The 127,285-nt window shown below is 41.5% G+C and overlaps 4 protein-coding genes across 4 annotated transcripts; 3 read left to right on the top strand and 1 right to left on the bottom strand.

The window, feature by feature from the left end:
- Nucleotides 1-17,858: 17,858 nt before the first annotated feature.
- ube2g1a (ubiquitin-conjugating enzyme E2G 1a (UBC7 homolog, yeast)) lies at nucleotides 17,859-23,959 on the top strand. The gene is made up of 6 exons (XM_034115042.1): nucleotides 17,859-18,081; nucleotides 20,314-20,416; nucleotides 20,554-20,651; nucleotides 21,105-21,283; nucleotides 22,131-22,251; nucleotides 22,704-23,959. Exons 1-5 carry the CDS (start codon nucleotides 18,036-18,038, stop codon nucleotides 22,215-22,217), a joined length of 513 nt encoding a protein of 170 aa, XP_033970933.1. The 5' UTR covers nucleotides 17,859-18,035; the 3' UTR covers nucleotides 22,218-22,251; nucleotides 22,704-23,959.
- Nucleotides 23,960-24,991: 1,032 nt separating this feature from the next.
- Nucleotides 24,992-39,671, top strand: ankfy1 (ankyrin repeat and FYVE domain containing 1). Its single transcript, XM_034115018.1, has 25 exons — nucleotides 24,992-25,093; nucleotides 27,010-27,217; nucleotides 27,762-27,880; nucleotides 28,566-28,701; nucleotides 28,856-28,979; nucleotides 30,018-30,167; nucleotides 30,290-30,455; nucleotides 30,659-30,863; nucleotides 30,940-31,008; nucleotides 31,403-31,605; nucleotides 31,705-31,802; nucleotides 32,565-32,766; nucleotides 32,910-33,008; nucleotides 33,143-33,296; nucleotides 33,877-34,045; nucleotides 34,560-34,678; nucleotides 34,827-34,983; nucleotides 35,101-35,301; nucleotides 35,898-36,074; nucleotides 36,181-36,328; nucleotides 36,742-36,832; nucleotides 37,034-37,158; nucleotides 37,258-37,404; nucleotides 37,940-38,030; nucleotides 38,115-39,671. The coding sequence occupies exons 1-25, from the start codon at nucleotides 25,084-25,086 to the stop codon at nucleotides 38,248-38,250; spliced, it is 3,504 nt and encodes a 1,167-aa protein (XP_033970909.1). The 5' UTR covers nucleotides 24,992-25,083; the 3' UTR covers nucleotides 38,251-39,671.
- A 9-nt stretch (nucleotides 39,672-39,680) lies between these two features.
- LOC117470302 (neuferricin) lies at nucleotides 39,681-42,184 on the bottom strand. Its single transcript, XM_034115030.1, has 4 exons — nucleotides 41,831-42,184; nucleotides 41,442-41,582; nucleotides 40,377-40,563; nucleotides 39,681-39,952 (listed from the first exon to the last, which is right to left on the bottom strand). Exons 1-4 carry the CDS (start codon nucleotides 42,087-42,089, stop codon nucleotides 39,778-39,780), a joined length of 762 nt encoding a protein of 253 aa, XP_033970921.1. The 5' UTR covers nucleotides 42,090-42,184; the 3' UTR covers nucleotides 39,681-39,777.
- A 94-nt stretch (nucleotides 42,185-42,278) lies between these two features.
- zzef1 (zinc finger, ZZ-type with EF hand domain 1) lies at nucleotides 42,279-84,305 on the top strand. The gene is given in 55 exon segments (XM_034115005.1): nucleotides 42,279-42,553; nucleotides 42,555-42,812; nucleotides 43,464-43,608; nucleotides 43,729-43,923; nucleotides 44,081-44,264; nucleotides 44,717-44,916; nucleotides 45,691-45,901; nucleotides 46,014-46,130; nucleotides 46,951-47,129; nucleotides 47,399-47,497; nucleotides 48,003-48,094; nucleotides 48,176-48,321; nucleotides 48,491-48,596; nucleotides 49,253-49,471; nucleotides 50,657-50,748; nucleotides 50,868-51,091; nucleotides 51,431-51,564; nucleotides 51,648-51,718; nucleotides 52,697-52,811; nucleotides 52,902-53,067; nucleotides 53,731-53,852; nucleotides 53,951-54,073; nucleotides 55,051-55,220; nucleotides 55,311-55,392; nucleotides 55,488-55,689; nucleotides 56,167-56,300; nucleotides 56,393-56,633; nucleotides 56,737-56,816; nucleotides 56,920-57,010; nucleotides 57,345-57,831; nucleotides 57,920-58,084; nucleotides 59,243-59,362; nucleotides 59,458-59,619; nucleotides 59,840-59,972; nucleotides 61,741-61,879; nucleotides 61,972-62,137; nucleotides 62,232-62,494; nucleotides 62,958-63,130; nucleotides 63,389-63,584; nucleotides 63,706-63,866; nucleotides 64,412-64,692; nucleotides 66,242-66,416; nucleotides 66,508-66,640; nucleotides 66,724-66,950; nucleotides 71,412-71,723; nucleotides 72,160-72,260; nucleotides 72,378-72,513; nucleotides 73,412-73,771; nucleotides 73,880-74,023; nucleotides 74,643-74,811; nucleotides 74,912-75,010; nucleotides 75,145-75,310; nucleotides 76,326-76,476; nucleotides 79,596-79,667; nucleotides 82,025-84,305. Coding segments are annotated over 55 exon segments (9,129 nt in total). The 5' UTR covers nucleotides 42,279-42,394; the 3' UTR covers nucleotides 82,106-84,305.
- Nucleotides 84,306-127,285: the final 42,980 nt, after the last annotated feature.

Genomic DNA, 127,285 nt, shown 5'->3' with positions numbered 1-127,285 from the left:
TGTGAGATCCTGGTTCTCCTTTAGCAAAGCATCGATCGCTCCATCCTTTACTTCGTCACAAGTTCTTTAGGTTCTGTGAGATCCTGGTTCTCCTTTAGCAAAGCATCTATATCTCTCCTCCTTTTCCCTCACAACGTTCTTAGGTTCTGTGAGATCCTGGTTCTCCTTAGCAAGCATCTATCTCTCCATCCTTTACTTCCTCACAAGGTTCTTTTAGGTTCTGTGAGATCCTGGTTCTCCTTTAGCAAAGCATCTATCTCTCCCTCCTTTACTTCCTCACAACGTTCTTTAGGTTCTGTGAGATCCTGGTTCTCCTTTAGCAAAGCATCTATCTCTCCATCCTTTACTTCCTCACAAGGTTCTTTAGGTTCTGTCAGATCCTGGTTCTCCTTTAGCAAAGCTTCTATATCTTCCATCTTTTACTTACTTCCTCACAAGGTTCTTTAGCTTCTGTGAGATCCTGGTTCTCCTTTAGCAAAGCATCTATTTCTCCCTCCTTTACTTCCTCACAAAACGTTCTTTAGGTTCTGTGAGTTCCTGCTTCTCCTTTAGCAAGGCATCTATCTCTCCATCCCTTTACTTCCTCACAAGGTTCTTTAGGTTCTGTGAGATCCTGGTTCTCCTTTAGCAAATATCATCTATCTCTCCATCCTTTAGTTCCTCACAAGGTTCTTTAGGTTCTGTGAGATCCTGGTTCTCCTTTAGCAAAGCATCTATCTCTCCAATCCTTCTTACTTCCTCACAAGGTTCTTTAGGTTCTGTGAGATCCTGGTTCTCCTTTAGCAAAGCATCTATCTCTCCATCCTTTACTTCCTCACAAGGTTCTTTAGGTTCTGTGAGATCCTGGTTCTCCTTTAGCAAAGCATCTATCTCTCCATCCTTTACTTCCTCACAAGGTTCTTTAGGTTCTGTGAGATCCTGGTTCTACTTTAGCAAAGCATCTATCTCTCCATCCTTTACTTCCTCACAGGGTTCTTTAGGTTCTGTGAGTTCCTGGTTCTCCTTTAGCAAAGCATCTATCTCTCCATCCTTTACTTCCTCACAAGGTTCTTTAGGTTCTGTCAGATCCTGGTTCTCCTTTAGCAAAGCATCTATCTCTCCATCTTTTACTTCCTCACAAGGTTCTTTAGGTTCTGTGTGATCCTGGTTCTCCTCTAACAAAGCATCTATCTCTCCATCCTTTACTTCCTCACAAGGTTCTTTAGGTTCTTTGAGATCCTGGTTCTCCTTTAGCAAAGCGTCTATCTCTCCATCCTTTACTTCCTCACAAGGTTCTTTAGGTTCTGTGAGATCCTGGTTCTCCTTTAGCAAAGCATCTATCTCTCCATCCTTTACCCTCACAAGGTTCTTTAGGTTCTGTAAGATCCTGGTTCTCCTTTAGCAAAGCATCTATCTCTCCATCCTTTAGTTCCTCAAAAGGTTCTTTAGGTTCTGTGAGATCCTGGTTCTCCTTTAGCAAAGCATCTATCTCTCCATCCTTTACTTCCTCGCAAGATTCTTTAGGTTCTCTGAGATCCTGGTTCTCCTTTAGCAAAGCATCTATCTCTCCCTCCTTTACTTCTTCACAATGTTCTTTAGGTTCTGTGACTTCCCGGTTCTCCTTTAGCAAAGCATCTATCTCTCCATCCGTTACTTCCTCACAAGGTTCTTTAGGTTCTGTGAGATCTTGGTTCTCCTTTAGCAAAGCATCTATCTCTCCATCCTTTACTTCCTCACAAGGTTCTTTAGGTTCTGTGAGTTCCTGGTTCTCCTTTAGCAAAGCATCTATCTCTCCATCCTTTACTTCCTCACAAGGTTCTTTAGGTTATGTGAGATCCTGGTTCTCCTTTAGCAAAGCATCTATCTCTCCATCCTTTACTTCCTCACAAGGTTCTTTAGGTTCTGTGAGATCCTGGTTCTCCTTTAGCAAAGCATCGATCTCTCCATCCTTTACTTCCTCACAAGGTTCTTTAGGTTCTGTGAGATCCTGGTTCTCCTTTAGCAAAGCATCTATCTCTCCCTCCTTTACTTCCTCACAACGTTCTTTAGGTTCTGTGAGATCCTGGTTCTCCTTTAGCAAAGCATCTATCTCTCCATCCTTTACTTCCTCACAAGGTTCTTTAGGTTCTGTGAGATCCTGGTTCTCCTTTAGCAAAGCATCTATCTCTCCCTCCTTTACTTCCTCACAACGTTCTTTAGGTTCTGTGAGATCCTGGTTCTCCTTTAGCAAAGCATCTATCTCTCCATCCTTTACTTCCTCACAAGGTTCTTTAGGTTCTGTAAGATCCTGGTTCTCCTTTAGCAAAGCATCTATCTCTCCATCCTTTAGTTCCTCACAAGGTTCTTTAGGTTCTGTGAGATCCTGGTTCTCTTTTAGCAAAGCATCTATCTCTCCATCCTTTACTTCCTCACAAGATTCTTTAGGTTCTGTGAGATCCTGGTTCTCCTTTAGCAAAGCATCTATCTCTCCATCCTTTACTTCCTCACAAGGTGCTTTAGGTTCTGTGAGATCCTGGTTCTCCTTCAACAAAGCATCTATCTCTCCCTCCTTTACTTCCTCACAACGTTCTTTAGGTTCTGTGAGTTCCTGGTTCTCCTTTAGCAAAGCATCTATCTCTCCATCCTTTACTTCCTCACAAGGTTCTTTAGGTTCTGTCAGATCCTGGTTTCTCCTTTAGCAAAGCATCTATCTCTCCATCTTTTACTTCCTCACAAGGTTCTTTAGCTTCTGTGAGATCCTGGTTCTCCTTTAGCAAAGCATCTATCTCTCCCTCCTTTACTTCCTCACAACGTTCTTTAGGTTCTGTGAGTTCCTGGTTCTCCTTTAGCAAAGCATCTATCTCTCCATCCTTTACTTCCTCACAAGGTTCTTTAGGTTCTGTCAGATCCTGGTTCTCCTTTAGCAAAGCATCTATCTCTCCATCTTTTACTTCCTCACAAGGTTCTTTAGCTTCTGTGAGATCCTGGTTCTCCTTTAGCAAAGCATCTATCTCTCCCTCCTTTACTTCCTCACAACGTTCTTTAAGTTCTGTGAGTTCCTGCTTCTCCTTTAGCAAGGCATCTATCTCTCCATCCTTTACTTCCTCACAAGGTTCTTTAGGTTCTGTGAGATCCTGGTTCTCCTTTAGCAAAGCATCTATCTCTCCATCCTTTAGTTCCTCACAAGGTTCTTTAGGTTCTGTGAGATCCTGGTTCTCCTTTAGCAAAGCATCTATCTCTCCATCCTTTACTTCCTCACAAGGTTCTTTAGGTTCTGTGAGATCCTGGTTCTCCTTTAGCAAAGCATCTATCTCTCCATCCTTTACTTCCTCACAAGGTTCTTTAGGTTCTGTGAGATCCTGGTTCTCCTTCAGCAAAGCATCTATCTCTCCATCCTTTAGTTCCTCACAAGGTTCTTTAGGTTCTGTGAGATCCTGGTTCTCTTTTAGCAAAGCATCTATCTCTCCATCCTTTACTTCCTCACAAGATTCTTTAGGTTCTGTGAGATCCTGGTTCTCCTTTAGCAAAGCATCTATCTCTCCATCCTTTACTTCCTCACAAGGTTCTTTAGGTTCTGTGAGATCCTGGTTCTCCTTCAGCAAAGCATCTATCTCTCCCTCCTTTACTTCCTCACAACGTTCTTTAGGTTCTGTGAGTTCCTGGTTCTCCTTTAGCAAAGCATCTATCTCTCCATCCTTTACTTCCTCACAAGGTTCTTTAGGTTCTGTCAGATCCTGGTTCTCCTTTAGCAAAGCATCTATCTCTCCATCTTTTACTTCCTCACAAGGTTCTTTAGCTTCTGTGAGATCCTGGTTCTCCTTTAGCAAAGCATCTATCTCTCCCTCCTTTACTTCCTCACAACGTTCTTTAGGTTCTGTGAGTTCCTGGTTCTCCTTTAGCAAAGCATCTATCTCTCCATCCTTTACTTCCTCACAAGGTTCTTTAGGTTCTGTGAGATCCTGGTTCTCCTTTAGCAAAGCATCTATCTCTCCATCCTTTACTTCCTCACAAGGTTCTTTAGGTTCTGTCAGATCCTGGTTCTCCTTTAGCAAAGCATCTATCTCTCCATCCTTTACTTCCTCACAAGGTGCGTTAGGTTCTGTGAGATCCTGGTTCTCCTTTAGCAAAGCATCTATCTCTCCATCCTTTACTTCCTCACAAGGTTCTTTAGCTTCTGTGACATCCTGGTTCTCCTTTCGCAAAGCATCCGTCTCTCCCTCCTTTACTTCCTCACAACGTTATTTAGGTTCTGTGAGTTCCTGGTTCTCCTTTAGCAAAGCATCTATCTCTCCATCCTTTACTTCCTCACAAGGTTCTTTAGGTTCTGTGAGATCCTGGTTCTCCTTTAGCAAAGCATCTATCTCTCCATCCTTTACTTCCTCACAAGGTTCTTTAGGTTCTGTGAGATCCTGGTTCTCCTTTAGCAAAGCATCTATCGCTCCATCCTTTAGTTCCTCACAAGGTTCATTAGGTTCTGTGAGATCCTGGTTCTCCTTTAGCAAAGCATCTATCTCTCCATCCTTTAGTTCATCACAAGGTTCTTTAGGTTCTGTGAGATCCTGGTTCTCCTTTAGCAAAGCATCTATCTCTCCATCCTTTACTTCCTCACAAGGTTCTTTAGGTTCTGTGAGATCCTGGTTCTCCTTCAGCAAAGCATCTATCTCTCCCTCCTTTACTTCCTCACAACGTTCTTTAGGTTCTGTGAGTTCCTGCTTCTCCTTTAGCAAGGCATCTATCTCTCCATCCTTTACTTCCTCACAAGGTTCTTTAGGTTCTGTGAGATCCTGGTTCTCCTTTAGCAAAGCATCTATCTCTCCATCCTTTAGTTCCTCACAAGGTTCTTTAGGTTCTGTGAGATCCTGGTTCTCCTTAGCAAAGCATCTATCTCTCCATCCTTTACTTCCTCACAAGGTTCTTTAGGTTCTGTGAGATCCTGGTTCTCCTTTAGCAAAGCATCTATCTCTCCATCCTTTACTTCCTCACAAGGTTCTTTAGGTTCTGTGAGATCCTGGTTCTCCTTTAGCAAAGCATCTATCTCTCCATCCTTTACTTCCTCACAAGGTTCTTTAGGTTCTGTAAGATCCTGGTTCTCCTTTAGCAAAGCATCTATCTCTCCATCCTTTAGTTCCTCACAAGGTTCTTTAGGTTCTGTGAGATCCTGGTTCTCTTTTAGCAAAGCATCTATCTCTCCATCCTTTACTTCCTCACAAGATTCTTTAGGTTCTGTGAGATCCTGGTTCTCCTTTAGCAAAGCATCTATCTCTCCCTCCTCCCTGGACCAATCCGTGGAGCCGTTACGTCCGCGGAGCCGTTACGTTAAGCCGCTGATTGGTCCAAATTGACCAATCCACGGACTTCCTCACACACACACACAGTGCAGGCAGCTCTGCTGATTTCTCCTCCCTGGCTGCAGGCTGATAACAGACAGTTGGGATCGCGGCAAAATTCTCTCTGCAGACCCATTCTCACAGCGTTTATCAACCTTTTTCTTACTCAATATCAAGCCACACTTATTGTTTTTACTTCGGCTGTGAGATAAGGCAGGGGAACTACGCAGCAGATTTAAAGAGAGCAGACAACGGCACTCACCAACAGTGTGCAACGCTGTGATCACGGAGCCTCTGGCGGAGCAAATGCCTCCTTTAATGCCCTGGATGTCAGCTGCGCTAAGATGAGAAAGTGTCAGCAGTGTGTAGCTTGTGACCATGAATGAATGACAGACTGCACAGTGCTTTATCTGTCCGGTAGAGAGTAGGACATGAATGCTGCCACGCCAAACAATTTGCGTCACTACGCCAGGCTGCAGCCACCACAGGAGAAGCGGAAATGGGAGGGATCCAGTTTGGCACCTCAGCTTAAATTGCCGGTGCGCACAATTGGTGCGCAGGCCCGGTGCCAAGCAGCGGCACAGAGGGAGAAGACCTCCGGTCACATCTACCCTCCACTTTTGCATGGTCGACCCAAAGATGGATACGGGAAGGCTAAAGCTAACGCCAAGGCCTAAAAACAGCGAACTGGGAATTGGATACAGGGTCCGGACAAGCTGCATTGTCCTGGGGACCAGTAGATCGAGGAAGATGGTGCACATTTGAGTGGTGGCCAGCTGTAGGACGGATAGTTAGACGCAAAGCCTGATGGCTAGTACTGGGCTGGTCGGTTGGCGACGCTGAAAGACCTGGCAAGAAGCAACCTGCAGGGTAAGGCATTTCCTGAATAGGCCTGACCTGCAAAAGGGTTGCAACGGAGGGACAAGAGGCACCTGGAGCCACTACAGGTATAGAAGAGTGATTGTCAGGAACCACAAGCCATAGGTCGCTGTCGGTAGAGGGGTCATCTGTCAAAGCGGTCAAGACAGGTGGAGATGGAGGCCGGGGTGAAGAAGCGGCGGTTTCAGGACGAACCACTGTTGTGCACCGACAGAAATGCTAGAGAGATGCATGTTATTTACGTTTGCTTTCTCTCATTCCAGGCTTCCTGATTATTTTCACCTGTGTCTCCTGTGCTCATCAATGTCAGTCCCGCCCCTGATTGGTCCCACCTGTGTCTAGTTACCCTGTGCTTATATTCCCCTGTCTCCCAAGTGTTCTTTGTCAGTTCGTATTGTCTCTTGCTATGGTCAGGTCTATGCTCTTTGTGCTCTTGTAAAGTTTGATTCCTCACTACGTGAGCGCTTTCATTTTGTTCCTCTATTTTTGTCATCTCGGTTAGAGATTTGATAGTTACCCTTTTTGTTGTTCATTGCTGTATTTGGAAAATAAAGTATCTTACAAATACTTTACCTCTGTCTCCCGGGTCGTGCAATTGGGTCCTACATCCTAAGTGTCTGAGTTCGTAACAGAACGAACTGACCATTATGGACCCAGCCGACCCAAGAACGCTTCACGCAGCGCTGTCAGCACAGGGCGTGAAGATCTTTCATCACGAGGAACAGCTGGGCCTAGTCAACCAGGAAATGCAAGAACTAAGAGGACGCCAGGCCGGGATTCAGGAAGCATTATCCACACAGATGCAACAACTGGCTGTCCAAATGAATCATTTTTTCACTCACCAACAGACTGCTCCTCCGGTGACGTCATCCACCACTGAGAGGTTGCCTGTCAATGCTCCAGCTGATTTCCCAAGTCAGGCTGTTTCTTCCCCTTTACGGCTGGCTCTTCCGGAGAGATTTTCCGGAGATTCTTCTAATTGCAGAGCCTTTTTGGTACAGTGCGATCTGCATTTTCAACACAACCCAGGAGCCTTTTCATCGGACCATGGTAAAGTGGCGTTTATTGTGTCTCATTTAACGGGAAGAGCTGCAGCCTGGGCTACTGCAGAATGGTCAAGAGAAACTGAACTATGTTACTCATTGACCGATTTCATAGAGACTATGAGTCGTATTTTTGACCACTCATCGCCTGCTACAGAGGCCAGCAGAAAACTTTTTCATATACGCCAGCTCAACCGCCAGGTGGTTGATTACGCCATCGAGTTTCGCACAGCAGCAGCGGACAGCGGATGGAATGTTCCGGCTCTTCGTGACGCCTTCATGACGGGACTTTCGGAACCGATAAAAGACCAGCTGGCTCCACTGGAGACACCCCGGGATCTGGAATCTCTCATCACCGTGGCCATCCGGATCGATAACCGTCTTCGGGAAAGAGAGAGGGAGCGTCGACGCAACCGAGACGTTATTCCCAGCTCCCAGAATGCATCTTGGTGGGTCGCGCCGCCAGCCGAGGATGTCCAGCCCATGTTACCACACCGTCAGAGGATTACACTTCCGAATGACTCCGGGGAACCCATGCAGCTGGGAAGAACCAGGCTTTCTCTGGAGGAGAGGCAGCGCCGTCTACGGGAGGGTTGTTGTTTCTACTGCGGCCAGTCGGATCATCAACTCGCTTCATGCCCGGGAAAAGATCGTGCTCACCAGTCAAAAGGAGGGCGCTGGTGAGCAAGTTTCCCGCAGACTTTCCTCCTCGACCTGTTACGCAGGTAAACATTTGTATTAACAATCAAACCATTGACCAGGGTGTGTTAATAGACTCAGGGGCTGACGAAAGTCTTATGGACTGGGGCGTAGTAAATCAGCTAGAAATAAAGACTGTTCCGCTATCTCATCCTATTAATGCCAGTGCCTTAGACGGCCGCTTGTTGTTCACAGTTACCCATTGCACTGAGCCCATTCAGATTACTGTGAATAAGGACCATACCGAGAGCATGCAATTCCATATTTTTGAGTCGGCTCAGCACCCGATTATTTTGGGGTTTCCATGGCTAAAGATCCACAATCCTCACATTGACTGGCGTTCAGGGAAAATTAAGGAATGGGGAGAGGATTGTATGGGCAGGTGTAAACTTCCACAACCTGTTAATGCACCAACAGACTCTCGTAAAATCATTATAGATCACCCCGACTATCCTGATCTACAGAAGGTACCTTCCTGTTACCATGATTTAAAGGAAGCCTTTAACAAATCCAAAGCCATGTCGCTACCTCCTCACCGAGATTTTGACTGTCCCATTGATCTCTTACCGGGAGCCCCCATTCCCAAGGGGAAACTTTATTCGATTTCGAGACCTGAGAGAGCAGCAATGGACGAATACATTTCCTCTTCACTCAAATCAGGAATTATCCGTCCTTCATCTTCTCCAGCCGGAGCGGGATTTTTCTTTGTGGGAAAGAAAGACGGGTCTCTGAGACCTTGCATAGACTACAGTCCACTAAATGACATTACGGTGAAGAACCGCTATCCTCTGCCACTCATGACATCTGCCTTTGAACTACTTCAAACTGCCAAAATATTCACCAAGTTAGATTTAAGAAATGCATATCACTTGGTTAGAATAAGAAAAGGGGATGAGTGGAAGACAGGATTCAACACTCAGAGTGGTCACTATGAGTATCTAGTAATGCCTTTTGGACTATGCAATGCACCGGCTGTGTTTCAAGCTCTTGTGAATGAGGTTTTACGGGAATTTTTGAATATTTCAGTGTTTGTGTATCTGGATGATATTCTGATTTTCTCCCCAGACACTAAGTCTCATGTTAACCATGTCCGTCAGGTTTTGCAGAAACTGCTAGAGAATCAGTTATATGTCAAGGCAGAGAAGTGTGAGTTCCACACAAAAGAGGTATCCTTCTTAGGATACATAATCTCACCTAATCATATGCAAATGGATCCTGCTAAAATCAGTGCAGTATCCCAGTGGCCTACACCAGACTCCAGGAAGAAGGTCCAACAGTTTCTAGGGTTTGCTAACTTCTATAGGAAGTTTATTAGGAATTTCAGTTCTGTTGCTGCCCCTCTACATGTTCTGACTTCTCCTAAGGTTCCTTTCAAGTGGACTCCCCAGGCGGACTTCGCTTTCCAACGTCTCAGAGAGAGATTCACATCAGCCCCCATACTCACCATTCCAGATCCCCAGCGCCAGTTTATGGTCGAGGTTGATGCTTCCAATGAGGGAATTGGAGGAGTACTGTCTCAACGTTCTGCAGAAGACAACAAGATGCATCCATGTGCTTACCTGTCGCGGAAACTGACAACGGCAGAGCGGAATTACGACGTGGGGAACAAGGAACTGTTAGCTGTAAAAGCTGCCCTCGAGGAATGGAGACACTGGTTAGAGGGTGCAGAGCAGCCGTTTTTAGTCTGGACAGATCACAAGAATCTGGAATATATAAGAAAGGCTAAGCGTCTCAACTCCCGTCAGGCCAGGTGGACACTATTCTTTAGTAGGTTCAATTTCACCCTCTCTTTTCGTCCCGGGTCTCAGAATCAAAAACCCGATGCTTTGTCTCGTCTTTATGATCCAGAACCACTTGCGGTAGAGCCCAAGACCATCCTTCCACTTAACCGTGTGATCGGAGCTTTTTCCTGGCAAGTGGAGTCGGACGTAAAAAGGGCGAATGTCAAGAATCCAGCACCTAGCGAGTGTCCCAACAATCTGCTGTTTGTTCCTGAGGCCCTTCACTCCAAGGTCATCCACTGGGCTCACTCATCTGTGCTTTCGTGCCATCCGGGGGTAACAAGGACAATGTTCAGGATACAACAACGTTTCTGGTGGCCAGCCATGAAGAAAGATGTGGCAGAGTACGTAGCGGCTTGTCCGGTGTGTGCGTGTAATAAGACCTCATCACAAGTCAAGATGGGCTTGCTCCAGCCCCTGCCGATTCCCCAACGTCCTTGGTCACACATTTCAATGGATTTTGTGACAGGATTTCCTTCATCCAGAGGCAAGACTACGGTCCTAACAGTGGTGGATCGATTTTCAAAGATGGCTCACTTCATCCCATTGACCAAGCTTCCCTCTGCCAAAGTCACCGCAGAGGTCATGATGAATCACATATTCAGGATCCATGGATTCCCTGATGACATTGTTTCTGACAGGGGTCCACAATTCATTTCCGTTTTCTGGAAGGAGTTTTGTCGACTCATAGGTGCCACCGTCAGCTTGTCATCAGGATATCATCCTCAGTCAAATGGACAGTCGGAGCGTCTGAACCAGGAACTAGAGACTACGCTACGTTGTCTCGTCTCCCGGAACCAGACTACCTGGAGTGACCACCTCACATGGGTCGAGTTTGCCCACAATACTCTTCCTACGGCAGCCACAGGTCTCTCTCCATTCCATTGTGTCAATGGTTTCCAGCCTCCATTTTTCCCTAACAACGAGGAAGAGGTGTGGGTTCCATCGGCTCATGCCATGATCAGACGTTGTCGACGAGTTTGGGCTGGTGCTCGCCAGGCTCTTCTCCGAAGTTCAGCTCGGATGAAGGCTGTTGCAGACGTCCATCGCAGGGTCGCTCCCTCCTACAGACCAGGCCAAAATGTTTGGCTTTCCACTAAGGACTTACCACTCCATGTCGCCTCAAAGAAACTGGCTCCGAGATTTGTGGGTCCTTTCCCGGTGTCCAGAGTCATCAACCCGGTGTCTGTACGCTTGCAACTCCCCAGAACTATGAGAGTACATCCGACGTTTCACGTCAGTAAAATCAAGCCGGTGTGTGAGAGCACACTTGTTCCCGCCTCCAAGCCCCCTCCACCGCCCGAGTTCTTTGAAGGGGGTGAGGTTTACAAGGTCCGTAAGCTACTGGAGGTCCGTAATAGGGGGAGGGGGAAGCAATTCCTGGTAGACTGGAAGGGTTACGGTCCTGAGGCTAGAAGCTGGGTAGCTGCGTCATTTATCGTAGACAAGACGCTTATCCACGATTTTTACAATCAGCCTGGGCCATCAGGAGTTGGCCCTAGAGGGGGGGGTACTGTTGTGCACCGACAGAAATGCTAGAGAGATGCATGTTATTTACGTTTGCTTTCTCTCATTCCAGGCTTCCTGATTATTTTCACCTGTGTCTCCTGTGCTCATCAATGTCAGTCCCGCCCCTGATTGGTCCCACCTGTGTCTAGTTACCCTGTGCTTATATTCCCCTGTCTCCCAAGTGTTCTTTGTCAGTTCGTATTGTCTCTTGCTATGGTCAGGTCTATGTTCTTTGTGCTCTTGTAAAGTTTGATTCCTCACTACGTGAGCGCTTTCATTTTGTTCCTCTATTTTTGTCATCTCGGTTAGAGATTTGATAGTTACCCTTTTTGTTGTTCATTGCTGTATTTGGAAAATAAAGTATCTTACAAATACTTTACCTCTGTCTCCCGGGTCGTGCAATTGGGTCCTACATCCTAAGTGTCTGAGTTCGTAACAACCACAGCCTTCAACATGTCCCGGTGGACATTTCGGACTCGTTGTGGGTCGTTCACTGGGGCAACAGTATAGACTGTTCCTTCACCAGATGGAGCCTTCACAACCTGGTGGACCACAGAGCTCCAGAGATCCTGGATTTTATGTCGCCCTCTAACCCCATGGTCCCTCAGGTAAACCACTTGGCCAACTGGGAGATGTGCCTCCCGGACTCGCTGGTCATGCCGCTCTTTCCGACGGCCAGCAGCAGCCAACAACCGCTCACGAGCACCCTCGAAAGCAATTCTGAGTCTGGCTTGATGTTCGACCACCCAGTCCTGTACCCCACCAGGTACCGGCTCCTGCACTCGACCCAGGAGAAAGTCTACAGGAAGTTGAGGTTCCTGTCCAAACATCAGATAGAACGGTGATTCACCAGTGTCCTGATGAGGCGTAGTGTTGTAACAGAACAGCACCTGAGGCAAACAGGAAGCCCAATCATGTTTGCGAGATGTTGGTAAGGTGCGAAGGAGATTATGGAGGGTTCTATTGAACCATTCGCATTGCCCGTTACCCGCAGGATGGTATGGGGTAGTATGGGATTTTGCAACACCGTACAGAGAACAAAGTTGCTGGATCAAAGAATTCTCGAAGCTCCTTCCTTGGTCCGAATGAAGACGGCTTGGGACGCCAAACTTATAAAACCATTCGTAGATCAGAACTTGGGCCACAGTGGAGGCCCGTTGGTCCCGAGTGGGAACAGCTACTGTGAATTTGCTGAACACGTCAGTCATGACCGGTGGCGTCGCCTGGCCTGGGCATCCGGGGCTTTAGCCCCGAATGTTTTTTCTGTAGCCCCGGACAATTCTCCCTCAATAATATAATACATTAACCGTGCTTTACGTGAACCTCATCATGACACAAGAGAGGACGGCAGCACTGTAATTTCCCATGTTCAGTGAATGCAACAGAGGCATGACACCAGACCAATCAGAGAGTTGCATGGAAATAAACGTGTGCTTGTGTCATTCAAGCTCGGCTCTGTGTGTGTGTGGCAATAGCGCATTTAGTGTGATAGAGAGTAGAGATGGCAAATCCGGATCCTTTTACGGACTCAGGGTCTTCTGAGTCAGTCATTGAAGAGATCCGGATCATACGAGTCATTTGAGTCATATGAGTCAGCATCACCAAGACCGTAGAAATCCTATCGGTGAAACCGAAAAGTTGATGCATTTCACGAGCATATTATTATTCCATATATTTTGAATATATATATATATATATATTTGTGTATATATATATATATATATATATATATATATAATATCTGCATGTATATTTTCTATTTCGACATGTATATTTTATATTTTATATTTTATTTCTATTCTTGTATATTTTGTAGTTTTGTTTTATTGTAAAATGCCTTTTATGCTGCTGTAACAACAATTTCCCAATTTGGGATCAATAAAGTACTATCTATCTATCTATCTATTAAACTGACGTTATATTAACCTCCGCTACACACAGTGTATTTTGCTTTAATAAAAAATGTTGATCACAAAAAAAGGGTTATTTTGCGATTTGGCAAATCTGAGTCTGCTGTTGACTCGTGCATGAGGACGAGTCTGCTGGATCTCTGGATCTGCTGCTATATACGGCTCCGAGTCCGCACGAGTCTGATCCGCTGTGTGTTGCAGCGAGTCAGGATTTGCGAATCTGAGTCTGCTGTGGACTCGTGCATGACGATGAGTCTGCTGGATCTCTGGATCTGCTGCTATATGGTTACGGCTCCGAGTCCGCACGAGTCTGATCCGCTGTGTGTTGCAGCGAGTCAGGATTTGCGAATCTGCGAATCTGCGAGTCTGCGAGCGAGTCTGCGAGTCTGCGAGCGAGTCTGCTCGTGCATAATATAGCGCGGGAGCCGGGTGCTGGAGGAGGGGCTATGCTCGTGCACATGACGAGTATGGAGGGCTGGATCTGCTATGCTATTACGGTTAGGAGCCGTCGGCTCCTCTGTAGAGATGGCAAATCCGGATCATTTTACGGACTCCGGGTCTTCTGAGTCAGTCATTGAAGAGATCCGGATCATACGAGTCATTTGAGTCATATGAGTCAGCATCACCAAGACCGTAGAAATCCTATTGGTGAAACCGAAAAGTTGTTGCATTTCACGAGCATATTATTATTCCATATATTTTGAATATATATATTTGTATATATATATATATATATATAATATCTGCATGTATATTTTCTATTTCGACATGTATATTTTATATTTTATATTTTATTTTATTTTTATTTCTATTCTTGTATATTTTGTAGTTTTGTTTTATTGTAAAATGCGAATCTGCGAATCTGCGAATCCGAGTCTGCTGTGTGGACTCGTGCATGACGACGAGTCTGCTGGATCTCTGGATCTGCTGCTATACGGTTACGGCTCCGAGTCCGCACGAGTCTGATCCGCTGTGTGTTGCAGCGAGTCAGGATTTGCGAATCTGCGAATCTGCGAGTCTGCTGTTGGAGCCGTCGGCTCCTCTGAGTCCCCACGAGTCTGCAGGAAGTTTCACTGATCCGCGTCCCCTCCCCTGAGCCAAACGATCACTTCTGGCAGCTATCCTGTGACTGTATACTTGCTAAAGGGTAGGTAGATGGACTTGGGGTACGTTGTAATGTGATTTTACATGTTATAAAGAGAGTAGCGAGTGACGCATTTTATAGTTTTAATTTGTACGTCACACCAAGTGTGGGACTCAAGGACTCGGGTTAATGGAGAGGGGAGACTCGTCATGACCAGCTCATTTCTAGGATCCGGGTTAATGATCCGGATGAATCAGGACTCGCCCATCTCTACTCCTCTGAGTCCCCACGAGTCTGCAGGAAGTTTCACTGATCCGCGTCCCCTCCCCTGAGCCAAACGATAACTTCTGGCAGCTATCCTGTATACTTGCTAAAGGGTAGGCAGATGGACTGGGGTACGTTGTAATGTGATTTTACATGTTATAAAGAGAGTAGCGAGTGACGCAATTTATAGTTTTAATTTGTACGTCACACCAAGTGTGGGACTCAAGGACTCGGGTTAATGGAGAGGGGAGACTCGTCACGACCAGCTCATTTCTAGGATCCGGGTTAATGATCCGGATGAATCAGGACTCGCCCATCTCTAATAGAGAGAGAGGGAGAGAGGGGGAGGGAGAGAGGGGGAGGGAGGGACCGGTGCCCGGTGCCCGGTGCCAGCAGGGACCGTGTTGTTAGCATCTGGTTAGCTAGCTGCACTAACGGACATAAGGAGCTGTTTGTTCCACAAGAAGCTGGAGGAGAGTCCTCTCCTCTCAGACTGAGAGACTCAGGTGAGCTAAAGGACTCTCTGAGTGTTTAGATAGTTAACTTTAGTCTAAGTTATCTCAGTGGGTCTCAAACGGTTTGGTCACAAATGATTCAAAAGATTATTTCCGCGGCACACCTTCATATGATCATTATAGTTATTAAAAAAATAAGAGACTAAAGGAAAAACAGTTATGAAATACTGTATGGCAGTAAAACAAGAATAGAGTTTAAAAGGAGAGTGATTAGTACAAATATCCATAAAGAAAAAGTAAATCTGTTGACAGTTCTGTTTCATATGGGTGTTGAGAGAGGTATCCAAAGATCTCTTAATGTTGCTCTCAAAGTGCACCAGATTGATGCTTTTAACTTCAATATTTAAAAAAAAATCTTCCCGGGGGAGCATCCCCCCGGACCCCCTAGAGGAGGTGAGGTCCGCCCCCCACTCATAAAAAATACCACTTTACCCCTGCCTATATGCCGTGAGCTGATTATCGAGCCTTCATTGTAACAGTCGCGGGTGTACTGTGTGTGTGCGTGTGGGGAGTGTTGCAGTAAAAAATGCCACTGTAGTGCCGCCGTCACTGTGGGCTAAGCCCCGAATGTTTTCAGGTCCAGGCGACGCCCCTGGTCATGACAAGGACGTTCTCAAGGTTCCGGGAAGGTTCCAACAAGGTGAAATCTATTGCCAAGATTTCATTGGGTCGTGAGGCAAGCAAGTGGCCCATAAAGCTATGGGGAACATGTCCTGAGTCTTTTGCCACTTGGCAACGTTCACACTCTTGGACCCAGCTCTTGATATCCGAGGACATGCCCGGCCAATAGCATCGTTGTCTGATTAACTCTGTAGTCCTTTCGATTCCTTGGTGGCCATGCTCTTGGTGTAACTGCTTCAATGTTTCCTGCTTGAGAACAGCAGGCAAAATGAGCTGAAGATATTCTTCACCTCCATCAGGGCGGAACACTCGTCAGAAAAGGACTCCGTCTTTCTCCACAAGGCGGTCCCATTGACGTAAAAGCGCCATGACTGGACGGCGAAGCTGCTGCCTCTCAGCCGAGGTAGGCTGGGCCTTACGTCGCCAAAACACCAATACCTCTTCGAGGAGTGGGTCATCTTCCTGCCAGGCACGAAGATCGGTTGCCGAGTGGGTTGGAAGAACCGAGACCAAAGACTGAGTTGCAGCCACCACAGGAGAAGCGGAAATGGGAGGGACCCAGTTTGGCACCTCAGCTTAAATAGCCGGTGCGCTCAATTGGTGCGCTGCGCTGGCCCGGTGCCAAGCAGCGGCACAGATGGAGAAGACCTCCGGTCACATATATAAATAAAATATTGACTAAGGATGAACTCACCTCTTTGTTGATGATATCTTGGTAATGTTATTTTCTCCGTTCATAAAAGGTTTGCAGATGTCAGAGCCCAACGTGTCCCTCTGCTTAAAGAAGCTAACAGGCCTCAACAACATGTCTCGAGATATAAATGTTAGTGAAGGGACCAGCCCTTGTTTGCATATATTTAGCTTGTTGGCATTTCTAAATGTTTTAACAGCTCTATGCACGCAACCTGCACAACACAAGTACAAACAGGCCAATACTCAGCTGTATTGTAGTCGGACATGTTTAGTCTTTTATCAGTTGTAATTCTTTTTTTATAATAGCATTGATGTTGGAACATTTTAATTGGGGCATTAACCATAGAGGAGCAAGAACAAGAAAAGTGCTTTCTAAAACAAATACAGATGTTTTATTGGTGACACTGCTTTGGTAAGTTATGTTCTGTTGGATGGTAAATTACTGAGGTCTGACTGTACATTTATGGATTCTTAGTTCATTCTCATCAGAATATGGTTTTTTTTCTCAGTGTAATGTTCACTAAAAATGATGGAGTAATGTTAATCTGCTTTATGGAAGAGTTCTACCAACACATGATATGCAAACAAACAGAGCACTGATCATCCCTTACAGTTCTTTTTGATGTGTTTTACTTGCATCTTCACAAAAAACATACTTTGGTGTACAGGTAGTGCTCTATTGGCAGGTTCAACCAAAGTAAATATGGCCATTATTTTGTTGAGTGTTGTTAAGATTGTGTTAATTGTCGCCATCAAGTGTGTACTTTGAGGATCACAGTCACCACTAAGATCTTAGTTTAACTCTTAAGATAAAACTGTTTCCAGAGATTCAGGGTTTATGTATAACTACAGCCCTGCAGTCTCATTCTGTGAGCTAAGTTATTTGATGGAGAAATGATGTGTGCATCCCCATTACTAAGGCAAGAAAATACTTAAGCTATATTATTTGTCTAAAAACTAGACTTTAATGTAGTGCCAGAATTCAACCGTATAAATTACAGTCTGAACATCAATTTGTCTTTATTCTTCTCGTATTCTGCAGAAAAATATCCATAGTTACACATCTCCAAGCATCCATCCGTGACTGATCTTCGACGTGTTCAACCTGGAAGACATCTGGACATCAGTCATCTTTTTTTTTGTAATTGAACTTATGAAGGGATTTACCATAATGTGTCACAGAAATGCTGTCCTATTTGAAAATACTCTTAGACTCTATGGTAATTTCTAAGAAAGCCATTATTTCAAAGCATATTGACAAGACAAACGCTGCTTTATAGCTTATAGAAAATAGAAGCTGACAAACATCTATTGTCAGTTCAAAATACAATCATGAGATGCAGGGCGAGATATTGAAAATAAGAAGTATTAATGACGAGAGGAAAGAAAAGGAAATTGTAAAAATTGCAAAACAATGCCCATTGCAGGATAAAATCTGACAATATTTTGTGGGAAATGTTTACAATCGTCGAAGAAGAACAGAGTTGTTGAAAAAAAATCCAAGGGAAGATAGAAATTGAAATGTAATATATATCCAGAAGGTGGCAGTAATGCATGCCGGCTTCTTTGAAATACCAACGAAGAAGAAGAGGAAGAAGAAACAGCAACAGCAGCAGGAGAAGGCGACGAAGAAGAATGACGAGAATACTAAACTGAAAATAGAGGGACGAAGTACACTTTAGTCAACGTTAAATTAACGCTGTTAACTCAAAACATTACCTTTGAACAAAGTGGCATTACATTTGCTAAACTATGACTGAGCCTCAGTCTGCGCTGTTACTCAGGAGACAGCTTGCAGGTAACGTTAATTATTAAACCTTGGTGGTAACTGATGCTGGCTGCCGAGCTAACGATGAGCCGCCGCCGTTAGCTGTGATTCAAACGATGGTGCTACTGGCGCAAACTGTTTTCTTCAGCCTTTCACACTAACGCCAATGACAAATAAACTGCGCTGACTTTATAGCAGTGGGCGTCGACAATTAACAACATCCAGTGTGTTGAGAGACCAACTCTTTTGTATTAAGACGTTACATACTGTTTTCAGTTGAAAGCCGCTGTCAGAAGTCCCAGCGACTTTCTAGTGTCGTGCTAGCTTAAAGCAGCTAGCATCACGTTAGCCTCTAGCTGGCTTGACTGAGTCGATGTGTTTACATATATTTCAACAGACATAACAAGTAGTGTTTCATTGTATAGACACGGTGTTCGCTAGTTATGTGATCAACCTGATGTTAGTTAATGTATTTGTGTATACAATAACATAATGTTCCACTAAATTACACAATGGTGTTGGCAAACCGTATTTAATTGTTAACATAATACTCGCTCCATCTGTATGCTAAGTTAGCTGCTGTCACTGTTGTTAGCTTCAACACGCCTAGCTAACGAGCTAATCTCGCATTATCTATATTCGCAGTTTTAGCAGAGACAGTCTGCCAATTGCATTTGACATATTTCTAAGAACACTTGAGTCGAACAACGCATCATGTAACTTGTTTGGTTTGTAGTACTCATTTGAGATTTGCGGTTGAGATTGTTTACTCCATCAGAAGCCTTTCAGGGACATAATGTGCTCTTGTGTAGCTTTATATAAGGATATTTCTGAGTAGGACTTGATTGCAATGAGGTAACTAATCTGATGTCACAAATGTTTAGTTGCCTCCCTATAAGCACTTGGAACAATTGCAGAGGCTGTTTATTGTCCTTTTGTTGCAGACATACACTTATAACAGAATCCAGTGTAGCATTGAAACTCACTACTGGTATTCTCTACCCAATGCATCAGTGCTTGTGAAGTAATCTTAAAGTCTCAGAGTTCACTTGTGACATAGAGGCAGCTATTTAAAAAATTGAACATACAGAAAGGTAGAATAGAAGTTAATGTGTTCACTCACTGACCAATAAAACATATCTATATCTCTGAGGACTTTATAGATAGATAAAGCCCTCAGATATACTACTATCTAGTAGAGTACTACTACTAACACTAACAAATTAAATCTATTATTTATTATTATTATTATTATTACTAATACACTAATGTACAGTATGTGCCCTACTGCACAGGTACTTGATGTCCCAAGCCGTGCCAACAAACAAATAATAGAAGTTTATAATCCTTTTACCTGAATCTGCATCAAATAAAAGAAAGAGATAGACAGTTATCCATTTATTCACAATAATTTCCCAAACACTTTAAAGTAAACATTTAAATCCAACTCATGAATCAAGAATCGTTGAAATCATTAAAAAGGCAAGGAATATAAAAAAAATACTATTTAATAACTATAATTATAGTGATACAAATGTTTTGTGGTGATCAGATTTGGGAACAATTTGAGAGAAACATGTCTTAAAACACTGCAAATCTGTGTAGGGGGATATGTTGTTGATAAGATTACTTAATTCCCTAGATTTCTTGAATCTTGGAAAAAAAAAAAAAATATTGTATGCCTCACTGTTCAGAAATGTTGAGCAAAACATAACCATCTTTATAAATGAGCACACACCGGCATAATTTAAACCGAAATTAATCCGATCATCCTAAAACGAATACATGCAAATAGGACCAACATCCTAACTTTTTTTTAAGCGGTGAAAAGCCCACAGGGTTTACAACAATCACATACAATTGACTGTCACTCTACCCTTTTACATTTTTCCTTAGACCAACATAAACTGACTGACAGGATTTTAGATTTTGCTCAGAATCAGTATTCTGCACAAGTGGTGATGGTATATTTAAGTTTGTTAATATTCTATAAGTAATAATACATGTTGAAATGCAAGAACAGTTAGGAGTTACAAAGGGAAATATGTCTCTAGAATTGCAGCTTGATCCAGTAAGTGAGTAGGAGTTGGCTGAATAGGATGGTGTGTGGTTTCAGCAACAAGAAGCTCCATTCACACCCCCAAGCAAGGCCTCCATAGACAAGGGTTTTAAGGCACAACATCATTGTAATTTACATTCTGTAGGAACTATAATAAAATGAGCTAATGGCAATTTGAATCTGGCTTTTGTTTTCATACCAAGAGCTAAACAAAAACCCAGTGGAAGGATTCTCAGCTGGCCTGATCGAGGATAATGATCTCTACAGATGGGAAGTACTGATCATCGGGCCTCCAGACACACTGTAGTAAGTTTACCATATTACCAAAAAAATATGTTTATGTTGGGCCTGGCAACTCTTATTGCTCCTCAGTTGCTATGGATGCTGTGAAATGTACACAAAATGCACTTTTTAAAATATTGATTATTCTCTTTTTTCCACAGTGAAGGCGGTGTGTTTAAAGCTCATCTGACATTTCCCAAAGATTATCCTCTCAGGCCACCTAAAATGAAATTCATCACAGATATTTGGCATCCTAATGGTACGTACAGGTGCCTGCTTCTGTTTGTAGTAAGACAACCCCTTTAAATTAATTTCAGAAATGTTTAGGATTTTTTATTTTTGTGATATGCATAAATGCTTATGATAACAGGCGTTTGTTAGTTTTTTTTAAATTAAAGTCAGAGGAATACATTCCAAATAATGTCAATATAAGGCTGTACCAGGGATACCTTTTATTTACAAGTTATAGAATAAGGTAAGTCTTGCTAAAAAATGCAATCAATGTGACAAAAATAAACTTAAAAATGACAGACATTTTTCATAGGAACTGTCTAAGAACAATATCATGAACTGGTTTGGTAGTTGATAAGCTAAATGTCATGTGGACATGACTATATATTGTGTAATTATTATTACACAAACGTATAGCATAGGCAACGCAAATAGCATTTTCTGCTTCACAAGTTTTCATATATTTTCTTTTTCTTTCCAGTTGACAAAAATGGAGATGTATGTATTTCTATTTTGCACGAGCCTGGGGAGGACAAGTACGGCTATGAGAAACCAGAGGAGCGCTGGCTGCCGATCCACACAGTGGAAACCATCATGATTAGTGTTATCTCTATGCTGGCTGACCCAAATGGTGACTCACCAGCCAATGTAGATGCTGCAGTAAGTTTAATTATTTAAAAGGGTTATTAGAAATAGTATCCTTCCCTGTAATTGTAGGATTTTTTTATACCATTTTTAATTTACTTTAAATGTATTTGTTTCATATGATTTTTGTGTATTTTAATTGTTTTGTATTTAAAGGTGGGGTAGGTAATTTTGGAGAAAACCGGCTCGAGATCGCTAGAATTAGGAAATACACGGCCGGAAAAAATCTGCCACTTCCTTACAGAGCCCCTCCTCCAACACACACGAACCCGCACATGACCAATGAGGGCACGAGATAAGTTTGTGCACAGATGGAAGGCTGACAGGCAGGTAGGCCATCCAGTTATTTTAGCCGGGCCGGCTAAAATGATTGGTCGTGCTTTTTACAGTACTACGGCTTCCACAGATGACATTTTTTTTATGGATTTTTTGTCAAAGTACTTAAGATATTCATTGCTATCGGGATGTTAAGAGCATTCCATGGAATATAACAAAAAGTCAAGCCGGTTTCTCAAACTTACCTACTCCACCTTTAATATAGATGTAAGGCAAATGATAATGCATATTTCTTTGTCTTGTTTTATATATCCATTTTCAACAAAGTACATCTTTGGACAAACTATGTCAATTAATACAAGAAAATAGAAATAGTGTCTGCATGAAATGCATTTGCTTGTCTCTTCCAAGCACAAACAAATGCAAGAAATAGCTTATGTATGTCTGCAATGGCATTAAATAGAGCATATATCTAAAAATGCACAAGTAAAAAATGCATGAATGTAATATAGCAATGAAATAAAAATGGAATAGGCCAAACACTTGAAAAGATAAACTGAATAGTTTACCTTTTTTCCCTCTGCAGAAAGAGTGGAGGGAGGACAGACACGGCGCATTCAAAAGGAAAGTTGCCCGCTGTGTACGAAAAAGCCAAGAGACTGCGTTTGAGTGATATTTAGCAACAAATCTAGCTTCATGTTTTCAGGGTAAGTATTCTTGACTTCACAAATCACAGCTTCCTTGTGCATCAGGCTAAACCAGTCATTTGGCATGCCATGTTTATTAGACACTCCTGTGCCCTCTAGACGATGTAGGCCTCAGCATCTGTTCCAATGTAAAAGGGGGAATGGAACTGGGCAATAGCTGTGACATTGTTTGAAATAGACATATCGATTCTCTACTTAAAGGAACCAGAAATGCACCTTTAGTCTTACACTATCTCACCTGACCCTAGGGTGCCACTCACTGTCAAACTGACTAGAATAAAAGTACCAATGAGTACAGAATTTATACCCTAACTTTATATTGCACACACATCAAACCGGTGTTATATACTTCATGTCTTTTGCCTTGTTATCATTTAATATTTGAGCTTGTTGATTGGTCCAGCTGCTTGCCAACATTTATTTTCTGTTATATCTTGTGGACTTTCCCACAGGTCTCCAATTGAAAATTCAACATGGCACTGTTCCTGCACTCTTCCACCCTGTCGCCAGGCTTGTCCTCCTTTATATTTCGGCAGGAACAGACTGGCTACTGTAGGCTGCAATAGAACATACAAGTGAACACCAAGACTGACAGACAACCGCCAAGCAAGTGCCAACACAAAAAACAACAACAAAACCCCCAGAAGACGATAAAACATTTTTCAAGTCTGTGAACTGCTTCAACATTCAGGAAGATATTGTAAAGACATGTATATAGCACAGACTAAACCGGATAATATATAAGCACCCTTTCCATCCATCAAGACACTTAGACCAAATGAAAAGCGCTGGCTCAGATAGATTTATTTGTTTCCATTTTCTCTCCTTCAACCCCAGCATGCATTAATGATCTTTTAGATAGTTTGAACAGAAGGTCTTGTATAGAAAGAGAGGTGTGAAGCTGTTGGAGGAATATCACCTATGAAGAACTTGATTGACTCGAGAAAGAGATGGATGACCGATGGAGGGACTACAGCCATATTAGAACACGCAGATGGATTCTCTAACACTCAGAGCTCAACATCTACGTGACCCTGATCGGTTTTCTCTTTTCTTTATCTGTTATCTGTCCTTCCATCCGGCTCAGTTGAATGAAGAAAGGCAACATACCCCGTACATTTTTTGTGCATGCTACATTTTGTTGATCTTTTTTCAAAAGTGCCTCCTAATAAAATGCTTGGCCAATTCACCCTGCATTGAACATGTGTTAAAAAATGGTGTACCACCTATGTATACATTTATTTAAAAACAAATACACAGGGAATCTGTATAATTAGGGTGTTGGTAACAATTTGGTGTGGCAATAACTCTCCTAGTATGAAGTGTACACATCTTAATTTTTTATATCCAGATCAAATTTGAGGACACTCCCCGATATTATGTTATTTTAGCAGCCCCTCTTTTCCATGTCCGTGTAGTCCTCAGTAGGAATTGTTATGCATGCTTCATCGTACCTTTGTTTAGGTTTGTTTTCTTTGCTGAATGTTTCTTGGATTTTGTTTGCGAATGTTTTGAGTGTGTATAAGGAATGTGTGCCCCATTTGTTTTGTCGCTCTACCCCCTTCATCCACAAACTCACGTTTATTCTGCTCACTGAACTATTGCAGTTATGCCTAATGTACAAAGACAAAATACTGATGTATATTTTTCATGTTATGAAACCTGTCACCTGTAGTAAGTTCTTCTAAAATATGACTTGTTTTCAATATCTACTTGTGTATTTAATTCAGGTATGTTTTGAAAACAACAATGACTAAATGTTGCTCTTCACATAGACAATGGAAACCTTTCCTGTGGTATTAACCAAGTATGCTTCACAGTATTTAAAAAAAGAATCCTCATTAAATATTGCATATATTTAGATAATTCATACACATTAATGCTCTGTGCCTTAGGCATTTATTTTGCTTTTCTGGTCAAAAGTTTTTACTGGAAGATTTTACCTTGTTTTCCAATAGTCAAAAAACAAATCAAATGTTGGTGATGGAAAACCACATAGCCAAATATTACACTTTTCAGAACTACTGTAACATTGTTGCAGTTTATAGGTATGTCAACGCTTGTTCTGTCTTGCAACCCCTGCAAGCACATTACTGTCAACAAGGAACATTGTAGAAATTGAATGGAGTAGTCCATAGTTTTTAGAAGCATAAGCTAGAAATTAGTACAGAATTGTGTCATATACAGCAGCTCAAAATGTGGAATTCTTTAACATTTGAGCAGAATTTTTACTTAATCAACTAGTATTTTGGAACTATTGAGCTTCTGACACATAATGTATAGTACAGTACATTTTCTATTTGATTTATTTCCGGGGATCAGGCATGTACCAACAAACATAATTGTAAGGAGGTCAGTAGCTTTTTTATATATACAATGAATGAACCAATAAATACTTAAGCAGATCTTAATAGGAGTCTCAGATAAAAAGGATACTTGTATCTCTTTTAAATCCACTATGTGTACTTTGTGTAACTCTTACTGCAGGAATTTGCTGGCTGGCACATTCGTAGACATAGGTAGGATTTTGGCAGAAGCTCCTGAAGGCAACATAAGTTGGACAACCGTTTACCAAATTGACCTAAACCGTACTGCTTTGGTTCAGAAACACAACACCTTTTACAGTTTAGTATTAAAAAAACACATCATTTTATTGTCACTTGCACCACTTATGTAAAAGAACCAATTTTAATATCAGTGCAAGAAGAATAGGGGAGATCATGTGATGAACTATCAATCAGCGTGTTTTGCGGACCACTTGAACGCAGCACCACTGCCCACTATCCGGCTGCTCGTCATATCGCGATAGAGACGGAGCTAACGCTGAGCAACATGGCGGAAGGTATGAGATTGGTTTTTTGACTGTTGGGTGCACTCCCTGTTTTCAGCGTATGCTTGTTGAACTGTTGGTCCGGATCAACCAGTGTCTTGTCAGTTAAATAAACCGTGCATTGTCTGTAGGTAATAATACAAAGCATTGCGACAGCTGAACCTGTCAGTGAGCCAGCTCTGCCGTTAGCTTCTCGTTGATGTTGCTAGCTGAATTTTATAGCTACGAGTTAGCCGAACCGGACAAGAGATGTTGGTGGGTTGGACCGAGGAGAATAATTCCGTTTTAGGCAAATTGCTAGTTTGCTACGTAAGAAAACACCCTTATGTTAACTTACAGAGTTGCAAGTAATGTTGGTATTACGGTTTAATTAAATGTCGGCGTCACGAATCCAATCAGACGATATACATTATAATTTCAGTAACGATACCGGTCAACTCTACCTTAACTGTGTCTGTCATTTGAACAAGACAACACAACAAAACATATTGTTTATATGATACAATTTCTGTGAAAAGGAGGGTAAATACATGAGGCAGGAGACTACAAGTGACAGGGTAGCTGTCACTCCCTGAAAGGTGTTACCTGCACAACCTGGCAGTAGTGCCATAGCCAAGTGCACCACCTATATTTGGCCTAGACACAAGGGAATGTGTGTTGTGTGTTCCTCCTTAAAGTAAATCTACTTACAACTTGGATCCAGATAATTTACAATCCAATGTAGGTGCTGTTAGGGTTGTGTAAGGATCTGCCCCATTGCTACCGAGCAGAAAACACATGTTTGGACTTTCTGCGTCTGAGCCTTACCTTCAATGGGAAAGTGAAATGAAAAAGAGAAGGCCCATTTTTTTAAATTTTCAAATTGCCCCTTCAATGCTTGTATTATGTTGTGAGTAGCAAAGTTTGAGACTATTCTCATCCGGTGGTGTATTTACAGTAAATGCCTAAGCTTATTGTTTTGCATAGCCTGGAAGAGACTAGATTATGTTAACAAGTCCTGACAAAGAGGAGTGCATTTCATACTCAACACTTGGTAAGATGCATTGTTTACACAGGGTGGAGAACTGCTTGTACATACAGTTGTCTTGGGACAGACTTTTTAAAGCTTCATGCAAAAACGTGCTTTTAAAAAAACACTAAGTGATGTCTGCTTATCCTGCAAAGGGAAAGTGTGCTTTAGTACATAGTGTAGGAATAAGTCCAGTTGCTGGTCAGTTGGCCCTAAACTGCCGGTCCTCCGTATCGCCCTTCCTGTGTTGAGCTGATCAGGTGGTTTTCAGAAGCACCCCCCTCCTGTTCCTCATGACTAGTAGCTGTGCCAGTAACGGTTTACGAGGAAGGACGAAGTAACGTGCCGTCTCAGCATTCTTTCCTCACTAAAACTTTACTGGTATAAAGGAAGGAAATGGGCCCCCGTGAAACTCTGGAATCAAGGCTGATACATAAAAAAGTGTTGTAACACTAAGATCTGTGGAATGTGGAAGTGTAATGCATTAAGAGGAATAGGGAAAGGTTTGTAAGATTTGGAAACTTAAATCGTGTATGCCCTATGTAGGGAATGCGGACATTTATTTTATTCTGTGCAACGTGGTGACACAGAAATGGGCCATAATTATGAAAAAGAATAATGGATCAAGTCACAATTCTCAAAACAACACTGTAGATGAAAATCCAGTTCACAATCAGCAACATTTGTATTTTTCTGTCCCTTCATATCATCATTGTCACAAATAAAAGTGTGAAATAAATTACACTAACTACTATAAATTGCAGCCATTGTATTTTCGACCAACCCTTTTAACTGAAAAAGTGGTCCAAATAGTCCCGTTTCAAATTGTGATCAGTTATAAATATTTCTGACCTACTTTTTGTATCCCTACATCTTTGTTTTGTCCTCTACCTGTCTCCCTCTCCTTGATGTGGCACAGAGGAGGTGGCCAAGCTGCAGAAGCACCTGGCCCTGCTCAGGCAGGAGTATGTGAAGATGCAGCAGAAGCTGGCTGACACAGAGCGGCGCTGTGCCGTGCTCGCTGCTCAGACCCCTAGCCAGGGCTCCCCCAGCCCTGCAGCTGCAGACACCTTCATCAGCCGCCTGCTGGACATCGTGGCCAACCTCTATCAGCAGGAACAGTACAGGTGAGGACCAGCAGGGATGGCTACATCTTAGCTTGAGATGTAGCTAATCCAGCAGTTCTGGATATGTTATCATGTGACAGTAATGTGCCTGCTCTGGTGTGACTTGTGTGAAACAACCTACCTACCTTATTGCAGTCACATGCAAAAACCTGTCAATGTACGTCATGCATCAACGGAATATTTAACCCATAAAAATGATAATTTTCCTTCTGTTGATTGATTGAAGTAAATGGTGGCATTCTTTCAAAACATCCATTTACAAGCTCTCAAACTACTTTGCGATATATTCTAAGTCTCCTTTCCTATATTGACTACTTCATGAATACATCCTTTTTCACTCACAATTCCTGTGAGACTGTTGTGAAAGATTGTAAACCAATGTTTTGATATAGTTTTGTGTTGTTAAATGCTTCCATCATCTACCTAAATGTATTAAGAGTTTTCTTCATTTATGGAATCCTTGTCCACTGTGAAGGCGTTTTCTTTGAGAAGATATATATATAAACACCTGTGTTTTTCAGAGATGAATGTGTTTGTTTTGCAGTGATCTGAAAGTGAAAGTCGCAGGGGAGAATCTCAGTGCCCATAAGTTTGTGTTGGCAGCTCGCAGCGATGCCTGGAGTCTGGCTAACCTGTCCTCCACCTCCGAACTGGACCTATCTGGTGAGCAAACTATGGTGTGATGTCACTGTGTTAATGGCGAAGGTTTAAATGAATGTAAATCCAGTCCTTACCTACCCACGTCTATCAGTCAACATGCCTATGACTATTTATTTTGGAGCTGATCAAGCAGACTGTCAAAGTCCAGTATTGTGCACAGTTTTGTTCAGAGTAGGTTTTAGCCGTCCTACCTATTTCACAGTAAACTTATCAGTCTGGGTTGAATTCAAATAAATATGAGCAAATGCCGGAGAAATGTGGAATACCTCTGATAAACATTTTTTTATAGTTGAGTGTATTCCAGTTTTCAAAATAAAGGAATACATTTTTTAAGTTGTCCAAACTCATTGTTATATGGGGTGTAGAGTATCTAATTAAATTTGTTACATCTTAAGTAAACATTTTAAGTAAATATTGTACTTTTAAATCATCTGCATTCAATTGGCAACATTAGTTACTTTGCAGGTTCAGATTATTAATTAATAAACATATATTTTCAAATAGTTTATAATGTACTATTCTAAATTAAGAAAACCTGTCAACATAAGAAGTAATTCAAGTTAGCGCCACCTTTACCAGGAACAAAATACAAATGTAATGTATACATTTCCATCTCTGAAAATGACGGTAGGTTAGTCATTGATCGCTCTGCATACATTTCTGACTTGGTGACATGATTGATCTCCAGATTGCAAACCTGAGGTTGCCATGGCAATGTTGCGCTGGGCATACACGGATGTGTTGGAGCTTACTGAAGATGATGCCTTTCTAATTGACTTGATGAAGTTAGCCAACCGCTTCCAGCTTCAGCTGCTCAGAGAGAGGTCAGTCACCAGCCATATATACTTACTTCCTATCTGCAGGCTTTAATTTAACTTGAATTGATGCTAGTGGCAGCATTACTGATACATAACATCTTACAGAGGAACATGTGTCACTTAACAGCCCATAAATACATGTGTTTCTCTCCTTTGACAGGTGTGAAAAAGGCGTGATGTCCTCAGTGAATGTCAGGAACTGCATACGCTTCTACCAAACAGCTGAGGAGCTTAATGCCACCACCCTGATGAACTACTGTGGGGAGATCATTGCCAGTCACTGGGTGAGCACCTTAGTTCCGGCAGTGTTTGAACACAGAGTTATTTTCCCAGTCGTGTGCTTGAAAAAGCAAGTGGCCCTCATAATAATGCGTACCAAACTGCTATAGAGTGGTGTACGAATGAGTTCAGAAACCCAGACATGTTTTTGCATTTTAACACTTTCGCTTCCCTTGTTTCAACTTAGTTGTTTGTATTGTTCTTGGTTAGATGCCTGAAAAAACTACACAAGCTGAAGAGATTTTCACATTTTCCTACGACATAAAATACGTCGGTTGATTCCCCACTCGTGAATGTCTGAAGCTTCTATGTGTCTTTAAAACAGCGGTTGCTTACAAGCAAATGAGCCGCCTTTTGCTTAGCTGTAGTGATGCGTTGTTTAGCCTTACGTTGGCTTTTTATTCCAGCAATTGCATTTATGCTTTAAGAAACATTAAAATGGTGTTACTATGTGGATATATCCTGCTGAACAAAACATTTAAGTATAATGAACACATAAGCCTCAAAGCTTTATTTCTGCAATATAAAAAATATCCCATTGTGTTGGTCGAGGGAGACTTGGAATGCTAACTTCAGGGTCGGACTACCAAAATGCATCATCTCCTAACCACTCTGTAAATTGTTTGGATTATCAGTTAATCTACAAGGTAAACCGTTTTCATTAGTCCTGAAAAATTATGCCAATGTTGAATCATTTTAAACCTGCTGTGTTTCTTTGTGGTTTCCTCACGCTTATTCCTTTTTGACAGACCAGGGTTATGAGGCATCTCATAATTTACGATACAATGAATCCAGAGAGGGTGTAGCTCGGCAGGGGTCAGGGTTATCTTTATGACTTTGGTGCAGACTGTCAGCAGCTTCTGACACCTCAGTCTCGAGCTCTGATAAATGCCTTTCAGAAAAGCAAGGAATAAGCTCAAGAGCCTGTTGACATTGTTTTTATCTGAAGATAACAGATGACACTTGTTGACTTTCTCCATCAATGGGCCAGTTCTGATGTTTGACACTGACAAGTTGTTGTTTCATTGCTTGTGTTTTACTAGGATGACCTGAGGAAAGAAGATTTCAGCACCATGAGCGCCCAACTACTTTACAAGATGATCAAATCTAAAACAGAGTATCCTCTCCACAAAGCCATTAAAGTAGAGCGGGAAGATGTGGTCTTTCTCTATCTCATCGAGATGGACTCACAGGTCAGCTCCCTGCAGAGATCCTTTATCAACTGCCTAATAACCAATGTCTGTTACATACTGGTAGAATTGTCATTATGCTATATTATGGTTTATTTTAAGGTTGTTTTTGATATTTTTTCCAGCTACCTGGAAAGCTGAATGAACTGGACAACAATGGTGATCTCGCTCTTGACCTGGCCCTCGCTTGTAAATTGGAGAGTATTGCCACCACTCTGGTTAACAACAAAGCAGATGTGGACATGGTGGATCAGAGTGGCTGGAGCCTCCTGCACAAGGCTATCCAAAGAGGTCTGTGGGAGCTTTTATTATTACAGTTGTGTCTTTCTTGAAGAAGTGAAGGTCAAAATGAACTAAAAAGCCGATACTTGGTGTCAATACCCAATGGGCTTTTTTTCCTGTAATTTTTCTGTGTGAATACTAGATTTGTAAAGTCAGAAATGAAAGCAGAAACTCCTCTCTTCCCTCATAAATTATTCTTCCTATTTTACCAGGGGATGAGTTTGCTTCCATCTTCCTGATTCGTCACTCGGCTCAGGTGAACGCATCCACAGTGGGAGCGGTTGAAACCCCGCTTCACCTCGTCTGCTCTTTCAGCCCCAAGAAACACTCTGCAGAAGTGATGAGCGGCATGGCGCGGATCGCAGAGGCTCTGCTTAAGACCGGAGCCAACCCCAACATGCAGAACAGCAAGGGCAGGTAGGGCTCTGAGCTCTATGCAAAGCTGCCCCACGGATGTGCAAAGTATGACATTTTTTCTTTTGTCTTTTTTTAGAACACCGTTGCATGAAGCTGTGGCCTCGGGGAATGAGCCAGTGTTCAACCAGCTTCTACAATGCAAACAGTGAGTTAAATTCAGATTTAAATGGAATAAGTGAATTTTGTTTTTGACATGGAAAGACACACACACAGCATGCTTAGTGGACAATTAGTTCAACTATTAAAAAAAAAAAGACTAAAATTAATATTATATTATTCCTTGTTATTCATTTTCTCTCTAACATGCTTACAAAAACTAAATTAGACAACAAATAAACAATTTAAAAATACCTGAATTCACAAAATACTCACAAAAAAGATTTGTATAAATAGAATCCTACATCAAGGCAACACTATTTAAAGAGACAATTCAGTTGATTTTGAGGTGACTGTCCCTTTAAGACCATGTGACCCTGGTCATCCTTTAACTCTTAAAATAATCCTGCGTGTAACCTGCCGTAATCTGTCCATCCCGTTAGACTTGACCTTGAGCTGAAGGACCATGAAGGCAGCACAGCTCTGTGGCTGGCCCTGCAGTACATCACCCTGTCCTCGGATCCCTCGGTTAACCCTTTTGAGGATGACGCTCCAGTGGAGAATGGCACCTCTTTTGATGAGAATAGCTCTGCAGCCCAGCTTATTCAGAGAGGAAGCGACCCGAATGCACCGGACTCTACCACAGGTGCTGCTTGATTACCTCACTTGAGATTCATGTCTAGAATGAACTGTGCTTTTTAATGTCACGTTCTCATCTTCATCTTCTTTTGTTTACCCCTTTTAGAAAGCAGTCTAATGCAGAGAGCAGCGCGGGCGGGCAATGAGGCAGCTGCACTTTTCCTTGCCACTCATGGAGCAAAGGTCAACCATGTCAACAAATGGGTAAGTGTGAACATTAGGACACAAAACAAGCAAACAATTACACAGTTTTGATGAGTTTCAGTTTCTAATTTCTCAGGTTTCAAAATGAACTTGTTTATTATTAGGATTTGCTGTTTTATGATACAGACTTAGACTTGGATATAGTTTTCCAAAACGATTTGTTTTCATGGGTAAAAAGAATATATTTAGAAATATGTTTAGATAGATAGAATCAGAGGGATGAACCCCTCTTTAATGGTCACACATGCAGAGCACACAGCACGCACAGTGACATGTGTTCTCTGCATTTAACCCATCCTAGTACCAGGAGTCTAGTACTAGGAGCAGTGGGCAGCTATTGTACAGCGCCCGGGGAGCAATGGGAGTGAGGGGGGAAGGGGGTTGTCCGGTGCCATGCTCAAGGGCACCACGGCAGGGCAGGAGGTGAACTGGGACCTCTCCACGTAGCAGTCCACACTCCTTATTTAGGTCTGGTCGGGGACTTGAACCAGCGACCCTACAGCTCCCAGTCCAAGCCCCTACTGACTGAGCCACTGCCGGATTGTGATATCTTGGTTTATATAATTCAGATCTCTTACTCTCTTTGTGTCATTTTACTGCAGTCATCAATCAAAATCAGGCTTTTTCTTCATTTGGTATCTCAAGAGCTTAAAAAGTTACTGGATAACTTATCATCACATCCTAAGATGTAGATGAACATTTGTATGTAACACTAAAGATCTTGTAATTTTTTCCGGTAATAATCCTTCTACCTTCTGTCAGGGTGAGAGCCCGCTCCACACGGCGTGTCGCTTCGGCCTAGCGAGCCTGACAGCAGAGCTGCTGCAGCAAGGGGCCAACCCCAACCTGCAGACCCAGAAGGCTCTGCCTGAGGACACTGCTGGCGTGGCCATGCAGAGCCCCCTCCACATGGCCATTGCTAACAACCACCCTGATGTGGTGTCTGTCATCCTTGAGCAAAAAGGTCAGCCTTTCTACATAAAAGCCTGTAAATAAAGAGCCAACATGGCAGGTGTTTTAAACAACTTCTGCTTTGCCTCACTACGTCTTGTTCCTAAACGTCCTGAAACTGATCCACTAACCTCTCCCTTGATGGCTCTATTGCAGCCAATGCACTTCATGCCACCAACAACCTCCAGATCATTCCAGACTTCAGCCTCAAAGACTCAATGGAACAGACAGTGCTGGGATTGGCTCTCTGGACAGGTACACAGCATGACACCTCCACAGGGATATTCCTTTACTACTTTGCATTCTGCATTATCAAAATCATATGTGAAGTCCATAACCTTGGTGATCTGTGTATATGATGTATGACATGTACAATGTGTCCCTGTCAGGCATGCACACCATAGCCGCTCAGCTGTTGGGCTCAGGGGCTTCTATCAATGACCCTATGTCCAATGGACAGACCCTGCTACACATGGCCATCCAAAGACAGGACAGCAAGAGTGCCCTCTTCTTGCTTGAGCACCAGGCCGACATCAACGTTAGGTAAGGCTTATTTTCCTTTGCAGATGTAAATATTTGTTACCGCCTGTTTTATGAATGATTGTTTTGAGTATTTGGTATACTGAGGGGAGAGTTTTTTTAAGGTTTTTAATACGGAATTCCGAGCATATCTATGACTGTATCCACCATACTCAATATAGCGATGGCTGACAAGACATACGAGTGTGAATTTTACAGCAACAAATGAGTAAATGCAAGTTTTCCCAGGGCTGGCTTGGCAAATCCCAAATTCAAAGCCTGCTTGGCTAAGGATTCCTAATGGGAAAAGCAAGCTAGATGAAAAACATCTCGAACGTGTGGGAGGTGGTAATATTAAGCCATATGCGCAGTAGTCTTGTCAGAGCATCCTCGCACTCAGCCGTTAAGTCAAATCTCCCCAGTCTGGACATTTTTTTAATTTTAAAACGGAAATTGTGTAGGAGCACCAGGGAGTGAGACTTCATTCTCTGCTTATTATGGCAATATATCTTTCCATAGCAAACAGGTGTTCCCTTATATAATAAATGCTCTTTCAATTGTTCTTTTTTTGTCTTACGTACGTCTATTCTTTCTCCACTACCAGGACCCAGGAGGGACAAACAGCACTACAGTTGGCCATTAGTAACCAGCTGCCACTGGTGGTGGATGCCATTTGCACAAGAGGAGGTGATATGTCTGTGGTGGATGACAAAGGCGACCCTCCGTTGTGGCTGGCTCTGGAGAATGGCCTGGAAGATATTGCATCCACGCTGGTGAGACAAATGCATACACAGCTAATTTGGAGATAAACGGACCCTCTTAGTTCTTCACACTGCCAAATATTCACTATTACAAAACTCTATTCAAGATCAAATGAAACCGAAAAAATGAAATGAAACCTTAAAGAGCCTGAGGCATAGATACATGTAGTTGTTTTATTGTTCAGATTTAGTCTTTGGTTTTTGTTCTCTTATGTTAATTGAGTGTTAGTTACATTTAGATACATACTTCATCCAAAATGTAAAAGAAAAAACGAATGAATACTTTCCATTGTATTAAGGAAACAGCAATGATGTTTGCATGTCCATATAACATCCATCACCTTCTTCTACATTCCTTCATATCTGTCAGTCTTATTCAAAACACCTGATAGGAACAAGGAATGGATCCAAAAATAAACATAAGCCACTAAAGCCAAAACCCTTTTACCGACCTGTATTCACATCTAAGTGCATCTTTATGTACTCTCTCTATGACAATAATAATATTACTGCATTTTCTACCCAGGTCCGCCATGGCTGTGATGCGACTGCTTGGAGCATAGGGCCCTCTGGCTGCAAGCAGACCCTCCTGCACAGAGCTGTGGATGAGAACAATGAGGTCTCTGCGTGCTTCCTCATCCGCAGGTCTGCCAATCTCCTCTCCATTAGGGTTCGGGAATGCACATATTTGCCTAGTGTGAATATTTTGTCAATCATTGGGTTTGGAAAATATCTGTTTTCAACAAAGTTCTCTGAATTAAAATATGTCCGCCTTGTGTGTGTGTGTGTATAGTGGTTGTGACGTCAACAGCACGAGACAGCCAGGCCCTAACGGAGAAGGAGATGAAGAAGCACGAGATGGACAAACACCCCTCCACCTGGCCAGCAGCTGGGGGCTGGAGGAAGTGGTGCAGTGCCTTCTAGAGTTTGGAGCCAATGTTAATGCACAGGTCAGTCCTGTCACATCAGGGGTCCAATTTCTCCCTGTTTCACTACCAAAGAGATTACTTAGGAAATTGTAAACGCATTCTCTTGAATTGAATCTGTTCTCCTTCTATTTCTGTCAGGATGCAGAGGGCAGGGCTCCCATCCATGCTGCCATTAGCAACCAGCACAACGTCATTATACAGCTCCTCATTTCCCATCCGGACATTCGTCTCAACGTGCGCGACCGTCAAGGAATGACCCCCTTCGCCTGTGCCATGACGCACAAGAACAACAAAGCAGCAGAGGCTATTCTCAAGAGGGAGCCGGGGGCTGCTGAGCAGGTAGCACGCACATGCTAAATGTACCACTGTAGCACTTCTACAGATTATAGGGCCTGTGTCCTTTTTCTGAGGGCCAGCTTCTTTTTTTCAATTGTTCCCTCTAGAAAAAGCAATGCAGCCAGCGTCTTTTTTCTGAGCACACAGAGGTTATTGTGCCGTCCCCAGCACTTCTAATTTGTTTTTGGCTTTATCTTTCAAAAAGAAACTGTCATAACAGAGACTGAAAAGCTCTTTTCTTTGAGCCATTCGGCTGGGCGGACACTGAATGATTCTGCTGAGTTTTGTACTTTTATCGCCCATAAGTGGTTCATCCTTCTCGCTCCACGTTCATCCAAAGGGTGAGAGCAGGAATCTTCTGGTTGGAGCTCGTGTTGATAAACTCAAAAAGTATATAGTAGCTCAAACGGATAATAAAAAAGAAAGGGCATGTGTGTCATACAAAAGCAGTGAAATATTTTCAAGATATTGTTGTAATATAAAGTGCTTCGAGCTCCTTTTCAAGAAATGCTGGCTTTTCTGCTAGAGAAAGACACCAAGTGGACGCAGGGCCATACAATATTCTTCTTTCCTGACCTCAAACTTCTGTTTATAACCAGGTGGACAACAAGGGACGTAACTTCCTCCACGTGGCTGTGCAAAACTCTGACATCGAGAGTGTCCTGTTCCTCATTAGCGTCCAAGCTAACGTCAACTCCAGGGTTCAGGACGCAGCCAAGCAAACCCCCCTGCACCTGGCCGTCCATGCTGGATCTGAGATCATTGTCCGCAACCTGGTACACACCTAACCATCTCATGGTCCCCAACATGTTACCATTCATGCCAATTTAAGTGTATGGTGCTCTAAGTATTGTTTTCATTGTGCATCTTTCTTCTCTCCAGCTGCTTGCGGGAGCCAAAGTAAACGAGCTGACCAAACACAGACAGACAGCGCTGCACCTGGCCGCCCAGCAGGACCTGGCCACCATCTGCTCCGTGCTGCTGGAGAACGGAGTAGACTTTGCTGCTGAGGATGAGAATGGCAATAACGGTACCTTACATTTGTATTTATTATGCTTCTGTTTCTTTGTAGTCTGGGAACATTCTATTTGATGTTTGCATCCATTTGGCAATCAAATTGATTCATCTAAACAAGAAATGTATACTGATTGTGCTAGTGGGATTTTTGTGTTCTCCATTTGTAACCAGATAGTGTTGGTTTAGGCAGTTAGAGGTGTCATTTCATATTGTGTACTGGGCGTGTAATGGCTATGATGTCTAAGAAGAATTCTATTATAAAGCCACAACTGAAAGTGGGTGGCAACAGATATCAATATTGAGAATACTAATCGATTTAGGTGACAATCTATGTTTCGATCTCTGAATTGCCTTTTTTCAGTCCTCTGCAAAACTCTTATATATAATATTTGATCATTTTCTTTGTCCTTTTTGTTGTCTCCCCAGCTCTGCATCTGGCTGTGATGCAGGGCCGCCTTAACAATGTCAGAAGCCTTCTCACAGAGTCCAACATTGATGCTGAGGCCTTCAATCTCAGGTACACTTTCACAGTAAAAGAATGTGATCAAACTTTGAAGTCATTGCAGCAGCATATTTAACACCACGGTGCTGAAATAAAACAGAAACTTAGAATATTAAGAAAACAGGAAGTGTAACATTTTGAAACACAACATATAACCTTCTGTAGACTAAGATGTCAACTTCTCCGTTTGTTTTCAATCTTATAATCTCTGTTTAGGGGTCAGTCACCAATGCACGTACTAGGCCACTATGGGAAAGAGAATGCCGCTGCCATTTTTGAGTTGTTCCTGGAGTGTATGCCTGAATACCCTCTGGACAAACCCGACAATGAAGGCAACACAGGTACTGTAGCTTGTTTGATTATTGTTAAGAGTACACAAACGGCATACTATTACCAGTGTTCCACTTGTGATAGAATGACTGACCTGTATTGTATTGCAGTGCTGCTTCTTGCCTACGTGAAAGGAAATGCAAACCTGTGCCGTGCCATTGTGAGGGCTGGGGCTCGCCTGGGCATCAATAATAATCAGGGAATCAACATTTTCAACTACCAAGTTGCAACAAAACAGTTGCTCTTCCGCCTTCTAGGTACGTTTTTTTGTGTTCATTTTTGTATTTTGTGCCTCTACTGTGACATGTTAACATGCTTTAATGTTCAACAAATGCTTAATTCACATTTAACAAACTGCCTGTGCTGCAACACCGCTTTTCACCCTCTGTCTGAAAACCAGAGACCAGTCTGCTCTGATTGGTTAGCCAGCGGGGTCAGTTGTGATTATTCAATGGCGTAGTGATGTCCCGCCCCTTTGCATATCACCTACAATGTGTTGGAACTCCAGCCAATAGAAGTGCTAGTGTTTCATAGTGATGTCAATATGTTACAGAAGTAAACAAAGGACAGCAATGGAGGCGTTTCAGGGGGGGGGGGGGGAGAGAAACTTCCTGTGGAGGGAACACTGGGATATTAGCCTTTGCTGACCATTCACAAAAACCTATATAACACACTACAGGAAAGGGGAAACACAAAATAGCCTAATGGGAGACTTTAAAACAACACTACTTTAACTGATATGCTCTGATGCAATGTATTTGATCCCTGTGACAATTTCTTGTTTTTGTTTAGATATGCTGTCCAAAGAGCCCCCTTGGTGTGATGGGTCCAATTGCTATGAATGTCTCGCCAAGTTTGGTGTTACAACACGGAAACATCACTGGTGAGTAGACTGGATTTTTGAATATGTGCAATCAATACTCCTCTTTTCCTCTTTATAATCCTGTGTCTCCTCCTTTGACTCCAGCCGCCACTGTGGGCGCCTGTTGTGCCACAAGTGCTCTATAAAGGAGATCCCCATCATCAAGTTTGACCTGAACAAGCCGGTGAGGGTGTGTGACATCTGCTTCGATGTACTAACTCTGGGTGGGGTAACGTCGTAATACAGTGGCCTGGATATCCTCCACCCTCTGACGCTGGCCATGCCTTGGCACAGTTATTCAGGCACACCAGGAGAAGGGACGTCGGTAGCAGAACAAACCAACAAGAGACCCTGGGACAATTATGGACCATCTTCTTTATACTATACCAATCTATGAAAAAACTATTATTGTTCTAGAGGGACCTTTCATATAGAAAGTGAAGCATTGTCATTTTGTTTCCGTTTTGATCAAAGCATTTTAAAGTGGATATAAGCCACTCTCCAGCCCGATGATGGTTGTTTGTTAATCAGTTTCCCTGACCCAATGATGTTTGTAATGATTGGCTCTTATTATCACAACAAAGACATTTCATTTCAATGAACATTCAAATCAAACATCTTTTTGGAGGGATTTGTCCTGTTCTCTAATGGGATATTCCACCATCAGCAGCCTTTTATGTGAGCTGCCCAAAGGCAAACATGCAATGCTACAAAATGAATACCTACAAGAGCAAGGTTTAAATCTCTATATCTCCAAATACTACACCATCAGCATGTTCTGTTCTCTTTCATTTTTCATTCTTCTGAGACTCTAATTCTGTATTAACTGGAACAATTTGGGATGTAAAGGGAAAGCACCTCTACTGATTTTATTAAGCTAGCATTATAACATTCAATTACTTTATTGTCTAATGAAAGATGGCACAACTAGAAAATAATAAAATGCATTATGAAATGTTTATTTTCTCCACGATTGGTAGAGTCTATCATGTGTGGGCATCAGCTCAATTAAATGGAATGCTTAATTTTGAACATGGCAAGCTGCGAAAATGTGAACTTTTATATCAAAAGATATAAATGTGAGTCCCAAAAAAAATCTTTCAACATTCCTCCTGTTACTGAAATGCCTGTCATCCCTAAGTGTGTCATTTTGATTTGTAGCCTTAAATCATGTTTTCAAAATCAGTCACCTATAATTACATTCCATTTTTTATCTGCCATGAGGTCCTCATAGGAAGTTGTGAGCATCGAACCCACAATGTGGCCTCAAGTCAAGTCGTCTTAACCCACCACATTTAACGCTTCTTGATTTCTAAGCCTATCAGGTGCACTTTATCAAGATCACATGAGATTTTCGATCATTGGGGAGTATGTGGAGCAGAGGGATGTGGCCAAGGAGTGGGGCCTCTTTAAGTATTGTTAAATTGTACAGATAAATGTGTGATATTTTTGACCACTACAACTGTTTTGTACTTAAATGCAGTTTGTGCTTGTCATTGTGACAAACCTAAATCTTGCCTCTGTTAATCTTTTATGCACATTGTTTAATCTTTTATGCACATTATATTGTATCTGTATGCTCAGATATCTAGCCTGTTTCTTCCTGGTGTATCCTTTTAGAGAAAGGGAGGACAACTTTACATAAAGGTCATCAAAAAACAACGCGTTGACTTATTTTCTTCATTTTATTTTCAATAAGTTAAAAGTCCCTGAGTATTGTGCAACTAATAAACAAGAAATTGGTCAATTTTCTAGGCTGGTCCAGACACTAGAACTCTGCCACAGAGCATGACTCAGCCTGTGGAGGGCAGCCATCATATTTCTGCAGGTTGGGGTCTTCCTCTGCTGTAGATGGATCTCTGACACAGACACAACGAACACCACTGGAGCCCGGAGAGAAGAGCTTCCGTGGGACACCTGTCCAAACCCTGTCCACTCCACCACTGGAGGAAAAAAATAGAGCAGTATTGAAACTGAGGATACAAATATATCCCTCTTTTAATTGTTCCACACATATACATGTACGTGTGAAAGTTAGCCTATGCGTTTAACCCATTTTAGCAAGAGTAGTGGGCAACTATTATACAGTGACAAGTGAGCACTGCTGGTGCCTTGCTCAAGGGCACCTCAGCAGTGACCAGGAGGCAAACTGGCAACTCTCAAAGTACCGGTCCACTCTCGGTACCTGGTCCTTTCTTGAATCAGCATCAAGTCCCTACAGACTACTGCCCAGTGCTGTTAATGTATACCAATATTTTGCATTTAAGTATGAGGTTCTTTACAGTAAGGTAAGCGCTTTATCACAACATTGTGGTGCATACACTGTCTGCTCTTTAATATTTGATTAGGGCAGCACTATTTCCATACCTCTTAGTGGAGCACCAGACTCTTCCTCTCCTGGCAGTGCTCCACTCTGAGTTGCAGGCTGGGAAGCGTTCCTTCTCAGCCTCTCTCTGGCTCTTCATTCGCCGGCCGACTGCTAGGGATGCTTGGACCTGCAGCAGGGCCTGTGTGGGCTGCCGAGTCTCGCTGTAGAACCGGCCTATTAACAGACCTGAAATGCAACAAGACATTGTTGCATCCTTGTTTGTTTGCTGGAGTTTTACTGAAAATGATGTCCATTGATTAGGAGAACAACCTAAGTCAGCAGTTGGTTAAAATATTCAAATCCAGCTTTTGCAATTCAAAATACTGCACAAGTTGTAGCTCTACAGTACGAGTGCTTTATTGTCTTGGTCACTTCGGATTTTTGTGTTTTTAATGAACATTCTTATTTTTGAGTTTGTGTTGTGTGCTGTAACCTGTGTACGTGCTGTTAAGTTTTGTGTAGAGTATTTTAAAAGCTCATCTAGTGAGAATGATTGTAAATAAGCTTAGGCTATAGTGTGAAGTTTTGGTTTTGCTACATACCCTTCCCAATAAAACTAAACTAAAATATTTAAATAACCTAAAATAAAAGTTTGTATTGGTACATTCACCTTGAGATATAACATGTGCATTGTCAATAAATGCTATTCTGTAATTGTACAAATGACAATAAATAACTTAAAACTAGAGGAGAAACAGGAGGTTTACTCACTCACAAGGAATACTCAGGAGTAGTTCGAACATGAGTAATATTGGCTTTAAATTAAAAAAAAAAGTTATTCTAATGGTTTCCCTAATGTTCTGTTGAGGAATAAAAGGCTGATCTTATCCCCTGATGAACGTTGTTATGCTACATCACCAATTCGAAAAAGAAACTGCCATAGGACAGGAGTAAGGTAAATAATCCACATTACATGTCAGCAACTAACTGTTATAAAGGTGAACTGAATAGGATATCACGACATACTTAGAATTGAACTGCCAACTAGTTTTATTTGGGAAGGTATACATGTGCTATACCAACACATTCATAAGAAAAGAGTTGGAGGGGCAAACATCTCATACCAACACTTTTGTAGTCCCTCTGATAGAAGGCCAGCCAGTCATAAAGGGCGATCAGCTGCTGTGGGGACACACTGGACACATCATCTGTCAGGCCCCTCTCTGTGAAGTCCCCTGTGATGAAGGCCAGTGAGGCATCTCTGCCTGAAAATGCAGACATAGAAGATAGCTCTACAGTAGGATACTTATGGCTATGTTTGTATTTGTATTATAGGCCTACCTAAATGCATGTTCCCGATTTAAGTTTGTTAAAGGTTTGGGTTGTTTAACAGCATCAGACAATGTGTCATAAACTACCCACATGTACACATACAAAATATCTCTCTATGGTTGTGAGCTCAGGTATTAAAATATACAATAATATAGGTACTGTAGAAAAAACGAAGAATCACCTGCCATAACGTGATAAGCACCTCCGGGTCCATAGTGATGGTGTCCCTTTTGTACATCAAATACTTGCCCAAGTATTGCCAGGTAAAGGCCCTTGCTGCTTTTCTCCCCGTCGTAAAGCGATAATTCACGGCTGCTCAGGAGCCGTACAGGGGGCACCTGGGTTGTTCCATTTCCAAATGTTAGAAACCACTCGTGAGGAATGAACACAAGTGCCAGGGGTAAAAACGCGCCCAATACATAGCCGAGCATGTTGTTCATTCGACCGTTTTGGTATATTACCCATTTACATCACATTACATCGCTTCTAATTGTAGTATAATGACATATACACCCATGGCAACAACACAGTTGCTTCCTTGAATGGGGACGCCACAGCGCATGCGCGGAGAAAAGGACGTTTCAGGGCAGCACGTTTACGTACAGTACGTCAATGCGGTAGTAGTGAAGGCAGAGCTCTAGCTGTAGGTTAGAGAGGTCTGTGTACAGACCGGTACTACCGTTTCGAAACTGACACCCAGTGGGCCGCAGAGATTTTCGGGGAGCCCTAGGTCGGTGAAACAAACATGGGGAACGCAGAGAGTGGCTGTGGTGGGGGCAGCGGCGACGAGGAAGACATAGAAACGGAGAGCCCCGGCTTCGCGGAAGACAGTCCGGCCTCTGCGGCCACGGCCGTCGGTGTCGGAGGCGGTGGAGGCAGCTCCGGTTCTGGGAGGAGCGGAAGGGGGGTCGAATAACCCGCCCGTGCCCGCCGGTGGACCACCTAGCCCCGGGATACTGTTGGAGCAAGTGAAACTGAGAGAAGCAGCGGCTCGCATTAGCGACTCAGGTGTCGCCATTCAGGAGTCTGTACTGGCCGGGAACGAGGGTGTCCTGGTTCGGTGGCTCGAGGACCGATTGAACCGAGGGGAAGAGTCTGTCAATGTGGAACAATTTTGCGAGATGTTGGAGAGCAGAGATGCCCCACGAGATGAATGTGAAGAGGTATATAATGTTAGAGAAGCTAACGTGCCTCTCACTTGACAAGTGAAATGTCAGTAACCATATGTCATGTTGTTCTTATTCCAGGTCCAAGCATATACAAGTTGATAGCTGTTGTCCAGCCCATTTATGATGAGGGATAAGCAAATATGAGCACATCGTATCCCTGTCATCAATGAGTCAGACAAATTAGCTTTCCTGATTGCTTCAGTTTTACTGTCACTTGTTTTTAACATTGGCCTATAGTAGCCAGGCCCACGCTGCTTTGTTGGCTGACATTTGTTGTTGAACCAAAGGTTGCAGATGAATGGGTAACCAATGAATATGTACTGTAGTCTGCATTGGCTTTGTGTGGGTAAACATGGAATGCCATGGTTATACTTCAAAAAAGATGGGCTTCATTGATTCAAAACCCACACCCCTCCTGAGCATTCAGACATCCAAAGCACATTTGTAAAACATACATTATATCTATATAACTTGCCAACGATCAGATGAGCTGGAACATAATGTGTGCCCTTTGAATGAAGAATACCAACCGTTGAATTCTGCCTTAAGTTATGTCCTTATGGTTTGTGATGATGTGCAGGAATGGGATGGTTGTGTTAGTATATAAAGTGTCACATTGTGTGCTGTGTTTTCCCCCTATCTCAGGCCTTTGGACAGTTTGATGCAGAGGGGGATGGTGTGGTGGATGTAGAGAGCATGCTGATTGCCTTGAAGAACTCCAATGGAGCTAATCTAAAGGGAGAGCTGAGTCATGTGATAAGACAGCTACAGGCGTGCTCCTTAACTCCAGGTATGAACCTGAACCAGGATGCTTTATCCTGCCTTCAACCTCATTTGTATAGCTATTGTCTGTCCTGAGTTGGCATTTGAGTTTACCCTGAATATCTTTCAACCCATTTTTTCCCCACAGGTTTTGTGGACATCTTCTCCAAGACCAAAGACCGGTTAGGGGCACATGCCTCTAAGATCCTTAAGTTCTTACACAGGAATCGTATTCCCAGCAGTGCCATCCCCTTCCCCATCTTAGAGGGCTACAACAGTATCTGCACCATGAGGTCCAGTGTGGTTCAGGACTTCTTGGAATTCCTCTTGCAGAAGGAAAAAGGTGCATTTTGGAAGAGTAAAGTGTCTGGCTAGTGCTGGATAATAGCTTTTACTTGTGTATTTTAAGAATGTGGTAAACAAACAGTATGTACAATTGTATGTCTCCTTCAGCTGCACAGCTTCAGAGAGGCATGATAATCTGTGTCTGTGTCTTTCAGATTTAGATATTCAGTACAGAGCAGAGCTGGACCGCGATCCGGATGTGGATAAAGTCAAGGTGGTAACGCAGTGCTACAGCTCAATAGAAGCTTCATCCAATGTTCCGGACGTTTACAAGATGACAAATGGGGATACTGGATCTTTTTGGCAGTCGGACGGCAGTGCACGCTCACACTGGATAAGGCAAGGGCATATGCTATATAAAATGTGACTCGAGGATCTGCAACTGAATGACATGTTTGCCTGATCCTAGTGCTGGGAAACATGGAGGAAATTATACATCACAATATCTTTGACCAAATACCTTGATATTGATATCATGACGATATTGTAGGGTTAACCATTGATGCTTTATCACAATATTAACACAATGACAATGATCATCAGTAATGTGGATTCACAGCGGGAAAAAAGCGAACAGCTAGAACAGTCCGGTAAATCCAGAAAATGACATCACTTATGCAGTTGTCAAAACCAGGGAAAGACAGCTATGATATCTAAAATCTAAGACGATATCTAGTTTCAAATCACGATAATATATCTACACAATATTGCCCAGCCCTACCTGATCCTTGATGTTTTTGGTCTCTATGAATATAATACATTTTAATGTGTTGTCTTTTTTCTGTTCCCAGATTGAAGATGAAACCTGATGTGGTTTTGAGACGTCTGGCCATTGCCGTGGTTTCAAACGACCACAGCTACATGCCTCAGCTGGTCTCAGTGGCCGTCGGGAAGAACCGGCGTTCGCTGCAGGAGATCAGAGATATCCGCATCCCCAGCAATGTCACAGGCTACGTAGCTCTCTTGGAGAATGCCAACATCACACACCCCTGTGAGTCACCACCTGTTTGTCTGTCTGCTTTGTGTTTATTTATCTTACGCTGGTGTCTTCCCTTTCTTGTAGAGGAATTGCATTTTTCATTTGTACCAGAAGTCAGGGTGCAGCTATAGAAGAGCACCGCTGGGATCAAGTAGTTTAGTGGCTTAGTGCCACACTTTGAATAATCATACAAGCTTCTGTTGGCATCAATTCAGCTTGAATTCTGGCATCAAATCCAGGCACTGTTTTGTTGTTTATATTTGCTGCTGACTGGTTAAACTCTATATTTCAATGTTTTTTTCCCCTGAGGTCTTAAAAGAACATCTCTGTAGCCAATAGGCCACACATCCACCTTTTTATTAGAAGTTGTCTGACCGTGCAGAAGCTATGCTAAACCTCACAAGCTCAGATAAATGTGTATAAATGAGGATAAGAGCAATTGAGAACTGATTGAGCTGTAATCAAGATCAGTCATGTATATTCAAAGAAGTTAAATGGAGAAAACATTAAGCTACGTCATTTGAAAACAGTCCTGTGGTTTGCAGCTCTGACTTCAGGCTGAACCAGTCACACTCCTGTTTTTCTAAAATGATAACGTGCTTTGTATGAGCCAATAAAAATCCATTGGCTAGCTTTGCTTGCTCATATATAGTACAAGAGATTTGTTTATCCCTCATCAACATCTACTTTGCGTGGTTCTAAGAGGATGAAGCGACCCATTACATCACTTTTGCATTATGTATTCCATCAGTCTGCTAACTGCATTATCTCCTCATCAAATCCCAGACATCCAAATCAACATTAAGCGGTGTTTGAGCGATGGATGTGACACGCGCATTCATGGTTTGAAGACACTGGGCTATCAGATTACCAAGAGTAAAGAGGTGTCTGTTTCCGATGCTTCAGCCATCTGGTACTTGTCTCTCCTCACCTCCTTGGTCACCGCATCCATGGACACTAACCCTGCACTCGCTCAGACTGTCCTACAGAGCACACAGTAAGACGCTCATGCTTTTGCACATGAAAAAAAAGTGATGTTTGCAAGGATTCTAATGATTAATTGAGTGTTTGTCCAGTTCTGAGTGCTTTTTTGTGTTTGTTTCTCCTAGAAAAGCCTTACGGCACATGCCACCGTTGTCCCTAACACCATCATCCACTGAGTTCCCCAAGTTCTTCTCTCTGAACATCCTGGAGGAAGTGGATGGATTTCTCCTCAGGATAGCAGAGTAATGACCTGCTGGGATTTCATCAGCACACTTACTCATCACTGCCACACTGAGTTCATTATGCTGACATCATCACAATTAAAACAGGCTAAAATCAAAGTATTGATCTGATGGGCTGATGACACACTATTTCCATTCCATGCTGTAAATCCTTCAGTGGTGGCTAGGGTCTTTATCAACAACAGCAGTAGCATGACAGAAATAACATGACAGAAATGATCTTATCAGTTAATGATCAGAAATATTACTGTGTTTATTCACACATTTAAATTCAACAGTGTTACAGATACATCATGGCCAGTATTGGTCCTTACTGGAGTTGTCGCAATGTTGTTGCTAAATAATGCAATCCATATTTTTGTTATAGTCACATGTAGTAAATCATTTAATCTCAGGTTTAAGTCATGCTTTATTTGATGGGTGGCAGCTTTAAAGGATAGGTTTACATTTGTTCAAGTCATGCCTACATTGACATTTAATGGTTGCTATATTTTTTCTTTTCTCTGAAACAGCCACACAGAGACCTTTCAAATATAAGTGATTGGGGACAAGATCCTCTTACAAAAAACATTTTTATGTTTCGACTTAATATCTGGCGTCCACAGTCTGAGTTTTGCCCAACATGAACAGTAGGAAAAAATACAGCCAGTGATCAATAATGCTTTCAAAGTACAAATAGGCATGTAAGAAATGTGAATCTCAGATACGTTCTGGAGTTATGACCATGCATGAACACCCATTTGACCAAAATACAGATGATCATCTCATATGACTATAGGCACCCTGAAACTAACTTGTTTGTTTATTTGCTCCTGTGCAGCTGCTGTGTGAGTCCTGATGCAGAATTGACCCTCTTGGCCTTTGCTCTGGCCAGAGGCAGTGTGGCAAAAGTGCTCCAAGCCCTGTCCTGCATCAGCGATCATTTAGAGACGGAGTATACGGCCGGCGCCCTCATCGTGTCTATGGCCTCAGTGAGACTGCGACTACTTAATCGCAATGGTAACGTGACCAGCCCTTCCTTTTACTCTCACTCACTCACACTAGGCCATTTGAAACCATAGACACAGGAGAGAAAGTGCTTAGCCTGCAAGGAGGAGGAAATGCATTAGTGGACTTTGCAATGAAAAAAATATAATTATGTTATAAAGCTGCAGTGCAGTGTGTGAATCATTGCCTCAAGATAGGAATCGAGTTATAACCTGTATGAAAATTGAATAACTATGATGTCATAATGCACAGTCATAATGCAATGTGTCTTATTATTACAGGGAAGCCCCTCCAGTTGCACCTGCAGGCCTGCGATGTGAAGAGTAAGGAGGAGAAGTCAGGACCAGACAACATGCTGACAGAAACCTCCACTGGAGACGGTACAACTGAGACCATTCCTGTTCCATGAAATACTAGCAATAATATTAGGTTTATATATATATATATATATATATATATATATATATATATATATATATATATATATATATATATATATATATAGGCTTAAAATAAGTCTTGACAGTTGGGGAATTGCTTAAATATACCTGCATTATTTTCAAAGTAAAAAATGTGCTTTTGATTCAAATATACTCAAACAATCTATTTTCATAATCTCTTACCTATTTAAACCAAATATCAATAATATTTTAAATGAAACAATCCCATCATCAAATGAATTTGTTGTTTCTGTTATAAAGGAATTCTTTAAACAATATTATTCAGAATACAATTTTTAGTAGCAATCTAGATGATAAATACTTTGAGAATCTGTTGGTTTTTGTTCCTTGAAAAGTCCTTGTATTTTAACCCTTTTAAAAGCTGTACAAACCCTGAAGTATGAACTCAGTGCTCAGATATAACGATATGTTTCTTGCTCATAAGGTTTTCTATCCGAAAGCGGCAGGAAGAGAGCCAGTGTGATCCTGTCGACAGAGGACCAGAGTAACTTCCAGGTCACTCAGATGAAGATCAAAGTGAGGCTCCATTTGGTTTCACCATATACTTGAGATGAGGATTTCTGTACAAAACACTCACTCTGTGGTTTGTGTGATCAGGTGCGGAAAGGAGCCATTGGAGCAAAATGCGGCTTGGTGTTTGCATACAAGGAAGACAACCCTTTTGATGCAGAGAAACATTTCAAGAGGTTCAAGAAGTATGACTCGTGGGTTTACAAGGACTACAAAGAGTTTGTGCAAGACAAGTAAGGATCCCTTCATAGACGCCTGAATTATATTATTCCCAATATTTACCATGCTTTTGTGTTTATCGCTTCACAAGTATACAAGTAATGCAACTCCTCAGTAGTGTGGGGGTCTGTCTTAGTGATTTAAGTGAATGGTTGTTTCACCATGCTGTTACCTGACCTGCAGTGTGAAGATGCCAACACAGTCAGAGGACGAGCCGATTGGCTGGTTTGAGCTGGAAGAAGACTGGAATGATGTTGAGATCAAGCTGCAGCAGTGTCGTGTTGCAAAGGTACGTACTGCATCCAAAACACATGTTGACACTTTGAAATGTTGTCATTTAGTATTAGGTATGGAATCCCTGAGAGGCAAGAGAGAGAAAAACAAATTCTGCTGAGCCAGGATAAGAAACAGGGGAAATTATTTGCAAGGTGGTTTTTGCCTGGATAATCAGTCAAAAATTGGTAAAACAAATTAAGTTTTGGCAGGTAAAAGAAAGATATGTGAAATATAATGTTTGCCTATGTCCATTTGGGCTTCACAACTGCTTTTTTCAGAAACCTATAGATGACCTCTTAGATGCTGTGTCAATTTCTTTATAGAGTCTATGGTTCTAAATGGCATGTAAAGCTTAGCAGAAATATGACATAACTTGCTAATACATAATATATGTTATCTTGGGTTGTGTTTAGATTGCATGACACAATTTGTATTGGTAACCTAGAAATATTATTCGACAAAACCTTTTTATTTTTCCATAAACACTGGATAAAACAAATGGATCATCAGAATCGTTTTCTTTATTACCTTTCAGGGCTTCCATAGCTTAGGGCTTCCAAAACACAATAACAAAAGTATTGCTACATACTAAAGAATGCAAAACGAGGGCCATTCTATTTGCTGTAATTATCAGGTAACCACACTTCTTAATCGTCTGTTTCTTTCCAGTTCCTGATGGTGAAGTTCCTCGGCACCAGGCAGGACTCTGCAGAGCGCCTTGGCGTTCAGTCGCTCAGCTTCAGTGGGTATCTGTGCCCGGGCCCGGAGAGGCTGGCAGACCTGGACGACCTCAGCCCGGAGGGAGAGAGCTTCGACTCTGATGTCGTCACTGGCCTTTGTCTGCTTAACAAGACATTATACTTCATTCAACAGCTCACACGAGAAATGGTAACTACTGGTCACAATTATAGTTATTACTAATCGTTTAAACATCAATATTGTTTAAAATCATCTCAGATTGAAGAACACCAGCAAGAAAGACTGAGAACAAGTAGGGATATCCTTATTGTGGCAGGAATTCACAAGGTTTATAATATGACAATTTAACATACCGCTGGCCTGAGAAGCTTGACTTAAAGGTGGGGTAGGTAAGTTTGAGAAACCGGCTCGAGATACACTTTTTGTTATATTCCATGGAATGCTCTTAACATCCCGATAGCAATGAATATCTTAAGTGCTTTGACAAAAAATCCATAAAAACATTTCATCTGTGGAAGCCGTAATACTGTAAAAAGCACGACCAATCATTTTAGCCGGCCCAGCTAAAATAACTGGATGGCCTACCTGCCTGTCAGCCTTCCATCTGTGCACAAACTTATCTCGTGCCCCGATTGGTCATGTGCGCGTTCGTGTGTTGGAGGAGGGGCTCTGTAAGGAAGTGGCAGATTTCTTCCGGCTGTGTATTTTCAAATTCTAGCGCACTCGAGCTGGTTTCTCCAAAATTACCTACCCCACCTTTAAGTCTTGTATTTATAACAAAATATCAAATGTCATTTGGTGAATTAACTTACTTCTTTATGTGTTTATTTCCCTACTCATTTACTTTGACACGTAAACTTTAGGGGGAAGTAATTCATTTTATTTTTCTTTCCTATGTGAATGACTTTAGAACAGGTAGAGAAAAGAAAAAAATGTTTTTCCGGGGATACAAGATGATTTAGTATGATCATGTTTTACAAGTTACTTTTATTTTATTTTTCACCATAAGTGGGAAAATAAAACTCACACGGAAGAAAACATGAATGCTTTTAGTCTTATTTATAAAAATGGGCTTGTGGCTACTCAAGCCACTGTAGTATGCAAACCTTTTCCCTTTGTTTTCACATATAGATTTTGTATCCCCAGAATTTCTTTCCCTACTTGCCTCTCTGAGCTTCCGTAATGTTACTTTAACTATATTCTTTTTTTATTTATGATGACCCGCTTATAGTAATTGCAATCCATTACCACAAGTATTTTTACTGTATGGCTGATCTGTTAGGTTAAATTGGTACTTCATATTTGGGACATTCATTATTATGTTCTGTTTTTGTTATTGTTGTAAACTGTCGCCCTCTCTCTCCACTGGTGCAGGATGCCTCTCACTTCAAGCAGAAGTATCTTCTGGACTTCAGCGGTCTTGGCCTGAACCTCTTTTGGGACTTCTACAGTAAACTCAGGGAGATGTGAGTAGTGGTGCTGTTACTGCTTTTTTTTTTTTACTTCAACCTTTAGAACAGCAATATTTACTATTGCAGACATATTAAGGTCTCTCCTGTAATAATGCATAATGCTTTTTTCTCAGTGAGGGAGAGGAGGTGTTGAAGAGCAGAGTCCTGCTGCTTCAATTGATGCAGAACTGTTTCCCCATGCTGCCCAACCCATTGGAGCCCCGGGGCCCAGAGGAGAGCAGGGCTTCAGAGGAGGGGGCCACAGCAGCAGTGGCTGTTCCTTCCACGTCCAGCAGTGTGGAGCCCCCGCCTGACTCTGTTAGGGCTGTCTGTGAACTCTACACCCACATCTGCCACAGTAAGAACAACTGGAAGAACATTTTTGGTTTAATGGTCACATTGAGCACCAGGAAAAGCGCTATATAAATAACATGTATTATCATCATTATTATTATTATTATTATTCGGTTTAAGAAACTTCAAGGAACTTCCCTTTTGTGTTGATTTTGACGCTCCCTGTGGACAGAGGCGGTAGTTTCTCCACAAGAACACTGCTATGTGTTGTAATGATCTTGATATCGCAACTGGTAGTTATTTTTAAGACTACACTCAGTAAACTTTTGTTACACAGTACCAGATTGTCATGATTTTTTTGTAATAATTTTGTATGAAGCAACAATATGTTTGTGATTTTTAGTTGTGGATGGTGCAAAGGGCGGGTCTTTAGTGGAAAAAGCTTTGCACAAGGAAGCAGTCAAGGCCATTCTTAATGGAGCGGCTGTTTTCTTCCCGGATAAACACGTCAGAAGGGACAAACTATTCGACATGATGGTGAGTTTATGAAAAAAAAAGTAAATAATCATAATAACAATAATAAAAATATAACTATATAATGCAAAATGTGCCTCTTGCAGAAAAACATTACCGAACAGGATCAGCCAGAGTCAGTGAAGGTGACATTTGAATCGCTTTGCAATTACTTCAGGTAAGGATACTGTAGATCAGGGATGGGCAACTTGGATGGTGGTGGGGGCCACATAATGTATGTACTGGCCACCAGGGGGCCGCAGATTCACTTGGAACACACACACACACAAATTCCATGTATTGTATGTAATTATTAACAAATATACGAAGTCTGACATCTTCATTGACATTTTACAATCTTTCAGGGAACATCCTCTAACAAGCTCACTAAACCAATATCAGTTCACAGAAATGTTATTTATTTTTTATGAGTGGCATGTTTGTATTGAACAGGTTATTTAACAGTGGAATAAAACTATTTTAAACTATTGGAAAGCACGGAAAATATGTGTGCATTGAGATTAACCATTAAGATGACATAAACATGAAGATGAACACTAACCCAGACATTAGTTGTCTAACTTGAACCTAAGACACTTGTAGCCTGTCTCTGCTGACGCACAATAAGGGGAGTGTCAACACAGACACCTGTCAACCCGCACTCTGCTGTTCCTCAGCGCCGCTCCCCCTCCCTCCCGCTGAAATTATGAATGAAAAGCGTATAGTAATCATAGATAACACGGCAGGGTCCGTGACAGTTTGTTTTCATCTGATTTCAAATAAACAAAGTCTTGGTTTTTAGAATATTAAACTTGTTTCACCAAATTCAGATAATAAATACAACTTTTAAGCTTGTAACGGCATAATTACAAGCGGCAACTTAACGTCACAGCAGGCATAACAACAGCCCGTGTTTCTTGTGAGTGTTTCCCCGGGAAACAAACACAATACACACAAACGCATCACAGATTATTTCGCGGTATATGGCTGCCGAACGAAATCATGTACCGTAACTAGGAGTCTAGTGGACGGTATCAGTACTACAAGTAAAAAAGATGCGCCATTTGCCCATCCCTGCTTTAGATAAACAACAAACGCATTACAATTCTTGTTAAGATCACAGTGGATCAGCAGCGTCTGTGTTCTCTCCGTGCAGTGACCAGGATCCAAGTGGCCTTCTCCTGCTCCCCCCTAAAGGGGCTCCCTCAGACTTTGACATCAGCCCCATACTGTCAGTAATGGAGACGTTGCTGCTGGTGGCAACGAGAGAGGTGAGGCCTCTGACAAACACACCATGTATTTACCATGGCCTTGTTGTTGTCCGATGTACTAATGTCCCTCTCTGTTCTCCCTTCTCTCAGTGTGAGGTGATGATGGTGGATGAGAACAGTGGAGCCAGCAGGATGGTGTTGCTGTCCTTGTTTTGGGCTCTGCAGGGTAGTCTGCTCTCCTGGTGCTACCTGCAACTCAAAGGAGGAGCCTCCACCGCCATCTCTAAGGAGCTGGCCAGAGACATCCTACTGAAATGTGAGATATTGCGAAATGTGTAACGTCACAGCTCCCTTTTTTCCAGGGTTAGATTCTAGAGGTGTGAATCTTTATTTGGGTCACATTCTGCTTCAAAATTGATTTTCGATTCAAAGCAATTCCTGATTCAGAATTGATTCTGGAATCAGTACATAGGGGTTGTAATTTCAGGACGTATTCCATTCTGCTGTGTACTAATAAAAGCAGTGTTACAAATTAGGGTATTAGGTAATAATGCATTACTTAAAAGATTATAGATTTCTATAGATACAACTGAACTGCAAGCTTAAACACAAAATGAAATCTAAGACAAAAGGTTACATTTATTCATGTTAAATAGAAAAAACTCTAATTACTTAAACGTTTTTTATTATTCATCAATAGTCAGTGATTTCAAGAATACACATTTTCTGTTTTACAAAATATATGCTACCTGTTACAAAAATGAATCTGATAGGATTAAGCTAGCTGCCTTTTTATTGCTCTGAAACATGCACATTTCAATTATAAAATGTAGACAAACTAAACTTTTTTCATCAAATGTGGTAGTCTAACCGATTAAAAGAAATTGTGTAATGGGTCAGTACAAATTCTGAGTAAAATCCACTGTTGAGTTCATAAAAGGATTTGCTTACCAAGACACTAAACGCTTCATTCCAACAGATGTGGATCAGTTCCTGGAGAGCATCAAAGGTGTGCTTGGTTCCCTGCTGGGGAGGTACACTGGTGCTGAGATCACTGACAAACTGGGCAGCTCCATCCTGGCCACGGTCTTCCGACAAATGGTAATACAGTCTTATCTCATGGTTTCAATTTCCTTTTTCAGCACAATTATAAAGTTGATCGTTCTGAGTGACAGTGATATTTGTTCTGTTCCTGTCAGATGATTTTACTCCTGGAGCTGTGCTCTCTGGACATCCCTCACAGCGTGCTGCTGAAGAGCTTCTCCTCTCTTGTGGAGCTACTCAAGAGCCTGTCCAGTGACACCGGAGACATCTTCTCTAAGGTCAGTCCGCTCTGACCTAAGTCTAATTTATACAGTCTCTCATCTTATTATATGAGTATTGATTTAATTTGATGAATAAAACACTGCACTGCAGTCATTAAAAATAAAATAAATGGTCTTTTTCCCCATTAGATTATTAAATCAAAAAGGCACAATTTTCCTAAAACTACTTATTTTAAAGCAGCTTTGATTGTCTCTTAAAGGTAGGGTAGGTAACTTTGAGAAACCGGCTCGAGATCGCTAGAATTTGAAAATACACAACCGGAGAAAATCTGCCACTTCCTTATAGAGCCCCTCCTCCAACACACACGAACGCGCATATGACCAATGAGGGCGCGAGATAAGTTTGTGCACAGATGGAAGGCTGACAGGCAGGTAGGCCATCCAGTTATTTTAGCCGGGCCGGCTAAAAGATTGGTCGTGCTTTTTACAGTCCTACGGCTTCCACAGATGACATTTTTTAATGGATTTTTTGTCAAAGCACTTAAGATATTCATTGCTATCGGGATGTTAAGAGCATTCCATGGAATATAACAAAAAGTGTATCTCGAGCCGGTTTCTCAAACTTACCTACCCTACCTTTAATAATTAAAAAATGGTTTTAAATACTTTGTTCTTATTTTGTAAGTGAACAGCATCTTAATGTCAATTTTAAATATAAATAATTGTACACATTCAACCAGTTAAGCTTTTAAAATCAAGAGGTGTACATGGGAAAGCCTTTTATATAACCCATATCAATTTATTTTGAGCCCTTTCCAGTTTTCTTTTGAAAGTGTTGCGAAGTTGGTTGCGTTAATTAGATTTATTTTATACACTGGTGTCGGAATGTGGATTGTATTTTATAACTTTTGTCTATAAGAACAAATATATTTAATCTAACCAGTAACTGCAGAAGTCACAAAGAAATGCAATACAAAGTACATTTTTTATATATCTTGTAGTTTGTTCACCATTGCTTGCCATGTGACCTTCAGGTGGATCAGGACAGCTGGCACCAGCCCCAGCAGCCGGTGGTCCTAAGGACCTGGAACATGGAGTCCCCTCACAACTACGAGAACAGCCGCCATGAGACCAGCATCTTCGCCTGCCCTGGTGCTACATCCTTTGAGGTGGAGTTTGACAAACGCTGTGAGACAGAGAAGAGGTGACTGATATGAAATATATTACATATATTCAGATTTTAACCTTGTGAGACTATTTTATAACCCATCCTCTACGCTCTTGATTTTCACAGATACGACTACCTAGAATTCACCGATTCTAGAGGAGGGAAGGTCCGCTATGACATGAAGGTTGGAAGTGAGAAGTGGCCAAAGGTACGATATGGGAAACCATTCAGTTCTCTTCAAAAGAAACAGTGTTGCTACTTATTTAATTTACACACGCATGCTGCTTCTCTTTTCTCCTCCAGAAAGTGACATTTGACGCTGGCCCTCAGCTCCAGTTCCTCTTCCACTCTGATAGCAGTAATAACGAGTGGGGGTACAAGTTCACTGTGACGGCCATGGGCCTGCCAGATATCACCATTTCATGGATGTCAGACCTGCAGCTGCTGGTGGCTCGCCTCATGGGTCGCCTCGCTTCCAGGACCCTCGCCCTGAAATCCCCCCATGGTGAGACTGCTTTACATCATTGTTCAAAAGGGCTGATATAAAGTGTTTATTTGTGTGAATCTGTTAACAAAGCAACATTTTGAATGAATGTGTTGGGCCAATGTTAGAATCTTCCTTATCTATTAATGTTGAGGTTTAAATTAAGGATTTTAAGGGAATCTTTTAAACATGTTTTGTTTAGAGCAAAATATGATCGATCAACAGAAAAATGACCGCCTACTTCATTCTTAATTGATATATATTTCAAGTTATTTTTCATGGAAAGTTCAGCTTTTCTCGTTTTTATATAATTTTAACTGAATATATGTTTTTTTTATTGACAAAGCAAAACATAAAGTCATCTTCTTGGATTGTGAGGTGGACATTTTTAACAATACGCTGACATGTAATGGACCAAAGGAGTTCATGTAGAATACAATTGGCAGATGAACAATCAATGAACATATGCTGATATTTGTGATTTATTGTCTATTCCAGAGATCCGCACAGTTAAGGAGCTTCCATCTGGTAAAATGTCCCATGTTCAGTCTTCTCCTTTATGGAAACCCATTCTGCGACACGGCTTGTGTGAAACAAGGGAAACTACTCAGGCTAAGACCCCCACAGACCAGGTACTGTCAATTTTACATCAACATATATAGCATTTCCATTCTCTCAGCAGCTAGGTGTTGCTCTAATACTATGTATATTTGTTGTGGTGTAGACAAATGCATGGACTCTGGACGAGTTGATGAGCTTCCTGGAGGACCTCGCCCGCTGGAACCCTTCTCTGGAGCCCACAAACTGTAGAACAAAGCTGATGAAGACCCTCATGCAATCCTGCAGAAAACAGCCATTGAGGAACGAGATTGCCTCTGGGTTGAAGACAGACCAAGCTGTGAATGCCATTTGGGCCGCCATGGTATACCACACACCAGCCCTCAACCATGCCCTGAGGAACTATGGTGAGGCTTGGCTGCAGTCATTGTCCAAAGAGCATTTTTCGATTTCTCTCTTTGTTCACTCATTTGAGTATTACTTTCTTCTGTTTTGTCTTTGCATGAGTAGTTAATCAAGACTGCAAGTCCTGTCTGAGCGAAGAATTTGTGCAGGCGTACGCATTTGCAGACAGCATCAGAACATGGATGGTGAGTTTTACTGACATGACTCATAATTTTGTTGATTATCTGCCTCTGAGTTTATATATCATCATGATGCTGAACTATTATGCTGATGTCATTTTCCTGTCAGTTGGAGATGAAACAGAGATACCTGGTCAGCAAAATGAATGTCTCTGACGATAAAGAAGGGGGTAATGATGAGGTTAACATGGAGACACTAGGTAAGGACTACACCTTTCTTTACACCAACTATGTTATATCTTTGATATCAAAGTGTTACATTTAAGAATTGTAATTGGTGTGGTTATAGAATAAGTACTCCATCTTTTTTTTTTCTTCTAAGGGTTTGCAAAACTATTTAATTGACAGCCATATACATTTGATTCATTGTATTTACCGAAATGATATTGAAGTGTTCAGCTGTATTTTCTTAGAAAAGTTTTACATTTTGAATATCTGCAGATACACAACAATAAAGGACTCGGATCAAAGGCAACAAATGTAATCGTGACACCTCTAACTATTTTGCTGCCTCCTTATTTTTCTTCCCTCTAGCCGAGATGTGCATTGAGAAGAGCCTGTTGCTCTTCAGATTCACTCCCTGCGGAGTCCCATACCAGGAAAACGACTCTTCCAGAGCTGCAGAGGGCAGCAGTGCTCCACTGTTCCGCTCCTGTTCCATCTCAGAAGCAGACTTCCAGGCCAGCTCGTCTCAGGGACCTCAGGCTGCGGGGTCTGAGGAGGGGGTCGATGCCAGGGCCGGACAGAGCCAGCCCCCCGGTGCTCCGGCACAAAGCTCATCATCGTGTGGGCACGGCCGACAGGGCCACATAGGCTCCACAGAGAGCCTCTCCTCCCAGTCAGGGGAGCCAGCCTCCCCCTCTGCTGTCCCCCGTAAAGCCCCATTCAGCCGGGCACGCCTGCGCCTCCTGTCCTGTCGATCGATAGAAGAGCCCCGTATGACCCCCTCTATCAAGGATCGCTACCCAATAATCAAACACATCCTGAACTTTATAAAGGACCAGGCTCTCACAACAGCAAGGTGAGTGACGTCGAGGGTTGTTTTTAGTATTATTCGTTTTTGTAATTGTACAATACAGAGTTAAATCATCCAACTCTTTCTCCTGTAGCATTCTGCAGACCCTGTCCCTGAGCAAAGCCCAGGCTGTGAGTGTGTGCAAAGTCCTGGAGATGGTTCAGCAGTGTTTGCATTCTCTCGGAAAGCCACACCTCTTCCAGGCTCCCTGCATCCTGTTCCTACAGGAGCTGCTGGCATGCCAGAAAGACTTCACCAGGTAGACCTGTAGAAAAGATTTAGATGAATGTGGAACAACAGTAAATTGTATGGGTTGTATGTTAATATTCAAGGAGGAACGCTCTGAGAGGTTATAGCGTCCTTAGCTTCTGTACTGTGACCTTTGCCCAGTGAAACAGAAGATTTGAGTACAGCTACGAAATCAAATCCTTCACATTTTATTATAGCAATAAAAAGTGGGCCAGCTTAGAGGACAGAGAGCTGCATCTCCACACTCCACTCCCTAGTCGCTTGCATGAGCCCATGTACTACTTTGTTGTAAAGAAAGAAATGATGATTGGATTTTGATATATAAATAAATACTTATTGGTAAGCAAGTCCAAATAATTGGTAAAAGCATTTTTTTCTTCGTCTGTTAAACATATCAGAAAGAAGTGTTTGTTGTTGTAATTTTTAAACATTTAGGCCATAAGAGGCTAAAGGGCATCATTACCATAGACCAGTGACCATCAACTGGCGCCCCGCGGGCCAAATCTGGCACGCCAGACATTCTCATCCGGCACGCGCTGTGGCGCTGGCGGAGTGGTTAGTGCGTTCGCCCCCCACTCATTTTTTTTTTTACAACGTCTCGTGAGTAATGTGCAGTACTGGAGTCCAACAGAGAGGCAGCAGCTGCGGGACAGTAGCCTGCGTACTGCGTAGCCTTCCCTGCCCTGAAGAAGGAGTGATCCTTCGTTAGCGTGAAGAGTCTGCTTTTTAAGCGCTCCGCAGTAGCTCCTGCTACGAGGCTCCGGCGACTTGACAGTACATGAGCGTGCTCCACTAGCACCCCCCCGGTCAACAACTTCAAAATTCAGGGCTATATAAAAATCGCTGGCCCCCGAAAGTGTCTCGAGGAATTATTTTGGCCCTTGGACAAATGTAGTTGGTGATCCCTGCCATAGACCGTATACCTCTATATAAATCACAACAAACAAGGCAATAGATAACCTTTTTGACTTGCCAAAATATTTTATTTCCAGCAGTTTGATGAAAACTAATTATTAAGATATAAAATAATAACAATATAGATTTGTTTCGTAAATGCTCAAATATGTAATATGTACTTGACAACAGCATTGGAGGTGCCAGATGTATGTATCTTACAAAATGCTGTATGTAATTCACTCATGATCCTCTTTTACTCCGTTCTTTCCAGTTATTTCTCTCAGTTGTCAGACAGCGGGCAGAAGCTCGGAGAGGAGGTGAGGCGTTCCTACCATCAGCTGGTGCTCATGCTGGTGGACGCAGTACAAGGCTTCAGTAGCCTCAATGAGAAGTAAGTTCTTATTCACTGAAATCAAAAAGCTCTTGTTCAGCGTCATTCTAAGTGTGTGTCCAGTGGTGTAACCTGTCATTTACCCCTGCTCTCAGAGCCCTGCTCCCCGCCCTGTCCTGTGTGCAGACCGTCTTGCTGCACCTTTTGGACATGAGCTGGGAGGTTCACGACCTTCCTCTCTTCCTGGATATAAAGCTACCGGACCTCCTGCTCAGCATGTCCCAGGAGAACATCAGTGTTCATGACATCGCTATCAGGTAATCTCAGAGTCATCTCAGAAATAAAATAGGCGACACACAGTGGAAATGAAGTGCTTCCCGTTGATTACAATTATGAAGCACATGCACACAGCTTTCCTTTTGACAAATCAGTAGTTTTGCAATGTGCCTTGTGAGCAATATTTTAAGCAGTGTCTTAGCTACTAAAATAGCAGAGATAATAAAATGATACTATCCTGTGGTTTGAATTTGTCTTCAGTCAATGGACAGAGGAGGATGAAATCGCAGACTACAAGAAGAACCAGGAGTGGATGGATGAGTGCATGGACGGGATGTTTGAGAAGTGGTATGACAAAATCGATGAAGAGGACTCCATGGAGGACAGGAGAAAGGTACATCACAGTCCAATCACTAGAAGGACAATTGTCTGGTTTCTGGGGAGACAAATGGCACTTAACCTGACTGCCCTGTCTTTAAGCTATGTGCTCAAATTAGCATACTGTTATTCTGTTGTTTAGTCTTGTACCATTAAGGTACTGCAGCCAACCTTTATATCCATTAAGGGTAAATCTGATGAATATTTAAAGTCATTATTTGGTCTATAAATGTCAGATAGTGGTGCAACATTTAAAACTGTCTTTTGTAGACCAAAGTGATGTTGTGGTTTTTCAGGCCAAAACCCAAAGAAATTAGATTAGATTCAACTTTATTGTCATTGGACAGAGTACAGGTACTAAGACAACGAAATGTAGTTTGCATCTATCCAGAAGTGGAAAACAGCAGAAAGTGCAGAGTTGTTCAAGTATAATATCAATATCTATATATATATATATATATATATATATATATATATATATATATATAAACATATATATATATATATACATATAGATATATATATATATATATATATAAACATATATATATATATATAAACATATATATATAAACATATATATATATATATAAACATATATATATAAACATATATATATATATATAAACATATATATATAAACATATATATATAAACATATATATATATAAACATATATATATAAACATATATATATATATATAAATATATATATATATATATATATATATATATATATATATATATAAACATATATATATATATATATATATATATATATATATATATATATATATATATATATAAACATGTTACGGGTATAAACAGACTGAATGTATTTACACTATGAACATTATGAGGAGGTATAAACATTTTTTAACAGCAGTATAGAAATTATAAAGGTATACAAATATACAGTATAATACAGACACTATCCACAGAATAAATATAGACCCTTATTGACGTTTTTAATTTCAATAACGGTAATGTAATTAAATATAACATAAAAAAGAAATCAAATAATTCAAATATATGAGGCTAAAAAAATGAAATGTTCATGAAAAATGCTAGGCTGGTGATTGTTTTACCTTCGTTAGACTAATCCATTTGTTGACTTATCACTGCAGCTCACCACTTAATAATAATAATAGCTTGGATTTATATAGCGCCTTTCAAGGGACCCAAGGTCGCTTTACAAGTAATAGGGCAAAAAACAAACATAACAAAACAAAAGTCAGACAGAAAAAACAACAGATCGATTAGGGGGCGAAAGCCTTGGCAAACAGATGGGACTTGAGGGCCCTTTTGAAGGCGTCGAGTGTGGGGATGTTGCGAATCTCCGCAGGGAGAGCGTTCCAGAGGGTGGGGGCTGCCACACTGTAGGCTCTGTCCCCGAAGGTTCGCAGTTTGGTGCGGGGGGTGGTGAGCAGGCCAGAGTCTGAGGACCGCAGGTTCCGGGGTGGGGCATGTGGGTGAAGGATGTCCGATAAGTACTGGGGGGCAAGGGCATGGAGGGACTTGTAGGTAAGGAGGAGGACTTTGTAGGATATGCGGGACTTGACCGGCAACCAGTGGAGGTGGATGAGGGTGGGAGTGATGTGCTGCCACGGCTTTGTGTGTGCGAGTACCCTAGCAGCACAGTTTTGGACATACTGGAGCCTGTCCAGGGTTTTGTTGGGAACTTACACTAAGCTAAGATGTATGCAGGTGTTTGCTCACCATATATAGGAGCTTATTGCTTATAATAATACCGTGTACTTACATGTACCTGCTTTTATCCACAGATGCACATGTTCATCGCACGTTATTGTGACCTGCTCAATGTTGTCATCTCCTGTGACGGCTGCGAGAGGATGGCTCCCTGGCACCGCTACCGATGTCTGCAGTGCATGGACATGGACCTCTGCAAGACCTGCTTCCTCAGTGAGCTCACACACTCCACTACGCCACTCACACAGTCACTTATTGTAAGTTAGATAAAAGCAGAACCAAATGTGTGTTTGTTTTTTTACCAGGTGGTGCCAAGCCTGAGGGCCATGAGGACGACCATGAGATGGTGAACATGGAGTATGCATGTGACCACTGCCAGGGGCTCATTGTAGGCAGCAGGATCAACTGCAACGTCTGTGAAGACTTTGACCTGTGCTTTGGTTGTTACAATGCAAAGAAGTATCCCGACAGGTGATGCATTTAAAGTGTCTTATTCTGTTTAAACACATTTAATCACTGACCTCCGAATTGTTGGCTTAATGGTTTTTATCATTCCCATCTCTAGCCATCTGCCCACCCATCGGATCACAGTCTACCCCATGGTGACAATACGAATTAGTGACCGCCACCGCCTGATCCAGCCCTACATCCACAACTACTCCTGGCTTCTTTTTGCTGCTTTGGCTCTCTACACGTCAGAGCTTAGCAGTCAGAAGCAGATGGAGGGCGAGTCTTTAGACAGCAACACCTTGAGCCAGGCCTCATCTCTGCAGACACACTGCTCCCAGCTCATCACTGACTGTTTGCTAAAGGGGCAGCCTGGAAAAGGTAAGTTCAAACCAGAAATTCGTTTTTGAAGGACTCGTTCCACATTTTGGAAAATACACTTGTTTTTATTATTTATTGCTGATACCTGGATGAGGAGTCTTTAATCTAAGTATCAAACTAAAGCCAGCAGCAGGTTATTTTAGCAAGACTAGATGCAAGGCAAACTACTTGCGTGGCCTCCTTTGCCAACCAGACTTGTGTTGATTGCTTCATGTAACTGAGCACAAACACTTAAGCATATTTACCAAATTGTAGAACAATTCCTTTAAACACAAAATTGGCCCTTGGAGAGATAAGCTTCATCTATCCATTCCCGTCTCCCACATGTTTGATGAACTTGGGTACAACAATGTTCTGTATTTTCAAACTAAATTAATTGCATAAGGGAGATTTTTCATTGTTTACTCATGTTTAACCATTTTTCATTGTATATCAAACCTTTCTTTTCAATCCATCCACATAGGTCTTCGTTCCTCAGCCTTGCTCGCCCTGCTGTCGCCCAATGAATCGTCTTCTGACAGTGAGCTGTGTCCTGTCTCTCCGGAGTCCTCTCAGGAGCTCAGCACAGCCACTGACACCTCCTCTCTCCCCGGCAACACCGCAGCCATCTGCTCCCTAACATCTCCCAGGGACACAGTAAGGAACATACCTGACGTGATAGGATACAATTAATAATCTCTGTTAGGGGAGTGGATCAATAAAGTGTAAGGAAGAAGAAAAACATTGGCAAGCAGATCACCTTACTAGATTCACAAACATGGCAGTATATGCGCTACAAATATACCTCTACCTATTTTTGTAAATCAGCTAAAGTTTATATAGGTAAAACTGTATGCAGTATTCTAACTTTTGAAGAGTCTACCTACTGAATTGTTGTTCTGCTCTTACCCCCAGATCAAACCATCAGGGAAGGAGAATAAAACAAAGGAGTTGGGCTCTCCCCCCCCTGTTCCTTCAGAGATGTCGTCCCCACCAGGCACTGCAGAGGGGGAGAAAATGAAGCTGGTTACCCAAGACACGCTGGACTCCCCCAGCCTCAGTCAGACCCCCTCTGTGTCCAGCGAGGACCCCCTCTCTCCTGTGTTGCATGGTAAATACTGAGAATACCTCTACGAGACTCTGATGGTGGTCATTAGTGCTTGGGACTATCCCTTGGCTGTCAGGATCAGAATTGTTGGTTATATTTGTGTGTTTCTTTCTACCATTCTCAGCTTCAGAGCCTGATTCAGGAACAGTCACTTCTCCAGCAGCTGAAGTTGTCAAGGGGACTGAGAGGCTCCCCCCAGTTCTCCTTCAGGAGCATGTGTTTTCAGAGTGCTCCAGAGAGAGGATCCTGGGACTACTATCAGCCATGCTGCCCCCTGCCATACCAGTACGTGAAACCTAAGACAGGTTTTTATGGTTTTATGAAACGCTTAAGAAATAGTGCTGAGAGTTGGCTGTCAGAATTAATACTTCCCTTATCTGTGTGTTAAATATGAAGCTACAGATAACAGCAAATGAGTATTAATGTAGTTACTAAAGTTAGGTTACAACATCTGCCTATCAGCGCCTCTAAAGCTCGCTAATTGACACGTTATCTTTCATTTTATTGCTCCATGCACATTTTTTTTTACAAGGAGTACGTGCTGAACTATAGTTCTTCTTGGGCAGGTGTTGTAAATTCTTTCAGCTTTGTCCTCACCTTGAAGTTTCCAGGCAACCATTGAGGCTCCAGGAGGTCACAGATTTAGCCCAGAAAGTCACACACTATAATCCACATTTTTTAGTAGTAGTAGTCAACACTTAGGTTATAAAATGTAATTATTTCAAACTCAGCATTCATTCTTTTCTAAATGTTCACTATTTGTCAGCATTGTCTTTATGTTTTCCATTAATCTATTTTTAACATTTACATCTTCTTTTTTCTTTCCCCAGGGCAGCACCCTGTCTCTGCCCAGTCTGAACTCCATCCTGCCCAAGCTCTTCAGGGCGGTCATTTCCAATGCTGGCTCTCTGAACGAGACGTACCACCTCACCCTGGGGCTGCTGGGTCAGCTGCTGCTCCGAATCCCTCCGATGGAGTCCGACTCTGCCGTTACTGAGGCTCTGGCTGACAAATATGACTTGTTAACACAAGCAGAGGCAACCAGTTCAGACATCCAGGGCTGGAAGACCACCCAGCTGCTGTTCAGCCTCGGAGCCGTCTGTTTAGACAGGTAAAAGAAGGAAAACCTGTTAATCCCACAGGAATGTTTTGTAGCTTATAAAATCGATTTCTTGGTGACAAACCCGCAGGTATTAAACTAACAACAAGTCTGCACTTGTTAGCACCTTCATGGATCAAGCAATGTGAGATATTTTGAATACCATAAAGCAAAGAACACGATTTTACATGATGTTATTATCCATGTTGGGTCCTAATATTTTAACATTGCCAATAAGTCAGACAAGAGTTAGAAATCTGATCTTTGTATAATCCTGGCAATAGTACAGAAGCCCGTAGAGTCAAGTGAGAGAAACAAATTATTGTGATCCATTGTTTAAGTCCAAGTCCAAACTATTGTCTCTACTTTGTTTAAGGACAGGTGAGAAACAAGGTTTTGCCAGGATAATCTTTTCTAGTTTTTCATTTTTTTGTTTATGTTAAAGGGGACTTATCATGCAAAATGCACTTTTGTACGTCTTTTATACATGAATATGTGTCCCCGGTGTTCTAGGGAACTCACCAAGTGTCAGAAAACACAACCCTCTCTATTTTCCTCCATACCCAAATCTCTAAAAAAGGGGCTGCAACGGATCTGATAAAAACTGATCCAGATTTGAACACTGTCCTGACGTCAGGACGGTGGCGCTACGGCTATTGGGCCAACTCCACCAATCAGGAGGAGACAGCCACGGCCATTGCCGTTTGAAAGCGCTGGAGACGCTGTAGTACATATGCCAGGCCTGTAGATGGTGCTGTTCTTACAGAATCAGCCCTTGCCAAAACAGAGCTAAAAATTGTCAAATTGAGCAAAATGAGGCATGGCTAAAATGCATGATCTGTTTGGTATTTTGGAAAAAAAAAAGTATAAATATGCCTTATATAGGTATGGTCCTACACTATATTATTCAAATATAGCATGATAGGTCCACTTTAAGGAAATAGGAATATACGCATTCATGTTTTCTTCCCGATAAGCTTTTTTTCTCCCTGCACTCTTAAAACAAGGTAATTAGTATGATATGTTACATTGCTGCCATGTCCAGAGACGATAAAAACATGCTTTAAGTCTATTTAGAACATCGAGTAATGGCGCTTTTCAGACTCTTGTGGCAGAAATGAGTATAACAACAACAGTTAGAAAAATCTTCCTAAATAAAAGGAAAATACAAATCCATAACTTTTTTTCCACCTGTTTAACTGATGAAATAAAAATCAAGGGACTTCATAGAAGACTTTTTTTCCACTGTTCTTAAATCATAAACACAGAAAAGAAAACAATTTAGTTCAGACTAAGAAAATGGACATGAGAATTGTGTTTCTTACTTGCCTCTCAGGACTTCCATCTTCACTAATCTTTGTAATAATAATAACCCTACTAAAATATTCAAGAAATCTGCAAAATCAGATGTAGAACTGAGAAACTGAAGGTTTACCAAAATCACACACTTTGAGATTTTATTTTCCAAAAAGTTAATAGATGTTTGTTCTGTGAAATATATGCCGCCCTCATCTGTTGCAGTTCATTTGAGATATTTCTCTTCTTATGCTCTGTTTTGCAGTCGTATTGGTCTGGATTGGGCGTGCACAGTGGCAGATATCTTACACAGTCTGAATGCGTGTCCTGAGTGGAGCACAGTCATCGCTGCCTTCACGGACCACTGTATTCAGCTGCTGCCACAAACTCTCAAACGCACCAACCTCTTCACCCTGCTGGTGCTGGTGGGCTTCCCTGAGGTGTGTACAATACTGACCACTGTAGCGATTAGTGTACAGTGTAGTCTCTGACTCTCTAAGCTCAGTTTTAACTCCTCTGTGTGTCTGCCAGGTGCTGTGTGTGGGCACCCAAACAGTGTTCATCGACAACGCCAATGAACAGCACAACATGATCCTGCTCAAACACTTCACAGAGAAGAACCATGCTGCAGTGGTGGATGTTAAGACACGAAAGAGGAAAACAGGTTGGTGCCGTTGTCGCGCACCCTGGTTACTTTGTGTAAGAATAAACATGGAATTTACCCTCTCTGTGTTTTCTTCTTTCTAGTGAAGGACTACCAACTGATCCAGTCTCTGGACTCCACTGCAGCCGGTCTCCCCGGGCAGTCAGAGGGCGACGGCAGCACTAAGACCCTCCTCAGCCGCTACCTGAGGAACTTCACCTCCATCATCAGCCACTTGCTGCAGAACAGCCAGGACAACGGCTCTCCTGATGCTGTGGAGGCATCCTGGGTTCTCTCCTTGGCCCTCAAAGGCCTCTACAACACACTGAAGGTACCTACCACCTCAGAATTTGAAAAGCAAAACAAAAATGTATGCGTATAACAAGTTTCTTAAAATAATGTTTACAAAGTGCTCTACATACAATAAAAGCCAAAACGAGCAACAATAAATGGTTATGTTAGATATATACTGTATATATGAGTAGATACAACTAAACACCAGCAAACAAAGAACGGATTCAAACTTTTTTTTTAAAGAGTGTGATTCACAGAAGAAACCTATTCAAACAGAACATATTTAGAAGGCTTTTTAAAAAGAGGAAACTGATATTGCATGCTCAATTACCTCAGACAATTTGTTCCAAATTAAAGGTGAAAGCACTGGTGCCTTTTAGTTTTGAGCCTGGCACGTGGAACCACGAAAAAAGTTGCGAACCAGCTCATAAACAACATTCTCTGACATTGCCTTAAATGGTTATAATGTGTATCGCTCCGACCGGCCTAATAAAGGTGGTGGCGTTGCCATTTATGTTAAGAATAAGTTCAGTGTAACCACATTAGTTTCCAAATCTATCAGTAAGCAATACAAATTTTTAGCCTTAAATATAGAAGTGGCAAAGGGTCAACAGGTCATGGTGGTGGGCTGTTATGGCGCATTTCCATTGCAGCGCGTAGCTCGCTTTAAGCGTGCCGTGTCGTGCCGTCCCCTTTTTTGGTTGTGCTTCCACTAGGCCTCGTTCCGGCGCGGCACGGCGCGGGGCCACTTTTTCCCCTCTTTTCTGGCCCTAGAAAATTGTGGTTCTATCGGGGCCAACAAACAGGGCTGAGTCGGGCTGAGTATGCTAAACTAGAGAGAGGAGCGCTGGCAAGAGGGCTAGAACTACAACAAGATGGACATATTTGACCGTGATTTAATTGTAATACACGTTTCAAAATGATGCCGAAGTAACAACATACTGATACCGGTTAGTAAAAACCATGAATTAATGCTTTGTCAAGTCTGCAGACAGACGGCAGGCGAAAAACCTTTTAAAATTCGTGTTTTTCTAGATGGAGATTGGCTAAGCTAACGCAGTATATGCCCCGACCGTCCACACTCACAACAACGGCCTATACAGACATAAATACAGCAGCGACTGTATTCACCATGACACAGGCAGTCTGTGGTGTGTACTTGTTTAACTTTTGTCTAGTTTCTGAACATATATAAGGAGCTGTGAGCTCTGAGTGCTCACAGCTAACGGCTGTGTTGTGTTTCTGGATTTCTCATTGAAGATGACGTCACGGCTCCGCCTACACTGCGTTACTATAGTAACTACCCCAGTTCCTAAACTGTAATGGAAGCGCAGCATGAAGTGAGTCGGCCCTGTTAAGGCCCAACGCGGCCAAGCCGTACCGAGCCGTACCGAGCGTGGCCGAGGCCGACCGTGTAGTGGAAATGCGCCATTACAGACCCCCCTCAGCTGGCAAGGACTCCTTGTCTTCGCTAGCAAATCTTTTATTGCAACTTGACTACAAGGAAATCGTGCTACTTGGAGATTTTAACTGGGACTGGTTAACTGCAGTATCAGAGGATTTTAAAAACCTTTGTATCTCTTTAAATGTTACTCAGATTGTAGACAGTCCTACTCGCCCTAACATTAAGTCCCCTAATAAATCCACCCTAATTGATCTCATTCTAACTAATGTTCCCTATAAATACTCATCTGTGGGAGTATTTGCGAATGATGTAAGTGACCACTGTGCTGTAGCCACAATTAGGGACACTAAGGTCCAAAAGGGTAAACCTCGTATTATTATTAAGAGAGACATAAAACATTTTGTGGAGCAGGGTTTTGTTCATGATCTGTTTGGGTTTGATTGGGGAAAAATCGATCTGTGTGCTGATGTAGAAACTGCATGGTCTTATTTTTATCTTGGTTTTATGGAGATCATAGATAGACATGCACCCCTGCGTAAATTTAGAGTGAAGGGACAATCCTTGGTTTTCTGCTGAACTGTCTAGTCTCCTGCATGAGAGAAACAAGGCCTGGGCAAAGGCTAGGAAATCAGGCTCAGAGGTAGAATGGCTGCGATTTAGGCAGCTAAGAAATAGCTTCACTTCACAGGTCAAAAGTGCTAAGTCGAAGTATTATCTATCAGTTACTACAGAAAACCTAAATAATCCTATGAAATTTTGGAAAGCCATAAAATCGATATCCACCGGTGAGATCCGTAATGAGCTACCTCCGTGCCTTACCACAGCATCTGGCACTATATCGTACAGGGCTACTATGTTAAATTGTTTTAATAAGCATTTTGTGTCCTGTGGCTCTCTGTTTGATTCTGTCACTAACTCTGCTTATGTGAACACCTCAATCCGTGACTCTGAACAATGTGGTCTGGAAAACCCTTTCAGTTTTACTCCTTTTACTGTTAATGTTGTTCATGAAGCCTTAACCAAGCTAGATCCTAAGAAACCGGCTGGCCCGGACAACGTAGAACCTTTCTTTTTAAAGATAGCTGCAGATTTTATTGCTCCACCTCTCACTACTCTTTTTAACCTCTCCCTCAGCACAAATGCAATTCCAAAAGTATGGAAGTCCGCTTATGTCCTGCCTTTACTAAAAGGAGGGGAAGCAACTATTTTAAATAACTATAGGCCAATCTCTAAATTGTCAGTTCTGGCTAAGGTTCTTGAAAGCCTAGTGAGTGAACAAGTAAAGGAGTTTCTATGTAAAAATGATATCCTGTCTAAACATCAGTCAGGCTTCAGAAAGCAACATGGCACCATTACTGCCACAATGAAAGTGGTGAATGACATTACGAATATTTTAGACAATAAGCAGAGTTGTGCAGCTCTATTTATTGACCTTTCCAAAGCATTTGATACCGTCGATCATCGCATCTTGAAGCAGAGGCTGGTCAGTATTTGCATATCCAGCCATGCAGTGGGGTGGTTTGTGAACTACCTCTCTGAAAGGTCCCAATGTGTTCATTTTGATGGGCTCACTTCTGAGTGGTTAAACATTGCTAATGGTGTTCCTCAAGGTTCTGTTTTAGGTCCACTTTTATTCTCCATATGTATATCAACAGTTTAGGTGAAAATGTGGATGAAGCTACTTTACATGTTTATGCGGATGATACCGTGATGTATTGTGCAGGTCCCTCGATTAAGGAGGCTGTTGTTAAATTACAGGCTGTTTTTAACATTATTCAGACGCAGCTCTCTGAGCTTAAGCTTCTTTTAAATGTTGAGAAAACCAAGGTAATGCTTTTTTCAAAAGCTAAAAAGACACCGGAGCCTGTTTTAGATATTGTTACTATGCAAGGACAAGTACTAGAAGTGGTTGCCTGTTATAAATACCTTGGTATCTGGCTTGATGATTGTCTCTCTTTTAAACTTCAGGTCAATAATCTGCTTAGAAAGCTGAGGGTTAAGCTATGGTTTCTTTTTCAGAAACAAGTCCTGTTTCTCACTTGAGGCCAGGAAAAGTCTCTGTGACCTTTTTACCTGTGCTGGACTATGGTGATCTGGTCTATATGAATGCACCTGCCCATTACCTGAACAAGTTAGATGCCGCCTATCACAGCGCACTGAGATTTGTCACTAATTGTAAAGCACTTACACATCACTGTACCCTGTATGCCAAGGCAGGTTTGCCTTCACTTACTGTACGGAGGCTCAGTCACTGGTACACGTTTATTTATAAAGCCATGTTGGGTAAACTCCCGTATTATATCTGCTCTCTGATAACACAGAGAGTTGCAAGTAGCTATTGTCTGAGATCGCATGATGTAGTATTGTTAGATGTGCCAAGAGCAAGGACTGTCTTAGGTAAGACAGCTTTTATGTGCGCAGCTCCACTTGCTTGGAACAGTCTTCAGCAAGAATTGAAACTGAGCAATCTCATTCCTCTGCATGTTTTTAAAGCTAGGCTAAATGAAATGCTCTTTGAAACTATGGGTACTTGTAAATGTATCCTGTAAATATAATGTATGATGTCCTTTATTGTTTTATGTTTCATGTGGAACCTATATGCTGCAGGTCTCCCTTGAAAAAGAGATCTATGATCTCAATGGGACCAATCTGGTTAAATAAAGGTTTGAAATTAAATGAAATGAAATAAAAAGTAAAAAGATCAGCAGATTAGTTTGGGCTTAAAAAACAGTAACATATTATAATCTATTCTGAATCTCGCTGGTAGTCAGTGCAGATATTCAAAGACTGGGGTAATATGGTCTCTTATTTTATTGCTGGCTGCAGCATTTTGAACAAACTGGAGACATATCATTGATTTCTGACCGAGACAAGTATAGACACAGTTGAAATAGTCTTGATGAGATTCATTCAAAAGCATAAAAGAGCTTATTTTAAATCCGTATGACATAAGATTGACTCAAATTCAGGACTGCACAACTCTCTTAAACTGTCTCAGGTCAGTGTTAAAAGTCTCCAGAACAACATCTGAGTGGTTGTGTAGGCTAGGAGCAACTGGCTTAGATCATGTTTTTTATTTCTTCTCTTGTGTAGAAACATGGAGTAGAGCACGCTCAGGAGGACATCCAGGAGTCAGGCCTGACGCAGCTGCTGGTGAGGAAGTGCAGCAAAGGGACCGGCTTCACCAAGCTGTGGTTGCTGCGAGACCTGGAGATCCTCTCCATCATGCTCTACTCCTCCAAGAGGGAGATCCACTCCATGGCCCAGGACCCAGAGCGGGACCAAAGAGAGCAGGACAAAGAGCACGACTCGGACCACTCCAGCTGCTGTGCCGACGAGACCGACGTCAGCAACAAGCCCGACCCCTTAGAGGGGCTCGATGAGGAGACAAAGATTTGCTTCCAGGTGATTAGGGATACTATAAGAGATTTCCATAAGTGCAAACTACTCATTCATTTCAGTCAGCTAGATTATTATTTAAATGTTTTATTTGTAGTTAAATCATTTTGACTGAAGTTACAATTTGCTATTCATGTACAGTTTAAGAACACTACTTCAAAACAATGCAATACAATAGAAACGTCCCTAATGGTCTCTTTCAGTCCCATTACATTACATGTTTTTGACGCATTTATCCGAAGGGACATTCCAACGGGAGCCATGTATCATACGCAAGGACACTTAAACATGTTGACTGCTGGGGCTGATTATAGAATCACTGCCCCTCCCATTAGAAAATTGCTATTTTTATCTGCACAGTGCAGTAAAAAGCAAAATGAAAAGCTAATTGACTTGTTTATTTATCTAGAAACCTTACAGTGATTTTCTTCTTTTCACACAGATCACACACGATGCCTTAAACGCCCCTCTCCCCATCCTGCGAGCCATGTATGAGCTGCAGATGAAGAGAACCGATTCCTTTTTCCTGGAGGTGCAGAAGAGGTCAGCCGACAAATTGTTTTTTTATTGACTTTTCTTTTAATATGATGTTGCGTGGTAAAGGTCATACTTCACAATCTGATACTACCTCTCTGTTATGTGCCTTTGTGTTATTATCAGATTTGACGGAGAAGAGATAAAAACAGATGAAACAATCCGGACGCTGGCTCAGAAGTGGCAGCCTGGCAGGCGGCCTCGCTCCGAGGAGAGGAACACCAAGGCTGTGGACACTGACATGATTGTGGTGTCATGCGTGGTGAGTTGTTGATGTGCCCTCAAAAAGCATAGTTTGTGACTTGCAAACAACATGAAACATGGGCTTTAAGGTACTTATCTGCTGTAAGTGTAATACCTACTGTACATTTCATAATGGTTGTTACTCTCCCAGTTTGGAGAAACAGACAGGGGTGATAGCACAGAAGCTACGCAATATACTAAAGAGGATGGGGGCAGCAGCATATCTAGCCACTTTAAAATTATAAATATCAGTTCAAGTGTACTCCAAATTATATCCGAATATTTTCATAGCAGTAACACATTATTTACCGCTGTTATCTATGCTCTCTTGAAAGCAACCAGACTCCATTTACAAAAACTGCAATTATACCTCTCAGAACAAGGGTGTTGCTGGTTTACCAATGCTTTCAGAGTTTCAAAGGGTTAGTTCTAAATCTCTACATTTATAAAATAACACACTAACTAATCAAGGTCAGCAGTAGACCAGCAACTCTTAATTTTACAAGGTAAATTACTCTTTTTGTAAATGGAGTCTGATGGATAGAGAGATCATAGATAACTGATCAGTTCTCCATCAGAACAGTATGTCTAATTATAGCATACATTTAACTGATATATATATATGTTTTTTGTGACACTTTGTTTAGGTGGCTATAATATTTTTTGTTGCTGCCCCCTGACAAGAGCTTTGCTTTTTTGCTGGTATTCCTGTTTGACGATTTGCTGACATCTACTATAGGAAATAAACTGACTATGGATAAGAACTCATACAACTCCAAAAAAATCGAAACTACAAACTCTTAAGCCTTACAAACTACAACGAGAAGAGAAGAGAAACTCTGAGGAAAGGTGTTTTTATTACATTTTCCATATGTCAATATTCTAATATGTCCCCATCATTGACTTCCCACCCACAGTCCAAACCCAGCCACTGTGAAAAGGCCACGGAGGAGATCAACGTTGTGGCCCAGAAGCTCATCACAAATTCTGAGAACGACCTGCAGCTCAGCTACGCCAAACAGCGGCGCACCAAAAGTTCAGCTCTCCTGCACAAGGAGCTGGACGTCCGCAGCAATCGAGCAGTTCGTCAATACCTGGTGAAGGTCAACCAGGCCATCGCCACGCTGTACGCCCGCCACGTGCTGGCCTCGCTGCTGGCCGACTGGCCCGCCGACGCAGCACTGAGCGAGGAGGCCCTGGAGCTGAACGGCGCCTCGCACATGGCCTACATCCTGGACATGTTGATGCAGCTGGAGGAGAGGCCGCTCTGGGAGAAGGTGGGACATAAAAGAGAAACATTAGGAGATTATGTTGTGTTTTTAACATTTGATTTGTTGTAGGTGCTCTGTGGATTAATGTGAGTGTGATTATCCATTCATAATCAGATTCTCCAGAGGGTGCTGAAGGGTTGCAGCCAGAGTATGCTGTGCAGTCTGTCCCTCACTGCCTGCCAGTTCATGGAGGAGCCAGGCATGGCTGTGCAGATCAGAGAGTCCAAACACCCATACGACAACAACACCAACTTTGAGGTGGGTAACATTCCTTTTTGTTACAATTTAGAGTCAGGATCAAAAATTCTGTAATTTATCCCACAGCAGGGAAATGTACAATATTACGGCAAAGGAAGGAGACGGAGTAACATATTAAATATAGAAGCAAGCATATTACCAGAAGAAATACAAATAAATGCACACTCATGGTAACAGAAACAAGTAGCAGCATTATAAAAAGTGAACATATAAAAGTAATGAGGCAGCAGTAAGTGGCAAACAATTTTGTATAAAAAGGGTATATTGCACACATCACAGTCACCTCTCAACAGTGGTGTTACAGTCTGAGTAGTAGCAGCCAGAAAAACATGAGTAAATGTACATGACAAATTGCACATTGTAGTTTTATTTCATAACAGTGATGTTATAGTCCCCATCTGTGGGTATTGGTGGTCTACAAGGGAGGTGCATCATCAATTACAGCCATAACTGTTTTAAAAAAGCTTTAATATTTCCTAATTTCCAACTTTGAGCTGGTCACAACATGTATAATGGCTTGACTAAAGAAGAACTTGCAAAATAATCGATGTATTAGTACAGGTCTTTATTTGAAACAGGGCATGTCTTTCTTTTAATTCAGTTTCTTGTCTCTCTTTAGGACAAGGTGCACATCCCAGGAGCCATCTACCTGTCAGTGAAGTTTGACTCCCGCTGCTACACAGAGGAAGGCTGTGATGAGCTCCTCATGTCCAGCAGCAGTGATTTCCTCCAGGACGTCCACAACTTCAGTGGCTCCCCTCAGAAATGGTCGGACTTTGAGATTCCTGGTGAGAAATATTTAAATGTTCCTTTTCTGCTTTATGGGTTCCCATTTTTAGATATGTTGACTATTGTGTTTAAACCCCGTTTGTGTGTTTTTCTTCTCAGGTGATACCCTGTACTACAGGTTTATGTCAGACATGAGCAACACAGAGTGGGGCTACAAGTTCACCGTTACAGGAGGGCACAGAGGACGTTTCCAGACAGGTGCTTCACATTAAAACAGATACACACTCCTTTTACATTTTTGCAAACCTGCTTTCATTTGTTGACTCCTCAAAGTACCCAAATAAATCCTCAGGTCATTAACCTCTCTGCCCTTTCGCTTGTGGTCTAATCAGGTTTTGAGATACTGAAGCAGATGTTAGCAGATGACCAAGTGCTCCTTCACCTGCCACTGTCTGACATCTGGGAGTGGCAGGTGGGCGTGGCCTGCCGTCAGACTGGGAACCAGCGACTCAAAGCCATTCACCTGTTGCTCCGCCTCCTGCAGTGTCAGTCACAGACGTAAGAAAAACATCCATGCATTCATCCCTTTTCTCCAATTCTTGCTTCTAATGCTTCTAATGCTTCTGCTAAAAACTGTAGGCTTATATTGTCATGTCTGGAACCCAAAAGTAATATGCACCATCATTCTCACTTGGGCACCTGCTCGTAAGTAATGCTTTCTTGGCTAAGAGGACCCAGTGCACATATTTCCCTCTCCAGAGGGATGGCATAAAGCCTTGTTAATTCCTCATGTCGTGGTAATCGCCATGGAAATTAGATAAAGGATGTGTGCAGGAATTTGCACATGTGTTTACAGACTCGGCTACCAGAAGCTAATTCAGAAGGGAGTTAGTTTAAGCTGCAGCTGAATTATGCTACCTGGAAAAGTTTGTGTGCACACAAGCTTGTGCGTGTTGGCTTGATTTAGTTTCATACCAATAGTGCTCAAACAGTGAGGCCAAAGTGAATGGGGCTCTTGCAAAGTCACGTTGCAACTCTATACTGTATGCAAATTGTACTTCTGCACTGTGGAAACTTGAAGCCCTTATGGCACATATACTGATAATGGACTTTCAGTAAAGTAGTGTGCTTCTTGTATCCAGCAGATACGGTTCTAAAAATATTAATATTTGCGTTATTAGAGATTCTGGATTTTAGAAAGGGGAAAAAAAAGAAGAAAAAAACATATCGCAAACTATTTGCAGCAATGAAATAGCAATAGAGTACATAGTGCCTCTCTAAGCGCTATTCATGTCTGTAAATTAAATTGTTTATGATACTTGATCATACAGATAGATACAGAATGACTTTTTTATTATAATAAATAACAAATACTTTTTTTCCTCTTTTGGGGCAATCTAGAAATATACAATCAATTTGAGCAGTACACATTTTTTATGGCTGTTGGAAGTTACAAGATCCAAAGTCATTATAATTGTATTTGTTGTTGTTGTTGTTTTTCCTGCCACAGCTTTACCTTTCCCAGAGTGCTCCTCTTTATGGTATGTGTACATGTGTTCTGTTTGCTCTGCAGGGCCGGTGAGCTGACGCTGCTGCGCCCTCTGTGGCAGCTGTTCATGTCCATGGAGAACACTCTGAGCCAGGACCCCACCAGCATCACCGTGCTGCTGCCTCTTCACCGAGCCCTCACTGAACTCTTCTTCGTCGCAGAGGCCAGAGCCATTGTGAGTCTCACACACACACACACGCGCACACACACACACACACAATGTCTTACAATATTACCTTGCAAGGCAAATAAATACAATAATAAAAGATACTGTGTAAAGTATGATATGAATATTATTGCATATTATATAAAATGTTTTTTATTTAATAGAAGGCAGCAAAATACAGAGAAATCTTCAGCATTGATATACACACCTTTTCACATATCCAACCCTTTCTATGACTTTCAAAGTGCCATTTTCTACCAAATCCTGCTAAAGAAAAGTGAGAAGAAACTACATGTGTACTCTCAGATTAGACATTCCCCTATACAATTAAGGCCAAAATAATATCCAAGGTTATGTGTGAGTGACAAAATGTCTTTATCCCGCTTTGCTACAATCATGCTAATATACAAATTAGGGCTGCACCATGTTTCAACCCAATTTAACCCCTGGGTATTGCTTTATAGTTGGAGGTGTGGCTAAACAACATGTGAGTTATTTATTTAGGTGTTTTTGCTGGGATGACAGCATTATTGACTTTGTGGTGGAGAGAAACTGAACAAGGCTATGGTAAAGAAACTACTATTATAGGCCTAAGAGGAACCTTCAGTGTTTTACTCTTGCAGTTTGAGGCAATTTAAATGAAATGATCAGAGGAAAAATATTTTCTTCTCTACCGCTGTCTTTCTTCCACCCTCTCTGTCTATATCCGAGCATGTTTCTCCTCCACCCACCTGTTCTGCTCTGGGCTCGGGGCCAAAGCCCAGCCCTGCCATCTGCCAGACGGAACAGTGCCACAGAGATGCCATCTATTTTGTGATGCGTACTGGCTCTCTCACTCTCGTTCTCAATTGTCTTGAATTATTGATTGAGAGATTCCTCGAGGATTATGAACCCGCCGTCAGACAGGAGTTTCCCATCTGTGGCTGCAATCGACGCAGCGTCCCAGAACTGCACTACCTTTCCCTGTTCCCTTCTGCTCTGCTCACTGAGTCCTCGGGGTGCTCATCTGACAATAACATTACATCAGTTGACTTGTCTTCCAGGATGCTGGCTCCCATCTGCAGCAGCTGAATGTTGTTTCATGTGAGGGAGATGTGTTTCTTAGGACAAACACCAGGGGGCAGTAGCAGCACTCAGCAGCTTTGCCTGGGGTGCCCTTCATGGTCAGTGTTGTGTTAGCAATGACACATGTTGGTGTGAGGCGAGTCTCCATCCAGCAGAGCCTGACCTGTCCTCTGTTAAAGCAACAGATGTGCGTGCTGCAGCAGTTAGTCACCCCTATCACATGGAGACACCTGGACAGAATAACAACTGCACAATTTGGAGAAAAAAATCATAGTTTTCTTTGCAACAGTCTAATTAAAATATATATAAGATGAGTGGTGTGATTATTAGGATCTGTACAAAACTAAGATTTGTATATGAAGTTTGTTATATATGGTTTGTAAGCCAGAAGTATTCTGCAGCACCATCATACTTCATTCAGAATAATACTTTCAAATATTTGGCCTTTACCAAATATTGCACTGGTCTATATTGCAATTTTGATAACATTTCGATTTATTGTGGTAAAGAGTGTCTTGCACAGCTGTTGTTTTAAACAAATGCATTGACCCATTTACTTTTCCAATCTAAGTTTTGCCAGCTTTCTCCTGATAAACAATCAGTTAATCTTATTACATTATTAGTCATTCAACATAATTACATATTTGGTTGTTTAAATGTAATTTACATAAGGCTCACCGCCAATAAATAGGAATATTTGGTAAGAATAATAAAACATGTTTTAAATATTTTTGTTGTTTTCAATACATTTTGACTTTTGGACTTTTCAACTCTATGGAGTTAATATTAATGTTCAGATCACACAACTCAGGAATTAACCCTTACCCTACCCTTCCACCATTGAAATATCATTCTTCAAATAGTATAACACTTACATAAGTGAGGCCTACTATTATCTGCAACTGTGCAAAAACACCAGGTCTAAACTGAATATTGATAAAAATGCATTAACAAAAGCTGTGCACAATTCCGATTTTTTAATGTCACCCTCATGAACGTATCAACCTGGTCGTTATCGCCTTACAGGAAGTATCAAAACAAATGGCTGTTAGATAAAGTTAATGCCAGGGATTGGGATATTCACACAGTCCACAACTGGATCCACTGTTCCAGGACTTCTCAACATCTGCATTTGTTCACAGATAATTTTATAACAAGACGGGACTCTTGGAATCTAGTTTGGGAAAAGTCTCCTTTCAAAATCCATCCATCCATATTGTAAAACCATCACCAGCTGGGTCTGTGCTCTACCTACGACACAGCGCTCCATCTGTCACCATCCGATGATCAGTGTTCATTGCAAATGGTGGCCCTCTATGAACTTAACTGCGGTGATGACATGTAGCCGAGTTCAAAGGCTCTGTAATGACTGTACTGTAGAATCATGGGAAGCTAATGAGTGCACTGGATCCTCTATGTCCATATTAGGTCTGAGCCTGGAACTGGATTATTTTTAAAGTTGTAACGGCCGGCGCTGTCCACATTCCGGCTTCTCATTCTTTATACGCACACAAAGTTCACAGCCAGGTCCGCTGAGATTCATTGAACCCTCTCTACCCCAGGAAGTGAAAGTTATATTTAGGAATCAAAACTTTATGTCACGCACTCCTGACTATACAAATGGTCCTAGGATGTTCCCCTCGGCATAAACAGTCGGGGTGCTGTGAGATGGATGGTGTGACCAGGGCTCTGGACTTTGTCTCCAGCTCTGTAAAAGCTCCATTTGGCCAGTCTCAGCCCATTTAGCCGCCATGTAGTCTTATCAACTCCTCATGCTTATGTAACCAGAGGTATGTCTCTCCCCGTAGGGCTTTAGTGGAAGCGCTCTTCAGTTTGTTTATAATTTTGATTTACTGTTTCAACATACCACAGCTAAATGTGATGCTGAGATAGAGATGAAGAGTGGTCAGGGAACCAGGCCTCATTTATAACCTAATTCATCCCTTATGTAACCTCTTAAAGCAGTCTGTCTCAGGAAGTCGCTGTAATTCATGACATTATCCGGCCTGTGTGTTTCTTCTTCTGTGATCTACATTTTTTAAAACGTGCTGTTTGTTTTTCAGGCGCAGGGGATCCTCCAGGAGTATTTGTTGGCCATGACCACTGACGAGCAGCTCCTCAATCACACTGCAATGGTAAGTCTTCAAATATATATATTTTTACAATAAGACAATATAAACCTTTATGAATCCCCATAGGGAGAATCATGTGTCATAGCAGCAATACGAGACAAAGGCAACACAGGCTTTGGCATGTAAACGTAAACATAATGGGTATAATAAGAATAGGAAATATAATATATGTAACAGTTTAAATAAAAATAACGTGAATAATTATAAATACGGTGAATATTTACAACATCTATGTGCAAGTGCGAGTCCAAAGTACAGCTAACTTACAGTTAGAAGTTAACATAGAAGTTAATAGTTTTAGGTAGATATTAGTAGTAGGTACATACGGTGCAGGGTTTGCATCATAACCACTGTGCCATTTTTACAACCTCGGCCTTTTTTAATTCAAAGCCATGCCTTCAGCCAGGCTCTCTTGGGTCGTCTTTGATGATTTCAATTTCAATTGCTGCCTGACTTGGATGATAGTACCTCAAAGAAGTTGCCCACTCTCCCTGAAGTGTTGTAATAATATGCAAATGTCAGTCCAAAACACACAGTCCCGTTAGTCGAACAGTCTTCCGTGGCTGTGAGTCAGCTCGTGGCTGGAGTCTCTTTTTCTAGTGAATCACCAGGCTGTTGACACCCGGCAGATCCCTCCGCACCTCCCCCCCCCCCCACCCCCCCCCCCCCCCCCCCCCCCCCCCCCCCCTCGTTTTAAATATGTGTGGGCACTCAGCACTAATGTGTTTTGTAATGACAGTGCATTAGAATGTGTGGCACAGCGCTCTCTGTGCTGGGGACTCTGCGAAACAGCAGAGGAGCCTGGAGGCAGTTAAGAGGAGAGGAGGATGCGGGGTGGTGAAAAAACACTGTGGGTGGTTCTGTTGAGCAGTTACCTAATACCTTTCAGGTTGAAAACAAAAAACTACAGTACATGCCTTGGCAGTAGGCATAACTATTATGATAACAAGTCCTAAAGTAAATTGGCTGAAGTTCGATTTCGAAAGGTTGGAAAAATGCCATCCACATCATAACAAGCTCACTCACTTTCTCTTCAAGTTGTTTTACCACAACACAGGATGGATAGAGGATCCTGGATCATGTTCATTTCACTACTCGTGACATGGCTTCTATTTACTTTTCACTCTAAAACTGATAACAGGGTAGGCTCCTGTGTGTCGGGGCATTACCTAGGGAACGGTATTTTTCAAGAAAAGACCTTCAAAAGTGTCAAAAGTGAAAATGCAGAGGGGAGCACTATCATTTTCTCTCAGAACAAAAAATAAACACATTTGGTGTATTCTGCAAGAAACTGAGTGAAAAACAAATTATATTAAAGGGGCCCTGTTATGCTTTTTGGGGTTTTGCCTTTCCTGTAGTCTTTTATATACGTTTTTGTTCATGCAAATTATCTGTAAAGATTGAAATCCCAAAGTGTCTGTCCCTCACACTGCCCCCCCCCCTGGCTGAAACTCCTCCATTGGACTCCTTTGTTTTCTGTAACATGATGACATCACAATGTAACACCTGTGCTTCTGTTCGCTAGTGCTCCGACTTATTGTAAGTGATAGGCTAAGGGGTGGGACATCTCTAAGCGGTTGATCAATCACAACACAGCCGGCCAGCTAACCAATCAGAGCAGACTGGGCTCTGGTTTCAGACAGAGGGTGAAAAGAGGTGCTGCAGCACAGGCAGTATGAGAAGAATAAAGACCTTTTTGAACATTAAAGCATGGAAACATGTCTCAGTAGAGGAACATAGTATTTATTTATTTTTCCCTTTTTTTTCCCATACTGATATTCTGAACAAACTGTGCTGTTGTATTGGCTGTAAAATGTCTTTACTGTAGGGTATTTTTTTATTATTTGTACAGCACTTTGGCCAGACCAAAAATTGTTTATAAATGTGCTATATAAATAAAACTTGATTTGATAACAAATGTACCTGAATATGAGCAGAATATGTCCTCTTTAAGTGAGACTGGGAAACAGCGGCTGTAACCTAGTACTTAAAGTTAGCAGGTATGTCATGTAAGCCTTATGATGAAGGTGATATAAGGTGAAAAGCTAAACTCTGGATCAAATGAATCATCAAATGGTCATATTGTGAAGTTAAAAAAAAAAAAATCCCACAACTCTACTTTTTGGTTCAACCTCATTTCCTGCCACAGCAGGCAGCAACATACTCTAATAAAACTGCTTTAACCCACCTGCCTACCACCACCGTGCTGCTGTTTGCATTCATGTTGTTAGACAAAAACATGAATTGTCACCAATACCCAATCTAGCTATTCCAGTCTATCGGTAGCAGATCGGTGCCCTCTAGTTCCCACTGCTTGGTTTTTCTGTTATCATTCACACCCCTTTTTTTTCATCACGTAGGCTCTGAAGAACATCGCTGCCATCAGCCTGGCTATCAGTTACCCCAACAAATCTACCAAGCTGCTCAACGTGTCCCCCTGAGAGCTCCACCGAGAGGATGGAGGAGAACGACCTGAAGGGGACACATCCTGACACAGCAGGTCCACTTTGAACATTGGCGGAGGGGTGAGGGAGGAGACCCTCCCCGACCATCCAGTGCTTTCCTTGTAAAGGACGACCCTCCAATCCGGTAACTCTCTGCAGCACTCTGGACAGGAGCTGTGGAGGGGTTCTCAAAGAGCACTTTCCACATTTACTCACAATCCTTTTTGCCTTAGGTGAATCCAGTATCAGCATGTGCATTCACTGAAACATGAACAATTGCGGGGTCTTTTTTTTTTTAGTTATACTTGAAGAAGCCGTGCTAAAGGACATGAAGTGTGCCAAATTCGAGACCTTCAAGGGGAGGTTTATTAGTTTTTCTCCTGCCTTGGCTCCTCCTTAAACAGCTGGGTTTCATAGTTGATCATGGTGAAAACAGGTCACCATGGCGACTCTCATGTCTCAGTGGACATGAAGAGCATCCTAAAAATACTGTCCAGGCCAGTGGAGTGTCATTAGTCACCATGGGGAGAAAGTGCTGACCTACTAGCTCCTTCCTCTCTATCCTTTTTTCTTTTCTTTTATCTATCCTTCCTCTCTACCCACCTTCTCTCCTTCAACGTCCCTTCTTTCCATTTTTTTTTCAAAACAGAAGTAAATTAGGTTTTTTTTTTAAGGGAATGATCAGAAATTTGTCACAGATATTGGAAAAATAGGTCTGATATGTGCATTAAGATCGGCCGACCAGGATTAGGATGAGATTCAAATAGCCATAATGTTTGCATAGGATGAGAATTGACATTAAAGCTGAGGGAAAACTGTGATAAAATAATATTGCAATGCATTCCTTCATGTAATTGAATCAAGAGGTTGCTGTATTTTCACTAGTGAGTGAATTAAATACCATTATGATGTCAAATGATGTTCACGAAAATGAACAGCAGCAAAAATAATGTAATTTAGAAACCGGCAACTCTTTAAGGCCTTTAGTTTAACCCCTGATTTATTTATTCATTGTCATTATTTTATCTAACATAAAAAAAGGGTTTTCACACCAGTTATAGGAATAATATCACGCTGTAGTGTCACACCATCTTGCCCCCATACCTTGTGTATCGTGATGAACACTGGTGTCATTCAGAAACATGTATAGCTGATTCCCACAGGTGGTTGACCCCTCACATCACTTCAAAAACTCTTGTTACGAATTGACAAAACTGTAAAATAAACACATTATCCCACTTATTCACAAGCAACTCATCTCATATTTTGTAAGCTGAAAATGGATTAATACTGAATTACCTCATCTTTTGTAATTACAGAGTTCCTAAATGTTTAATGTGGCTTTCAATCACATTACACTAACACCACCTTTTATTAAGATCCACCTGTAGCCACTTCCACCAAAATAAGTCATGTGCTTTCATGTTAAACAAAGGCATCAAGTTGTGTATGTTGACTAATCTGAACTTAAGTTTTAAAGAGAGTTGATGGGGGTGGATTTCCAATCATTACTGTACTCATTTCAAATGAAGAAATCATTTTAGTTGTAGGGAAGCCATGGTGGTTTATACCAAAGAAACCAATCATTGTGAGCCGTGAAACATCCCGGAAAGAGCTCCATGTAGAGTTCCTTCCTTTTGTCACATATCAGAGGAAACCTTTAAAGTTAGTTTTTTTATTTTATACTTTTATTTTTGAAATGGTCCCTTGGAGGACCGTAGAATAGCTCGGTGGTTTTGTTTACACAAACATCAGCTGCAGTGAGGAGGGAGGAGGAGATACTCTGTTGGGCTTTTACGACGCCTCACCTATCTACTACGTGCCTATGGTTAAAAATGAAGCAATCATAATTTAACTCATGTTAGCCGAATAGTTATTAATTCTATTTTAAAAGAGAGATATATTGTTTGATTTGAAGTTTTGTGTAACTTTTTACTTTTAATGTTTCTTTTGTTCCGCGAGGATGCTTGATGTTCGAGGCTGACTAATTTGAATGTACATATCTGTGAATATTAATTGCACAGTATATAAAGACTTTGATATCAACCCCTTACAAACATAAACGTTATCGGGCACTAACAGACGGACACTTTGATTCTGATTTTGTATGCATGGCACATTGAAGGTAAAAACAACACCACGTTCTGCTTGGGTTGGACATGTGTTCCGTTTCTAATAAAAATAGAAATGACTTGAATACAACTTGTGATGTCATCTTTTCTGTGTGTAGGCTCAATAGAGAATTTCTGTGCACTGACAAAAACATTTATTGATCCCTCAGGCGGCATTGATCAGAGCCCACACACTCCCAGCAGATCCAACTCCAACGTCAATAGTTCTTGTTCACGCTGCTTCCAGCCTTTCCACCTCTCAGAAGTCAATCTTTTCCACTTTTATCTAACAGTCCCAATTCTGTGATTTCTCTCCAAGCTTTCTGTTTTACCTCACAGGCACCCCCCCGCCCCCCCCCCACACACACACACAGTGCCGATGATCACTGGGGCGATAATGACATCAAATGGAGGAAATACTCAATAACACTCCTGATGATTCAGTGCCCCTCTGCGCCATCAGAGCCCCCACACCGGGGTGAGTCAGCTCTCCTGCCTGGCCTACTCCTCCTCCTCCTCCTGCTGCTGCCCCCCTCTCCCAGGATCCTCTGCTCTCATTTACCCAAGGTGAAAAAAGCAGCCGTGAAGGTGGAGAGCAAATAAGAAAATGCTAGCAGTACCTGTAATGTCACATATGAGATGTCATGGTAAGGGTGGGTGATATCAGACATTTGGAGAGCTCAGCAGAGGCAGTAAAGACCATCTCCCATGATCCCACAGTTCTTCATGACGCGCCCAAACTCACACCCATTGCATTGACTCACCCAAAAATGCATAATATACTATGAACTAATTATAAAGTAATGAAGGAGAGTATAACATCTAAGCACGTCATAATAAATTGCTATTTATTTGTTCTAATTTTCATAATTACAGATATATTGTGTTTCACATTTTAATGAAAAATACACCTTTTCAAAAGTCTACTGAACTTCACTGAGGTTACCTGATCCAAATTTGGTTTAAACCAAAAAGGCCGGATGTGTTTTACAGTGAGTATTGACAATCTATTCTTATTAAACAAAACTATGTAATAAGATTATATAAATACTGGTAATTCCAGCCTGTTAAACGTCTTTATTCAGTGTTTTCACCTGTTTTAATCCTTTGTCCGTTTGTTTGAAGAGGAGGAGACTTCTGTGGAGAAGACGGCTCAGCAACAGTGGTAAAGACAACATTTCCCATGATCCCACATTACCTTGACCCCACCAAACTCACACAGGGCAAACAATGATGAGAGGTAACTAAACAGTAAGTAAACCCAGGGCAACACTCAAACACCTGTATGAAATAGCAATGTTTGTACACTGTACTGTTAATGTCACTGTTTTATAACTCGGAACATATGAGCAGGAAGTGCCATGTGTTGCTGGTCTTCCAAAAGCTATGCTAGTTTTTGCTAATTTGACTGAAGGACACGTTCCAGTTCTCCAAATCTGCCTCCTCTTCTTTCTCCTGTTGTGGATCTTCCCTCTCTTCACCAGACATGCTCATTGTCCTCTGCATCACTGTTGGGGCAAACAATCGAATCCCTCATCATGTGTTTGGCTTGCAAATTGTGTCCTTCCCTTCCCGATGCTGCTGCCAGTGCAAAACCTCTTTCACAATGCTCGAGGTCCCTTGGGGTTTACTATGTCTTCGAATTGTTTTAATGTTTAAAGATACTTTTGTGTGAGTATCAACATTTGTGTTTAAAAAATGCAACAATTTAAACAGTTTAGGCACGTAGTATAGTAAACAGTGACTATGAAAAGTATTCATTCCACTCTTGGAGTCTTAAATTGATCCAAATGTAGATTATTCATGCCTTATTTTTCTCTCTTTTTCAAGAACATCCTAATATATAATGATTCAAATTCAGTTAGTCATTGCACAAAGATGTTTTCCTCAAAAGAATAAAAAAAAGCACAAAAAAAAAACAGCTTTTGGTAAATCATCGATAAGAGATAGGAACAGAATCCAACTCTCTCTTGCTTTGTCATTTCAGCGTGTTATTTGGATTTTCACTTTCTCGTGTTCTAGCTTTGTGTCACGCGTCTCCTCTGGTCATTTTTTCGTCCCTTTTCTTGTCGTGCACCTTTGCCCCATCTGAGGCCGTAACCCTGCTCATGAAACTGCTGGAGAAAACCTCCACCTTGTCATAATGAGTCCTACTTCCTCTCACCCTCCTGGGACAAGGGGCCCAGTGTGGGTCAGCTCTCGTGGGGCCTGGGGATAATTGGGTAGTTTAAATAATCCAGTGAGAATAAGACACAGGCCTACACCCATATATAGCAGCTCCACACATGCTGTTGTGTGATTGCACTGGGAGAGAGAAGCTTGCAAAATTTTTATCTAATTTCTCGCCTGTCTCCTATCTGGGTTAGAGGCGGGCTGTTATTGGAACGGCCACCTGTGGCACCGGGAGAAGGTGGACTATAATGGATAGCAAGGGTTCCAACATGACAGCTGCGGTGCTAAACCTGTTAACTAATCTGGATCATTAGAACCGGGGCTGTATGACTAAAAGGAGAGAGTGGCTGTAATGTGCAGAGATGACAGGAGATGGACTTCACTGACGTGCCCCGAGCCAGCATCAAATGGAAGCTGACCCGGGCGGAAAACTGGTCACTAAACAGGCAAATTAGCTTGAGGACAGACTGAGAGACTCTGGGCCAGGGCCAGAGACGGAACAGTTGAGATTGACTTCCACTTTGGCTTTAGTTGCTTCAACTTTTTTTCATAAGCTGCATAAAATAAGTTGTCGTAGTTACTTCCAAATCGTTTACTTCTAAACGTTTTGAAGCCTCAAGTTTGGGATTTTGTCCGTTGTGTTTGGACTATCTGGAGCTAAGTCATCAGTTGGAGCTAGCTTGTTAGCAAGGTGCAAACATGAACAATAGACTCTTTGGAATGTCTTTAAGCACAAATGTTACTATAAACTTTCATTAACTGAAAATAAGTGGTTTCTAAGAAGAAAAACACCATAGCTGAAATCACCGTGGTAGCAACTTGTATTTTGATTTAAATGACCAAATGATCATCAGGCTGTTAAAATACTTGAAACTAGCTATTGAGACCACAAACTCATTCAAATGTTTACTAATCTAAAAAACCAAGGGAAAACTACAGGTCATTTTCTCATAGACTTCTATACAAACAGAATGATGTTTTGTCCCCATGAAATCAGCCCCAGCTTGAGGTTTCACTTGATCTTTACCCAGTGATCCTTGTAGGCTAGCTGGCAGGCCCCACAGTGCATTCAGAAACCCTTGCATGATGGAAGGGTACCATTTTGGAATTTACAATTTTTTTAATGGAATTTACCATTTTTGGCAAATATAAAGATTAGATTTGGGGGAAAAGCTTACCATCTGCTGGTGGCCCAGACAGTAAACATTGTCCTATTTCCCCAAATGGTTGAACTCTTACTTTAATCAAGTGAGGAATGTGTGTTTCTTTTTATTATTCAAATTTGAACAGCCAAACCAAATTTTATTTAGACTCCTACAGTGTGTTAATTCTTTCTCCGGCTACAGCATAAACAAGACTCTAGAAGAAGTCAGTTACTCTTAAACCTCAAGTGGGCCGTCGCTGGCTTCGCCTTTTGTTTTCCAAACAAATGTCAGTCAGTATCGAGTTTGTGTATTATGCTTCCTCCTCTCTTGTGGAAAACATCTCAAGGCTTTTAACAAGCGCAGGAAAGATCAAGTAAGAAGTACCCTGGGGGTGCAGTGCCATCAGCTGTCTGTTCACTGCTCTGTGACACAGGAGCCTGCTTGTTATGATACCACTGCTTGTAGGAGGCTGTCAGGTGCTGAGATAGAGAATCATAAACCCTCCATTAGTCCCTTTGTGTCTCCTCCACAGTGCAGGGCCGGGTGCCCACGCCAGGTGAACCTGCAACCTGCACGCCTGGAGGACAGCAGTGCCTCTTCCTCATCTCTCACTCTTCTTCATCATGCTGCCTCCTCTCTGTCTTCCTCTCCTCTCTGACTGTTATCTGTTCTTACCAAATCTTGGGAAAATGGGAAAACAACTAATTGATCCTTCTCTGCTGGGGTCCCATTGCTAAACTAAGCTTCCACATGTGTCTCCAGTTATTCACAGACTAAATGATCTCATTAGGTACTTAACTAGTACTACAAATAGAATATGTAAAAGAAGGGGGATAGCATTTTTGTTTCATAACATCAACCTTTTCACAGTGTTTGTAGTTAATGAAAGTTATTGCAACATTTTAATCCACTAAACATGTTTAGTTACGCGTCTAGTGGTACCTTGCTTGACCCCAATGTGTCACTTCTATCCCTTTAAGTAAGCCACACATTATTACATTAACTATAAATAATAATGCTTTTACATATGACATTATGAATGTGTAATACCCTACTACGTTACATTTACTATTATATTATTAAAAGAGGGTTTTCATTGTAATAGTATAAGTATTTTTGACACATACTCAAGTAATACTACTTATAATGAATACTTCCACTGCGTATAAAGCAACTTTCACGGTGTATGAACACAGACGCTGGTCACAGGAGTGTTCTGTTAGAGATTTGCTTCCTGCAGGGATAAAGCCCAGGAGTTTGGCAGGAGAGTCCTTACCCCACAAATCCGCACACTGGGGCTTATTAGGATGATAGATAAGACAGAGGGACAGGCAGAGGGAGGGATGCTGGGTAATAAAAAACATGGAGGACATCGTGCAGCAGAGAATCCCAGCCTGTGCACTGAAGGTCCTAGCTGTTACACTATTGGAGTTTTAAACCCATTCACATAAAAAAACAGTAGTGATTGTGTAAAGCAAGGATCTGATTATTTTAATAGCGAATATTATCAGTGACCTCTCCTTGGTCTCCTAAGTCTTATTATTACACAAACAACACCTGACCAGGATAGATGACATTTTAAACCCCTGAAACGTGACGAAATTCTGCAGCATGCTGTAACTCACTTGTTCCACATCTTGCTCCGGATCCAGGTCACACTTTGATGCACAGCAATGTGCTGCAGTGGTCTGTTTGTAACTCTATCATTAACTTGTAGCCCTGCTGCATAATGTCTTATGTACTCGAAGTCATTCAGGCTGAATGTGGACGGCCCAGTGGAGGCATGTTCCTGTAAGATGATATTTTAATGCCCTTGTTTTTATTGAGCCCTCCTGGCTTTGTATCCTTTCTCACATAATGACCTTGACAAACAAAGAAGCTTCAGCATGAATGAATAGGAGCTGGTTAATTGTTAATGGCCATCTCAATTATAGCTTCACCTCAGAGCAGCAGAGCCTGTATGCTTTGCTTTTGTTGTTTTAGGCTAAAGGTCTGTATCGCTGGTGTAAAAGGGGGGCAGCCTTAGTGACCCCTGTTTGAAACAAAGCACCCTTTTTGGATGCCCCTATAGCAGACAGAAAATTATACCCTTTAGGAAACCCTTTGACAGAGAAAACCTGATAAAATATCCAATTGGATGCTATTCCAGTGGAGAAAACATGGAAAAGTGCCTATGAAGTGCAATTATTGTAGGAGATTGGATGAAATGCCATCTAGGGATCCCTTAACGTAGAAACAACATGTTGAAGTGCCCTCAAGGGTGCCCTCCAAGTGGAGAAAACATGGTTAGGAACTTAAAGGGTTCTCTTCCAGAGGCACAAATGTGATATTACAGCCTGTCCTACATACTAAAAAACGTTATGCGAGTGCCCCACTGCATGCAGCTGGCACACTTTTTCAATGTATTTCTGCCCCTGCCCCTCAGACAGCCTGGGTCCGTTACTGGTGTGTCCGAAAAAACACCATTTGGCTTTTGCTATGAAGAAAAACATTTAGTAAACAGAAGACCAAAGGGACAGGTCTTACATTTTAGTTCTTTTAATAGCTGAAATGATTGGAAATGTCAATGTCAGCATGAATAACTCTGGAAAACAAATCATTAAGGGAAAATCAACACTGGATAAGGATTTCTTTGGGATTTCCCTTTTCCAAATTGTCACATTTTGCTGTTACTAGAGCATGGTACTCAGAGAGGGAGTTATAGAGTAAATGTACCTACGCTGTAGAAGGCAGTTTTCTTGCTATCTGTCAGAGGCAGCTGGTTTGTCACTGCATTTAAGGATCGGGTGTCTCAGCCACCTGCGTGAGAGACTGCACATAAACCCAACATTTTTCCATTACACATGCTGTAATAGAGTCCAGGAATAAGTAGTGCAGATGGGGAACTTCCTCTCATTGTGTCTTTAAAGTGAACTTCCTTTTAACACATCTTTCAAGTGATCTATTCCCATGAGACATACTTTATAATTATCACATCAAATGGGCTCCAGCCTGTTGTCAGCGAGTGTTGATAATTTATGCCTGATTGCATTGGTGGCCTCGTGCCAAGAATTCGAAAACTTCACATCAATAGCTGCATCTTGTCTGAGGAATAATCATGAAACAAAACTCTTCATATCTCATATTCCAGTGCTGGTTGAAGATAAGCAGAGGCAGAACAGATCTACACAGGGGGATTCTTTTGAGTTTACATAACAGGAACATTGAGCTTAAACACATATTTCTGGTAGTGTCAGAATTTGGCTTGAAGGTCGAATCTAAAAATCAGTCAGTCACAAGTATCATTAATACAAAAAATAAGGATTTGTTTAATATCTAAAATACTGCTTTGATTCTCCTTACCAGATATTTGTATTATTATAAAATACAATGCCTTTCCTTTTTATCTTACCCACACTAGCCATATTGCGTGATCACTAACAGTGTGTGTGACTCACAGAAAGTCAGCCCAGGTCTCCATTATGTCAGCCTAGTTTGCATGCAGTCTCCATTTCTGGTTGCCATAATTTGTTAGGCAAATTCTGTACAGGCTTCAGGTTGACCAACCTTCACCTAATGTCCTAGTGTGGAGGCAGCAGTACATGTGTATCATCTCTTCTTTCTTCCCATTACTTTAATGAAAAAGGGCATGTTCTGTCTGAGTGTTAAAATGTCTTAAAGGGATTGTTTACCTTAGCGATGTAATACTGCACTTGGGGTATTGCAGGAGCCATATAGCTTAAAGAATGGTCCAAGTTGATGATCCAGTAGCAGAGATATCCTCACATGCTTGCCCTATACAAGGGACCTAAAAGTTCCCCCAAGCGCTAAAACACAGGATTGCACAATGTCTATAATGTTCTTCAATAGTCTTTCATTAGACCCCATTTGCCTGGTAAAAGCCTGCAGGCCTTTTCTTAATTCACACTATAACACGTGTATTCTTTAGCCAGTTTAACCCCTGAGTCCAATCTCCAGGGGCCTCATTTATAACGCCTTGCGTAGGATTCACGTGGGAAGGTTGCTTACGTAGTACAAAGCAAAAAAATAGGTACAGAAATGTTCCGACATTTTCCGATTCACAAAACATTGCGTACCGGCGAGGGAAGTGCGTACGGCACTTCCTACGCCTGTTTCGCTTTATAAATCACAATCGACTTCGGGCTTCACGTAACCCCCATATTTGCCTATAAATAGTCAAAGAAACGCCCATTCATTCATTCATTTTGACTGACTGCATGAAGAAGATCGTAGGAAATGACGACAGAACAGCTAAAAAAGACATCTCACACGTGTCAGATTTTGGTTATTTTGGGGAGGTCGAGATAAATCATATTGTTTGGTTGATGCAGTTTGAACCAGAGTAGCAGCATGGAGGTCGGATCGTCACCTAAATAAATAAATAAGTGCTCCGAAAAAGGTTAATGACAAAAAAAATCAACCTGGTCTCACCAGAATGCGTGACTCCACCACGACTCCTTAACACCGCAGTGCGTGGTGGAGTCACGAACTTTGCTACATTTACGTGTCTGCACCACGCAAACAACCCCAATGTAAAGTGAATGAGGCTCCTTTTGTCGTGGTGCACACACGCATTTCTACAACGTCCAGCAGTGAGCTTTTATTCTATAAAACGTTTTTAAAATCGACTTTATAGCTTGTAGTAACTCACAGGAGGCTTCTTCTATTTTATTTGTATTCATAATAATTTTAATTTTTCGTCAGAATGTATTATGGTGCATTATTTACCAATGTTTGTTCTCAAAAAACAGTGCATTGTGTGTAATACAACTGTGATTTTTATTAAATTCGTTTTTAAGGAAGGCCAGAGCTTCAGCTATGTCAAATAGATTGTTCCCTTTAGTTAAAGCTCCCATGTCATGCTTTTCCGGTTATTACCCGTCCCCTTGTGTGTTATGAAGGTTTTTATGCATGTAAACGGTGTGCAGAGTCAAAACCCTCAAAGTACACCCTGTAGCGAGTAAAACTCTAACACAGAAAATACCTCCCCAAAACGCCTCGTTGGAGATACGTCACTGCCCATTTGAGTCTTCCATTTAGTTCCGGGTACGGCCTGATGTCATGCGGTACCCGGAACGAAATGGACCAATCCCGAAGAGCTATGGCCACACCCAGCGGCGCTGGCCGCACCCTCTGCCAGCCTAACATTTACTGTTGGAAGCTCTGGTTCAGTTCACAATCGATCCAGTCATGCCACTGCCAAGGACCTGTTTCCTGAAATGTGAGGAGAAATCTGAGCTGTTTGTCCTACCGACGGAAGAACCACGACGAAGTCAGTGGTTGAAATTTCTTTTTAACACTGTTCCTCCAGAGGTTCGAAGAACTGGCATTTCACAGACGAAAGCTTCCAAAACATTGCCCAGTTTGAGGCCGGATATGCACAGCTTGTTTGGACCGTTTGGAGCAGGGGAAGATTCGGGTACACAACCTGTAAGTTTGCATTGTTATTTGTGTATTTATCAAACAAGGTATCTACCACGACTGTTTAAATGTGTAAACATGTTTGGGACTGCTAAGCCAGTGCTAACTGTGCTAACTAAGTTGCTAGCGTTTCCATATATCAACTCCAATATTAGCAGATCACCTTACATACATGTTCCTCATAGCTGGATAATGTCTGCATTCACACACGAAATAGTTATAGACCGTATACTCCTGGTGATTTACCGTACGGTCAGTCGCGAAACGTAATTACATTATAGCTGGCGTAGCGTGTATGCTACCGATCTAACCGACGGAGCTAGACCTTAGTTTGGTCGGAAATACATTTTTGTTATGCTACGTTGCTAGCGTTTAAATATATCAACTACAATGTCAGCAGATGGCCTTACATGTTTGTCATGGCAGGAGAATGTCTGCAGTCACACACACGGAATACTCATACAGTATACTCCGGGTGATTTACCGTACATTGTGACAGTACATGTACATACTGCATGTATAGCTAACGAGGCTAGCTGTATGCTAGCGCAAAACAATGTATTCATGCAAGTTACAATGTATGACCGAACGTAGCAGAATACCCGTATAATATTGCAATTATAAACACGTTATTGCTAGCCTAATATGAACCACTAGCTTTTGTTCATAGTAGTTTTATTACACTCCATTATAGTTGCCGTTCCTCCAAGCTAACGTTCATATCGTGTTAGCTACCAAGGTAAACAAAGCTAGGTTAGCTCTCTTTGCCCGCTCACAGACCCCCAAAGGACGGCCTAGAGACCTCCAAGAGGTGTCCCTGAAATGGGGACTCTGTTTATTTCACACTTCCAGCAGAGACAACGGGGAAATCCCCTCTCTTTGCCCGCTCACAGACCCCCAAAGGACGGTACATTACAGTTGGCTTTCCTCCGACGCTGATGGCATGTATAGCTAACGAGGCTAGCTATACATGCTAGCGGGAAACATTGTATGACCGAACGTAGCAGACTACCCGTAGAATAATGCAATTATAAACACGTTATTGCTAGCCTAATATGAACCACTAACTTTTGTTCATAGTAGTTTTATTACACTCCATTATAGTTGCCGTTCCTCCAAGCTAACGTTGATATCGTGTTAGCTACCAAGGTAAACAAAGCTAGGTTAGCATATTAGCAGGCAAGCTGTTCATTAGATAGATCCACACTCCTAGCACAACTACTACTAACGAATCTAAAACAACTAAGTTTCTCTAATATTTTGTGATTTGCATTTTATTTCGTCCAGCCAGATCCTGCCGGACAATACATGACTGGACTACCACACTGAGGCATCGTCTCAAAAAGCCCCGGCTGCTATAAGCAAGATGCCGACAACGGGGAGTAATTGACGATATACCGTGTATATATGTATATTTACGTTTATTTTGTACATTTCTAAAAATAAAGTTTAATGGAAATACTTAGTAGGCCTATCCTTTCTTCCCTGAATTATTTGCTCCTATAACATATCATTCATATATAGCAAACCATGATTTGATTTCTCATCAAACAGTAGTAGTTTATAACGGGTAAAAATAACTTACTCTTTGTTATGACCGGCTCGTAGGCCACAACGGAAAGACAAGGAGACATACACGAGTTTACAAAACCACGGCACATTTATTGTGGTAAATGCAGAGATAGGTGGTCAGGGGAGAGGATCGCTGAGCTGCTTGGAGGGAGAGAGGGGCCGCCGTTTGACTCCGGGCAGCTGGCTAGCACCTCGGCTCCGGCCAGGTGTCCGTGATCGCGCTGATTAGCCTCTTCAGCTCCACCCCATCGTAAGACAAAGGCCCTGGGGCCGTCACACTCTTCTATAACAACAGTTGTAGGTACAGTTCGGTTAGTTGGCGTATAAAATATACGGCTGTACCGACGCCATGATAAGACTGATGTTCGGCTGAGAGCAGCCATTTAGACATGGGCGCAGCCTCTCTGGTGGTTGACTAATCAGAACGGAGTGGCCGAGCTGACCAATCGGAGCACACTAGGCTCACAGGGAGGGGGGGGCAAGAGCTCCAACGAGTCGTTTAGTGGAGAGAGTGAATACTGCTGAATACACATGCTTGACAGAGATGCTGTATGCGAAACCAATGTGAGTTTGGAAAATTGCACAGTATAAATCTATTTTAGTATACCTCAACAATGTAATTATGATCAGTGGAAATGGCCATGACATGGGCCCTTTAACGTTATTTAAAAGATAATTATATTCCTATTTGATCAAGTCCCCTTTATTATATTACGGACCCAAAGAGCTGAGCATCCATTCCCATTGGATAACGGAGGATTTTACACCCGGAAGTAAGTATTCTCCTTACTGTCGATTGATTTTATTTACAGTGATATCTGCACTACTCATCAACTCAAAAACACCAGATTATCCTTGTTAATTACACAACATTGATTGGTTTAAATTGTGTATAATGCTTTTGTAATTTTCCCCTTCGATTCGGAGAAACAAATATTTGTTCAGAGTTTAGGATGGCCGAAGACACTACACTACCCAGAATCCTCAGCTTTTGTTCCGCTTTGCCTCAAGCTCTGTGATTGGTTGACCTCCAACTGCATTCCATATGAAAAAAACGTTTCGTAAAAGATCAAATCATACTTTATTCAGCAGTGCTTGCTTTACTCTTTGAAAGTCATCACATGAATGCATTGTAATGAATGGTTTGGCTGCATTAAACATTACACATCTGTCGTAGTTCTTTATTTATCTACAGAGATCGGGCCTCAGAATAGACCGGAAACTATTCTTTTACCGTTCTATTTTAATTTCACAATAAAGTTAGTAGTAATAATTTGTTTTGATATTATTGTTTTTTATTAACTACTAGACCGCTGGGTCATGTTAAGACCATCTTTTCTGTGTTGCTGTGGGTTTTTTACATCGCTTTTGTGTTACAAATATCAAAACAATAACAGAATATATCCGTCGTAAACTAAACCAGAAACAGCAGTATATTTTATTTTGTTAACACTGTAAACTTGACAGCTTTTTACCCGCACCTCCTACTGGTTAAAGCACGTTATTACACGTTTAGAGTAATTGCAATGCAGGTAGATTGTGTTGCTTTTTAATGACTGTTTTAAAATGCCTTTTTCTTAATGTCTTTCATTTTTGTAAAGCACTTTTGAATGTGTTATATTTGATGAAAACATTTAAATATTAAGAGTACATACTCTTAATATAGTGGGAAAGTGGAAGGTCAATGATATAAATAATATAGAATAGAAAATATCAAGAAGGTACTGTAAGTGATCTCTACAATAAAACAATTTAGTGCCTGATAGGAGGATGTGCAAAACAGACAAACTAATAAGGCTTTATTTAAACATTAAAGAATACTTTAGGTTAAGGTCTTCTTTTAAATAAGAAAAAAGCTTTGGGGGTATCTACAGATATTAAGCCTGACAAAGTACTTAACGTCTAATATATTGCATGGTTTGTTTTGGAACTTGACAATCAACTTTCCTGCAATGTTAACTATGTTGAAGCACTTATTTTAACTGATATTATACATATTAATTATACTCTTATAAGATGTATGTAGATAGTATAAGAAATGTGCAGAATATGTTTAATGGTGGAGGTACACAGATATCGATAGATGTCTTGTAATGCACTGTTGATGAACCTGTGACCCAAGTTTTTCATTCATTGCATAACTACACCGTAGTTGTGTATATGATATGTCAATAAACCTTAGAAAATCTTGAAATCTTGAAAGGGATGTGCAAAATAGCCATTATATACAGTTTTTAATTAACTATTAGTAGAGAATAACGAGTAATGAATATGCTTTATAGGGATCTGCAGATAAATATTTAGTCTTCTCAAGCACCCACTACCAAATATCTCGCCTGATTGTTGGCTGAATTCACTGAATTTTACTCAGGTGTAACTAAAGTCTGATTTAAGGGTTGTTTATATTTCACATCATTAATCCAAATCTGTAAAGTAACTAAAATAAATGTAGTGGAGTAAAAATACCAGGTTAACCTTAAAGAAAGCCCTCAGGATTATAAAAAATCCCCATCACCCCAGCCACAAACTGTTCTGTCTGCTGCCGTCTGGCAGGCGGTACCGCAGCATCCGGACTAAAACCACCAGACTCAGGGACAGTTTCATCCCACAGGCCATAAGACCAGTGGCGTTTTCTCCCGGAGGCCAAGGGAAGCCAGGCTTCCCCTGTTTTTTCGGATTGTAGTTATAATTTAAATAAATAAATAAAAACACTTTGTTTTGTTTCGATAATTCTCCTTTGCTGTGTGTTGCTGCCGGCCAGTCTCTCCCCCACTCTCATTGAGTATTTTACAAAGAGTGAAACAAACAGCGCCCCTCTAGATGTTATGGTGAAACAGTAGATTGCATTCACTGTTGCGAGAGGAGGCCAGCCGAATCGGGCTTCCCATGGTGAAAAAAAATTGAGGGATTGACCAATCAGATGAGGCCCACGTGATGCCCCTGCCAACCTGTGATTGGTCAGGGCCATGCCAAGGGAAGCCAGCCGCCTCTGGCTTCCCTTCAGAGGCGGCTGGCGGCTGGCGATTTGATTGGACACTGCCATCCAATCAAATCACATCAACATCAGTTTTACTACGTACTGTAGTAGCCTACTGTAACTGTCATCACCGCCGTTTGAAATTATCAAGCAAATGAAGCATTAAAAAAAGCAAAAAAGCCCGAAGTAAACTGGATATAAACTCCCCAAACAGGCGAAAACCTACCACTGTCTGCCACCTCCCTCCATGCCTGGCTCCTCCGGTTTATATCCCGGTAGGTAAATAGGGACTGGTCATAAAGCACCGGGTGATTCCCTACCGCTAATTTCTCCTCCATTTTTTGGAATATGAGGAAATGACCTGCGGTATGTCTCTCCCAGCATACACGCGGTGTAAAATGATACAGGGCGCTGTAATCACTCATCTGGTTACGTTATTGACCCCCCCCCCCCCAACCCAAAAAAAGACTATTTAACACCTGAACTTAGAAACAACATCCATAACATTAATCTGGCTGCTACTTAGAAATTATTTATCTAATATATCATATTCCAATCACTTGTATATAGACTCGTATTGCACCATTTCACTTTTTACTATTTTACTATTTTTCTTTTTGTATTTACTTGCACTGTGTAGCCTATCTGTTTTATTGTGTTGCACTGTTGGGGGAGCCTGTGACCTAATAGAGTGGCGAAGTCCCTCCCCTTCCGGTGGACCTCCATGGGACCTTATTTCGGAAAAATTATGTATTGAAGTCAATGGAGAGAGAAAGATTATCTTTCGATCCCGTTTGAGTTGTGCCACGAATTACACATATGATGTTTGTCAATTTAAAAGATAATTTTGCAAGTCAAAAAAAATAAAATGTGTCGTAAAACTGTGAAGTAACACATTTGTTTGTGTGAAACGCTCAATGAACTACATCTCTGGTCAACAACACACGTCACCAAGATGGCCGTCACTACTGTCTTGTCAACAAAACGATTGACTACCCTCACTATCACCACAATGAAACACGTCCTGAAGAATGTCATGCAAAGCTGCCTGCCTGCCTTCCTTTGATTCTCTCTGACCTGCCAGGTCGTTTTAATGTTTAATGTCAACCATTTGTGCAGATAGCATGAAGTAGAGAAGATCGCTAGCGTTAGCGTTAGCATTTCTCCCCCGGGCTTAAATTGTGTATTATAGAATGATCACACCGGTGACAGTACTCTTCAAAGGGTTCACGAAATATGACTACTACTCTTACTGTTTAACATTTTGGGTTACTTAATGTTACTTCATGTTAAGGCTAATAAAAATGACAAGGCTGTAATGCTAACTAACGTGCTAGCTACTAGCTAGCATGATCCAGAGTACTCCTGGTCCTTTCATCAGGCGGGAAGCGAAAGAACGAGCAAGACCCATTGCTGGTATAATAACAACCTGGTACTAAGCACACAGGCATCTTGTTAAAGTTATCTTATCTTAGCCAGCGCCATATAGATAGATTCTATCTATATGGCGCTGATCTTAGTGGAGGAAAACAATTGTGACATCACTTACGCGACTCTGGGATTTGTAGTCTTTCTAGTTGCGTATTTTTCAGTTTGCGTCTTATATTTCAACAGTTTTACGACAAACTGTGACTTTTTTTACATGGAAATTATTTTTTAAGATTGACAAACATATGTGTAATTCATGGCACAATTCAAACGGGATCGAAAGATACGTTTTCTCTCTCCATTGACTTCAATACATTATTTTTCCGAAATAAGGTCCCATGGGGCGGAAGTAGATGGGCGTGACTTCGCCACTCTATGGGGGGGGGGGGGGTAGGACACGTTCTAAGCACATGGTGTAGTCCCATAGCTGAGGATTCTGGGTAATGTAGTGTCTTCTGCCATCCACACACTCCGAAAAAATATTTGTTTCTCCGAATCGAAAGGGGAAAATACAAAAGCATTGTACACAATTTAAACCAATCAATGTTGTGTAATTAACAAGGATAATCTGGTGTTTTTGAGTTGATGAGTAGTGCAGATATCACTGTAAATAAAATCAATCGACAGTAAGGAGAATACTTACTTCCGGGTGTAAAATCCTCCGTTATCCAATGGGAATGGACGCTCAGCTCTTTGGGTCCGTAATACAATAAAGGGGACTTGATCAAATAGGAATATAATTATCTTTTAAATAACGTTAACTAAAGGGAACAATCTATTTGACACAGCTGAAGCTCTGGCCTTCCTTAAAAACGAACTCATTTAATAAAAATCACAGTTGTATTACACACAATGCACTGTTTTTTGAGAACAAACATTGGTAAATAATGCACCATAATACATTCCGACGAAAATTAAAAATTATTATGAATACAAATAAAATAGAAGAAGCCTCTCGTGAGTTACTACAAGCTATAAAGTAGATTTAAAAAACGTTTTATAGAATAAAAGCTCAATGCTGGACGTTGTAGAAATGCGTGTGTGCACCACGACAAAGGAGCCTCATTCACTTTACATTGGGGTTGTAAATGTAGCAAAGTTCGTGACTCCACCACGCACTGCGGTGTTAAGGAGTCGTGGTGGAGTCACGCATTCTGGTGAGACCAGGTTGAAAAAAATACACATAACTGTAATATTCTGTTCTATGGACATATAAGTGTCTACATAAACAGATGAAGTGGACTACTTGTGACATTCCGAGTGTCCATCTTTATTCAACTGGCGCGTAACATGCACACATGCATTACGTCATTAACGTGATCTCCGTAATCAAAGATCTTGTATTCACCAAGATGTTACATCCCCCTTCTTTAGAAAAGAACAGTATAGCTGCCATAACAAATTATTACCATATGCATTTAAAGCATTTAAAATGAATGTGCGTCTTAAGGCACTATATCTACTAATAGTGATTACTCTATCACTGAGGGAATATTATAAGGCTGGTACATCAACATTTAGTAAACACTTCTGCAGTTAAACTTATCTTTTTTGAACAGTTGCCCAGAAATAATTCTAATAGAGCATGTCGTACTGCTTCTGAAACAAAACTGTTTTTAAATTTCTAAACAAACAAAAATCACAGTGCATTGTCAGTGTTGCATTATAAACAGATTCACTCAAAGTGCACTGTCAGTATTGCATTTCCCTTTCCTTTCTTTTTTCATAGGTCTAACACATCTCTTGGCTTCACTATGCGGCCTGATCTTGTGATTTTATTGTAAACAATGTGTGATTGCTCTCTGGGGCCTGTTTGTTTCTCAGTGTCCTGCTGCAAAGTCTCAGTGTTCTCAGGCTCCAACTGCTCGTCTGATGGAGTCTCCTGATCTGTGTCACTCTCACACGTTTGTAGAAGGTGACGCCTGTTGCGCCGAAACTTGTGACCTCCGTCCGTGCAGATGTTGTAGGATCTCTGGGTACCTGCTGGCTCGACTACTGTTGCAGGTTTCCATGTCCCTGTTGGAAGCTGGAAGCGGATCGTGGCTCCCACTGGTAGTGCAGGCAGTGATCTGGCATTCCTGTCATAATATTGTTTTTGTCGTGTTTGACACTGTTTTCTCCTGCTGTGAACGGTGCTGTGACAGGCAAGCTCTGGTTGTAGATGCTTTTCAGTGGTGGGAAGGATGGAACGCAGACGCTTGCTCATGAGTAGCTGCGCTGGCGATTTCAAACCATCCACTGGTGTGTTTCTATACTCCAACAAGCTGAGGTACAGGTCAGTTCTCTGAGCGTGTGCTTTGTCCATGAGAGCTTTGGCAGTCTGAACTGTTTTTTCTGCTAGCCCGTTGCTCTGTGGATACAGAGGACTGCTTGTGACATGCTTGAAGTCCCATGCATGAGCAAAACTTTTAAACTCTTGTGAACTGTAGCAAGGTCCATTATCGCTGACTAGTGTCTGCGGTATTCCAAATCGAGCGAACATGGCCTTCAGCTTTTGGATGACTACTGAGGAGGTGAGGCTGGTGATTTTTTCTACCTCAAAGAACCTACTATAATAGTCAACTACAACTACATAGTCAGTACTGTTCCATGTGAACAGATCAGTGGCTATTACCTGCCAAGGTTGTTCTGGGATTGGGTGTGACATCATAGGCTCTTTTGGGAGTGAGCTGCGTCGCTCAAGGCAGGTACTGCAGGTCCCTACTAATGTCTCTATCTGCTTACCCATCCTTGGCCAGAACAGCACATCTCTTGCACGTTGTTTGCACTTTTCCATCCCTAAGTGTCCAGTGTGAATGCGTGAAAGCATTTCAGCCCTGAGTGAGTGCGGCACGATGATTTTCTCTCCTTTCAGTAGGATGCCATCTGTCTCTGATATCTCATCCCTATGATTCCAATACTCTGAGACTGCAGGTGGACATTTTTTGTTTTTCTCGGGCCACCCTGCTTGGATCACCTGTCTCAGCACTGAGAGCTGCTCATCTTTGGCTGTAGCGGCTCTGATCTCTGCCATTTTGCGGTCGCTTACCGGAGCGTTGCTGATCACAGTGTGTATTTGGTAGTCCATGCCCTCACTCATGGAGCGGTCGTAACACTCAAGTGGCTTTCTGGACAGAGTGTCTGCGACGGGGATTTGTTTTCCTGGTTTGTGCTCGATAGTGATGTCATATCTCTGTAGCTGCAGTATCATGCGTTGCAGACGCGGTGATGCAGCTGCTAAGGGCTTACGCATGATTGACTCAAGTGGCTTATGATCTGACTCGACGATCACCTGTCGTCCATACAGGTATTGATGAAACCGCCTACATCCAAAGAGCACTGCGTATAGCTCCTTTTCGATTTGAGCATAGTTCTCTTCAGTTTTCAGTCAGTGTCTTTGATGCGTATGCGACTGGTTTCTCTTCCTGGAGCAGGACAGCTCCTAAGCCGTGTTTGGAAGCATCGACTTGTAACTTCACATCCTTTGTGTGATCGAAGTAGGTGAGTACTGGGCCAGGCTCCTGTGTTAGGATGTCTTTTACTCGTTGGAAGGCTGCATCATGATTTGAGTCCCACACAAACTCACTGTTTTCCTTTATCAGTTGCCGGAGTGGAGCTGTTGCCTCTGACATTCTCGGGGCGAACCTGGAAAGGTAAGTGACCATGCCCAGTATGGTCTCCAACTCTGCCTTGCTTTGTGGGTTAGGCATTTCTTTGATGGCCTTAATCTTGTTCGGGTCAGGGCGGATGCCTTCTCGTGTCAGCTTGTGCCCAAAATAGCTTACCTCAGGCACACAGATTTTGCACTTGTCCTGATTCAGCTTTATGCCTTTTTCTCTGGTTCTCTCCAGCATGGCACGCAGGCTAGCGTCGTGCTCCTCTTTGGTGCGGCCGTAGACTATGATGTCATCTACGATGGCGGCAACGCCTGGAAGCCCCTCATAGGCCTCATCCACTCTCCTCTGGAACTCATCCTGTGCAGATATGATTCCAAAAGGCAGTCTCTTGAAACGGTACCTGCCGTAGATCGTGTTGAACGTGGTTAGCATAGATGAGTCGTGTGTGAGTTTTATATTCCAGTATCCAGATCTGGCGTCTAGTACACTGAAATACTGTCCTCCAGCCAGTTTTGGTGTGACGTCATCTAGAGTAGGGAGTGGATAGTGGGGTCTTTGGATGGCTTTGTTCAGGGCGCGGGGGTCTAGGCATATTCTCAGCCTATTTGTTTTCGGCTTTTCCAACACTACTAGTGCATTAACCCATTCAGTTGGCTCTGTGACTTTTTGGATAACGTCCAGTTTTTCCATGTCGTCCAACTCATTCTTGAGCCGGTCACGCAGAGCATATGGGATGCGACGAGGTGGACATACCACTGGTGGTACAGAGGGTTTGAGTTGGAAACTGCATTCTCCAGGAAACAGTCCGATGCCTTCAAACACATCAGCAAACTCTTCCATCATGGTTGTGTGTGTTATCGGCTTTGCATCAACTACATGTATCATTTTGACTAGGTTTAAATCTAGACATGCTCTTAAGCCTAACAGAGGTGGAGCATTTGTATGGACTATGTCAAAACCTATCATGGCTGTTTTCTCACCGTGTTTACATGTCAGTCTACATGTTCCTTCTGCTTTTATCCTGTGCCCACCATAATCTGAGAGTTTGCTTGATGGGGGGGCCTAGTATTACACTTCCATATATCTCGCGGAATGTGTCTGCTGGTATAATACTAGTCTGAGCACCAGTGTCCATTTTAAACTTCAGTTTGTGCCTCGCTTTTCCTATTTCTACTTCTGCATATGCCTGTTCTCTATCTGTGTTTTCATGCTCTTTTATGATAGCATCAATATAGAGTTCTGGTTCTTCTAGTGACTGTTCGGCACTGTTTGAGATGGTATGCAATTTTCTGGGATTATATCTCGTCTGTGGCTGCTGTGTTTGTGACCTACACACTTTAGCAAAGTGGTTGGGCTTATTGCATTTGCTGCATTGGCGACCCTTTGCTGGACATTCCTCAGTGCGACTGTGCTCCCTCCCGCATGCTCCACATTCCTTGCTCCTCACGGTGCTGTTACGATCATTCCATGTCGTCTTGTGCCCACGGGATGCTTGGTCTGCTCTAAAAGGTTTTCTGCTAACTGCGTGAGCAAGAGCGACTGTCGTGGCTAGCAGCGGGGGTTAGCATTGTCTTTAGCTGCTGCTGTGATAGCTCATGTGAACGTGCAATGTCAATGGCTTTCTCTAGCGTCAAGTCTGGACCGTGACATAGCAGTTTTTCACGCACTCTTTGTGAGTTTGTAGCAAAGACAATCCTGTCTCTAATCATTTCCTCACTGTTTGGGTAGTTGCAGTCTTTACTTAGCAATTTTAGCTCCGTTACAAACTGGTCGAAACTCTCACTGTCTCCTTGGATTTTTTCATGAAATTTATAGCGCGCAAATATGGGATTTGCTTTCGGAGTTACATAAGCTTCATAACCGTCATAGTACGTTTTTAGTACCTTACTCTGGTCTTCTGTGAGAGTCCATGTGTTAAAGACGTCTCTGCCTTTTTCCCCAATCCATAGGAGTAGATAGCTACATTTTTCCTCCTTGTCTTTAGCATGTAGCGGGCCTGAAAACATTAGCTGCACATGCTGCCGAAATTTTCTCCATGCGTCCGGCAGATTAGACGAGTCCCAGTCCATTCGTGGTGTTGGAACGCCTGTGTTCTCCATCTTCCGTCGTCAGGTCGATGATAACTGAACTAACTCTGACACCATGTAATATTCTGTTCTATGGACATATAAGTGTCTACATAAACAGATGAAGTGGACTACTTGTGACATTCCGAGTGTCCATCTTTATTCAACTGGCGCGTAACATGCACACATGCATTACGTCATTAACGTGATCTCCGTAATCAAAGATCTTGTATTCACCAAGATGTTACAATAACCTTCCTCAGGCAGTGTGTTTGTACCGGGGACAGGAGACACCCCCTTGATGAGAAACTGTAAGAAATGATCGGGGAATCCCTCCGGAGTGGAGTCATGACGACTGGATCTGAATTATTTTGTTGTATTTGGTGGTTTGTGTTCCAGCTGTCGATCAGCAACTATATATCCATAATCCACCAGTTAAAGGAAATACAACTAATGTGTTGTGTTATATTAGCTGTACAATTTACCACATATGGTGTTCTTAGTGTCCATACCTCCTGTGTTTTACGAGCGACTTATCAAGTCTTGGCAAACGGCATAAAACACGATTAAACATGATAGTATATAAAACCATGCTCGTATCTAGAACCTATAGAAATGCAAAACGGCGTCAGTTTAGACGTTATTCTGTCCTCTGCTTACCGCATCATTTATGAGAAAACATTAACACAACATATTCGAGGTGGTTTTAAATAACATATCCGTATTTATTTATTTCTCCAAGTTATGTTTTTGTGTGCACTGAGGAGTTGCAAACAGGCGTTTGTTTAATCATTTTAAGATTGGCTTTAATCAATGTTTGAAAATGAATTCTTCATATGATAAATGAGAGGAAACATTTGATTTATTTCCACATATTTCTCTCCATTCTTCCTTCTGCCAACGGTGTCGCAGTGTCTCGTCTCTCCCGTTTTTGTGCTTAGTGCGTACGCATGGGTTAGAGTTTGCGTGGAGGACCGCACATTTTCCCGTCAAGTTAGTATTTTATAAATCGCAAACATTGCGTAGAAACTGGCGCACGCCATTTTTTTTAGCATATATCCCTTTATAAATGAGGCCCCAGAGCACAGGAGGACGCATTAAACCGCTTCTGCAACTGGGACAGCTCATCTGCAACACAACTGTATAATTGTCACAGAGAATCTCAAGGCTTTTTCAGACAAGAAACGGTAGTCTTCAAACCAATGGGTGATGTCATAGTGACTATTTCCAATTTGTCTATACTGTATGTCTATAGACCAAATGCATATTTTGAATAGGAGCAGTACTTGAGCTCTAACTGATGACTGGTGTAAGTAGGATCATTTACTCAAATATTGTACTTAAGTATAATTTTTGAGTACTTGTCACTTTACTTGAGTATTTACATTTTCTGCCATTTAATACTTTTTACTCATACATGTCAGAGCCAAATATTGTACTTTTACGGCACTACATACTAATACTATTTTTGGAGTTCCTAGTACATTTAAATGTTTTCATAAATAAAATGGTGTGTTAGTATGATATATAAACTACTAATTAAATCAATAATACACAAAGTATATGAAATTAGCTTCCACCGCTTCTGTTGGCATTCACAAACACAGAGAAGAAGGCAGATTGAGCAAGTCATCACGTCATTCCAACTCAGCACTTCTGGTTTGTAACTCTGAATTGTTGTTACACTTGTGGAGCCCCAAACGGAGATCTCCCTGCCCTGATGACATCATAGGGGGGTATTTTCTCAGACACATCATTGCATAGTCACACAATGCAGTAAACTAAACATCAAGCGTAAAAGGACATCAGGAGGGGGAAGTGATTTAGATGGCTTTGGCTAATCTTAATGAAGCGTTGCCTGTTCTATATAAAACAAATAAAGTGGATTACACAGATTAAACAGTTAATTGAACTTTTAACCTGCCATTTGATTCACCTAGGAACAAAATCTCCCTGCACAGGCTCACTCTGCTCAAATCAGATCTTTCTCACTCTTACTTGGGTGTTGGTGTCCTCGAAATCCCGTACTGTACAGAGCTGGGCTTTGCATCTAGGCCATGCAGACACGCTGCCTTGTGCCGCATGTGTCTGAAACTGAGCTCCGTGCCTGAAAGAGCGCAGTATAATCAGGGCAGTGTTTTATTTAAAGACTGTAACGTGGGCAGCAGTAATTCTCAGGAGCTCGGATGCTTCACAGCGCAGCTCTCATAGAGGTGATCAGACCTCCTACTAACTTTTAACACCTCAGCACTTTTTCTCCGTTAACTTCAAATCTGGTGCAATCTGGAGCTGGACAGCTGCTTTCTGCAGAGGCACTATCAGTGATGGGACCTTTTTCAAGCAAAAGAGAGAGACAGGGTGGACACCTGTTTTGCATAGACAAGTCCATCTGTCTATGTGTTTGCACGTGCAGTTTCAAGGACTTTGTATGTTTCATTAGTATTGTTATGCAAGGGGACAAGTGTTTGTCATTTGCACTGAGGCCGTGTGTTCACTAGGGAGGTTCACTAATCATAATGCATGAATATTGTTTTACTGAGACAGAGCCTTTATGGAGCAAGCAGCTTTGACAGTCACTTTTTTGTGTGTTTTAGTAAGTGACTGAGGCCCAGCATGGAGGACAAACAGCCAAGCTCACCAAGGAAGATAGTTATCTAATGGAGAGAGTTTAGAAAAATGGTGTGCAATGCAAAGGAAGTACATTTCTTTCCTGGTGCTGCTTTCATAAGATCTATAATAAGGACTTCTGCCAGTAAGGGTTAAGATGCAGACACAACATTTAGCTCAGAATGTTTACACCACCGCAAATGGACCTGGAAATAAACCGTTTTAGAGCCCCTGAAAACTTCCTTTTAAAGGGATTATGCTCATTTTCAGGTTCATATTTGAATTGTGTGTCTCTACTGTGACATGTTTACATGCTTTAATGTCCAAAAAGGTCTTTATTGTTCTCATACCACCCCTTCGCCAATCATGTATAATGTATACATCTTCTGTGATCTAGCCAATAGAAGCAGAAGTGTTACATAGTAAGTAGTAACATAGTCGTGTCATTATGTTACGAATAAAAACAAAGGAGTCCGATTAAGATGTTTTCGGTAGGGGGGGATTTTTGCCTTTACTGACCATTCACATGCACACAAACCTACTGTATATCACACACTACAGGAAAGGGAAACCCCAAAAAGCATTAAAGGGCCCCTTTAAACATTAAGTATCTTTCTAAATAAAAAGAAGCAACAATTATAATTCTAGTTTAGAAATAAGTTTAACTCTAAAAAGTGCAGCTCATCAAGACTGTGGGAGAGCTTTCATCAGATATGACTGACAACATAGAGAAACCCCACAGCTCATTCTGTTTTTAAATATCGCTCAAATGTATTCTTTGAGGTACAGAAAAGCATGACGTTGTTATTTTAAGGAGCACCGCCCACTTCAAACCAGTGAATAGGAAGAAAAGAGAGAGGATTCTGCATGTGAAATAATGCAACCTTTTATGGCAGATATATCACTGAGAGTTAGAAGGGGATTGAGAAATGGGGATTCCAGGCTTTTGAAGTGTTCATGTTGCAGAAATAGCTCCCTTGCCTGAGTGCCAGATTCATAAAAGGTGTTGGAATTTGTGGAGACTCTAATTTGCGGGATCACACATGCATGGAGCTCTTTACCCCACAGGTATAAAACAGACAGAGAGAAAAGTGAGAGGTTTAAAATATGACATGTGAGAGAGGGAAAGCTACAGAAGCTGGTATAAGATTGATCTTGAAAGGTTACATTTAAAATGAATCCGATAAGTATGGAAGCCCTGAGATGCAAGACAGAAGAATGGCCATGGGGATTTTTCTAAGTCTGATCTTAATTGTTTTGTCTTATTTGTTTATGACTTAAGAACAGGAAAGAAAAAGAAGGTTTAGCCAGTACCTGCATTTTATCACCTGGGAAATAAGTGGGAAAATACTTACATTTCAGTCTCCTGTGGCCACAATAAGTATTACAACAACACGTATCCCAACCCCATCCTAAACGTTTTTTTAAACTTTTATCTGGCAATTTCCATTTCAAACATTTAAAAAAAGCAACAAGTTAAACTTTTATTTTGCCTTTTGCCTTAAGTGATAAACACAGGAATGAATACAATTATGTTTTTTTTCTTATTTGCTGCTCAAGGCTCCCATAGACACACAACAATTGACTAATAATATATAATGTCCTTTTGTTATGTGTTACATCAATTGTCAACTACTGTAGTGCCTACGCCTGGTTGACAACACCATTGTTAACAAATAATGGCACTATAAACCATACAAGTAGAACTATAAACTTCAAAAACTGAAATTGTAAGGTTGATCTTGTAAATAATTTTAGAGAAAGTGACAGGTGAACCTGTTCTAGAGAGCAGATGACTGTCCGGTCGGCTGACGAGTAATTTCTCTCGCTAATGAGCCACACCACTGCTTCCTGATCTACTTCCCATCTGGAGGAATAAAGCTGCTGGTGTTCTGCTTGTTAAGGCTGTCATCATCGGCCTGCTGGCCTCGCTCGCTGCCAGGACGCTCTGCACACACTACATCTGCTCCCATTTTATAGAGCTGATTTGAGCAGCTAGCTGTCCAGCCAACTCTCTTCAGGGTTATTCGAAAATGTTTTTTTTAACCCATGGAAAGAAACTGAGATGATTTACTCTATTGATCGTTGCAGTGTTCGTTAAATGTTCAGCAGCAGCTTTTGTAGGACAACATTTGGAGATCAGTCACATGTCTTCTGAAACTGTACAGTACTGCAGGGATTTGGAAAGATATACATGAGGGGAGAAAAATAAATATGCCATGCCACTGGATGATGTTTTTTTTTCTCTTTGAAGCTCACCCCAAAATGTAAATGGGAAAGACAAATACTACGCATACTTTTGTTTTGACCCATACTGAAAAAAGCTGACTGTAAATGTTACCCTGACCACCACTGCAGTCACCATGCCGTTGTGTCCTAGTGCAAAACACTTTACTCTAAATTGCTCCTGTGGGTATTGTCCACAGTATTCAATGTATTGCATGTCTGATATATGTATTATGTAACGTAATGCTCTTTGAGCACTTGGAAAAGCGCTAAAATAAATACCATGAACTATTAAAAATGCAAAGTCAATGGACTCAGAGACAAGAATGGAAAATATGACAACAAAACATTTCTCTACAAAGACTGACTGCAGTTATGTTGTCCTTGACTACATAATACAATATGGATAGGTGTACTTGAGAATAAAAAAAAGGAAACAGGGTTTTAACAATTACAACATTCTCTTTTGATGTGTGTAATATCTGGTTTAATTTCAATCTAACAACACACGTACTTTGACCTCAGGAGTTGGTGTTTCAGAACTTCAACATAAGGCAATTAAAAGTGCTTAACAAGAGCATTAAGATATAAAGAAACTTTATCAAGTTGTATCTTTGTGACCAGAAGTGGGAAGAAACCTTTGCTAGTACTCAAATTCACTTTCACTTCGGTATTTCCATTTTAAACTACTTTATACCTCGACTTCTCTAAATCTCACACAGAAATGTATTATAATAGATTTAACTGTACAGCAGTATAAAGTAATCATCCTATAATATAATATATATTATTTTAAACATTGAGTAATTTTACTTTTAGTACATTAAGTGTAATTTGATACTTTTGTACTTTTAAGTAATATATGTTCTTCATCCAACACTGTTGTTAAGGCTCTGGAACACTCTGCCCCTCCATGTGAGGTCGGCCCAGACCCTAGGGGTTTTTAAATCTACTCTTAAGACACACTTCTTCTCCCTGGCCTTTTAGTCAGAGCGGAGCACGACTCCTGACTTTTCCCTGTGTTTATTTTTTAAATATCTGTTGTAATTTATTGTCTTTTATTGTGATTATAGAAATGTGTTTTTATGTGATTGTAGTTATTACATGTACAGCACTTTGGCCCGACCAAAAATTGCTTTTAAATGTGCTTTATAAATAAACCTTGATTTGATTTGATTTGATTAAGCACCACCAAGTAAAATGAATGTTTTGTATTGCCTGAAAAAGAGATGTCATTTTGCACCTTGATGATGATGAATATAATAATCATACCTTTACAATAATTATAGAACTTCTGCACCTCTTTTATTTGTGATATTCATCCTCTTCTGTACATGGAATCTTCTAATGATAACAAGGCTTGACCTCAGTAGGCTGTTAGTGCATCTATCCACCACAAACAAGAAGAAGAACATGTAGCCTCTCATTTGAATGTTTGTGCTACAGGGCATGGGTTCAGTTCTGAGAAAAGAATTAGCACACCTATTAAATTCATGCTTTTTCTTCTTTCCATGACGTCTTAGGTGCCATTTCTTTTCTCATTAGGTTAACTTAACCCTCCCTTTGGTTCCTGTGTTTTTCACATTCCCCCCCCCCCTACAGAACACTGCAGTTATTTAGCTTGAAACAGAAAATAAACTACATTAATACTAAAACACACACTAAACTACTGGGTGAGAAAGCACCTTATTAAAAAAAGTTCCCTTATTCTCTCTTTTTAAGATTGTTCTAGTGGAGATCACTTTGTGCTCACATGGGACCTTTTTGTGTGTGTGAGTGCCTGCATTTGTGTGTGTGTGTCCTACTTAAAGCTTGAATGATGTATGTGCAGAGTTTGATACTAAAAGGTTGTTTTCACATTCATCCACTAAATGATGAAGTTGTCTCTGCTCACTTTACTTGTAATTTTAACATGAACAGGATGTATAAGCAGGATATTGTTTTCATCAAAAAGCTTTAGCTGTTTGTTTAGTAGTTTGCAGCCTTATTCTGTGGAAGCTAGCTCGTCTGCACTGCAGTCCAGCTGTATGAAGTGTTCACATCCTCATCGTGACCTTTGTCTTTCAGCACTGTTAACACACGGAGAGCAGGACGTGTTTGTTAAGCCTTTTTGAAATTCTGCTGCTCAGCCCATTTCGTCAACATCGCACACCAACATGTGATGAGCTGATGCCGAGTGACTTTTCGTGCACAATGTACGCTAACACAAACCCAGGCTTCAGTAAGAGGAACTTGAGTATTCAGATGATTTAGTTAAAGGTGGGGTAGGTAAGTTTGAGAAACCGGATCGAGATACACTTTTTGTTATATTCCATGGAATGCTCTTAACATCCCGATAGCAATGAATATTTTAAGTGCTTTGACAAAAAATCCATACAAAAATGTCATCTGCGGAATATATATCCTTTATTTAACCAGGTAAAAAGACTCATTGACATTCAAATCTCTTTTCCAAGAGTGACCTGGCCAAGAAGGGCAGCATGAACAAAGTTACAACAGATAAAACACAGACAAGACAGGCAGACAAATATAGCTGTAAAACACAAATAAAATGGCACATTAGCCAGTCAATACGGAAGCCGTAGTATTGTAAAAAGCACGACCAATCATTTTAGCCGGCCCGGCTAAAATAACTGGATGGCCTACCTGCCTGTCAGCCTTCCATCTGTGCACAAACTTATCTCGTGCCCTCATTGGTCATGTGCGCGTTCGTGTGTGTTGGAGGAGGGGCTCTGTAAGGAAGTGGCAGATTTTTTCCGGCTGTGTATTTTCAAATTCCAGCGCACTCGAGCTGGTTTCTCCAAAATGACCTACCCCACCTTTAAGTAGTAATAATGTAAAAAAAAATTGTGCTGAAAGTATCAAAAGTATTTATTACGCAGCAAAATGCCTCCTGTTAGTGCTAGAATTGTATAGGCCATAACATGACTGGATTATTTGATTGGGACCACGTCCTTCTTGAATAAATAGGATTGCTATTGACTGTTAAATTGCTTTTTTAAAAGCTGGGTTTGAACAGGATGTCTGGTGACGCGCTAGTGACTATTCTCTCTGACCAGTGTGTGGTCCTCAGTGTATTTATGTACATTTGTTGTATCGTTTCAGCTGACTTGGAACCTCGGGATGCCAACAAAAGTGCTGAATTGTGCTAGGTACCAGGTACTACAGAACTTTTCCTAATGGAAAACCAAAAAAGAAGGACTCAAAGATTAAGAGATCCCCCCCCCCAAAAAAATCAACAATATATATTACAGCTTTAGTTCCCTGTTAGATAAGAGGTGAAAATATTATGTAGACATGTACTGATTTTGAATGTTTTAAAACATGTTTTGCTGCTGCCCCCATTCACAGCAGTACATAGTTTTGCTTAATTCTCCTGTCTGTTTCTCAAAACTGGGGGCTCCGTGACTGCTATTCACTTCAGGTATACAATGACCACGGATAGGTACCTTAATACAACCCTTTAGATCAGCGGTTCCCAACCTTTTTCAACTCAGGGCCCACTTAAGAATCTAAAAAATATTCACGGCCCACATTCAACCATAAACAATACGGAGGCTAAAAGTACTTTTTATCTTAATTAGAAAAGGAGCTGGCCATCAGTAACAAACTGACATGAGAAACTAAAAAATGAGGGGCTGTCTGCAATAGGCAAATTAATAATTAATAAATAATAATAATAAATTAATAACAGCTATCCACTTTTATTACACGGTTTAGTTGAATACTTGATTCTGATTAGTCAATTCAGAACATGTGACACGTTAATCCAGTAATACAGACCGTTGTCAAGGACTATAATGACCGTTGCTAAGGAGGATCAAGAAAGAGAAAGGAAAAGAGGTTAAAATAAAAAAATCTTAAAAATGAAATGTTTCCACACAAATCATAATGTTTTGCAAATTATTTGGCGGCCCACTTGCAATGCCTAGGGGGCCACGGCCCACAGGTTGGGAACCGCTGCTTTAGATAATTAGAACTATCCATCTAAGCAATACAAAGTACTTATTACCTCCATACTCTTCACGCCCCATTGAAAAAACGCCTTACTCCCAATTCAGGATGTGCTGCTGACCAGAATGGCAAATGGATGATGAAAAAACGACTGTGGTTCTTGATGTGTTTGCTTGTGTGACAGAGAACGAGATACATTGAAAGGCAGGAGGTGAGCTGTAAAACAAAAATGTGGAAGTATGCATCTGCGTTTCCATGGCGACCACTCTCCTCCTCCTCCTGGGTTCCCTGTCCGGAGCTTAGAAGCAACAGCAACGCTCACAGCTTGTGGAGCTGGACTGTCTGCTCATCGAGTCCCACCCACAGACAAGATGCAGCCTCTCACTGTTCTCATGTGAGAACTATGAGTACAGTACACACACACACACACACACACACACACACACACACACACACACACACACACGCCCACACACACACACACACACACACACACACACACACACACACACACACACACACACACACACACACAGGTGCTAATGCGTGTGCTTTTTCTCACTACCCATTTGGAATTTCCTTACATAAGACTGCGTTGTTCCTCCGCTTGTAGATTTTCTTTTGATATTTTCTTTCACTGCATAAATCTCAAGTGATGTTTCTCGAATGCCATTTATGTCTAATAAAAGTAAAAAATAAACAGTGAGTCTCCAAAGCTGCCAGCTCCAGGGAGCCGAACAGTGAGGGGGAGTCATCACATGTTTGTTTGAACAATCTTCCTGGACACTATGAGGGAAAAGTCGTGGGGAGAGCGCAACACTTTGAATATAAACATTATCTTGGCTTTCTTTTAAAAGACAGATGAAAAGAAAAAAAGAGGTGTCTGAAAAGGGCTGTATGGGATCTCAGCAGTTCTTCCTATAAAAAGAATGAGACTTCCCAGAGGACCAGCACTCCCCGAGGAATCAACATCCGCTGGCCTAATCTCTAAAACTTCATCACAATCACTCCACCTCTCTTTTTCCTCTCGTCCATCTCCTCATAACCTGCAGCCAGGAAACACACAGATAGATGTCAGCTCCACAGCAAAGCACACAGTCAGATCCCGCCAATGATATTATTATGATGTGACAAATTAGCAAGGTTAATTATCTGTCTGAGTCAGGCGCTGTGACAGCTCATTAACGCGTGATGAGGCTTTTACAAGACTATTTTCTCTCTGTTAAAATTCAACTCTGTGCAGGGAGGCCTCTGAAGAAGGGGAACCGTCCCCGAGAGGAGCTGAGCGTGACCAGACAGGCACAATCCAGAAGTGAAGCAGGTATACACTCACATTCATGACTGAGCATGCACATACAGCCAAAACAAGGCAAGAGAGGAAGGTGTTTTTTTTCCACCATTCAGCTGTGGTTTCACTTTTCTGTGTAAAGAACTGGTAAAAAGTAATAGATCTAAAAGCACATGACATAATTGTATGTGTGGAGAGGCTGTATTTTCTGGTTGGGAAAGGATAGCAGCACCATAAAATAATGACTTTTTGATTTACGGCCAAAGTGTTTTTGAAGTTAATGTCCTTGTCATTTTGAATGGAGCAGCTCCAGAGAGTGCTACATCAGTGTGCATTGAGAACAATGTGTTATATAGACACTGGCAGAGGGAGATTACAAAGTTAACTTTCTTTCTATAAGAAGAACTTGCACAGTGAAAAGCTTACTGGTAGATTCAAAGGACGAATGATGACAGAAGCTGCTTAATAAGACAAACATCTGCAGTTGCAAAAAAATATTTATTCATCCTACAAATGCAAAAGTACAAATGTCCGAAAATAAAAAGGAATACCATCCAAACAGAGAAGTAGGAATCATGATTCTGATTAAATGTGACAAAAGGTTATTTTCTTCAACAATGCAAGTATCCCTATACTCTCAAAGTCATTATGTTTAGAAATTCACTTAATATAAGATGTACAAATGTAATTAGCATATCTTAGCAGTTTTACCAAAAACAGCAAAGGCTAACCGCTGACTTGCACTTGCCCGAAGCTGCCGGTTTGCTGTCTATCATTTAGTACGGCTTTAATGTTGATTTGTTTTTCTGTATCTATGACCATATTTCACACAAAATATGAAACCAGGAGTTTTTCAAATAAACATCACACCTTGCAGTAATGTTACACATTATGCAATAATCCGTTGCAACCCAGTCTCACGGCAGTTCGTGTAATAGTCACGAAATTAATTTAATCTATTGATTCGTGTTCACCAACACCAACACGATAGCAATGAATATCTTAAGTGCTTTGACAAAAAATCCATAAAAAAATGTCATCTGTGGAAGCCGTAGTACTGTAAAAAGTACGACCAATCATTTTAGCCGGCCCGGCTAAAATAACTGGATGGCCTACCTGCCTGTCAGCCTTCCATCTGTGCATAAACTTATCTCGTGCCCTCATTGGTCATGTGCGCGTTCGTGTGTGTTGGAGGAGGGACTCTGTAAGGAAGTGGCAGATTTTTTCCTGCTGTGTATTTTCAAATTCTAGCGATCTCGAGCCGGTTTCTCAAACTTACCTACCCCACCTTTAACTTGTTCCCTGTTTGTCATCCTATGTCAGTCTCGCATTTTGATTTGCATAGTTTCTCCTCAATCCACGATGGAAGGGGATGTTGTTGTTTTTGTGGTGCATTAAAGGCACACTGCATTTACATCTGGGTCCATTTTACACCTGAACCAACCTGGTGCAGCTGGTTAGCTGATTTGCAGCTTTAGAGCCACATAATGAGCATTCGGCTACAATAATATATTGATTTGTTTAAAGATAATTCAACATTCTCAGTGAACAGTTGATGGATTAGATTAGTCAATAGTTCAACATCCAGTGAAGCAGTTTTCTTCTCTTCAAGTTGTTCTAACTGCTCTTTAAACGAGGAACCCTTGAGTATTTATCCACAGCTCAAAGTGTATTTCCATCAGCATTGTGCGAGTGGAATAGCAACAGTTTTTGTCAGCATCTTTGACCCGCCTGCCTCTGAGTCTGGCTCCTCCCCTTCCTGTTATTCTTCCCTTTACTTTAGGGGTGAGGTGGTTAACCTCACAACTGCTGTCATGGCTGAAAAGACACCTGCTGCTGTACAGTGTTTGGAAGGTGTCTAGCAGGTAGTTGCATTGAATGTAGAAAGTTTGGCTCTTTGGGACTGTTACAGAAGTTGTTTGCTTTCTCTAGATATCAACTTTGTGTTCTTTACAGATCCTCTTATATTGAATCTGCCATACTGTATTTTTTGCATTTGTTACTTTTTCGGAACCCTTAAAAGTGGTCATTACAATGAAATAATGTGAAATGCTAAGCGTTTGGTGGCAGCTCCACAACATGTTTTACAGCCAACAACTTTAGTGTTTTGGTTTAATCTCATTGCAATTCATTATCATTTTTGTAAGCAGGTATATTATCTCCTCCAGGCAGCTAAAAAACAAGATTCTTGTTACTGTAATTTGTCAAATGCCTAAAGTTTCAGAAATAATTTAATGTTTCCCTATTTTATGGGTACACAGCACATCCTCTGTGGCTAATATTTCAGTGGGGCAAACTGACAGGAGAAACTTGTTCTTACAGTGTCCCGCGAATGTAATCAGACCCAGGGGAACTCAGCCATGACATCTGGTGCTGCTGGCTCTGACTGGAATGAAACCTATCCTGCAGATGCACGGCTGCTCCTTCAGCCTCGCTCTGTTGACGGGGAGGCAGTAAAACTGAAAGAGAGGAAGTGTGTCTCTCCGAGCTCGTTTGAATAAAGTCACACATTTATTCTAAAAGGGGAAGTGTTAATATTCAAACTGAAAAGTTACTATCCTCGCCCATCTGTTACATCTGTCAGTGTTTGACATGATTCCCAAAAACCTGGCTCATCTGAGTACACACCAAACAACCCTCCTGTACTTTTACTGAGGTTCTGATATATAAAGAGCCATGAACTTTATACCTTTGGTCATTGAGTCGCCATTGCTCTGCTTTGAGATGCACTGTTGACTGTTGAAGGGATGGTGATTGGAATAGGTGCTGACAGAGAGGAGCCATCTGTCCCTCATTAAAAATGATCCGAGGGAAGGGAGAGCCAGACTACTGAACAGTCTTCATCCAGACAGGCACACTCACACACAGACACACACATTGAGAAAAAAAACTCCCCTGGGATGCCAGATCCAGGATGAGTCCCTGTCTGTCATTGACACTTTAGGTGCGGAAAGACTTCTAAGAGTTGCTTCCTTGTTAGAAAGTGTGAGCAAATGCATGTCAAGAGCAGGTCAAGAGTTGTGTCAAATGCCCCTGGGCTATGTCTTACAAGGTTTTACAACTTTTTAAAGGTCTGCTTCACCCCCATGACCAACTGAATATCTATTACTCACCCTGTGTTACCTTGAATTATTGAAGAAAGATTTGTTTTTCTTGCATGCCTCGATGGTGAACAAAGAAACAACATTGTTTTGCTTCAACAATTCAATGTAACACAGGTTAATTGATATAATGGTCATTTTGCTGGGGGGTTATGCTTTGTTCAGCCTCTGTGGTTTCTTTTAAATTAAATGGCAAACAATGGGAAAGAGAATTGCTTTTATTGTACATTCAATGGCTAAACATTACTCAGCCATTAACAACAACAGTTGATTCTTTTTTTCTATACAGTATTTATAACAAAATGGATGAAATGACTATGTGTAATGTGGCAATTGGTTTGTTTCTCTGACCTGCACTAACTAGCAGCATTACTTTTAAAGAAGCCCCATTATTGGGGGTGTTCCCTTTCCTGTAGTGTTGTACGTTTTTGTGCATATAAATGGTCTGCAAAGGCTAAAATCCTAAGGTTTCCCCCAGAGGGAGTTTCTCTCCCCCCCATGCCTGAAACACCTCCATTGGAGTCCTTTGTTTACTTCTGTAACAAGGTGACAATATATGTAACACTTGCAATTCTATTGGCTAGCGCTCCAACTTATTGTAAGTGATAGGATAAGGGGTGGGACATCTCTAAGCGGTTGACCAATAACAACAGAGCCAGCCAGCGAACCAATCAGAGCAGACTGGGCTCTGGTTTCAGACAGAGGGTGAAAAGAGGTGCTGCAGCACAGGCAGTATGAGAAAGGTAACAACCTTTTTGAACATTAAGCATGTAAACATGTCACAGTAGAGTCACAAAACGCAAATGTGAAACTGAAAATGTGCATAATATGTCTTTTTGCAACAAGAAACACTGTACTCCACCTGTCCAGATTCAATCAGCAAGCAGTGACTAGATGGCGGAGCATTTAGCTGCAATTAGCCCCTGTGTAAATGCCAGTTGATGACAGTTATCCAGGCAGAGGGAGAAGTCAACTTTCTTCTCTAATAACTCTTGAGACAGGTAATCCCAGTGCAGGGTGACACAAACAGGGACCAAATGGAGCAAAGCAATAGAAGCTCTGTGTATCCACCATCACATGATCTGATGTGAAAGTATTGTCATCCGCTCCCAGCGCTCTCATTTATTCAGATCTTAAGGTTATTGCTTTATGCGTCACCTGTTCCACTCTGTCTCCCCACCCCCCCCATCACTTGGCCATACCATTTCCCAGGTCACTGATTGATAATTGGAGCTGTCTGACAGGAAGTGACAGCCTCTGTCGTTGTTTTTGCTCTGTCTGTTGTGATGTGGAGAAGCATGTTCATTGCTAATTTACATAAAAGCCCTCGAGGGATTGGACTACCCGGCACTTGATCCTCTTTAATGGCCCAGTCTGTCCTTGGTGATGATGAGTGTGGAGAAATGATTAGAGGAGGCAGGGGACCCACACTAGCGCAAAAGTGACGTTCCAGAAACAATTAATATTCCATGAAGGGAGTGTAATTTTGTAAAACCTCAACTTTTTTTAAATTAAATATTTTACCTTACCCACCTAACTGAGTGAGTGTGAACATCACTGATGTGTCTGTGTTTCCCTATACCGCAGATGTAGTATCATGTCAAAGCTCCAAAGTTGTAAAACCCTTGTACTTGTTGACAGCATTTCATGATAAAGTTAACTAGTCTAGACTCTAGATGACCTGTCAAAGCAAGCACTGAGGAGCACAGAAGGAAACTTTAGATCATCACTATTATTAGCATTAGCAGGCCTAAGAAAAGCTGGAAGAGTAAATCCTGATTGCAACATTCAATCCATCACCTGGACGGGGCAATAGCACCGACATTTATTATTCAGCATTGTCTATCCTTTGCCAGAGGACACTTCAGCGTTTTGTTTTTGTGAACTGCTGTCTCCAGCCGTCCGTTTGTCCTGCTTCTTACTCTCCTATTGCGGATTTACAGCTCTATGATTTTAACGAGGAATTAAAGCTGAATGGAAAGGTGACTGAGTCTATTTTTCGGTGAATCAGTGTGGGTGCATATCTGTTTTTGTTGTATTGCTACAATAAAAGTGCATTTCAATGTTAATGTACTTTGTGGCATAAGAAAATGTTGGGTTTATTACTAAGATGCTCAGATTCATAATTATTACCATCATTTATTGATCTGTTTCGTCCCAGTTCATAATTTTTGTAACATCTTCTTTTTTTGTGAAGGCTTATACTAATAAACAACATCTGCTGGATGTCCAATGTAAATATAGATTTCATGAAAGAAAAATATGAGACAAAGTAGTCGATAAGCAGGTTCAATACAGCTTTTTTTCTCTGTAGCTGACTGATTAATTAACTATCCATACACAGTCTGTCCAGGCTTCTTGGCAGTGATTTACCATGGTACAGTCTGCTTCAGAGACCAGTGATCTGATTGTGAACTGAGCTCCGAAGAGCAGATAGATGAATTATTATGCAGACATCTGTCCCACTGCTTTATAGGACCAAGTAACTAAAATGTTTTGTATTGGCCAATTATTCATTATATTTGCCATGCCTTAGCCTGTGGGGAGATCACATATTCGGAATTGTGTGTGTGTGTGTGTGTGTGGGTATCTATCTGTCAGTCCCCAGTTAATATTGAGTATTGGATACATTAGCCATGTCATTTTTGTGTTGCTTTTTGACTGCCAAATAACCCACTGTGGTTGCCACAAGAAAACCTTTTTCATTGACTGTTTTGCTCACTACTGCAACTGACCAGAAGCAAAAAGCATTTTCGGCAATCAGAACACAAGCCTTTTCCAGTCTGTGACATTCAACTCCCTCAATTCAAGTGAGAGGGGGACACACCTGGTGGAGAACTGATCTCTACTAAGTGTACTTTTATAGTTTAAAAATAATAATGCATTACAAGTAAACAGAGTCCCTAAAACCTGCAAATACTGATATTTTAAGCCTCTTGGGGTCAATGGAAACTATTACACAAAGCTGATGTGTCATCATCTTTTAAGTTATGGCTAAAAAGTTAGCAAACAGTTGCTCGTTGATCGACAGTATCTTTCAGTTGGAGTTGTTTTTGTGTCCCCTGATGAATATAAGTCCAATAGTTCATCTATTTTAGCTCTGTTTTAGGTCTGCACCAATTCCTGAGGGAAATGTCTGTCTCTTTAGCTGTTCATTCCTCCATAATATATAGCAGCTTGTCTCTGTGGGTTTTTAGACTTTTCACTGCCTGATGTGGTTGAAAACAACACCATGAGAGAGTTTAAAACAGGTTACCAAAGTAATTAGAATAAAGTTGCTAAAAACCTTTGTAAAGCCACGGAAGCTGAACATTCAAGTGATGATTCTTAGTTTTTTACTTGGCTGCCTACTAAACTTCATGTACAAATGATGGCCACTTTATATTATGTCCTAATGTTGTCAAAACATAGAAGAGTTAAATAAATAATGATGTAACAGATTAAGCAAATGCGATAAATGACCTTTTTACAATAATTATTCAACAGCTGTTTGATAATCAACAATGTCTTCCATCCCTAGGTGGGACAAGTGATATGTTCTATTGGTACAGAGAGACAAATTAAGCCTTCACTGGGCTGCCTAAACAACACACATCATCAGTGACTCCACTAATTGCTTCATATTCAGCCTTTGATTCTGTGATTGACAAAGTGACCTCCTGTCATCGCACTGTCTGGGTGTGTGTGTCCCTGTTTGTGTGTGTGTGTGTGTCTGTGTATGTCTGTGTCTGTGTGCCTAGCTAGCCTATTTAGAATGTAAGTGTTGGCTTTGGGGAGAATGGAAAATGAATAGTGACAAGTGTAGAAAGTGGGCTGTCAAAGGTTGTGCAGTTTAATCACATCACACACAAATATCTATATTAATCCTGAGCAATAGAATCACTCTGATTAATTCAAATTGTTTATTTGAGCAATGTGGGAGAGAAAATGAGTGACACAGAGACGAATCAGATCCACTTCAACAACCTACACAGTTCCATTTAAAGGGGCGCTGTTATGCTTTTGGGGGTCTTCTCTTTCCTGTAGTTGTGTATATAGGTGTTTGGGCTTGTAAATTGTCACCCCCCGGCCTGAAACTCCTTGTTTACTTTTGTAACATATTGACATCACTACGTACTTTTTTTAACTCTCCACCCCAAACTTTTTTTCTTATTTCTAATTTTGTAGTGACATCACTTAAAGCAATTTCGCAGACCTCACACCAGATAGAAAAATCATTACATACAACTGACCAATGATATGGTGCAAAAAAGGATCACCCACACTGGAAACCAACCTCAAAATGAAGCCTTGGGCTCATTGAATGGCACCTTACGATGGAAAGCTTACACCCTCAAAACAAAATGGAAAAGTACTGTAGGTCAGTATTTATAACTTTAAAAAACGGATACTGACATTATCTTTTCACACCACTGCAAGTAATGAGACATCATGCGTTGTAAATAATCTCTAATGAAAGGGTTTATGAAAAGCATTGGTTCTGTGTCACATTAAGATAGTTAGAAGTATTTCCTTTGCTTCAGAAGCCTTCTGTCTTCTACCACAAGGTCAGATTTAGGGAAACATTTAAATTCACAACAAAAATGTAAGCTGGTTGTCATTTCTCCAGCTTCCTGCAAGGGCAAATTGTATACAAAGAATGAAGGCTAAGCTTGTCCACTTATCAGTCCATCTTGAATGTGAAATTTACAGAGATATACTGTATACTTCTACTTTTTTAAGCATCATTAAGGAACTGTGTTTGAAATATTTAATTATTAAGCAGGCGATTCTCCCCTGATATAAAACATTTTCCTTCCCTACTCAGGGCTGACAGGCGGCGTAACATCCGGCTGCTCCAGACTGTGCAATGATGTGCAAAGCCCCGAGTGCGGGAAGAGGGGAAGGAGAAAGGGGGAAAGAGGGGAGAGCTTTATTAATGGCCAGGCGGCTGGGTGGGGCCGAGTTGCCACTTGAGCTTCTTGTCAGGTACAGCTGCTCCAGACTGTTTTTTAAACTCATGTCTCCTTGATTCAAAGTCAAAGGAGGCAGCAGCTGTTTGTCCCCCACACTCCAGTCCATTGTTCAGACAGCAGAGAGGTTTCAAATGTAGCTGGGAGACATCAAAAACATCGAAGGTGGCTGTTGTTCACCGTCATATTGACATTAAGTGTTGAAAACCTAAATTAAGGTACAGGAAATAGATAATGTCATGTTTTCTTGTAGATGGAGCACTGTGGGTTTGTGATGCATCACATGCGAGGTGGAGGGAAATCTTCTTTTTTTTTACGCTTGGGAGGCCACGGCTCATTTCCCTCATGCAAATTAAAGCTGCGAGCGAAAGGGGAAGGCAAATGCTATTGGAAGGCTGACAGCGCTGTGTGGAAAATGTTGTGTGACTGGCGCTGAGGCTAGCACAGTTCCCCAGTGTGTGCCACTGAGGGGAAAGAGGGAGTGAGCCAATGAGGGGGGTCAGGGTGGGGATTTCCTTTTCATGAGCGCGTTGGCATTGAAGGGGTTCTCTCGAAACGTATGTCACGACTAGGGCTGCTGCAAAAGCCACTCTCGCACACGTGATAAAAGATAACGTCGAACCAAAAATCGATACTCGTGATGAGTCATGATAATCTCACTGAGTGTGAGTTGGCAGCAGTGGAAGCTGTGGTTGTGTGTCTGCCGGGGATCTAGCTGTAGTGAGGTCTGAGGGTTTTTAAAATAGAAAAATCTTTGGGTCTAAGTATTGACACAGAGGCAACAACAGAACCTCCGTAGCAATAGCAACTTGTAGGCACTCAGCATCCAAGGACTTAATGCGTCCAGCGATCATCCTCCAGACAGCAGTTCTGGAAGTTACGTAATGTCCAAATATAAATACACTTTTTTTCTGTGAGAGAAGAGGCCAGCTGTGAGTGAGGACAGAATTGGAGCACCTTGTTCTTTTTTTTTTGTGCCCAACGAGGTCCCATTCCATACCTGTGATCTCCAACAGTAGACCCATTTCAGCGTCTGCGTACTGTGGGGAGATTGTGCTGCAGTAACCTTACTCTCAGGATAAAGTGATGGAAAGGAAATCTGGAACACTGGTTTCCCTACTTGCAGTTTGTCCCAGGCTAACAATAACTGGGTTCATTACCACTATAGGAATAAAGTACTGATGTACCCACTAAAGTCAAACTGGGGCTCCACTCTCATAAAGCACTTTGCAGTGATGTTTCTTTAATAAACAATACAGGTTTATAATGGATTGAATCAGGATTTAGAAACCACCATGTAACCATATGGGTGAAGGTGCTAGGCCACTAAGCTACCATTCCTTACTAAGACTATAAACTCCATTAAAAATAAATGTGTTGTTGGCTTGTAGTTAGCTTCCCCTGTATTGTACAAGATAACATCTACCGAAATGCAAATCTTGAGGATTCAAAAACAGAAGTTGACAAACAAATGGATGAGGTTGTGTTGTTGCCAGTCGAGATGTCAGAGAAGATTTCACTGTCCTGTGCAAATGGGAGAAATCGGTAGCCCATTTTTTATCCACCTTAAATTGTTTCTTGGGGGAATTATTTTCATCAGACATTACGACTGAAGAGATTTTAGTTTGGTCGAACCGAAGAATTTCCCTGCTAAAGTAAATACCAGCAAACTGAAACACCAATCTAAGTCCACTTCTGAGAGTAAAAGCACAAAAATCTAAAATGAACCTTGGAAACGAGGATGTCCTCTTCCATTGCTTTTGTTACTTTGCAAATTCAGAATGATGTTGTGAAATATAAATAACAAATAAATAATTATATATTTTTCTAGGTTAAGATAAGATAAGATTTTTGTAATTAAAGTATACATAAGTAAAAATAAAAGATCTGAGCACTTCTTCTGCTATTGATGCATGCAGCAACAAGCAGCCAATCAGGACGAAACACGCTTGGCTATCATATAAGAGTTTTTAAAAAGAGTTAGGCAAAAAGGGAAGGATCAGAAATGTGTGATGGTTTCATTGGTTGGAAGTTTAGGTAACACCTACTGCAGTGCACATGTCGCATGAGGTCACCATTACTGCTTTCCAAGAAGTTTACCAGGAAGTCCAAATCCAAATAAAGGCAAAATAATGCTTTTGTGCACACTTAATGTAGACTTATAGGTTTCTGAATGTTCATGGCCTTTGTTTCTGTCAGCAACTATGGAGTTATAAAAAATGAATCATTTCAGTAATCAGGATTCAATCATGATGTCTCAGAAAAAAGGAAAGTTTATTGGATAGTTAAAATGTCAAATTACCCATGGCATTATATTGCCACCGGTGTATTTTTGAAAGCTGTGCATTTTTATAGTCTGGAACATGAATGAAGAGAAGAGTGTTCACCTATCTGGGATGACTGGTGATTATCACAGGGGCATTTCTGGTGTTTTCTAAACCCCATGATGCACCTTGAAGGAAAGGAAGTCATTACAACCAATTTTAATTTTGTGTTTATTGAAACGTTTCTTTCAGATTATGGTCATGGTTTTAAATATGTGGTTGGTGTATAACATTGGTAAGGGGAAACAAGGGTTGTGGTTTGGGTTACAAACATGTACAGGTAACCTAGGCAACCTATTTTGACCCCTTTGTGTCGGTTATGTTAAAAAACCTGTCTTTTCTCACAGGACTACACATGTGTTAGTTTGACGCATCCATATAACATTTTAAATTAACACATTTCAAATGGACGAAAAAAAACTATTCCTAAGTAAAATTTGGAAATGATTGTACCTTCACTATAATAGCCTAAGTATAATCACATATCAGTCACATACAACAAGTACCTCTTACTCAAAGTACATCTTGTTGATAAGTATGTGGAAACTTTTAATTATGGGAGTATTTTAACATAGAGACTTGGTGGTTACCCCATGGTTGTTGCAAGAAAACTATTATTCAACATGTGCACCTTTCATTGATATGTTACATTTCAATAAATATACAAGGAGAAATACCTGTTAGTCCTATATCCAACATATGCTTTAATGGTGTTGATATAACTATTATAATGTGGATTTTCTACACATTTTATTCATTTTTTGACTTAAAAATAATAATTTTCTGGCGTGACCCTGTGTGTGCAAACATCCTCTGAAGTGGTGGTAATTCTCCTTGATCTTTTGGACCCAGAGGCTGTTTCTCAATACCAGAACAGCAACCAATTGACTCGAGAAGGATGTTCACGCCAAGTCTCCTTGAGAGAACATTCTGGCAGGAAAGCAAGGACGGAGAACACAGCTGTCAGAGACGTTCTGTTTGGCTGTTATTGTGCAGCTCAAACCCACCATCACGTCTGATGGTGTTCAAATGACAGTTGTTTTACATGGCATGTTCTAACATTCTTTTTAAATGTATGCATATGGTAATTATTTCATTTCATGTTTAAATTAATGCCATAAGCAAAACATTCGCTGTATGCTTGTAAAAGTTATGTAAATAAATACAAATAAACCATGTTATTTTGTTCCCCCTCCAACTAGCTATTCTTCAAAGCTGGTCACCTCCCTTCTCTCAGGTAAGGTGGGACAATGTATGTGTGATATGCAAAGTACACAATGTTTTATGTTGCAGAGATTGCATGTCATTTTCAGTAACATTATTTAATCCGTGACTCTATTACAAACCCCGATTTACAAGCTATGTTTTCCTCTCTTTTTTGTCAGTTCTGAGGAAAACTGCACAGTGGAAAATAGCCTGGGGAGTATTCTATCTCTGTAAGCTTTAAATGACTCAGTGTTTTTTTGTCTGACTTGCATAGTGTGAGAGCAAACCTAAAACGGGCCTAATTGACTAGATAAACTAGTGTAGCTGTTTTGTGCAGAATGCTAACTTATACAGTACTAGTCTACACCATTCTCGCATAAACAGCAGTAGTCTGGCTATAAGGTTTTGAAGATCACTGTTTTAAAGGAACAGTTCAACATCAGAAATACATATTTTCCTCTTGCCTTCTTCCTGTTTATCAATCTAGACTGTTTATTCTTTTGAGTGTTGAAGATATTAGCCATAGAAATGTCTGCCTTCTCTCTAATATAATGGAACGACATTGCACTCGTCTTGCGGTTTTCAAAGTGGCAAATAAATATTGTAAAAAAATCAAAGCATTCTTCCTTCTGGTCATGCAGTTGATGGGTGTAGTTCAGACGAGAAGAAAATATTTCCTACATGAAACTGCTTCCAATAAGGTGTGTGGATTATCTTGAATAACCACGTCATGATTACTGGAAAGCGACATCGCTGTTGCATTTTTTAAATGTTTTTTGGCATCTACTTCCATTGTATTCGAAAACATCTCAATGGACAATGTCTCCACTACTCTGCAACTCCTTGATCAAGGCCCCTTTAGCTCGAGGGGTTAAGTCAGAGATCAGAAACAGGTTTATTGCCAAGCAGGTTTACACATACAAGGAATTTGCTTTGGTGTACAACGCTACACACGTAAACACAGTTTGCCTAAGAGGAAATAAGCAAGAAACTATAGAACTATTACAAAAAAGACATGTTTTCAAGAAATA

This window comes from Trematomus bernacchii, unplaced genomic scaffold (assembly GCF_902827165.1).
Source record: "Trematomus bernacchii unplaced genomic scaffold, fTreBer1.1, whole genome shotgun sequence".
Classification (NCBI taxonomy): Eukaryota; Metazoa; Chordata; class Actinopteri; order Perciformes; family Nototheniidae; genus Trematomus; species Trematomus bernacchii.
Note: the sequence above shows the minus strand (reverse complement) of the source record. Positions and strands in the feature narration are given on the sequence as shown.

What these genes read in the sequence shown, in the direction of transcription:
- ube2g1a (XM_034115042.1), top strand. Translation starts at nt 18,036, where the DNA reads ATGACTGAGCCTCAGTCTGCGCTGTTACTCAGGAGACAGCTTGCAG. An exon ending in GGGCCTCCAGACACACTGTA is followed by an intron (nt 20,417 to 20,553) that starts GTAAGTTTACCA and finishes TTTTTTCCACAG; the next exon opens with TGAAGGCGGTGTGTTTAAAG. An exon ending in CAGCCAATGTAGATGCTGCA is followed by an intron (nt 21,284 to 22,130) that starts GTAAGTTTAATT and finishes TTCCCTCTGCAG; the next exon opens with AAAGAGTGGAGGGAGGACAG.
- ankfy1 (XM_034115018.1), top strand. An exon ending in GCGTGCTTCCTCATCCGCAG is followed by an intron (nt 34,679 to 34,826) that starts GTCTGCCAATCT and finishes GTGTGTGTATAG; the next exon opens with TGGTTGTGACGTCAACAGCA. An exon ending in GGATGAGAATGGCAATAACG is followed by an intron (nt 36,329 to 36,741) that starts GTACCTTACATT and finishes TTGTCTCCCCAG; the next exon opens with CTCTGCATCTGGCTGTGATG.
- LOC117470302 (XM_034115030.1), bottom strand. Translation starts at nt 42,089, where the DNA reads ATGAACAACATGCTCGGCTATGTATTGGGCGCGTTTTTACCCCTGGCA. An exon ending in TGCTTATCACGTTATGGCAG is followed by an intron (nt 41,583 to 41,830) that starts GTGATTCTTCGT and finishes CTGCATTTTCAG; the next exon opens with GCAGAGATGCCTCACTGGCC. An exon ending in GAGGGACTACAAAAGTGTTG is followed by an intron (nt 40,564 to 41,441) that starts GTATGAGATGTT and finishes GTTGCATTTCAG; the next exon opens with GTCTGTTAATAGGCCGGTTC.